The 144179-nt window shown below is 34.2% G+C and overlaps 11 protein-coding genes and 1 pseudogene across 29 annotated transcripts; 5 read left to right on the top strand and 7 right to left on the bottom strand.

Moving 5' to 3' along the window:
* The first annotated feature begins 18981 nt into the window (after positions 1-18981).
* Positions 18982-36084, top strand: LOC132304506 (uncharacterized). Of its 4 annotated transcripts, none has more exons than XM_059802223.1 (19): positions 18982-19152; positions 19262-19608; positions 19804-19966; positions 20986-21122; positions 21963-22066; positions 22247-22342; positions 24546-24639; positions 25957-26077; positions 26170-26369; positions 27349-27440; positions 27519-27574; positions 29258-29347; positions 29454-29553; positions 29698-29802; positions 30091-30163; positions 33030-33193; positions 34608-34665; positions 34834-34942; positions 35615-36084. In XM_059802223.1, the coding sequence occupies exons 2-18, from the start codon at positions 19425-19427 to the stop codon at positions 34887-34889; spliced, it is 1893 nt and encodes a 630-aa protein (XP_059658206.1). In that variant the 5' UTR covers positions 18982-19152; positions 19262-19424; the 3' UTR covers positions 34890-34942; positions 35615-36084. The 4 variants fall into 4 exon arrangements, with proteins under 4 accessions (XP_059658206.1, XP_059658209.1, XP_059658208.1 ...); XM_059802225.1 differs by having other exon boundaries at positions 19004-19113; positions 19396-19608; XM_059802224.1 differs by having other exon boundaries at positions 19039-19113.
* Positions 36085-37353: 1269 nt separating this feature from the next.
* Positions 37354-45508, bottom strand: LOC132304504 (disease resistance protein RPV1-like). 6 transcript variants are annotated; one of them, XM_059802220.1, is made up of 5 exons: positions 45240-45508; positions 44014-44467; positions 41827-42257; positions 39931-40212; positions 37354-39386 (listed from the first exon to the last, which is right to left on the bottom strand). In XM_059802220.1, exons 2-5 carry the CDS (start codon positions 44015-44017, stop codon positions 38607-38609), a joined length of 1497 nt encoding a protein of 498 aa, XP_059658203.1. In that variant the 5' UTR covers positions 44018-44467; positions 45240-45508; the 3' UTR covers positions 37354-38606. The 6 variants fall into 6 exon arrangements, 5 of the variants coding, with proteins under 5 accessions (XP_059658203.1, XP_059658204.1, XP_059658205.1 ...); XM_059802221.1 differs by having other exon boundaries at positions 44014-44383; XM_059802222.1 differs by having other exon boundaries at positions 44014-44377.
* An 863-nt stretch (positions 45509-46371) lies between these two features.
* On the bottom strand, positions 46372-49851 carry LOC132305513 (putative pentatricopeptide repeat-containing protein At3g11460, mitochondrial; annotated as a pseudogene).
* Positions 49852-50787: 936 nt separating this feature from the next.
* Positions 50788-53520, bottom strand: LOC132304502 (flotillin-like protein 4). The gene is made up of 2 exons (XM_059802216.1): positions 52046-53520; positions 50788-51479 (listed from the first exon to the last, which is right to left on the bottom strand). The coding sequence occupies exons 1-2, from the start codon at positions 52970-52972 to the stop codon at positions 50967-50969; spliced, it is 1440 nt and encodes a 479-aa protein (XP_059658199.1). The 5' UTR covers positions 52973-53520; the 3' UTR covers positions 50788-50966.
* A 1237-nt stretch (positions 53521-54757) lies between these two features.
* Positions 54758-58066, bottom strand: LOC132304503 (small ribosomal subunit protein uS17-like). The gene is made up of 6 exons (XM_059802217.1): positions 57960-58066; positions 57843-57883; positions 57549-57649; positions 55354-55498; positions 55187-55276; positions 54758-55100 (listed from the first exon to the last, which is right to left on the bottom strand). The coding sequence occupies exons 1-6, from the start codon at positions 57969-57971 to the stop codon at positions 55007-55009; spliced, it is 483 nt and encodes a 160-aa protein (XP_059658200.1). The 5' UTR covers positions 57972-58066; the 3' UTR covers positions 54758-55006.
* An 18284-nt stretch (positions 58067-76350) lies between these two features.
* On the bottom strand, positions 76351-79108 carry LOC132305512 (dol-P-Man:Man(7)GlcNAc(2)-PP-Dol alpha-1,6-mannosyltransferase-like). Its single transcript, XM_059803146.1, has 4 exons — positions 79074-79108; positions 78454-78523; positions 78295-78412; positions 76351-77014 (listed from the first exon to the last, which is right to left on the bottom strand). The coding sequence occupies exons 1-4, from the start codon at positions 79106-79108 to the stop codon at positions 76905-76907; spliced, it is 333 nt and encodes a 110-aa protein (XP_059659129.1). The 3' UTR covers positions 76351-76904.
* Positions 79109-79645: 537 nt separating this feature from the next.
* On the top strand, positions 79646-79897 carry LOC132305511 (protein RADIALIS-like 3). Its single transcript, XM_059803145.1, has one exon. It carries the CDS (start codon positions 79646-79648, stop codon positions 79895-79897), a length of 252 nt encoding a protein of 83 aa, XP_059659128.1.
* Positions 79898-83309: 3412 nt separating this feature from the next.
* Positions 83310-83561, top strand: LOC132305509 (protein RADIALIS-like 3). Its single transcript, XM_059803144.1, has one exon. The coding sequence runs from the start codon at positions 83310-83312 to the stop codon at positions 83559-83561; it is 252 nt and encodes an 83-aa protein (XP_059659127.1).
* Positions 83562-88567: 5006 nt separating this feature from the next.
* On the bottom strand, positions 88568-92661 carry LOC132305508 (uncharacterized). Its single transcript, XM_059803143.1, has 6 exons — positions 92199-92661; positions 91453-91807; positions 90478-90669; positions 90177-90251; positions 89718-89817; positions 88568-88834 (listed from the first exon to the last, which is right to left on the bottom strand). Exons 1-6 carry the CDS (start codon positions 92659-92661, stop codon positions 88568-88570), a joined length of 1452 nt encoding a protein of 483 aa, XP_059659126.1.
* Positions 92662-102334: 9673 nt separating this feature from the next.
* LOC132304501 (uncharacterized) lies at positions 102335-111722 on the top strand. 10 transcript variants are annotated; one of them, XM_059802213.1, is made up of 12 exons: positions 102339-102710; positions 103951-104009; positions 104273-104339; positions 105887-106086; positions 106166-106375; positions 106465-106671; positions 106763-106816; positions 109513-109566; positions 109683-109736; positions 109988-110230; positions 110314-110372; positions 111457-111722. In XM_059802213.1, the coding sequence occupies exons 2-10, from the start codon at positions 103991-103993 to the stop codon at positions 110113-110115; spliced, it is 993 nt and encodes a 330-aa protein (XP_059658196.1). In that variant the 5' UTR covers positions 102339-102710; positions 103951-103990; the 3' UTR covers positions 110116-110230; positions 110314-110372; positions 111457-111722. The 10 variants fall into 10 exon arrangements, with proteins under 10 accessions (XP_059658192.1, XP_059658191.1, XP_059658193.1 ...); XM_059802211.1 differs by having other exon boundaries at positions 103945-104009; XM_059802212.1 differs by having other exon boundaries at positions 102339-102714; positions 103945-104009.
* Positions 111723-112154: 432 nt separating this feature from the next.
* LOC132304500 (ubiquitin-like domain-containing protein CIP73) lies at positions 112155-129253 on the bottom strand. Of its 2 annotated transcripts, XM_059802202.1 has the most exons (18): positions 129128-129253; positions 128037-128419; positions 127851-127930; positions 124924-125061; positions 124161-124278; positions 122554-122634; positions 119089-119207; positions 118896-118967; positions 118389-118550; positions 118108-118177; positions 117843-118015; positions 116507-116671; positions 116168-116239; positions 115930-116062; positions 115365-115811; positions 113919-114229; positions 113675-113755; positions 112155-112697 (listed from the first exon to the last, which is right to left on the bottom strand). In XM_059802202.1, exons 3-18 carry the CDS (start codon positions 127851-127853, stop codon positions 112689-112691), a joined length of 2154 nt encoding a protein of 717 aa, XP_059658185.1. In that variant the 5' UTR covers positions 127854-127930; positions 128037-128419; positions 129128-129253; the 3' UTR covers positions 112155-112688. The 2 variants fall into 2 exon arrangements, with proteins under 2 accessions (XP_059658185.1, XP_059658186.1); XM_059802203.1 differs by lacking the exons at positions 127851-127930; positions 128037-128419.
* An 8854-nt stretch (positions 129254-138107) lies between these two features.
* On the top strand, positions 138108-139048 carry LOC132304499 (uncharacterized). The gene has a single exon (XM_059802201.1). The coding sequence runs from the start codon at positions 138247-138249 to the stop codon at positions 138859-138861; it is 615 nt and encodes a 204-aa protein (XP_059658184.1). The 5' UTR covers positions 138108-138246; the 3' UTR covers positions 138862-139048.
* The last annotated feature ends 5131 nt before the right edge of the window (positions 139049-144179 follow it).

Below are 144179 nucleotides of genomic sequence, written 5' to 3'. Positions count from 1 at the left end.
TTTATTGAGAATGACGAATCCAGTGGGAGTTTGGATCATCGTACTTTCTCTTTTACAGAGGAGCAATCTTCTTTATCTATTCCATTTACTACAGATTTAATTCCAACTTCAGTGATTCCATTCAAAGCTCCCAATCCCACCCCTTCAGTTATTCCTCATGTGCAGCCTCTTACTTCACCTTTTAATCCACTTTCTGAGCCTGATCAACTTAGAAGATCTTCTAGAACTCGAAGATCCGCTATACCTGATGACTTTGAGGTGTATGTTAGTGAGGTTGACATTGGCGAGCATGAGAATCCAACTTCATTTAATGAAGCCATGGAGAGTCATGAATTTTCTAGTTGGATAGATGCTATGAAAGATGAAATGCACTTTATGGATGTAAATAGGGTGTGGGAGCTTGCTGATTTACCTACAGATCGCAATGCGGAGGAGTGCAAATGGGTTTTTAAGACCAAGAGGGATTCACTTGGAAATGTTGATAGATATAAAGCTAGATTGGTGGCTAAAAGTTTTAAGCAAAAGCCAGGTGTTGATTTCTCTGAGACTTTCTCTCCAGTTTCATCAAAGAATTCTTTGAGAGTCATTCTTGCTATTGTTGCACATTATGATCTTGAGTTGCATCAGATAGATGTGAAGATAGCATTCCTTCATGGAGACCTTGAGGAAGAGATATACATGTCTTAACCTGAAGGTTTTGTGGTTAAGGGACATGAACATCAAGTGTGTAAGTTAAATAAATCAATTTATGGGCTTAAACAAGCTTCACGACAGTGGTACTTGAAATTTGATAAAGTGATTACTAGCTATGGGTTTAAGGAGAATGTTGGGGACAAATGCATATATCTCAAGGTCAGTGGGAGTCGTTTTATTATTCTTGTTTTATATGTTGATGATATCTTACTAGCTAGCAATGACATTCATGCGATACATGATACGAAGAATTTTTTATCAAGTCATTTTGATATGAAGGATATGGACAATGCTGAGTTTGTCTTGGGTATTAGGATCCATAGAGATTGCACTTCAGGCACACTTGGTTTATCTCAAAAGACATATATTAATAAAATTTTAAAAACTTTTGGGATGGAAAATTGTGCACCTGGTGAGATTCCAGTTGTAAAGGGGGATATTTTTTCGGAAGAACAATGTCCTAAGAATGAGATTGAGAGAAGTAAAATTGATGTCACCGCATATGCGTCTGCAGTTGGAAGTCTGATGAATGCTATGACATGCATTAGACCAGATATTAGTTATGTGGTTGGGATGCTTGGAAGATTTTAGCAAAATCCAGGTATTGCTCATTGGAGGGCGGTGAAGAAAGTTTTGAGGTATCTTCAGAGAACAAAAGAGTTTGTCTTGGTGTACAGGAAATCAGATTGTTTGGAGATAGTTGGTTATTCTGATTCAGACTATGCAGGTTGTTCGAGTAGTAGAAAATCCACTTCTAGATATATTTTTATGTTGGCTTAGGAAGCTGTATTATGGAAAAGCTCTAAGCAATCTATTATCGCAAATTCAACTATGTATGCAGAGTTGATCAGTTGTTATGAAGCGACCAAACGTGCTATGTGGTTGAAACAGTTTATTGCGGATTTAAAGGTTGTAGACTCCATACACAAGCTTTTGATAAATTTCTGTGATAATGAAGCTGTCACAAAATATGTGAAAAATAAAAAATTGACCAAACATAATATGCACATAGATGTGAAGTACCTTTACGTGTGCGAGAAGGTTAAACAAGGTATTATTGAGGTTCCCCATATAGATACAGCAAGGATGATTGCAGATCCTCTCACTAAAGGTCTTCAGCTAAAAATATTTAAAGAGCACGTGATTCGGATGGGTATTCAAGAGTCATTGTGTTATGATGTCTGATTTCTCTATTACATCATGTTACATTGCAGTTATTTTTCTTTCAGTTTATTTACACCTTATGGTGACAGTTGTTTGCATGAAAATAAAGTTATGATGCATCATCATCATCATTATTATTACATTGTTGTAAATGATATGTGCACGTATTATTCTTGTTGCCTGAGAGTGGTATTGCACTTATGAAGTTGTTTGGGCTAGATGTGAAATTGGTACCACATTGATAAATCCAAACATAACTACTAAAGTTTGCCTATGGGAGTGTTAACGTTCTATGAGGATAGCTTGGGCTAGATATGAGATTGGCTCCATATCGGTAAACCTTCACACTGAACAGAAGGTTGGCGGTTTGCTGTAATATGTTCAGGTGACATACCGCGATGGTATGAAGTAAGACCGACAGTGAGGTGTGCGTTTAGACCACATGCAGTTTGCATATCTCATGAAATACAGTAAAACCACTATATTTGCTTGAATCCTACATGGAATCGGTTTTGAGACCATGGAACTGTTTAGACTAATATATTAATTGTCTACGCATTCATGATCCACTATTGAGGAAATTTATGGAGGAGAGTGTTCTAAAGTTTCAATCCATCAATTTCGATAATTGTGTTTTCTAAATAAAAAATGAGTGGCCACTCGACTTTTTATAAAGTGTGTTGCAATCCATAGTGTCATTTTATAAAACTTAGAGTGTATGGACCAAGTGGGAGATTGTTGGAATTTTATATATATATATTGAAATTATAAAATTATTTTATGGTCCTATGTACTACGTTTTCTAAATTAGGATTGCAATGTGATTATTGATATTTGATGGATTGGGTTGTACTTTCTAATTTGGTGGTCTAATTGGGAGTATGGTTTTATATCGTTGGATTGTGGTTTTCCAACTTATTTGGTGTGATTTAATTCTAACCATTGATATTTAAATTTCCATGATAGGAAGGGAGACTTAGATATGCTTGTTTGTAGAAAAGCCGTCCCCCCCTGTTATTGTTATATATAGGGGTTTTAAAACCCTTATTCAGTCCTATCGTATCAACAACTTTCAAAAAGGGGTAAAGCGCTTTATTTTTCAGATCTATCAAAGGGCGATAAAAAATTCTCAAAAAGGTATCTCAAGTTTAATTTTCTAATCAGGTATGAGATCAAACCCTCTCTTTAATTGATGATTAATTTTAATTTTTACTTATTGTTTGTTAATTAAATCTAACAAAATATACATGCACTCAACCATTGTTGGAGCACATCTTCATACGTGAGGTATGAATATTTTTGTAATAATAACTATCTTGATGTAATGTATGCTGTTCATTAATTTTAGGAGTGGTCAGTTCGCGACTCTCACATTTAAAGATGTCATTTGTCACCATTAAAAAAAAAAAAAAAGGGATGCCATTTGTCTCACTCACCTGTATATATATCTTTAATTGTCTGTCATGACAATCCATTTTAATTATTGGGTCCTGAGTTGAAGAGTAGTGATTTTTTATTTATAGTAAAGCAAGAAAATATATTCGTTAATGACTATTAAATTTAATTTTATGCTCACATTTCAATTCTACTTATATATATATATATATTAATATAAAATCACTTTTTCTACTTCTCAAATTTAATATTTACCAATACTACTACTTATAACAAAAAAAAAAAAAAAAAATTTCATCACCTCATATAGAAAATAAGAATGTCAAAAGATGAAAAGAATTTGAAAATCTTGATTCGATTGGCTAGTGAGTGTCACATTTATAAGCAATATCAATTGCACGTCTTAAATTTTAAATGAGGAGAACATAATATAAAATAGAAAAGAATATAAAAAAAGAACTCATGTGGTTGACATCATTTATATGAGATAAAAGACAAGAATGATGATGATGAAATTTCAAAGGAGAAGAAGTATAATTTAAATGAAATTATAAAACATTTTTCAAAAAAAAAAAATCAAATTTAGTTTTAAAATACAGTTTCAATTTCTTTTTTCTATCTACAGAAAAGTTTACCAAGTACATTATTACTTCTCTGATAAAAAAAAAAAAAAAAAAAAGAGTACATTATTACTTTTTAAAATTAATTAAGTTGAAGATAAAGAATTATTGTTTTAATAATTGATAAAAACATTTTGACAATTCTATTCCATCAAACCCTTATCCTCCAAATGGGATCCCTTTTATCTTTCTTGCCGAGCCTCATATATACTCAGATGATAAGGGTCTCTGTAGGATGGAGATGACTTGTTGACAATTCTTCTAATCTATTTTTTTATTTTTTTCTTAATTATTTTATATTGTTATAATTAGTGGTACTGGTGAATATGAAATTTGAAAAGTGGAAATAGAGATAATGATTTTGTATTAAAAGGAAATGATATGGATGAATTTGGAATGTAACCATTAAATAAAATTTAATAGTCATTATAAAGAGTATTTATGAATTTTTTTGCTACACGAAAAACAAGAGATTAGTACAAGTACTTTGAATATATATAATACCTAGTTTCTTCATTTCAATCGAAGCTATCATTTTCTTCTAAGTTTCCATTGAACCATTTAAACATACTTATAAACAAATCAGAATGTCGGCTTCCTTCTGGAAAATAAATAAATAAAAGGAATTATACTAAAGTGTTTATTATATAGTTTCGTATATATTTTCCAATTCAGACTACAATTGATTATGTGATCCCAAAATCACTTATAATTTTTTTATTTATGGAACACGTTTGTTTTTTTCACTCTCAAATTCTTTTGTCTGTTGACATTAACAAAATTACTGGAGTGAGTGAAATTCATTTTACTTACTATAGTGAAATCCATGTAAATATTTACTTGATAACTAGAGGTGAACAAACAAAATAAATTCAAGTATTAAGGACATTTTGATAAACTATAAAAAAATCTACAATTAAATAGATATGAGTAGTTTGCAAATAAAAAATAAAAAATAAATAAAAATAAAAAATAGATATTAGTTATGCAGTGGAGGAGACTTGATATAAATGCTGCTTAACACCAGACCATTGAGTGGCGAACACTATTGGATATTTTGAACGGTCCATTGAGTGGAAGCTTCCTTTTGTTGCATTTGAGATTTACTTTGAATGGTCCATTGAGTGGCGAACACTATTGGATACTCTCGTAGATAGAGAGAAAAGGACTGTATCTCTCAATATATTCTAGTCTATTATTCGTAGCTCGTGCTTTCAATGGTTGAATTTGAAAGTTCTAAAATATAAAAATAATATCTAAAAGTAGGATACATTCATAGGAATGCATTCTAAAATAAAAAACAATAATATCTAAAAATCATATACATTGAATTTTTTTAATTTATTTTTATTATGTAAGTCAATATAACGTTATTGATGATAAATATCATCACTCACTTGTTTAACAAATTCAATGAATACATTTGATTTTAAAGCGTTGTACGACGACCTTCTAAAATATATATTTTTTTATTTCATAAATCTTCATTGAAAGTTTGTTGTTTCCTCTCTAGTACGGCTTGGGTCACCCCCGACTCACACACTGACACGGACATCTCTATGTGGTTGTTAAGATTGTGATGCACAAGAATTGAAATACCCTTTGTTTGTCTTACACTCTTGCACACATATACAGGTGTTAGCATTTGAAATTAAATCATGGAACGTATAACCATTTAAACATACTTATAGATTCATCTTCTAGCTTATTTAACTTTATTATAAATATCATAAATTAGTTAACATTTTATAATTATCTTACTCAATAGATGTATAAATGAATACTTATATGTATATTAGTCGTATCCATAGCGTTTTTGTGTCGTTTTAAAAAAATTGACATGTCGGTGTATTCTTATCATATCGTGTTTGTGTCCTCGGTCAGTGTCCAAATTTCTTAAGTGTCTGTAATAAGAAGCGTCCTTATTATGATTAAACTTTAACAAGTGCTCATTAAGAAACTTCACTAATGTTAAGAATATTTAGGTAAGAGTAAATTGCATAATGTAATACTCCTAATTTTCAGAGGATTGTTTTATTTAATTTAATTGCATTATTTAACTTGTTTGTATTATTTGGATTGTTTGTTTAAATTGATTGATTCTCTATGATTTATTTATGTATTATTTGTTCAATTGAAATTGTTTAATTGTTGGGTTAATTTAAATAATTTATTTATTTATTTGTTATAAAATTAATTGTTTAATGTTTAGGTTTATTTACTTATTTGTCTTAATTACGTAATCATGGATTGGACTTTAAGTTAGTTGGACCAAATGAGTTGGGTTGGACTAGATGGAGAAGGCCTTGATGATTTAGGGCCTAATTGGGTGGAAGGCTTTAGGCCCGTGAATACATATGTATATATATAATATATATGTTTGTATATATTTATATATTTATTTCACGTGGTTTATGTAATTATATTATTTTTATTTTTTATTTGTTGTAGTCGTAGTACAAGTAGTATTATGGTAGATTAGCTATATGATAGTAGTGTATATATATATGTATAATAGTTGTAGTGTAGGGTTTTGTCAAACATGATGAACAGAGAGAGAAAAGAGGCAAAGAAATAGAGAGAGGGAGAAAGTGGCGTTCAGGGAAAAAGAAGAGGATGAAGAAGGTGGCCGGAGAAGGAGATCAAATGTGACAAAAGGGTTGCCGAAATTGGAGAAGAATACCGGAGCAATTGTAAAGAACTTGAAGTTTGATTTTCAATCCGAAAATCAAAAGGCAAGTTCTGTGTTCTACTCTTCTCCTTAGTTTATATAATCCATACATCTATATCTTAGCTTTAGGTTAAAATAGAGGAGATAAACCTGTATTTATGATAAAATTCGGACTTAAACTAAACTAAATATGAGTATATATATATGTGTGTGTGTGTGAATATACAAGGTTTAAATCTTGCAAATTAATGTATGAAAACTTGATTTTGATTGCTCTATTCATGTATAATTGCTTTATATAAATGATGGGAATCAATTGGGACATAGAAGCATGTTTTAAAACCCGTAATGATGGATTTCCAAGCATAAAACGGACCTGCCAAACTGGTTTTTCTGTAATACCCCTGATTTAAAAATGATAGTCTCGATATTTATTTAATTATTTTAATTACACTTTATTTGATTAATTGTTTATATGGCTAATTGTTTAATTATTTAATTGATTTAATTGCTTAAGTGCTTATTTGAAATGAATTGTTTAATTAATTTTTGTGTTCTAAATGATGAGTATTAAATTGTTTGCATGTTAGGTGCTTACTTGTAATTATTTATTAGGAATTAAATGATTTAAATGATTGTTTTTATTTTGTTCTATTTTATTTTAATGGTTTTAGATAATAAGAATGGACCATCCAATTGAGTAACATGGACTATTTGGATATGAGGCTTAATGGGTACAGATATTACCTATGGAAAGTTATGCATATATATATATGAGTATATATGTATATAAGGAGATTATATTTTATTTTTTTTATCAATTTATATATATATATATAGATATATATATATATATATATAGTTATAACGAATTGAATATATATATGTTTGTTCTATTTATTTTATTTTTGTAATGTTTTCGATTTTTACCATTTTTCATTTTCTATGATTTTCTTGATTTTCAAGGGTATTTTCGTCTTATCTCGTTTTGCGTGTCGGACACCGTGGGTGTGCTGAATGGGTCCGAGACTTAATTAGGGCATTTTGTTGAATTCAAAACTCTTGGAAATGCATTGGTTGTCATTTCGGCATTTTTTAATTTTCGGGTCGGGCGGGACTAGCAACCGGTATTGTTGTGCACGATAATTATTTTTCGGAGCTGTTGCATGTCATCCATTACTATTTGAGGTATTTTATATGCCTATGTGTAATACCCCTAATTTTAAAAGGATAGTCTCGGCATTTTATTTATTATTTTTGGGTGATTATTTGGTTTAATTATTTTTATTTATTAATTTGATTTCATTGTTTACCTATGTGTTATTTTTATTTATTAATTTGATTTAATTGTTTACCTATGGAACATGTGTTTTAAATTGAATTAAGTAAGTTATCTTTTATTATTTAATTGGCATTTATTGTTTAAGTGTTTTTAATTGTTTAATTGGGTTATTTAATTGAAATTAATTGGTTAAGTGTATTAATTTATTTAATTGGATTTTTAATTTAATTATGGTTTAAGTTACAGTTAGCTCTGGGTTGCAATTCACGTATAGGTAAGCCGCACTATGGTAACAAAGATAGGTTCATGGTCCGACTAGGCTTAGAATTAGGGCTCTGTCTCTAATTAAACAATGATTAGGGTTTAGGATTTTTACACCTATATATACACGGTTATAATCTGTATCAAGGGTTGGAAAAACCCTATTCACGTACAAAAGATACAGAGAGAGAAACAAAGAGCAGTTGTGGGAAACCAGAGTGAGGCTTAAGAGGAATTGTACAGAGACGACCAAGGAGGTTGAGTAAGGATTAGAGACGGAGTTATAGGAAGCTTGACGGCGTTTAGAATTGCCAAAAAACTTAGAGACGACGCAGGGATTTTATAATTGAAATCACAGGCAAGTTATTCTCTTTCTCCTTCTCTTTGGCTCATGTTTTGTGCACCTAGATAATCTCTAGGGTTTAATCAATCAATAACTGGAAGATATATGTTTAATATGTGTCATATGAATGATTTGTTTATGTTGAAAACCATTCTGTTACAGTTCATGCATGGCTCGTTATAGTTTTCTGTTCTTTAAGCATGTTGCTCTATTGTAACTCTAGTCTTTGGAATTGTTTTTAATCTCTGTAAATGAACCATGGGGATGTTATTGGGATTGATATAAGATCCTTAGGTTCAATGGTGAAGAGGAACAGAGGGTTTGGAAGAGAACTGAAATTTTCTTAAACTTGTTCCAGTGTTGTTTTCCAAGCATGCTAGTTTAATGGTTTTGTTTAAACTCATAAATTGTTTTCAAATTTATTGTAAGCAACCTTGGGGATGCTTCTAGACTCAATTAAGACTCCTAATATTAGTTTTAGAAACCAACAGAGTGGTAGGAATTGATCAGAGAGGGAGCAGACGGATTGAAACAAAGCAACGGGGACAGAGGCTCTCAAATGAGGTGAGAGTCGGCTCTATGGATGTGGGAGCCGGCTCCCACAACAAGTAGAGCCGGCTCTAAGGACTCCTAGAGCCGGCTCTAGGCTGAAAGAGCCTGCTCCCAAAATTTGGAGCAGGCTCCCTCTTCAATGTACGTTAATTTTATTTTTTTTTTAGTTTTCTAAGGCACTGTTTGGTATTCTGGACATTGTTTGAGCCTTTGGATGTTTCTAATGGATTGTGGAAACTTTACAGAGGATTTAAATACTCGATTCTAAGTGTGATTAAACTAGTTGTTGCATTGTTTAAGTCTCTAAGATAAAGGATGAAACAGTATAAAAGCATATAACTCAGTACACTGTTATCGGATGGGACGAAATAAATTGTTTAGGTTAATTTAGCAATTTATTGGACTATAATAGGATTATAAAATTTATTTTAAATGCATGATAGAGTCATTGATATATTGGGTTGGGTCTATGCATGCTTTGGATGCTAGTTGTGTAAACTATTAAACCGTTTCTTGCAATTACATGGTTTAATTCTTGGATTTAAATTGCTGAAACTTTAAATACTTTTCTGCAATTATTTGGATAGTGGTTTTGGACTGTAGATTACTTGTTCATTATGTATACATTGTAATTTACCTGGATATGGAGGATTGTATGTACCGGTATGGGACGGTGACATACTAAGGACGGTTTAGCTCAAAACGCCTAAACCTAACCTAACGGATTAAAGGAATGGATTTATAAATATTGAATCCTAATTTTGGTTAAGACATATCAACTGCAACTAAGTTGAGTGGCTTCCTGGATTAATGGACGGTAGTTAAGTCATATCAACTGAATAAGTTGAGTGACTAACCAGTTGGTTTGTTGTATGTCAGTTTATTAAATATTTGAACTACATACCCTGGATTTGGATGGATTATATATATATGTTTATGGTACCACGAGCTGAGCTTGAGTCTCAGACTCGTTGGTTAGGGTGTGTATATGCGGTGGATGCGTAACTGGTTATAATAGGTTGAGGTGTACCCTGTTAGGTCTAGGTACTCATGCCCACCTTTGGGTGCGTATTCGCATGTTGCATTCTATTCAGGTTGAGACCCCTATTATAGATTAGTGAATGTCCCTTAGTGTGGATATATTTATACGTATGGACTAGATAGATATTGTGAGGTGTCTACGGTGTATCTGCGTATCGGGTCACTGTATGGATTGCAGTTAGATTAGAACTTGCTCGTGGGTCTGACCCACTCCTTTATTATTCTTTTCAGGTACAGGACGGTTCCAGCCTTAGAGCTTGATCGTGCTTGTTGAGGACAGTCTCACATTCATCTGATTACGTAGGACTTCTCTCGATATTTCTAGTATTATCTATTTTCAGTTTTCAGTTTCAGTTGAACTTTTGGTTAGGGGTCCACCAGTGGATTCCCAAGTTGTAACCTTGAAGTTTTGAAGGATTGGAGTTTCATTTTTCAGTTATACATGGAGGGTTTTATTATTATTATTTCTTTCAGCTTTATTCTATCTTTATTGTTTCTTTTTGTCATCTGTGTTCGTTTTAAAATACTTTAATTGTTTGATATTCCCTCGGGTTTGGGCCTGAACCTAATCAACCCGTGTCTCAGATCCGAGGAGTATCACACTATGTGTTAAATGGTTGGTTGTAGTGTGGTTAGTGTATATATAAATAAATACATGCATACATATATATATATATATATATATATATATATATATATATATATAGATATGTTAAAAAGATTTTTATTTAACTATGTGGGACCCACCATTGACATAGTCATTTTAGGTGACCAAATGGTCACCAACCAGACCATTCTTTCTTCCTTTTCTGGCTGCGGCAGTTTCTCTCTCTCTCTAAGCTATATATATATATATATATATATATATCCATTTCAAAGCTAGATTTACACAATTTCATTGAGAATTTGACTTTGCCATTGAAGGCAAAGTTCATGAGTACGACGATATCTTCGATTTGATCGGAGTAAAGTTTGATTTGCAGCAATTTAGGATTTTCAAAAAATGGGCAAAATTTGGGGCTTGTCCTTTAAATTAAGGCAGAGTTGTCTAACTGTCAATTTTCTTGGATTTAATAGTTAATTAAATGTTTTTGCCCCTCTTTAGCATGTCAATTGATGCTTAAAATGTATGATTAAATTTTAGGGTTCTGGCTTGCACTTAAAATTGTTGAATTGAGGTGATTTATGTGATTAAATGTTTATCTTGTGTAAAAATTGCAAGTGGCATGCTATTCAGTTGCTATGTAATGGTTTATTCATTTTTTTCACATGGTTGTAATGTTTTGGTTAAACATATACTAGATGATCCTTAAATGTTATAGCATGCTAAAAATGTTAATTGTGTTATGAAATTATGTTGATTATTGAACGAATGAAATTGAAGCATTCTATACGCATGTCATAGTGGGTTCATAAACAATGGAGAATTATGTGGGTTGTGGGATGTGATGTATGGGTACACGAAGGCGTGGATGTGATGTGTGGATGCACGTGGGTGTGGTGTGACGTGGGTGTGTATTGGGCATTTTATGCATTGTTTTTCATTGAATAGTATAATGGTTATTCGGAAAAGTAAAAGTGTTGTTTGTGAATCCCTTGCATGATCCCTAACTCTTTTCCCTATTCATTGTCTGGAAGACATGTGGTTATTTACTTTGTTTGAAGAGATGCCATTTAGGCAATCTCTACTGAGCCGTTGTGCTCACTCTTTTACATTTTTCAGGTTACAGGGAAGGGTAGGTGGATGTTGATCCTCCACATGCATGGACGGGGTTAGAAAGGATTTCTTATTAGCCATTTTGTACAATGATGTATATTTGTAAAGTGTTAAACAATTTTACGTAATTTATTTTATAGTCGTGACCTGACGATGTAACTTTATTTTTTTTGGGACATGTATATATATTGGACTAGACTTCTACAGTTAAACGTAATTAATTATATTTCCTCATTGGAAATAATTGCAATGCCTTAGATGACCTCGGGTTCGGGTAAGGACCCGGTTAGTGATTCAGACTCTCGGGTTCGGGTTGTTACAATTTTTCTTTCCCTTAAGATAGCCGACTTAGTATTTGGTTAGGATTAGGATTAAATTGTATAACCTATATATGCCTTAAGTCTGTAGAAGGGAGGCTATATGTCATTACGTGAGTAGACTTAGAGAAAGATAGAGTTTTACAGAGAGTTTAGAGACAAACCGTGAGGAGGAAGAAGAGAGTCTCGGCCAAGGTTCAAGGTTGAACCTTAGGAGGAAGAGGAAAGGCTGTGCGTGGGCTAGGACCGTGCAGCAGAGAGGGGGTTTGACGGTAATCAAGGTCGTCAGAAAATATAGGAAGAAGAAGTTGAGATTTCAATCCGAAATCTCAAAAGCAAGTTTTACTTCTATCTCCTTCCCTTTGGTCTGTGTTCTATACATGCCTAGGACAATTCTAGGAATTTAAAATCATTAAAACCAACCATGTATGCATAAAAGATGAATTACAATGTTTTATTTGTGTATGTATTTGTTTGATTAATTTAGAATTATATTGCATGAATTCTTGATTATAACTTGTTTAAATTATGCATAAAGGATAAAAATATTGTTTAAGGTGATCGGGACTTAAAACAGTAGCCTTAAGACCCTTAACGAAAGATAGAGTTGCCGGAGCCAAAGAAGACGAAAGGCCACAGGGTCACGTCGACCGGTTTGTATGAACCGTTCGATGCCTAAGGAATCACGTCGACCAGATTTGGAGAACAGGTCGACGGCTTGGTGATTCACGTCGACCGATTTTGGAAAACCAGTCAACGCCTGGAGGAAACACGTCGATCGGTTATTGGAACCGTCGATTGTGTTGGTTCAGTGCATGGTATTGGCATGGAGGTTCGTCTCTAGGGTGGTTTGGGTTTGTATAATTAATTTTAAGGACTGTTTTGGACCCAGCGATTAACTGGAATGCATAGACTCAATAATATGCTAGGCATGATTAACTTAAAAGTTTAATTATGGGTAATTGTTTTAAATAGTTTTAAATCAATCAATTGAATTGAAATAGTTTAATCATGTTGTGGATATTTAGACAGTCTATTTGAGATGCCTTATAATTTTTATAAAATAAATTATATGCGTGCTACTTAGATTTATTATTGTTGCTTAATTATATGCAAGGATTGTATACATGTTTTATATCATGTTTATATAAGATCCATGGATGTAGTTATAATTATTTGCATCACTGTAAGGATTTAATGCACCAGTATGGGATGGTGGCATTCTAAGGACGGATTAACAAAAGAAGTTAAGTTCTACCTATTTATTGTTATAAGGGAATGTATTAACCATGGAGTTAAGTCTTACTTATTAATGTCAGGCCACTGCATCAGATGGATGATATTTTATTTTATGCTTATACGGATTTTATATATATTATTATATGCCATGATATAAGCTTGAGTCTCAGGATCAGTGGTTAGGGGGCGTATATTGCCAGGGATATGTAGCTAGATATAGTGTAGTTGTGTGCCCTGGTAGGTCTAGGTACTCATGCCCACTATATGTGCGTTTTGCATGTTGCCTACTATTCAGGTTGAGGCAACCCTATAGTCTAGTAAGGTTCCTTAATTTAGTGTGTATTTATATATATACGAACTATTAGATATTGCTGAGTTGACGAGAATGTATACGTGTATCGGATCTCAGCTTGGATTGTAGTAGAGTTGAACTTATTCGTGGGCCTAACCCACTATTATTTTTCAGGTATTCAACAGTTTCAATCTTAGAGCTTGACCGTGCCGAGCAAATCGAGACAGTCATCATCACTCTACCGACTTGACGTAGGGTTCTATCTATGTTATCTTTTTTTTAGTTTTATCTTAGTTGCTTTTGTTAGGGGTCCACACGATGGATTCCCGAATTGTAACGGTATCAGTTGATTGGATTTTATATTGGAGGATTTTATGACATTATTTTATGGAGGATTATTTTATTTATTCAAGGATGTGTTATTCTAGTTTCTTTCAGCTTTTATTCTTTATTCTTAAATTATTTTGTATTCTATATTTGTTAAATACTTTAATTGTTTGATATTCCATCGGATTTGGGCTTAGGCCCGATCAACCCATGTCTCGGAGTCGAGGAACATCACATTTACAAACCAGTGCTAAAGCACTACGCTGTTTGAGAACCAGTGCTCGAGCACTGTGAGGGGGTGCTCAAGCACTAGGGCACATATTTCTTTAAAATTGCTTTAAACGGCCCTGAATTGATTTTATTAAGCTCGAAACACATACTAAGGTTTCGGGAACAGTGTTCCATGATTTAATTGCATGAAATTTGTATTAAACTCATATACTTCAAGACTTGATGGAAAATATTAAATTAACTAATAAGTTAAATTAATCTTTTATAATATTTAAATTGTGGAGTTAAATGCATTAACTTAATTTATGATCTTAATTGTTGAAGTATTTATGATATACATACATGATCTATAACTGGATTGTACGTTGTATTATTGATAGATATGGTTAGGATGAGGATGAATAATGAAAGGATTAAATTAATTAATAAGTTGTTTATTATTCTTTTATGATACTTAAATTGTGATCATTAATGCATTAATTTGGTTTATAATTATAGTCATATATATTGACATGTTGGTGATCTAAAATTTGATCCTTGACTGTATATGCTTGTTGTACTGTTGGTACAGATGATAGTAATAGGACTTATGTATGCATGTAAGTGTGGTCAAACCACATGAGCTGTATGAGTCAAGACTCACTTATACCTTTTAAATTCGTTGCCATAGACCTGATTCATCTCTATCGAGGTATGTGGTTCGATGTTCAAGGATTTGTTGCCCAGCATTTATTAGTTATACGATTATGATAAGATTGATAAATGTCAGTGATGGGATCATTGAGATAACTAATAAGGTAGGCTTATTGATATGTTATACCATAGTTAGATATGGCTTGACATTTGCTGAGTAGGTGGGCTGGCTAATAAGTCAAGACACGTTAAATATGGCTTTATTGATGACGTTATTATATATTTATATGTGAACACGGATACGAGCTTGAGATATAAGAATTAGTGGTTAGGACTGAGGCGTATATTGCCGGAGATGAGTAACTGGATATAGGAGATGTGTGGGCCTTGGTAGAGGGCGACTTTTGACCACATTGTGCGTGGTTTTTTATGAGATACCTACTATCCGGTTGAGACTGCCCTATATTTTAGTATGTATATGCATGTATCGATTATGTAGATATTGCATGATTTTGGTTAGGGATATATCGTTTATCGGTTCTCTTATTGGATTGTGGTGAAAGGACTTGGTCGTGGGTATTGACCTACTTTTGTTTTATTTTTCAGGTGTTTATCATATATATCTTCAATGAGAATGCTATAAAATATTATAAAGTAGTCAGTAATTTCTACATAAATTGAAATATCTTCAATAAGAATGTTATAACTTTTCAATGAGACAAGACACAATAGTATTCTAGCAACAATTGCATGTTTCGAAAACAATTAATCTCTGGAACATTTAATGTTTGTTGACCACAAGTATTGTACTATCTCTCCATTTCTTAATTAGGTTTTTTTCAAGTTGACATTTAGTATTATCAAATAAAAGAAAGTCATTTAGTCCAATATATGCATGTTAGTGTACATAAAGTTCAAAGAACCTAAATTTATTATTATTATTAGTATTAGGTAAGTACTCACACACACTTTTTTGTCCACGTCTGGACTCGAACTCATTCCTTCTTTTTGAGGATGAGAATATTGTACCATTAAGCTATAGCCCCTTTGGTCGTATATAAAAACTTGATTCTTGATTATCTAAATATAATTTGTTATGGAGTGTTTTCCTCCTTAAGATGCAAATGCAATATATTACACTAAATTTGCATTTAATGAGGGTTCTTATTTGATTATTGATTTTAAATTTCATTTCCGTATCTATTAGCATTGAAGAAGTTTTTCGAATGTAAAATTTTAGCGCTCAAAGTCTACAACTTCGATATATTTACGAAGTCAAGTTTCTTTTAAATTTTTTATTAATGTGACTTCGAATCTAGCTATGCATTTGTGTTTTCATGGTGTACACTTATTTTTATATTTATTTTTTCTCATCGTTTGGATCAATTAAAGAAATAATTTTTTTTATTAATTTAGAGCTAAATTTCTTATATAATATATATAATTTTTTTAATTTTTACTTATCTCAAAGAATTTTTAGTATGGAGTGTAATATATCTACCATAATTTTTGAATTCTCACCAACCGATTGAGAGGTAAAGGAGTTATCATAAGATGTTCTTTTCTACCATATTTCAATAAATATTATTGTATCATAAAAATACTTATATGGAATAAATACAATGTTTAAAATTATATTTTTTTCTGAATTTGATAAACATTTCAGAAATTTTATTTTAAAATCATGCTTAGAGTTTTTCATTATTGTTTAATTATATTGAAATTTCACATTTCTAATATATATATATATATAATAGATATATAACAGTTCCATATACACAGTAGGTTATTAAACATTGGAAAGTATTCAAAATAACATGTTGAGTGTCGGACACAAAACACATAATGTATCAAAAACCACCACATTCTAAAACGTTTCGACTAAGATCTCTCGCGACATCGTCGACGGCGGCGGCGTAACACTCCTCCGCCCCGGCGTCATTGGCTCAACGTTCGTCGTCGTCGTCTTCATCTCTGCTCTCGTCTCCAGACTCCTCATCGCCTCTCGAATTGGCCTTCGATGCTCAGCATTTCTCGCCGCCGGCGATTTCCGCAACCTCCGCGAGAAGCCACTCTCCGGAATCTCAGCATCGTCCCAAGCGACCGCCACCGGCTCTCCCTCATCGAAATTCAAGGCGTAACTCATCGCATCATAGGTTAAATCGTAGGAGTGCCGGCGATGTCGGTTCCGGCGATTGCATTTGATCTCCGGCTCCGATGATTCGAGCTCTTCGTATCGCCGGCTGTGAAAGCAGCAAGAGAGGTGTGTCATGGAGGATCTCTTGAACTTCTGCCTTAGTGAAGTTGTCTCCCTTTCGTCTTCCATCGTAGAGAGAAAAACAAAACTGCAATGGTACCTTAGACAGAGAAAGGGAGGGAAGATGAGGAGGGGACGGAATGAGCGTTATATATATATATATATATATATATATATATATATATATATAATACACCTGTAATGGGAGGTGGCGAAAAAAACGGAAAAGGGGTTGCTTGGAGTTAGCTGGACAAGACCAAAAATAACCGTGGAACCTGTGTGTATCCACTTGAAACCATTTTGACTCTTCTCGTCATTTCAAAAGGATGTGAGCTATTTGTTAGGTGTGAGAGAACAAAAATTAGTAGTACTAGTTTTTATTTTTGGTAATCGACACTTAAGCATACTACTACTATTTACCCTTTTTATTATGTTTATAATCAATTTTATTTTTATTAAAAAAAAGTGTTTTTTTGGTTTGTTTGTTTGATTTATTATTATTTTTTTTTGTGTGTGTGAGGATCAAATTGAATTTATTATTTCCCAAAATAATAATTTTGCAAGCTCAGTAAAAGTTATATACATTTGTTTAAGAGCATAATATTAAAATCAAACAATTCAAATCATTTACTATTGCCATGTTTTTTAACAAGAATAGAAAAAGTCCAAATGTTGTAGCATAGTGGAGGTTAAGGGTCCGACTCCCATTAAGTTTCTTCCCGATATATATATATATATATATATATATATATATATATATATATATATATTCAAAAGTCATATTCTTGTTCACTTTTCAGTAGAGTTGGAACACTAAAATGTTGACATCTCAAAATTTTCATTAGGTCGATCATTGTGCTTAAAAAAAAAGTAATTAATTAATTTTTTATTTTTATTTTTTATGGTTTAATCAATTTATCTGATTAAGGAATACCTATTGTATGGCTTTAAAATTGCCAATTTTTGAGTTGAATGGTTGATCAAGAAAAATTGTATTTTTAAAAGATCCTTATAAAAATTGATGCTCTTCTCAGTGGACTATTTTATACTAAATGCAAGAAAAGGGAGGGTTGAGTTTCATCAAGTTGAAAAGAAAGTATTATTGGCTAGAGATTAATATCCCACATATCATAGAAACATTCTCTTGGTACTCTTAAATTAGAGATTCTAAAACAGAAAACATATGTTGTTATATGACGCAAAAATGGAGGCCTAATTTTGTTTATATCAAATGAAATATGTCATTTTTGGACTCAATTTTTTTCTGTAATTTTAGTTGACAAGCTGTTCTTAGTTGTCAATCTTTTCAGCCAATATAGAACCTAAAAAAAAAAAAATTTGAAGCAAATTTTTTTTTTTTTGTTGACCCGAAGCATTCGGGAAGGCACGAATCTACAACCCGATTAATCCCTGAGAGTCTGAAAAGGCGTTTTCCCACCCGGGTCTGATAAGTCACTATAAGGGTAACGGAGACTAACTACAAAGAACATCTAGCGGGGACTCGAACCCTTGACCTAGGACCTATAAAGCACCTAAATTCAGCGAGAAGTCCTCTGGTCATATTCGAAGTGAATAACTGAAGCAAATTGTATAAATGTATACAATAATATGTACATCGTAGTATTACGGGCCAATACAAAAGGACCCAAACAAGTCCATAGCCATACCAAAATATAATGTTGTCTCCCTAGAATTCTCAATATTTCTAGTATCTTCTCCACTAGCTGCATATTTCACACTCTCTTGCAGTCACACACACATCAGTTCTGGCTATATTTGGTAAGGTGGCAAAGGATAAAAATATTTTTAGGGCAAATCGTTTTAGCCTTCCCCGCCTCCATCTCTCTGCAACACACTCTCTCTCTCTGCAACTGCAAACTACAAAGTCTACAAGAATCAGAAGTTCCAAGCCCATATATTTCAGTTTATCTATCTGTCTGCAAGAATCAAAAGTTCAAAACCCATATCGACATATTGTTTCAGATTGTTCCAAAAATCAAAACCCATACCTTTCAGTTTCCATCGCCCGCTGTTGTAGTTCGGGTTCGCCGTTCGCAAGTTTCAGCCGCTGGCCCGCTGTAAGCTTGCCCCCCCCCCCTCTCTGCAACTGCTAACTTGTATGTATAGGTTTTGTTTTAATTTTTTTTCTAAATCAACTAATCAAGGTCTGTAATTCTTGTTTTGCTAACTAAATCCTTGATTTTGTGTGGGTAAATTTGGCATCAGAAATTATTCATCAAACCTCTCCTTCCCTTTCCTTCCAACTATTTTTGACAAACACAAATTTTTAGTCACCCTCCATCACCTTCCCTTTCCTTTCCTCTCTTTTCCATTGCACCAAACTGACCCTTTAGAAGAAGTTGTTGGTTTGCTTTTGGAAAAAAAAAAAATGCAGGAAGAGTACTCTCCGTCGCTGGAAGATTGCTTGAAGCTACTGAAAGGCGAGAGAGACGAGCAACGACTCGCAGGTCTCCTTCTCGTTACTAAATTCTGCAAAGGAGACGACCATGCCTCCATTCGCAAGGTCTTCGATGCCGTCGGTATTCGATTCCTCGATCGCCTCTTACAAACAGGTAATCTATCCAATAATTATCCCTTCTTCAATAAATTTATCTGAAAAACTTAATCTGAAAACGCATCAAAAACAAAAAAGAAATCAATTTCTGTTCATTATAGTCCATATGAACTAAGGTAATGAAAGAAATTTGATTATTTATTACCAAATATTAATGAGCTTGTGTTTGATAATATGTTTATATATTTTTTAGGGTTGGGAAAAGGAAGTGTTAGTGCGAGTGGAGATGATAATCGCAATGCGTATTTGCAGTTATCGGTCACTGTTCTTGCTGCATTTTGTCGGGTTCCTGAGATTGCTTCATCTAAAGATATGGTGTTGAAGATTCCTCTCATTTTAGAGATTATGTCAAAAGAGTAAGGCTTTCCTACTAGAGTAATTTATTTATTTATTTTTTAATATTTATTGCCCCAATTCTTTTTCTGTATCCTTGATTAATCCAAAATTAGAGATTGTTTTTTTATTGCTTATATTTTTTAATTTTAGTGAAGAAATTTAATTCTATTTGGTTTCAATTTCTTTCAAAATTAATTTTCCAAACAATAGAAAAGTAGACGTTTCATATAAACAATGTATAGGAATTCAGCCTGTAACTTTTAATGCGACCAATTATTAGTAGCAATCGAAATTCTTTCGCATTATATATGCTGTAACAAATTAGTATTTTTATTCATTTCTTGACTAGATGAATGAATTACCTCACTGAGTTGTAAGGTAGGCTGGTTTGCAGTAAATTTCACAATTTTGGGGATATTTGGAGGAAGTAAAAGCTTTTCAAAGAAGATCTTAATTAATGATGTCATGTTAATTTGGTGGGCCAACACATTACTGACCGCATTAGGACTTCATTAATTAACTTTGGTTGTGAAGATTGACTTCATTAATTAACTTTGGTTGTGAAGATCGACTTCATGAGTGCTTTGTTAGTGAAGAATGATAGCTTTTCCTATAGTGTGATTAAAAATACAATCAGATAAGAGTACATTGGCTAAACAAGTCTTGTTAGCCAAACTTTGTAATTGAAGTCAGGTTCTTTTGAGTTGCATTATATATCTTTTGGTCTAGGGTCAATTATTCTTGCTCCTCTGATTATTACTGCAGTATTATTTGAAATGAATTATGAACAATATATAAGCTTAAAAAATGAACCTGATGTTCTAATTTATATTGATTGGGAAGTAACTCTTCTTTTCTACTGTTAATACATTCGACATTGTCGATGCTAGCTTCTTCCTTTTTTTTTTTTTTTCTCTCTCAAATTTTTTTATTTTTTATTTTTTTCTCTCTCCCTGTTCTATTTTGCTCAAGTATCAGAAGGGGACATCTTGTTGTTATGCTTTTGTGTTCTCTAACTATATGATGTTTGAACATACAGATTGGACTCTTGTGTTGTTGAAGAATGCTATGAATTCTTATTTTTGGTATCAAGTGCTTGTGAAGATGGAGTGTCATCATTGTATGAATCTGGAGGCATGAAAGTGCTAGCTTCTCAAATGGTTAACTTCTCAGATGGTTGTAACTCGATCTCTTAACTGAATTATGCTAATGATCTTGTAAGAATTAGGTTAATAGAGGAGTATAGGATTTTTTTAATAGCTTATTGCAATTAATATCCTTGTATTATATAATTGCAATTCAAATGTGGTTAGTGAAGAACTTGTGGCAGTGTTAAAGCTTGGGTTGACAAGTTTGAGGAATGGGTTCGGGTATGAGGGAGCCACTTTGTACAGATAATGCTAAAGATTAGTTTGTAGCCTCACTGGCCACCACACCATGATTGGTTTTAGAAATTTACTTGAGGAAGGGTGGACTTGATTTGTCGGAAAGTGAATTGCTAATGATCGGTCACAGACGCAACTCATTCTTTATACTTCCTGTGAGAGAGATGCCTAATTTAGTAATTTACATTACTTAGGGATTAATATTGGATTTGGGTCATGAGTTTGGGGTTTTAAATGGTTATAATCCAGAATGTATATTTTTGGTTGGAGGCTCAAAGACTATAACCATAGTAAAGACCAAGAGATTTTGGGAATTTTAAAGTAGAACTTTGGAATTGCTGTAATATATATATATATAAATAAATAAAAAGAAAAAGAAATTGAGTGGGGACTGCTGCCTCGACTTAGTCTGTCCTTGCCCTTGATTAATGCACACTACATGGATGGGCAATGGTGAACTTTGTGGCTGTAAGGTCTAGATAAACATTTGTCATCTATTGTTTTCATAGTATTAGGCAGCTTACGTAGCATCCACTCTATTGTTCATAGAAATGCATAAGCAAGTGGGTTATAAATTTATATGCCACTATTTCAATGTGCCCAAAGCTTATGGGTTGCTGCATTGGTCCAGGTTCTCACTTGTTGGAGCTTGCCATGAGACTTGTTCAGTTGATAATAAGTAAACTGTCCCTGGACATTATTAACAATGGATATTCATCAGAGTTGTCAAAGATGGTGAGCTTAGATTTTGTAGAGCTATATAGTTTATAGTTTTCATATGTTGAGTCCATTATTGTTTTTTTTTAAGTCCTCTAGCCTTTTTCTAATGAAACACATTTACTTCTTTCCTATATGTTTGAGGCTTTAGACTTGGTTTCTGGTGGAGAAGCTTTTGAACATTTCTTATTGTTGCAGGTGGCTACAATAGCAAAGCAATTCGCTGTGTTGCACAATGCTCTAAAATTTGAAGCACTGCACCTACTATCTACCATCCTATCCTCAAAATATTCTGTATGCAACTATTTTCAACTAAACTTTATCATTCTCTGTCACTGCAAAAGTAAATTCTGTCTCAGTTTTTTTTTTCCTGAATAAATTCTAATTCAGTTTTACTTAACATATTGGTACTGTTAGCTATTGGCTGGATGACTTCTTCTTGGGATTTCAGATTAAACCTGTGTGACATAATTTATATTTTGGGCCATTTCTTAGCTTTGGGTTAAAATTAATAGAGAATTTCCTGTTTGAAAATTTCATTTTCTATAAGGATTGAAACTGTTACGGAATCAAGAGTTAGAAGATTGAACCTTAGTTACAGATTGGATACATGGGGCATGTTGTACTGTAAAATGTAGGCTTTGTTTAAATGGTTGTCTGAATTTGATGTTGATGTTTATACATCATGTTACCTTGACCGACTTGCACTTGACATCTTCAATGAGGATATAAACTCTCCTGTGAACTCAAGATTTAAAAGCTTGATTACTTTTAATTTTTTATTTAAGTATTTCTGGACTATCATTTGGCATAGTATGGGTTCTATATACCAATGCTTTGAGAACTTGATTGTCAATATTTAGTGATAAAGTAGTAAACCCATGCTATTGTTTGATTGACCTGGACTTGGAACATCTACTCAAACACTTTTGGCTTCAGTTCTTGACTCATGAGTGACTCTAGAGGGCATGGGGCAGTCCTCAGGCCACTCTTCAATTCGATCACTATTGCACCTTGGGCTTGCCACTTGCCTTATTTCAATATATGACATTCTTTGAACTTAAACCTGGGCAACATCATTTTACGAGATATTAGGTTGTGCAGTATGTTGTGTGTGGGAAATATTGATAGACAAATGGACAAATAACCAAAAATATCAAACATGGGGGGTGGCTGTTAGCTTTGATAAACAGTACATACTTTTATCTTTAATTTACGTCCTTATCTATAGTTAAGTCTCCCCTTCTTGAATTTAGGTGGCATATTTCGTGATAAAAAAACGAGTCCGTATTTTTATTTTTGTTTTTACATAGATAGATTTTCATAAGTTAGTGTCAAGTTTGTTAACTCTTGGACATGGTCAAAGTTGGAAAAAAATTTCAATCAAGGGCAAAAACCAATCTTCAAAGCCAAGCGTGTAAAGGTAAATTGATGCTGCTAAATGCATTCACCAAATTATGGCTCGTGCATTCATATGTTATGCTTCCATTATTTCATATTTTGATTTGTAGAAATCCTAATTGAATTGCATAAAAGTGTTTTTGGAAGTTTCTAATTCTGAAATCTTCTAGTTAGGGCACTTCAATTGATTGACTGATCAATAGAAAGGCATTGGATGCATGTTGATCTATTCATCGATCGGTCGAAATTTCTAAAAAACTAGTTTCTGTTTGAGAATAGAACTCTAAACCCTTGTCTCTCTACTTCTACGTTTATAAGTACCTTATTAGTCTATAGATATTGAACGATGTTATTTACTTGTATGCTTCACTTCATAAGACATGGGTTGTAGGATTACCCGTCACCGTGTTAACAACTTTGTTTCTCTCTCTTTTATTTTTGAGAGAATGTTTTTTTATTGTTGTTTAATTATTTTTCTAACTTTTAATTTAAAACTAAATCCTGTTGTTTGTACCAAACTTCACAGAGGACTTGAGAATTGAGGTTGGAGAATTTAATATTCAAGAGCTACTGTAAAAATTGAGATTAATGTCAACAGAAACAATTTATTAGTGGAACCTTTGCTGTTATCTTAGGCAACAATTTAGCAATGTAAGTAGGTTCTCAAGTAATTCTGGAGTTCAATTTCTTACGAAGACTGATACTAGTTCCAAGTTCTTTTACAGAACAGGTAATGAAACTCAAAACCAATGCCCTGTTCACGTAGACCATGATGCCTGCTTTACAGTCAACATAAGATGGTAATAATGTAGTGTAGCACAATCTAATCTGTAACCAGATGTCACATAAAAACAAATTTACTATATTGTATCTTGAAGATTCCGGCTTGTTCCCTAGATATTATGTTGTATTGCCACTTTGCTCAACTCTTCTTAGCCTACCAACTGCTTGACTGCTTCCTTAGCCCTGAATCAGGGCACTTTCAAACACAAAAATTACGGTATTGTTCCAAATTTTATAAATAAAATGTATATGCTTTTGCATAGTTAACAGCACCAACTCCAAATGTTAAGTGGCTTCTTCTTGCTATTCTTAGGCACCAGTACGTCAAGAGTTACGCCTGATGACAAGTGACATTTGGTCAACTTACATACGGATTGGTATTGTGGCAATTCTACAGAATCGTGTTGGTAAGTTTGACATTTTGCTGTTCTTATGTAAAATAAACTTTCTATTTGTTACAGTGTTCCTTGTTTACTAGACGATGATATTTACCATTCTATTTAATTTGTAAAAATCTGTTACTATATTTCTTTTTCTCCTGTCTACATGCATGCATGTTTAGCTCTGTGTTTTGTAAAAATTGATGGATCTTAGGGTTATTTAATTTGTAAAAATCTGTTACTATATTTTTTTTTCTCCTGTCTACATGCATGCATGTTTAGCTCTGTGTTTTGTAAAAATTGATGGATCTTAGGGTTAATTTAAGGTCATCAAGAACTGTTTGACCATTTTGATGCATCCTAGTTGATGAGGATCCATGAGGAATTGATATTTTAATTATATATCTTGGTTAGCAATCATAGTAAGTCGTTAAATCGGTGAATTGGGGTTGTTTTGATTAGATTACACATGCAAATCTCTAAGAAAGCCTTAACCTTCAGCGAATAGTAATGAGTCTTCACTCGCAGAGGGGGGCATCTTTTTAAGGATCTTCCTTTTGAATCTGGTCTTCTCTTGCAGAGGGGCTGCTTGGTCGACTGGTAGAACAATGTCCCACCCCTCCTGGCCAACTAGGATGGGACATAAGAAGTCTTCAGGTTTCGCATCACTGATTAGCTTCTAGACCTCTAGTGTGGACTATCATAAGATTGCTGAAACCTTGTCCTGTAAGACCATTACAGTGTTTTAGAAGATATCATGTCTTTTGGTCAAATCCTGGTGACTTATGTCACTGGTGTTGTATGAAACTTATTGAAGTCTTTAACCAAATAATGAGAAGTTAGATATTGAAGGTTTTGATCTCAACTTTGGTTTACCTGTTGGTTTACTGAACCATTAATTTAAGTGTAGAATGATGGAATTTAAGTGCTTGCATATGACACAGTAATTTTAGGTGAACTGTTTTGATGCATGTGGTAATTCCATTATTATTATTATTTATTTATTTATTTATTTTTTTTGGTACTGAAGTGAGTGGATTTCCATTTGCATAAGTGACCATTATGGAATTGTTATTAAAAGAATTAGAAAATGATTCCTCAATTTTTACGTTTTTTTTCTCTCTTTTCTTGCTCTTTGAGAGGTTGGCCATGTCTAGGTAGCACTATTGGTGGAATTAGGGTCTCCGAACATATTTTATCTTCTATTTATTGTTGAGGGTTCTCCTATAATAATTCAGATTAAGATTTACCTGATTAGTTATTTTTTTGAATCGGACTCGCGTACTAACTGTAGATATCTTTGAAGAATTTTTTGTTCTATTGTTAACACCTTTTGTTGTGCAGCACCTGCTGAAAAGCTTCATGCTCTTATTTTGGCGGAGTCCATGATATCAATGCTGGGAGAGGAGTGGCTAATCGGTCAAATGAACTTATCTGATAGAGAAGACCGTATTCCGGCTGACCGGTAAGTGATGCAAGTCATAGTAGCTATTTACTTCGAGCGATCCTTTTTAGTTGGGCTGTATGGTTTTAGTTTCTTGCCAATATCATTTCCAGGTGTATATTGCTTGTTTTAGAGTCATCTAGGGTTGAAATTGCAGTTCTTCTCAACGATCTTGCCTACCTGAAATATGAAGCTTCCAGAAGTACTTCGTCCAGTGCTGATGCAATTTTTTTGAAGCAACGGGACCTGGCTATTGTTTTCTCGTTGGTGGAAAAGATAATTAAACTGATATCAAATGCGGGTGGAGATGAAGGTACCCAAATGTTGGTGGAAATATGATTGTTTTAAAATAGAATTGTTTTGTAAAACAACTACTTTTAAGTAATTATGTAATGACCATCATATTATTGAAAGTTATTAAGCAACTACTCATATTTACACTTCAACCCAACTTCCTTTTAAAACTTTCTCACAAATCCTCGAGAATGCCTTATAAAAAAAAAATTTTAAACCCAAGAATGGGACATGCATGTCGGATGCATGCATGTCCATGGCCTGGCCGTACCTTGTCCAAATATTCTATAACATATAAAAAATTCAGATACATTTTTTGGTGTGTCTCACACGTGTCGGGGCGTGTCTGGCACATGGTGGTGTCCGACACGGATTCTTTGCCCTTTTAGGCATGTCTGTGCTTCCTAGCAAATAACCACACATGCTTCGTGCCTGAACTGACAAGAGGCATAAACATTATCAAGCCAAATAGTTGTTTCTGTTCAGTTTCACTCGACTAATCTGAATTGAAAGGTTGTCCGAGAGAGAGCTCACATGACTCAACACTCCTCCCTCATTGCTGTAGAACCTGCACTAAGTTCTGACTTGTCTACACATTGGATGGAGCGCCACTTACAGGATACAGAAAACCCAAAGTCTGTTTATAGTCGAAATCTTGAGTGCGAAAACTAGAAACCCAGATAACCAAGAATATTTTATAGCATCCCTAGCTCCATTTCATAGCTTGTGACATTCTCATTCAGAAATGTAGCTTGACTAGCCTTTTTGGAAGTGTTTGGTTTTGAAGCAAGGTTTGTACTTAAAGCTCGCAACAACAAAAATATCCATCAAACCCATGCTAAAGAACTTCTCTTTAACACTTTTTTCTTTGTTATATTGTTGATGTTATTTAGCTTTGTATGTTTTGTTATGAATAGTCTTAGGGACCTCAACATTACCGTATATTTTATTGTGCTACTCTTATTGGATCATTAAATTTTCTTTGGAATTATATACAGGGAGCGTTATTAGCGATAGTACGTTCACCAAGGTGATCTCTGGGCTCAATGAGACAATTGGTGTAGTTCTGGAGTATTTACAAGATGCAAAGGTAATCTATCTGAAGGCAATAATTTGAAAGTGTCAAAAGTTATTGTGCTAATACTGTATTCATATAATGGATTCACAGGATCATAGACAAAAGAAAGGAGATGATCTTCTTGCTTCAGTGCGAATTACTGGGAGGTACGCCTATGTGCTCTCTATGTATGTGTGTGTGTGTGTGTATATTTTAACGGCTTTACAATGAATCGACTTGAATGCAAGTGATATTGGTTTTTGTTTTCACTTTCCGTTGAATATATGCAAGTCTTTCTTCTAATCTTCTCTATCTCTAGGCGGCCATGATCCATGAAGTAAATGATATATGATATGTGCAAACTCTTGGTTATTTGGATAGTGCATGCAGAGTGGCATGAATCGTTTTTATTTTTATTTTTTAATCTGCATATTATGTAGTCTATTATTTATTTGAAGACATTTTGATGCATTAATAAGTTACGCTGTTTTCATGAAGCTTATGGAAACCTATACGTTATATATTATATATATATTTTTTACAAGTATCATTCGTATCATTAAAAGCGTGTTCAACCAGGGAACGCATCCACAAAACAACTGCACAAGGGCCAAATAAGACCCCTAAACTCTCAATATGTCCACAAAATCCACCAACTCTCCCGTAGATATACAATTCCTCCCAAGAACCCAAAAAATAAAGAACTAATAATAGAGAACTTAAGCACCCCAATAGGAGTCTCTTCTTCATCAAAGGATCTTCGTTCTCTCTCCATCCACAAGCCCTGCCATACACACAAGGGTGCCACCCAGCGTACCTCATCTCCAAGATTCAATCATGCTCATTGTGGTACGTGGCATGACCCAGTGAACCCCGATCAAACCCAAAAGCATAGCCCAACTGTTCCAAGCCACTGGATAGTGTAGAAGAAGAAGATTCAATGACTCCTCGCCCTCTTGCACATGCCACATGACCCACCCCTTCCTCATTTGGTTGCCCGTCTGTCTTTGCCTCCCTTTACGCATGAAACCACTCCTCCTCGGTCAAAAAAGGAGCTTTCGTCTCTTCGTTGGAGGTTGGCTGTTGTCAAAATAAGCTCCAGCGACCTCTCCTCTACCAAACTAACTCTGTAGCACAGTCTGTCATCGTTAGCAAAATCCATTTCGGGATTTCACCGCCATCCTTCACCGCAACAAGGATTCTACTGGCGTCTGATATCTTTTCAGCCTCCACCCCTCTATACCGCACAGACTTATCTCCCGTGGCCACAAAAAGTCTGAGCGCTAGAGATTCAAAGGTAATCGGTAAACCAAAATCCTTCTTTCCTTACCCGTAAACCAAAATCCTTCTTTCCAAGAGCATGAGGGTGTCTGGCAATGGTGAAACCGAAACTCCACAAGATATTTTCCAAGCCCTACCATCCCATTGTTCAATCCGAGAGAAGCTCCAACCTCTCGGTCGAATTTACCGACCAAGCAGCTACGCATTACCTCCCTTCTCTGTGCTATCCCATTCTCCTCCAAGAAATATTCCAAGCCCCTACTCGAGCTCATCTCTTCCACGACACCATTTCTCGGCAGTGATGGGATTTTTGCAACTTCAATTGTGGATTTGCGTTTCTACATCCCTTTTTGTAAAATCCAATTTGATTTAAACCTTTGAATATTTAACAAAGGAAATCCAGCCTAATAAATTTGTAAACCCCGCAAAGCTTTTAAATTAAAATTTCACATCATCTATGATGAACATTTTGATAAAACATATTCATATAGGATATTCTAGTTTATTATGAATCCTAAATGATAATTGAAATTGATCATCTTGTAAGATGATACTTGTGTTTTTATTAGCTATCTTGCAGAAACACCCCTTGCATGCGAAGAGAAGGTTAGGGAACTTCTAGAGTATATGCTCTCAGTTGAAGGTGAAGATGAGCCAAGGTTTTGACTCCTTTGATAGTTTTTGTTTTCAATGGCTTTTATTCTTTTGCCTTTTCTTTTGGATATACTTACAGATTAACAGTTCTCTATATGTTTCTTATGACAGCCCTTTTTACTCTATTTGCTTTTTGCTTCCAATGCTGTGTCAAATAACAATGAAGATGGATGGGTGTAAGGTTTTGGTTTCTTCTGGAGCATATAAAGCTGTGAGTGTCTAATTTGAATTATGTTCTTTGTTCTCTTTCTTAAATTTAACTCAGTGTTGTATTACTATAATAACTATTTTATAATTCACGTAGCTTTTAATCATCCTGAGGATTTCTTGCTTCTTGTGCATTAACTCTTTACAGGTTGTGGATTGTCTTATTAAATTGATTGGGCCAAATAGTTGTATGGTGGATGATAGTGGCATCATATTCCTGGCATGTGATACAATTATGAATCTTCTTTTAATGGTAATGTCGTCACAGCATCTTGACAAATGAACTAGTGATAAACTGATACCAGGCACGGACCTAGTGTATCAGTGGGGGCAATTGGCCCCACTGAAATATTTTCTTTTTTTTTTGCTATTATTTACTGGTAAATTTTCCTTTTTTGAATTATATACCTATGAAATTTTATTGTTACCCCCACTGAAATTACAAAAAAATCCCCCTTTTGCCCCCTCACACAATTTCCTTGGTCCGTCCCTGACTGATACTCTACTATGATGCTAACTTGTTTTGTCTTTTGATGACTAGAGAGAACAAATGCAATTTTCATTGGACGATTCTAATTTTGTTCCTCTTTTGGTGGCACTGGCATATTGGACAGGTATCTGCCTATTGCTGCTTTGGAATGTCCAATTTTCATTATTGTTACTAATTGAACCTCTTTGTTTTGATGTAAAACATTTTTGGCGTAAAACATTTTTACATAAAATGAATTTTTTTCTTTTTATTTTCCAGCGTTTGGTTTAAATCGTGAAATGTGTGGGTGTGGGTTTTTTTTTTTTTTTAATGACACTAACAATAAAAAATAAATAACCAAAGAAGGTTGAATCACATGGAAGAAAAGTAGAATCACTTGCCATTAACTGTTCGTTCTCAAGTAACATTATATCTATATTTAGGAAAAATAAACCTTTTATATCTATCTATCTATCTATACGCGCACACACACACACACACACACACACACACACACACACACATATATATATATATAGAGAGAGAGAGAGAGAAAGGACAAAACCACCACTCTAATTTTTTTTGGTAAAAGTACAAACAAAGATATTTAGACTCTTATCAGTTTTCTGTTATACTAGTTTGGCTTTCAAGTTGGATCATTTTTTATTTTTCATTTTCTTTTTGTACTTACCTACATGTTTGTTGTGAAAGTGTGACATATTAAAGTCATTAGAGGAAACGGAGTGAGGCTGTGAGTCTAAACTAGGAAAAAAAAAAGAAGCTAAAATCCTAGGAATTGAAACATCTTAATTTCGTTAGTAATCTTTTCTCATTTTTATTCTTTATTCTTTTATTTATATAATTTATTTATTTATTGTAGTGCTGGTTATTACAGGATTTGGGTCTATAGAGGGAAGTCAAATAATAAATTATGGTTTAAAGAAAAAGAGTACTAGATTTTACGAGAACAATTTGTTGGAATCCTGGATAATATTAGTTTTATTAGCATAAAAGAATAAAAGAAAGTTACAAAGGGTTAATTGGAATGGAAATGTTTAATTATAGATTGTCGGATGGAATCGTACTAGCTACTATGAGAGGATATCTTGATGTGTCAACACGGACCTTTAGCACGTCATATTAATTCTGTAGTTATGTTTCAAACTTTCAGTCACCTTGGAGGAGAGGCTCCGGCAGTTTCATTATAACCCTCCTCATTTTCGTCTCAACAAAGAAATCCTATTATTTTTTCTTTTCCTCCCATTTTAGCTCAAAGAAGTAAGAAATAGATGTATACCTGATATGGTTATTGAACTTTGGTATACTGAGACAGGTCTTCTTGTTGGTGTTACTTATATGTTATGAAGCATGGATACTTCTATAAGGGAGACGTACCAGTATCAAGTCAGTGTTTGATACTGACACTCGAATATGGTATAATGAGACAGGTCTTTTTGGTGTTTACAAGTATGTTATGAAGCACGAATACTTCTATAACGTCAGAGTATCATGTTCGTGTGTGATACCGACACTCAAATACTTGCAGATGCACGTCTGATACTTTCTAACGTTTCCATAATTTAAATATATATATATATATTAATTTTAACATGTATCAGATACTTCTCAGATTCATCTACAATACTTTTGTGACATGTTTAACAATTCTTGAACACTAAAATGTAACTTTTTCAAATATAGTATCATACTATGTTACCCGGACTTGGGTAAGTGTATCACGTGTGGGTGAGTGTCTTAAGTGTTGGAACCCTCGAATTCCAAATCTTAGGATACGGAAATATGTGTCCCAAAGTTGGATACGGTACGTGGAGACGTCCTATACCTTTCAACAACCTAAATGTATTATTATACTTTAATGTTTATTGTTGAATGTTGTTGTTTTATAAAAATATATTCAATTATTATTCAAATTAAATGGGATGTGGCAAAGAAAAGGGTTTCCAGTTATATTATTATTCAAATTGAAGGATTGTAATGTCCCACTTGGGTTCGTGTGTCGGACGCATATCCTATACAATATATGTTTTATTAGACAGTAATAAATTAAGATTGGAGAGAAGGGATGAGAGACTTTTGTAAACCACGATAATTAGTAATATCAAAGTTTGAATGACCCTATTGCGTAGCCTTTATATAGGCAACCGAAGTAAATCCTAATTGCAATAAAATTTAAAAAATCATATATATTAACCCTAAATAAATTAGAGAGTAAGCCCTAAAATTTGAAACTACCCAAAAAAAATAAAAATAAAAATGAATATCAAATCTAATTTTGTAAATCCTAATCCTATATATCCTTGCCCCTTATTTTAGCATAGGTGGCAATCATGTGCAACTGGTTGTATCTCGATCTCTGTCACTGATGGCGTATTTTCTTCACTGTATTTTAATCTATAATGTGGCCTGATACTCTGATTTTAGAAGGGTTCAAATTTGGGCCCCTTTGTATCCCGTGTTTCCACTTTACTGCTTACCTGTCTACAAAGCATAGAATGGTTGGAGGAGTCTCTGCATTGTAAGAGTTGTTCTCTCACTGAAATTTCATCATTAAAATTTCTATGATAATAAAACATGGATGCGAGCTTCTGTCGTGATTCCATTTTCTATTCATACCATGGAATTGTACGAGCTAATAGCTCCAACTGGCAAATATAAATCACAATATTGTTACTACCATGAGTTCTTGTTGACCAATTCCAAAGAAATAGAAGATTTTTAAAGAGAAACCGAAGTGGAGTAAAAACTTTGACGACTGAAACCCCCCATAGAAAATATATCTTTACTTTTGATGCATGTTGTATGCACAGCTGCATTCCATCTGCGATTTTCTTAAAAATGATATATGCTGGTTTTATTTTTTTCTAGAGGTGAATCACCTTTTGATGTAAACATACTTCAGCTAGCTCTTTATTTTAAATCTTCTCTTTACTTAAAAATGTTACTTGTCAGAATTTGCACATTTGATTGAAATTTCTGAACACGTTTTCCAGAGAAGGCTAATGATCCATCTGTTACAATGATGGCTGCAAGCATTTGTGCCTTGATATTTGACTTAACGTCTGAGGAGGCTCTTCTACAACATCGAGACTTTGACCGTTGCAAACTAATAAGTTTGTCTCAGCTCATCCTGAAGAGTGTGGCTATGTGCAAGCAGGTAACCTGTTAGATGTTTTATAGTCCCTTTCTGTCCAAAATGATTGATATCATTTTTTTTTATGCCTAAAATATAAGGTCAACATAAAAAATTGATAGGATATTGATTTGATGAAAGAGTATCTTTCTAATTCTTTTAGAGTTCAATATGACGCACCATTGATGGAAAAGGAGTTAAGTTTAATATTTTGGGACACATATGGAGTGAGTTTACAATCTCTTTCATCATATTTTGATGGTCCAATATGTCGGAGGCTGTTGCTACTGCAATATGGTACTAGTGTGATGGCCTGAAGGCCCTGAAATAAAGGTCAATTCAGGCCTTATCACATGGATTGGAATGGCTGACTTTTGCTTTATCTGACTCTAATTTGGCTTTAAGATGCCAAATCTAGCTTGAGCATGCTGGTTGAGAATTTCAAAGTCAATCATGACTCATGAGTGAGACTCTAGGGCCTCCCAAGTCTGCTTAAAACTTACCAGTTCACTTGCTGTCATCTGCTCAATACAAATTGGGCCTGAGGCGAGAACAGTAAAGAAAACTTTTTCATTTTCAATATATTAATATGAATAATACTCATTAAGTTTGTATTGTATAAATGCTTTGCTAATTAATCAATAAAAGGAATCTAAAAAATGAAGGAAAGATTATAGCAAGTGAGAGTTTAAGTAGGAGTTTAGCTGGTAATCCTTTAGTTCAATCCATCCAATAATTGGAGAGAGTGTATGCTTTAAATTCACGCTATTTTTATGACCCACACCACATTTAGACAGGGAGGATATGAACTCATGAAAAAAACACCACATTTAGACAGGGAAGATATGAACTCATGAAAAAAACTACAATGAAATTAGTATGAGAAACTTCAATTAGCTTTATTTATAGGCCTTTCTATTGAATCTTAGGCCTTTCTGTTGAACATTATCTTTGTGGAACCTTAGGCAACCATCTTAATAGCCCAGTGGTTGAGCTGGCATGTAGAACATGTTTCATTAAGGATGTTATCATTGTTGGAAACTTGAAAAGAAACTTAGGAACTGTCAAAAAGAACTGAATTCTTTTACAGTGATCAGCTAATATAATATATCTTATACATTAAACCGTTCTTTTACGGTGATCATCTGATTTCTTTTCTTTATTATGTTTGTCCATTTGCTTTAATGTATGGATATAACTTTTGCCAATAATGCTCTCAACGTTTTAGCAAATAGCTACTAACCTATTCCTAACCAACCTTTGACTCTGACTAAAATTCTTTTGATCCAAACTTTCCTTTGTCATAAACTGCAGCACTATTTTACCCATTGTTTGTGCCACGTTCAGGTTGGGTCAGATGCTACTACCTATTCGCAGCCATAAAAATATGTATAGATTATAACTAACAAGCTGCCATTTTTCTTGAACTTAAATTCAGGATATGATGTCTGATGATGCTAAGGCAGAAATGGATCTTCATCAGATAGTTACCTCAGGTATGCTGATCTTTTTCTTTTTACTCCCTAATTCAATAAATATATCATTTTTTAAAGCATTGCCACTGTTATGGTTTTTATTTTTTATTATCTAACTCTTATCATTATAATTTCAAGAAGGTTTTCGAAGCAATTCATTGGGATGTTATTTTTCCAACTTGGTTGCAGGTTATTCTCGTTGGGCTGATCGGTTTCCTTCCATTAAAGAGGCATTTCAGAGATGAGTTTGTCATTTAGCTCCTTGATGAATGCATTTTCATCTTTGCAGTACTACGAGGTAAATTAAGTTGAAAAATCATTTTCATCCTATCTCTAAAGCATTTTTTTACCGAGGAATTTGATTTCCTAGTATGATGAATTACAGGAGGGCAAGTGAAGAATCTCCCATGCTTCTTAGCTGTCTCTATATGAAAACTTGACAAAAAGACCGCATGTTTTGCCTTCGGTGTCTATAGTAATAGTCATTCGTCTTCTTCCTCTTCCATTTCCTCTGTGTGTTTGTGTGTGCACGCGCGTGAGAGAGAGAGAGAGAGGGTATACACGTGTGTAATTATCTGTTGCTCTCATTTCACAAGATGCACGCACATATGACGAATGTGGGATAATTTCTTGTAGAAGCTTTGTTCACGGAACAAAAATCTTAATGTTATATATAAATAGGTCAAATGCCTTTATAACAGATATTTATGCTTAGGATCCCTAGTGACGTTCAAATGAGGATCATATTATTGTTGTGGTCCTCAATGCAAAATGTTTAAACTCACTGACAAACATTAAGGGGGCCAGGGACTTCAACTAGTAATTTCATGTGCAATATGGGTATACTTCGGGGAACTTGAATCGGAAGGATAAAAGCTTAGGCAAGTGTAAATTTTGTGGAAAGTTTGCTAGACAATGAGTTATGCTTCTGGTGTGGTCATTTCATTTGGATAATTCCTTTTATTTTCAGGTGAATTCCAAATGGGTTTCAAAGGCATATATTCAACTTAAAATCTACATGTTGGCTCAAATGTCAAAGGGATTGGATCCTGCCTAACCAGGTTTTATGTTCAGAAGATATGACGAAGAGATCATCACTGTGACATTGCATGTTTGCTGTTGGATCGAGCGGTCGGTGTTTACACGTTCAGCTGTTGTAATAATGAGAGGATGATGGTGAGCATCTAGTTTTAATAGTTGAGGGTGCAAGCTTATCTCAGAACCAGCTGATAGACTTGGGAAAAAGCAGCAACTATTTAGTAGCTCAACAAGCTTACTTCCAAATTTTGCATGAAGCAGCATTTGCGGTTTGGGCTGCTATGTGGATATATACATGAATAGATTCTTTAAAGTGTGCACTACAAATTTGTTTATCAAATGTAATATCAGTTATGTATGTGTCTAAACATACTTATATATATATGTGTGTGTGTGTCTAAAGCTTACTTATATAGTCCTTCCTGCCCTGGGAGGATGAAGTTCTTCATCCCAGTTTAAACATCTGTTTAAAATTAAACAAAATGAAAAAAAATAGGTATTACTGATCTCTTACGGGGAAAACCGAAACCCATAGGATTTTTTTTTTTTTTTTTTCAATAATCACAATGTCTCCCTAACCTAACCTCACGTGACTGTTCTCTCTCTTCACCTCTCGGAATTTATCACCCATTAGTGTAATAAATAGCAGGTAGTCCTTTAAAAAGTACTGTACAACTTATATGAATATATATATTTTTTTGATAAGAATCAAACAAAGGATATGGATGGTCTCTCTCTCTTTTTTTTTTTTTTTTTTTTTTTTTTTTTTTTTTTTTTTTTTTTTTTCTGTAGGTTGCGAACTGGTAACCCTCTTCAGACCAAAAAAAAGTTATTTTTAAAAAAGAAAAAAAAAAATTACTATAAGAAATGGTTAATTTGTTCCTGAAATCCAAAACAAAAACAATAATTGGAATAATGCATATACCAAGTTGCTTCCTGCTACCAGAATTAGGAAAATTCTGCAATTTAGATGAATGATCAAACATAGCAATTTAGATGACACTACCACATTTTATATAGGAGGAAAATTCAGGAGTATCAGTTTTCAAGTAGTGGTTTACAACTTTACAGATCCAAATAACCGAGAATCTGAGATCAACCAAAAATACAAAATGCCTCAATTTCATAAAACGAAAAAATAAAAAAACATCAATAGAAATTTGGAGCCACCAAACAAAATTTCTCATTTTCTCTTTATCTCAACACCATTAGTGCCTTAATTTGTTCGTCTTTCTAATCAATTTGATCCCTTTCTAAACATTGATAAAAGAGATACGTATGTGACCAGGAGGAGATCAAAAAAATTATGAAACTCCAAGTCCTATACTTGTGTGAAAGTACTGGATCTAATGGAAAAGAAAATTAATAGAAAATAAATTAAACACAAAAAATTACAGATTTTACTTGATTCATTCAAGGAATTAGGGTTACGTCCACTAATTGGAGGAATTTCATTATATGAGAAAACGTGCACAGCACACAACACAACAGAGAGAGTTCACAATAAATAAATATCATGCCCTCATTCACTAGGACAGCAGAACAAGTTTAAAATATATCAAAATGCCCTTAACAGATATAAATTTTCCAACCATAATATGAATTGAATAAATAGAAATAAATCATTTTTGTTATAAACATAAAAGTGAGTCAAAGTGCAAAGCTATGAGGTGAGAGAAAAGAAAGCTCTATTCACTAATATATATCCTCTGATGATACACATGTATATAGTTGGTCTTGTGGCCTTGTAACAGCTCCACTTTACAAAACCCAGTGTACATACACAGCACATTCAACCAATTGCCTGTATACAAATCACTTGACCAACCAAGAGTAGTACACACCATCACTCAACTCAACCAATTGCATGCAGACAAGTCACTGTAAATATCACTCAACTCAACCAATTGCCTGTATACAAATCACTATGTAAATATCACGCAACTCAACCCATTGCATGTATACAAATCACTTTGCATTTACATACAACTCAAATATATGAGAAATTATTACACGCTTCCGGGCCATGTTGACACCTAAGCAAATGTGTCAAAAATTCGTGAACTTTATTCAATTTTTTGTTTAGGTGTCAAGTGATGATTAGCCGGTATCAATGGTCCTCCGACCATGTAATGGATTGACCCCATCTGCGACAATATTAAATTAAAAAGAAAAGTAAGAAAGAAAGTGACTAAAAAGTAAGAAAAAAATAAAGGAAGAAGGTAATCAAAGAAGGAAGGAAGGAAGGAACAATAGTCATCCATACCAGAGTTTTTTTGTCATAAAGCTTTTTTCTTAGAGTCTGAAGAATATTTGTGTCTGGAAGGTGGGGGACTTGTTCCAGTAGTGATGTGCACCCTTTGACATCCAGTTCCTCCAAACTGGCTTCCAAAGCCTCGAGGCCCTCAATCTCAGGTTGAGTCTGGAGAATTTGTGTATGGAAGATGCGGGACTTGTTCCAGCGATGTGCACCCTCTGATATTCAGTACCTCCAAGCTGGCTTCCAAAGCCACAAGGCCCTCAATCTCACATAACCTCGTGCAAAAAGCAACGTCTAAGCATCTCAACAGTTTCAAGTTTGACAAATTGGGTAATCCTACTATGGATGCGCAACTACTCAATTCCAAAAATTCCACTGATACCAATCTATCTAGTCCTTGGATCTTATTGAGATTCTTGCAACCATAAATGTAAACTTTCTTTAACTTGTTTAAGTTGAACTGATATGGTTTAACTTGAAGGCTTTTGTATTCACTCATCTCCGAGGATGAGTACGAGGACGAGAATGGTAGAGATGCAGATCTTTCAAGTAGATCAAGATCAGCTATTTCATCACACTGTTCCATACCCAAATATGCTAGCGACTCTAGATTTCCCAGCCCTTGAATTTCCATCAGCTTAATGCAATAGTGAAGCCTCAATCCCTACAATTTTTTCAAATTTGAAAGATCCGGCAATCTTTCCATTGATACACAATATTCAAGAGATAATTCAACCAGACTTGAGGGTAACCCTAGTATACATTGAAGATCATCACATGAACGCACAGTGAGGATTTTGAGCCGAGAAAGGGCATCAATCCCTTTTGGTAGGGTCCTAATGTTGGAATGATCCAACATCAATACCTGCAATTTGGTAAACTTCTCAATATCTCTAGATAACTCTACATACCCCCTCAAACCAGAAAACCCCAGTTCTTGTAGATTAACCAGATTTGCAACACTAGGGGTAACACGCAAATTTCTAGACCCAAAGTGTTTGACTTTCAGAATTTCTAAACTCGAGGGAAGGTCTGGTACTACTTCGAGCTTTATGCAAAAATCTAAGTCAAGGGTCTGGAGGCAAGAGAGCTCACAAATGCTTGTTGGTAGGCTTTGAATTTTGGTATGAATTAAGCTCGAGTGTCTCAAAGATGAAAATCTCCCTATACCAATAGGAATGTTACCCTCCAAACAAGAACAACCAGAGGCATCTATAACTTCCAGCTTCTCTAACATCCAAATTTCATCAGGTAAATTCCTTATTTTAGACCACGAAATGTTGAGCACTCTCAAATTCTTCAGATTGCCAATGGATGGGTCAATTTCGACCAATTTCCCACAGTGATCAAGAATCAATATCTCTAAACTTGCATTAGCTGAAAAGTCTGGAGTTCTCCTTAAATTGCAGTTCGTCAGATTCAGAACTTTTAACTTATTTGACATCTGTCAAAAGAAAAATATATTGATAACCATCAATTTACAACAACTATAAGAGCAGCCACCGGCTGGCTATGCACATAAAGGTTGCAAGTACGTCAGTAATTTGGCTGACGTGGCTAGCCCAGCCGCACATTATGGGGCTGGTCACAAATGAATTTATAATTGGTGGGACCCACCAAAGGAAGAGAGGGAGTGGGAGAAAAAATGCATGGAAAAGAAAAAAAGTTGATGGGACCCGCAAATTCTGGCCACAAGCATTGCTACCTGTGGCCAGCCTTCTAACAAAATTTGTGTGGGCCAAAGGACCAAATGGCCCAGCGGTATCACCCCTTCCTCCCCAAAGGGGAGGTTGGGGGTTCGAACCCCGGTGGAGGTAGGGTGCGCGCGTAATTGCTTTAACTTCCAAAAAAAAAAATTTGTGGGCCCGGTATTTAGCCAGCACAACAAGCTTTCACTACCAAAACCAACCTTTGCTGGCTAAACATATACCATACCAGATGGCCTAAGATGGGAAATAATATAGTAAAGTTGAAAGTATTCCAAATACCTCGATTTGACTCCAACCCTCCCAGTTCTCCGTGATAGAACTATATGATAGGTCAAGAACCACTAGATTCTTCATATGAAAATGAATTGCTTCAAAATCGTGAGGGCACTTTTTCCAACAAAGCCATCTTAATTGTGAAAAATGATGCTTAAAATCCCCAACAAAATTTCCGGAATCTACTTGCAGATACCTTAGATTAAATAGTTTCCTGAATTCCCTACATGTAAGAGACATATCATTGTACAACAATTTCAGACTTAGGACCTCAACCTTTTTTGTTCCCTGTCAACAACAAACCAAAAGATAAGAAATATTGAACAGCTAATTTGTAAAGTGCTTAACAATATATATATATATGAATATTAGAAATTAACTGAATCTTTTTAGTTCGGGGGAAAAAAAAAAAAAAAAACGAAAGATTTTTAGTAGGGGTGACAAATGACAACTCGAGTTTGCATGTAGTGTTGAAGATTTTTAGTAGGGGTGACAAATGACAACTCGAGTTTGCATGTAGTGTTCATGTCTTGTCAAGATATGAGTATTTTGTTATATGGATCTAACGAACAGTAACACAATTATTATGTGTCCAGAAACCTTGACACAAACACGATTAATATACGGGTAACACGACACGAGACGCATAGCCCGTTTAATTAAAATTTCATACTTCATTTCCAACATGAACACGACATGTTTAGTTAATGAGTTAATCAGTTGTAAACGCATAACCCGTTTAATTAAAATTTTATACTACTACTATTAGGATCATTTCTAACAAAACAAGACCCGTGTTCGTCAGGTTGTAAACATATTGGCGGGTCATACATGAACACACCACGCTTAATGATGAAGCGGAAGCTATGAACATTTAAATAATGAACAAAATTGCAGAGAAAGCTGATATATTATTAATAATCGAATTGGTTATTGTGCACTCTCCAATACATGTATTTATAATGAAAAAAACCCTAAACTAGAAATAAACTAACAGCATGTAGAAACCTTATAACATAAAGAAACCTAATATGAAAAGAAGACTAATACTAAAAATAAGCCCAAAATTCAAAATTTCATCAAAATTTAAAAATTATTAGAAAAAATAGAATAAGAAACCTAATTGCTAAAAACTACTAAATACCAAATTCAGAACAATTCGACTTCGTTTGACTTCCCACAAAAATCCCTAAATATTTATTAGCCTCCCTATAACACTAAAAAAACGTGATTCAAAATGCTAAACAAAGGTTTCCAGTGGAAAAACAAAATGGCCCACAAGCAAAACACTAGTGGGTTTTGCTCAATGGCTTGTCGAAAATGCTGTCCCACATCACTTAATTACCGTGACAATTTGCGCGGGTCGACACAATTATGACCCGAATGCGATTAGGTCAAATACAAACTCAGTTAATTTATCTGTCTTGTAACTTTTAATTCTTAGTGATTTCGAAAAAATTAATAATAGATGGTTTAGAGATCACTTTAGCTTTACGCAATAAAAATTTTAAGTTAAAAATAACACACACGTGTGTGTGTGTGTGTGTGTTTTCATCTCTTCGACTTATCTAACACTAACACCCAAACCAGTCAAATGTATGATTAAAAGTTTGTAAAAGCAGTAGTAACATATTGACACGATTAATTTTGGTTGACTTCGAGCTTCCTGAAACATACAGGACAAATTATATTGAGTTAAGTAACATTTCAATATAAATAAAACTGTGTAAGCCCGTTAAATATCATTTTGGTCAACCAAGTAGTTCCTTGCTTGGCGCCCCTGTGGATGCCACGATTAAAAATCACATGTGCGTATGTGTATTACGAGATCACATTATCAAGGTTGAAGAAAACATTAATTATTCAAATAAGGGGAAAAAATTTAGTGCAATGATATCTTACCCTACATTCCTTCAGTACATCCAGTGCTTCCTTGCGATCCCACAACCTGCTACGCCCTCCTGGATTCTGGCGATCTTCTTCACGAACGATTTCCCTGCCGAGATCTCTAAGTTGATCATGCATTCTTAAGACATTATCATCTCCAATTTTGACCAGAGACATGAGACAAAGAACAATAATTCCCTCCTCTGGATAATAACCACAGTCATCCCACATATAAAATGCACCTGTTTTGTCCATCCCTATAAAATGACATGCAATATCGAGAAATATCTGTTTTTGCTCATAGTTTAATTTATCATAACTTATTTTCAACCTTTCTTGAACTTTATTTGCTGGTAGTTTCTTCAACTTCTTCAATGTATATTCCCATACCACTTTCGTCTTGTCGGACAAAAAAGAACCTATAACCTCAAGAGTTAGAGGAAGCCCTGCAGCAAAGGATGCAACCTTTTTAGAGATGTCATCAAAGTCTTTTGGAGGAAACTTCTTTCTAAAGGCATGCATGCTGAAAAGTTGAAGTGACTGAACAGAATTCATAAATGGGGGTTCATATGTTGCATCCACTTGAATAACATTTAAACAGTGTTTATCTCTAGTTGTAACTATGATCCTACTTCCTCGACCATAAAATTCACAATTTCTCACAAGATAATCAAATTGAGACTTTTCATTCAAATCGTCAAGAACAATGAGAACTTTCTTGTTGAGAAATCGTTGTTTAATAATGTCAATTCCGCTATTGACATCAATAATGTCAGGGCATGATTTAAGAGTACCATGAGCGAGTCGTTTTTGCAAACTAACAAGTCCTTTGTGTGGCGTCGCTTTTTGAATATTTTCAAGGAAGCTACAACATTCAAAGCAGCAGACGAGCTTTTTGTAGATGCACTTGGCAATAGTTGTCTTGCCAATACCTCCCATGCCATAGATACCAACAATTCGTGTATCATTAGAACCAACCTTTAATAATCTCATCATTTCATTTATATGCTCACTGATTCCAACCAAGTTGTCAGTTAATACCATGCAATTCTTCTTTAACTCTAGCAACACTGTTTGAACAACCATCTTTATTAGTTTCCCTTGATACCCAATTGACGTCAGATGAAAAGCAGGACAAAAAAATCAGTGCCTAGAAAAAAGAAATCGGAGTTACAAGGAGGGGAAAAATGATGATTTCCATTTATTATCATTGATTGATAACTATCTTAGTTACCGAAAAACAAATTTATAACTATTCTGTGTATAAGCTATAAAAGTAGTTCTCTATTTTGTTCATAATAATCGTGTTTATTAAAGCTTAAGAGATTTTTTTTAGTTAAAGTGGTACATTTTTTTTAATTAATCTAAAAATGATATATCTTTCTCAAAGTAGAATCAAAGTACTCAATTTTTTAAAAATATACACACATATATATATTAAACATTTGTTAAAAGAAAATTAATTTTTAACTATATTTTTGTTTACCACTTCTCTTTGTATATGTATGTAACCTACTGTTTTCTTAATCATATTGAATTTTCATCTCCATTTATTTGAGTTTCATTTTTCACATATTTTGAATTATATATTTTTTCATATATATATCCTAAGACTAATATTATATAAAAAATTATATTACAATCGATTCCTAATTTTTTAAAATTTTAATTACATAGTTTCAGTTTGGCCTCCCCCAAAAACAAAATTTCTGGCTCCGCTCCTGATTTCAGGGACTAGTTGACGCACCAATCCAATGATTTTAAAAATCTTATTATATTTTTGTTCCCCTCCTTTTATGATTTGTAATTTTAATCCCACCCATTGCCTAAAGCTTCTTGGTGTTGTTTTGATTTCTCGAAGTCATTTCTTTCTATTTTTACTGTGTACACTATAAAATAAGCAGTTAGTTGATATCGTCACTGCTGCACAGGTTCTTGCTCATAGGAAAGGATTGCATAGTAGTGTGGATGTGATTCTTCAAGATGTGGACGCGCTACTTAGGCGGGGTGACTTTAGAGTTATTTGGGTGCATCAAGTGTGTGTTGTGTAATGGTTTAGAGTTTCTCTTCAGTGTCCATATGGATTAGAGATGTGATTGCCATGATGCACCAATTTCTTAATTATATATAGCTTCATTATCCTTTGTCAGGGGAAAAAAAATAAAAAATAAAAAACTAACATAAATGAATTAACACACATACCCATTAGTTTCTTTCTTGACTTCCCAACCCTTGAGTGCTCCAACCTCTCTCAATGCCTCCCTCCAATCTTTAACAATAGTTTCATCAAAACAGCTCTCGTTCTCACAGAAGGCCTCCATGTAACTCCCAGATTGATTGCGAACCTCGGAAGGTTCAACATCATAGAATATGGGTAGAATCCGTTGACCTGTAGTTCTCATGCACTCCACCATTTGGGCGAGCTCGCGAAGGCACCTTTAACTGGAAGCGTAATTTTTGGAGAAGATTGGGATTGAAATCTTTGATTGAGTGATCGCCTTGAGGACCTCAGGGCCAATCTCCTTACCTTTGCGAATCTCATTATCGTCTTGAAAGGTGCGAACTCCTGCATCTTCAAGATAAGTGTACAGAAAATCAGTGAAGGTGTAGCGAGTATCTGGACCTCTGAAACTCAAAAACACTTCGTATTCACTTCCTGAAAGAGATGTGGATGAAGAGTTGAAATCAGTGCTTGCACTTGAATCAGAATTCATTTCAAAAGCAAAATGAGATGCTCAGATCTCTCTCTCAGTTGAGGGGGTTTGCAAAAGTCAGGTCTGTGATTGTTGACAGGGTTGCAAAGAATGAGATCAGAGAGATGCAATTTGGTAGGGATGAAAGCCAGTCGGAGTTAGGGTTGACAAATTGGGGTTTAATTAATTTAATACTAAAGTTTTAATAGGGGTAATATTATTATTTTAAAATTATAGATACATGTTTCACCGGAAAAATCAATCTGAATAGATTTATTGCACTTCACCCTTTACTTTATTAGGCAAGGAATTCCATAGTTCCCCAGAAATTCCTACAAAAGATGTATAAATAAAACAAGCAATCACATAGTATTTTCAACGGATATGTCAAATCAATACTACAAAATAGTCATGGAAATAGTAATGAACTAGCCTTGAACTCATCCATATAATACCAATACCCAAGTTGAAGTATATACGCATCTGAACTAAAGGATTAAGCAAGTCTACATGGTGTCCGAGCTCGGCTCAGTACTCGATCGAGCCTAGCTTGGGCCAGATCGAGCTCGGCTCGATTACATATTCCAAATTTTCAATATACATTAATCATCAATCAATCTATATATAATATATCCACACACACACTCACATACCTGACCGATTATGGAAGAAATCACCACTGAAAATGTATACACCAATATACATCAATTTATATATATATATACACTTACATACCTGACCGATTATGGAAGAATCACCACCGATAATTTCCGATCTACACCATATCTCTTTAATTTCTGTCAGAAATTGAAAAGAACTTTCAACCTTTAATATCAGGTGAGAGAACATAATATCAGATAAAAGATGGAAGAGAGTATGGTCGTCAAATGGGAGAGAGTATGATTGTGTTGTGTATGGTCTTGCTCTGGTCGCCGGTGGATGAACGTCCGGTACAAGCATTCCTTCACTGCCTCGCTGGGTAGCAAATGCTGCTTCTGTCGCGGCTAGAGTTCTCTCAATGGTAAAGGAAGCTGCCAGATGGGCTCGAAAATACTTGGGAATTGTAATGGGCTTTGCCGATTCTAATGGTGAATGGGCTGGATTAATGGTCTCTAAAGAGCTAACTGGGCTTTTTTATGTGGACTAGTTTAACATCACATGGACTTAAAATAAATGATAAAACAAAGTATACATTTTTCACAAGCCCAAATTAAGCTCAACTCTTTTTTTAATAAACAATCATATAAACCTTTCAAAAAATAAATAAATAAATAAATAAAAACAAATAAACAAATTTATAAATTGTGTTTGAAATTGGTTAATTTATTTAACAAACGAACAAGCCGAGCCCTTAATAAAACTTGTAGCTTGGCTCATTTATAGTCGTTGCCCTTAATAATTTGAGCCTAGGCTATTTGCCAGAAACTCGGCTCATTTGTAGTCGTCCACCTTAACAATCTGAGCCCAAACTACTTGTCATAAGCTTGGCTCATTTGTAGTTATTAAGTGTATTCTATTAAACTAGTCAACGAATATATGTTTAATAACTGTATCAGTTATCCTCAATATTAATACAACCTGTTTATTAAACGAATTACACATGTTAACTTGTTTAATGACCTATTTATCAAAATTATATAAATTATTTCTAATAATTTATAATACTCAATCAAACAATAAATACAAAAATATATATACATGCCCCAATCATACCAAATTATTAATTAATCTATACAACTTCTATGAATGTGGTTATTTATTCATAAAAATTTACAATGATAACAAATAAAACTGAGGTAAACCTCAAAGCAAAAGCAAAAGCAAAAGCAAAAGCCCACTATGCTAACAAATAGTGGAAATACTGAAGCTCCTTTTGACATGCGTTTTGTTTATGCTGTTTTTGTTTTTGGACTGTTACAGTGTCGATTTTGGCAACAAAAACATGTTTGGTGCGGCCTTGTTTTATTTTACACAGTGCTAAAATACTTCGTGAACAGTGGCCTAAAACCAAAATATCAAAAAGTTGTTTTTTCTTATTTTGACAATTGTTTATGGCTCAGAATCATATTTTGCATGTTTCTGTTTCCAACATTTCTACATCAAAATATTGTTCCCAAACATGCTTCCGATTTTTTTTTCCAAAATACTCCTACAGCAAAAACATTGTTTCCATTTTAGCCAAAAACAAAACAGCAAAACAAAGTGCATGCCAAACGGGCCCCAAGCTTAAGATTCAAAAATTTTGAACCAAAAACCTCACAATATCATCAGCAGTCCTTGTAGTATCCTCATGCATCCTCCTGTTTCTTTCACACCAAATGCTCCATACTGCAGTAACAAAAAAAAGCCCTCACCAATTTCCTCCTCAACCTAGTAGAGGAGTAATTCAAAAACCAACAACTTGTTGATAAGAGTTCATCTGAAGAAGACCTTGGAAATGAAAAACTGAAGCGAACCAAGCCCATACTGACTGAGCGAATGGGCAACTCCAAAAAAGATGGGAGACTGAATCATCATCTCCAAAACAGTTATGGCATTTTGAAACAATACAAATACCTCGTTTTTGCAAGTTCACAGCTGTAGTCAAAAGCATCCTGCATTAGAAGGACTGTAGTACAAGAGACAAAAGGTCTGCAGCAACACCAAACCAAATGGCTCCAAGGGACCCTTTCCCTGCTATTTCTACACACATTCCAAGCACATTTGAAGCTGAAAGAACCAGGAATCCACTTAATACAATCCTTATTTCCTGTGTTATTACAACTTCTAAAAAAATCAGCAATAGCAACAGGCCAGAAATTTGGACAGTTCCATTTATTACCATGCTATAAGACATCAACTGACTGTTCCCGTCAAAATCATGAATACTCAAGAGTCAAGAGTTCTCGAACCATACAGTTGAAATTTGAATCAGAGACTTACCTCTGAACCAAGGGTCAAAAAACAAGCGGAATGATCTACCATTTCTCATCTCAAACTGTAATTATCCAGCGTTAAATCTCTCACTAAAAGAATGCTTTTCCAGATCATGGAGTCTGCAGGCCTCTGAATACATGTCCAGAAGGAAGAAACCTTTTAAGTATTTATCTCTGAACCACGATATCCAACGCTCCTCCTTAGATTGAATAAAATTCCAAGCAAGTACACATTTAGAGGCAAGATCAATACTTTGCAAAGTTCTGATGCCAAACCCACCTTCAGATTTTGGTAAAGTTATTTTCTCCCGGTTTTAACATATGAAGAGAATTATCAATAAGCCAGTGGCCTAACGGTAACAGGCTCTTACTTCCTAAAGGAAGGTCAAGGGTTCGAGTCTCGGTGGAGGCGGGTGTGTGTGAGTACCAACTAAAAAAAAAACATATGAAGAGAATTGTTATCAGCAGCACCTCCCCAAATGAAATTCCTAACCTTTCTTTCAACCACCACCTTAACTGAAGCTGGAATTTTGAACACAGCAGCCCAATAGTAGTAATATGAAGAAATAACAGATTTAATAAGCTCAACCCTGTCAACCAACGAAATATTGAAAGCATTCCAAGCATAAGCTTTGAAGTAATCTTATCTATAAGTGCACTCTTCAACTTCCTGTCCACCATAGGCAACCCAAGATAATTAACTGGAAAAGTGCCTTTTTTGAATTGCATCCTACTTTTCTCCCTTGCATGATTTGGAGTCATGACACTGGAGATGAATATGATTCGGTTGGATGAGTAACTCAAGAATGGCGGGATCTTGAACCTGACAGAAACGTATGAAACCTTCGATTTACCTCAACCAAACTATGGCCAGGGATCTTTTTCAACTCTCTTTCGTCCATCGGCATTTTCACTCTTGCTACATCTTCCCACCCACCAGCTTCAGCATATATATTTGTCATAAGGACATAGAATGTGACATTATGAGGGTCTAACTGGTACAATCGCTCAGCCACAAGCTCAGCCAGCTCGACATTACCGTGAATTCTGCAAGCACCAAGCAAAGCTCCCCAAACACCAAAGTCTGGCTCAATTGGCTTATTCTCAATAAACGAATAACCTTCCACCAATCGCCCAGCTCGACCAAGAAGATCAACCATACAAGCACAGTGCTCTACACCAGGCACAAGTAGTCTTTTGTCATGCTCTCAAAATGTTTCCTTCCTTCTTCTATGAGACCAGAGAATGCCTACAAGCTGTCAAAACAGCAGTGAAGGTGAAGCTATTTGGTCTAATTCCTTCTTCTTTCATCTCTGAGAAAAAGCTTCAGAGCATCCTTTCCATGCCCATGAGAGGCACAAGCCCCTATAATTGAAGTCCAGGACACAATGCTTCTACGAGGAAACCTATCGAAAACATCCATGGCCAAGTCTATGTTTCCACACTTTGCATACATATCAATTAGTGCATTTGTGATTGAAACATTGGCTTCAAAACCTTTGCCTCTTACAAGCTTATGTACCCATTTTCATTTTCCAGTGTTGAGTGCTCCTAAACTAGCACAAGCAGATATAACACTACCATTGTGATATAATCAAATTCCACCTTTTCATTTTGCATCCTACAGAAGAGTTTAATTGCAGTTCCACCAATATTATTTTGTTCATAAGTGGCAATCATCGCATTCCATGAAACCAGGTTCCAGACCAGCATTTGATCAAACAAAGATCTCGCTATATCAACTTTCCCACTCTTACCATATAAGGCAATCGAAGAATTAACCAACGAAATATCCGAATCCACTCATAATTTAACCCCATAACCATGAATCGACTTTCCTACGTTGAGAGACTCCAAACCTGAGCAAGCAGGAAGAATTCTTACAAGCGTAACTGCATTCGGTTGAGTCCCTGAAGCCACCATCTCTCGGAAAACACCCAACCCTTTATCGAAAAATCCACTTTGCACATACCCAGCAATCATTGCAGTCCAAGAAACTATGTTCCTCACAACCATTTCACTGAAGATTAGTTCCGAATTCAGTGTCTCCCCACTCTGCGCGTACATTGAAACCAAAGAAGCCTGTACAAACACATCCAAATCGAGCCCATTCTTAATTATATTACAATGCACTTCCTTCCCTGCTCGTAAAGCCAGAGCACTGCACAAGACCGAACGACAAAAGGGAAAGTATAGTTATCGGGTAAGAGCCCCGTGTGATGCATGTTTCTGTAAAGAATTATGGCTTCTTGGCAAGGACCCAAATCTGCATAACCACGAATTAAGGTGTTCCAAAGGAAGACATCTCTGTGGAGCATTACGTCAAACAGTTTACGGGCATAGTCCATGGTGGAGCATAGACGACATGCTAAGATGTTGAGTTTTGTTGATGAAAAGAGGTTAGTTGGAAACCCATCGGTGAGTATTACATGAGTTTAGAAGAGAGTTGAAAGGGAGGGAGTGGTAGTTATTGTTATTTGTACGGATATAATGAAATGGAGCATACAGATTGTGTTCAAGTTTTTTAACCACTCTACGGACAGAGTATTCTAGCGTGAATTGGACGCATCAATATTATATAGGAAAACTGTATATATATATATATATTGCCTTTGAAAAGCAGAAGAAAGGAATCTCTTTTCACAGTGACTTAAAAAATGAAAATTTAATACTAATACATTTTTTTCCCACATAAACAGATGAAAATTGCAGGTTGAAGCTCACTCAAACCCGATTCGCTCCTAAACAGATAATAACGATATTATAAAATAAATATTCCTAAAAAAAGTCAAAACTGTTTTGAAAATACAAATAAATAGTATTATTCAAGTGGGTTGATGATAAGATTGAAAATTCAAAGAAAATATTGAAAATTCAAAGAAGAGATATAAAGTGGAGAGGTTACCAAAGATTGAAAGTAGTCATGTAGAACATATATCAAAGTTTATTTGAATCGTTAACCACGAGTTTACTCAGTTTATTTTAGATAATTTCGATTAGTTTAATTTAACTTGAAAAAATCAATAACTTCGCTAATGAGGTATGACGATTTTCAGTCGAATTTAATGGTTTGAGACTCGAGAAAGACTGCAAGATAAGCACCAGAATAATGCAACTTGAACTTTTAGAATAAATCATTTTAGGAAACAAATCTAGGAGAATAATGTTCTATGGTGGGGATGCATTATTGAGTAAAAATCAAGAGAATAAATAAAGACGAGACAAGAGTGGACAAGACATATTTACTTCCACTAACTTTGGAAAAAGATTTATGCATCACTTCAAAAACAGGTTTTGCTGGATCTAGTATCATATATTTTTTTCATACAGAATTAAAAATTAAAAACAGAACCAAAACTCATGTTCAATACTAATGAAATGCATGATTTCAAATTTATTATATACCAATTTTCTCCATAACAAATAAAGGCGCATTTGGACATGTCAAAACAAAAAAACAAAACAAACACACAAATAAATAATTGCAACAATCACACAGGTCGATCGATACACAAACATGTCCATGTTTCACATAATTTATCAAATATTAAGAGTTGCTAGAGTCCTCAGTTAAGCTGCCCATCCATGCTGGTGGCAGCATTCCGGTTTGCTCATGGACCGTCTTAAACAATGGCGGCAACATTCTATAAACACCGGCAACCTCCTTCATAGCATTATTAGTTGCATCTGCTGTCTCCCCATTACTTCCGTTGGTCCAAATACTAATTTTCGGTTGGAGTCCATGCACAGCCTCAGCATTAATCTTTGCTATCTCTTGAAACATGCCGCTGTTAATCATCATGTAATCTCTTAGCGCAGTGTAGTTTCCCCCCAGTGAGCCGAGAAGGGTTTGTAAAGAAATTCCTTGGGCTTGTCCAAGTGCTATGAGTCCTTCGGCCTCTTTCTTCTTGGCATATAACTCTCCATCTGCAACTTGTTGACGAGCATAAAAAGACGCCTCGGCTATTGCCTTTTGTGCCTCAGCTTCTTTCTCCTTCTCGTATAGTATTGCTTCTGCAGCTTTCTGTTTCTTGTAGAGCTCCCAGTTTGCCTCTTGTACCTTTGTTTTGATGGAAATGGTTAGAGATAAAGCATTTTGAGTTGATTCATTTTGCTAATTTCCTAAAAACTTGTTTTTAAGAAGTTGCTGAGATTTTGTTTACACAAGGATATCTCTAGGCTAGTAGCTTATTATTATAGTTCAACAGCCGAGTCGATTTATGTGAGTAAGGGCTGATGTCATCATGTCATAATGGATATTAATGACATCATAATGACGTGACTCTTCACTTACATATATAAATCAATAAGACTTGTCCAACTTTCGGACTCCAAATCATTATTTATTATTATAAGGTTGTGAAACCTATATGTATAAATTAGTAAAGAAATGCAGTCAGTTGAAACTAGCTAATATGGAGGTCGGGAGTTTGAATCCCTTTGGGGCCCTTCCAGGGAATTTTCTCAATAATTGCCTGATACATGTGGGATGGAGATACTGCATGTATCCGGTGATGAATTATAGAATGCTCTAGAAGGCTAATACCACCATCATCAAAATATATATATATATATATAGTATCCCTTTTTTTCCCTCTTAAAAGAGAGAGAAATAGGATTACGTACCTTGGTGTCATACTCAACACTGGCTTTACTCAAAAACTCAGCCTTAAGTTTCTCTGTCCGAGTCAGTGCATTCATCCTCTCAACCTCCCTCTGCAACTCCGCCTCTCGGATAGCCACGGCTTTCGTAGCCTCCACCTCAGCCACTTGGGCCTCCTTAGCCCAACCCGCCTTCTTCTTCGCCAAATCTGCATTTGCCTCTGCCACCTCTGCCTCTCTTTGATTCTCAAAAACCTTCACCTCAGTCTTGACAGTTATCTCGGCCTTCTTCCCCTCTCCTTGCCTTTGTGTGGATATAATCTTCGTCTCCGCATCAATCTTTGCTGCATTTTGAAGCGTTTGTCCCTCTCGAAGCTTTGAACCAATCTCTCCCTTCATCTTTGCCTCCGATACGTCAATTCTCGCCTGGTTTGCAGCTTCCATCTGAGTTTTTTGACCCAAGTACGAAAAGTACTCGTGCCCTGGCACATCAACAAGCTGTTTAACATTCGCATTATATATCAAAAGCCCGAACTGATTAAGTTCAAGCTGTACTTTCTCGAAAACCTCTTGCTTGAAATCTTTAGTTCCTTTGAAAATCTCCTCCATGGTCATTGAAGCTGCTAGGACACGAGTTTCGCCTTCAATGATACCTTGCACAAGGTCCTTAACATGGTTGGAGAGCTTGTCATGGGGTGAAATGAGCTTGGCGTATCTCAGGAGGCTGTCGTCGTCATCAAGACGAGGGCCAATGGTGAACACGGCTGGAAGGACGAAAGGGAGCTTCTCGGCACTCATGGCTTGGACTTCGAAGGTGTAATTGACAGGTGAGACGTCGAAGAGCGTGCAGGATTGGCCGGGAAGAACCCATGCCTTCTTTGCAATTTTGATGTCGGAGATGCCAATCCCGGTAATCACCAGGTATTCTGAAGCATTTGCAACTCTATACATGGTTGACAGTACCGGAGAGACAGATGGAATGAAAACTATGAACTGTGTGTGTGTGTGTAATGTGTGAAATGTATTTAGTGGACAAGATATAGACGCACAAAGGAGAATATAATGTGATATTGTGAACAGGTTTTAGGGAGAATATATATAGTGGAGAGCATATAGCTGGATAGGAGAGATGAAGTTGAATAATATAAACATGATCGAGCTTGCTGTTTGAATGGAATATTATGAATAAAATTAGGGTGGATTTTACGATGGAGCTTCTTTTCTCTGCTATTGTGAGGAAATTTCATGCGGGTACATGGAAAGGAATATATTCAAAGAAGCAAGTGCAAGCACTGGTAATGTCACTGTAATTGCAAGTCTGGCATGATTTAGACCATGTCATAGCGGTTACCGGCAATTTGAAATTTTCAAAATAACAATTTTATAAATTCTTGGAAATTAATGTACACTTTGAAAAAATCAATCATTTAAGCAAAGTATTATAATCATAGCATTGACAAAAATGAACCTGGTTAGAATAGAAACCCAAGTAGTTGCATATTGATTGCGTTGTTGAGTTGTTCGTCTAACAAGCCAAAGAAATGTCTTTTGTATTATAGCTCTTGACTTGCTGTTTTTGAAGTCGTCTTCTTTGAAAGTTTACATTTGATTTATGGTATAACCAACGGACGGGCCATAAAACGCGTTAATGGACCACGATCATCCATCACCACACCCGATTGTAAGTTTACTTTTGATTTATGGTATAACCAACGGACGGGCCATAAAACGCGTTAATGGACCGCGATCATCCATCACCACACCCGACTGTGAGAGAGGAGTGTGTGGAATGATGGTTACAATTGCTCCCGTGAGAGATGGGTGTGGGGTAGTAGTGGGGTGCATGACTCAAATGAAAATTTTGAGTTATTCTTGCCGGTTGTGAAGCTATTGTACAGTAATTAGCTATCAAGGGCCTCTCGATGCACACATGCAGGCGTAACTCAGACCACAATTGTAATGAGAAACGAGTGAGTACCAAATTGTTGGAAATAAATAATCCAAGATTAAAAGAGGCTAGCTTTCACAAAGGAAAGTGTATTTATATATAGACACTTTCAGTGGGCTTAAAAATTATTGTTATCCACTTTTTCCTTAAGATTTCTCCATTTGTCACCCAGCATTCACATAAGCATAAAAATTATTCCTTTCACAAGGCTTTTCCTTGGAGGCTAGAACTGAACTGCAGTCCTAACTCTGTTCGGAACAACACAAGGATCAGTATTTACTGATGACCCATAGATCATATGCTGATAGATATGATGTTATTTGCTCTATGAAAGGTATAAAAAAGAACAGAAAACTTAGCAACATGAAATTTAAAGAACGAAATTTTGAACTAAATGCTACTTTTGCTTCCGTCTGAGGTCCTTAACCATCTCCAAGCTGATGTTAAGGAAAAGGTAGTATAGTAAATGTAACAAGCATTTATATTATCACCCAACTCCAAAAAAAAATACAAAAAATAAAAAAACAGAATCCTTTTGACTAGTATGTCCTCAAAAGTCCCCGATTACGATTCCTTACCATTTAGTAAAGGGCAGCATCGGGCAAAAATTATGTTTTGCTCTTTTCTGCCTATAAGTTCATCCCACAATCACTCATGGTTTCATTTCCCATTAACATGGAAATATATCATTCACTGTCACATGTTGATCAAATTATACAAACTATGGAGAAAAAGAATGATCGTTCTAGCCACATGATATGAAGATAGTTACTATAAAAAGTACGATATTCATAGAAAAAGAAGTAACATTCCAATAAATAACCCGTCTAAAAACAAGTTCACACCAGCTCTTACTGAAACTAAATTACTCATTAAAATTGGAAATTCAAATAACTCATGGAAATAACATATTGGTCACGTACACAAACTTAAACCTCCAATAGCAAATCAAAATGGCAAGAAGCTCCATCCACCACAATAGCCAATCTGGTGCAATTGTCTCCCAAATGCAACTATCAGATGGTTGAGATACTAACTTATATTGCTGTAAAGGCCTTCTTTCCACCACCACCAGAAGATCCAGCCGGAATCACTTTCAACACATTAAACCTCACAGTCTTCGACAATGGTCTGTAAAGTGAAGCACAGTTATACTTAAAAAACGCCAGTACCTTTACAAAACAATTACAAAGGATCATTGGAACTTTGGGTCTAACCTGCACTGGCCAATAGTAACATGATCTCCCTCTTTCACACGGAAACATGGAGATATGTGAGCTGGAATGTTGGAATGCCTCTTCTCATACCTAAAAAATAATAAAAGAAATTAAGACTTCATCTGAAAAGAGTACAGCCACCATTAATGAAAGTGATTATTTCTTGCCTTTGATATTTCTTAACAAAATGAAGGTAGTTGCGCCGAACAATGATTGTTCTCATCATCTTGGCACTATGGCAAGTACCAGCAAGTATACGACCTCTGATAGAAACATTGCCAGTGAATGGGCACTTCTTATCAATGTATGTCCCTGGAAATGGCAAGAATGGCATAAATTAATCTTAATCCAGAACACGAACCACTTTTTACAAGGTTAACTGGCAGATCTGATTTATACACAAATAGAAGTTTAGCCACTACCTCCTAATTCTTATATTTGAAGATAATATGTCCTTGTTCGAATTCATAGAGCACCCGTACCAAGTTTCGAATGATGCAAGCTATATCAAGATACAACTAGCAACGTAACAAGAGAACTACAATTGTATCAGTAAAGCACCTCCCAGAATTCATATATTCTCCTTTTGGTTGTTTGTTGTCAGCCAAAATAAATAAAAGAACACAAATTAAGGCTTGTTTGGTTCAGTTTCTGTTTTCAGAGAATTATGAAACAGAAAACAGTTCAAAAGATACATTTATTTGTTATCATCATCTTGCCACTTTTCCAAAAGAATGGGTTCGCCATATGAATTCTATTTTTCCATTACATTCTATTATATGCCATACCTCCCCTCTAATACTTCAATTTTTTTGAAGTCATTTTTTATTATTTCATTCCATGTTAGTTTTGGTCGGCCTCGTTGTCTCTTATTTTCTATGCAAACTAATCTTCCCTTTCTTACAGGTGCATCAACGGGTCTACATTCTATATGTGCATATCACCTAAAAGGCTAAACCTATTTTATCTAATTTTGTCACTAATAGGCGCTATTCCTAATCTGTTCCTCGCACATTAACTTGTTAATCTATCCTTCCCACTCACTCGTATCATCCACCACAACATTTTTATTTCAATTACATGAATTTGTTGTTCTTGTTTTACACCCACCAACACTCTGCCCCATATAAAATAGCTTACCTAATGACCTTATAAAATTTTCATTTCAACTTGTTTGGTATTTTTCTCACATAAGATAAAGATACCACTAGCATGTCTCCCCATTTGGATCATCCTACTCCAATCCTACACGTAATACTTCTATTTTTCTATTTTCTTGTAACACTGATCCAAGTACCAAAAATGATTATTTTGAGCAACCATATGGTCTTGGATTGCTATTGGTACATTATTATTTTCTGAATCAAAATAAAGTTACATTTCATATATCCTGTTTTAACTTTTCAACAATTGCAGTACTAGCCTCAACTAAGTGCCTATTTGGCATTGCTACTGACACCAAAAACACTTTTGGTAGGTAAAATTTTTTGTGCAATTGAGATTTTTGGAATAAGCCAAAACTTAGACAAGTGTCTCAATAATGGTATCACAGAATGTTAGGTGGTGACCTTGGTTGAGACAGCAATTTATTTCCTTGTTCTTCACTTCACTCTTACTTCTTGTGAACATTTGAGGCGGGTTCAATTTGTTGCATGACTATTAAAATATATGGTTAGATGAATTGTTTTTCTATCATGCATTTTCAAATGGGTATTTGTTTAATAGTTATTGTATGTCCACCAAGGTCATTCGCCTACTTTACTTAAAGCACAATTTTTTATTCTCGGCTGAGCATAAATTACTCAGATTATTGCTAAAATTTCTTTACTAAATATTATTTCCAAACAAAAGGAAAGAAACCAACATGAAAGTATGTTGGATTTTGTGTCAACAAACAGCATTTTTTATCTCTGCATCTTTTTCCTTTCTTTTTTTCTTTTTCTTTTTTTTTTTTTTTTTTTTTTTTTTTTTTTCTGTAACTAAAGCAACACTAAGCAGGCAATAAGTGGCTATATAAACAATATAAACTCTAATATAAAAATCATTTCCTATTTTCTCTGTTGCAAATTTGTAACAAACAATATAACGATTACTTTCAAGTTTCATCAGACAAAAAAGAGTCCATAAACATGTAAAAATAAAAAAATTGAATTACCACTGGACAACTCTTACATACATTGATATACTTGAAGCCATAAAACGAACCAAACAAGCAATATAACGCAACTGAATATAATTCAAAGTAACGGCCAAATAAATATGATAACATGGACCCATTTGATAAAATCATAATTTACTAGAAAAACATTCGAACAAATTCAATTACATATAAGCATTTTGCAAGTATATCAGTAAATTAAACCTTCAATGGCGTCTCTGGGAGTCTTGAACCCTAGTCCGACGCTCTTCCAGAATCGATTCCCTCCCTTTCCGGGTCTCTTCCCCTTCCCAGATTTCTTCGAGCTGCAACAGTTTGTTAATCGAAGATTCAAGTACAAAGCAAACAATAAACCCCAACAATGCACGCAGAGCTCATAAACCACAGACACTTCTCTCTCCCCCCTCCACTCTCTCTCTCTCTCTATATATATACAAACAAAATAAATTCTCTCTCTCTATATATATATACAAACAAAATAAATTGTGTAGATCTTACCAAAGGAACACCTTTGGCTGCTTCAAGAACGCCTTCTCTGTCTGCAAAATCGATACATCAATAAGATTGAAACCGTAAAATAAGGACGAAAGAGAGGAAGGAGGCGGCAAATCTTACTTGTTCGGCCATGATTGAGGGCTCCGGATAGTAGAAGAAGAGGAGGATGCGAAGGAGGCTCGGCAGAAACCCTAAATTCAGCAGAGAGTACGAGCAGTAAACCTATAATAGTTTATATACTGAACCCTGAACATCACAATGACTAAAATGCCCTAAACATTAGTGTAGTTTTCTCCTACGGTCTGTTTAAAAGACAAATTAGTCCAATTAATTTTCATTAATACCAAAAACTCATACTTTTGGATTTTTGTTCCATTAAATTCAAAACTTTGAATTTTGTTTCAATTAGGCTTCATTTGGATATAAAGAAGAGAAAAGAAGATAATGGAAATGATAATATTAGTAACGAGAGGAAAGAAAGGAATTGAAAAGAAATAATAGTAATAATTTATATTTATTACTACCATCAGTTTCACTTAAGGTCAAAGATGATCAACATTCATATGGACAGTTTTTTTTTTTTAAACTTCATATGATAAAAACATCTTTCAAATTGTTATGAAAACACTTCTATTTAATACTTGTTATTCAAAAAGACAGTTATACTCCAAACTAAATAAATTAGATTGACAAAAATGTTTTAAGTTTGAGTGTATAATTGTCTTTTTGTACAAAAAGCTGTGGCGATCTTGTGGGCGGGTGTGAAGCACTAGTAGACTACCATATTATGCGAGCTACAAGTGCACAATCCCCCATCGTTTGGGTGTGAAAAGGGGAAGCACTATATATGTAGATGTGTTACTCCAATTGGTATGAGGACTTTTAGGGTAAAACCCAAGAGCAAAACCATGTGAGCTTAGGCTGAAAGCAGACAATAGCATACCATGTAGTGGAGTAGGTCATTACAAATGGTATCAAAGCAAAACCTAGTCAGAAATATGGCCAATGAGGGGGTGTTTGTGGCGACCTTGTGGGCAGATATGTGTGGGCGAGTGCGACGTATTGGCAGGCTACACCATTGTGTGAGTTACAGGTGCACAATCCCACATTGTCTGGGTGTGAAAATCGGAAGTGTTATATGACGTTTCGCAATTTTTCATTTTCTCGGGTATTTTTTGATTTTTTTTATCTATTGCCTCGTTTTGCGTGTTGAACACCGTAGGGTGTGCCGTGTGAGTTCTTAGAGTTGTTTGGGGTATTTCTTCGAGTTTAGAACTCTTAGAAATGCATTGTTGGCCATTTCAGCATTTTTCAGATTTTTGGGCCTGGAGGTCCCAGGTGGGACCCGCACTCAGATTTTTCGTGCTCGGGAGCATTTTTCCGGTCCATTGCATATATATTTATTTGGAGCATATGTATTTGGTTGAGTGTTTTGATTACATCATTGTAATGTGTTAGTGTATATATGTGTATAATGAGGCAAAAAGGAGATATTTTGAAACAAGTGGACCCCACAAGGACATAAGGTCATTATAATAACCACATTTTGGCTGATTTTTGGATTCTTTTTCCTCCACAAACCGCAGCTTCATTTTCTCTATCTACAAAACTTCTCTTTCTCTAAAACCCCTAGTTTTAAGCCAATATTTCATCTCTTTCTAGTTGGATTCGAGCTTTGCCATTGAAGGCAAAGTTGTAGAGCTCGGTGAGAGCTATAAAATGATCAGAGCAGATTTCTAATTGGGTGATCTTGGTGCATTTCAAAAATTGGGGCAAATGAGGGCTTTTTGTCAAAGGGGTAGATAAAAATATGAAAATACCCCCCTCTATTCTTTATTCAATAATAATAATAATAAATGACACAAAATTGAAATTACTTTAAAGGACAATTCTCAAAAACACCGACGTTTTAATGCTTGAAACCCCATTGGATAATTCCTTAAAACGCCAACGTTTTTAAGCATTCTGTACTTGCATCAGCCATGTGTGCCTCCTCCGCTAACCACAAAACAATGGTCGCAGCCGCTGTCAATAGCATTACATGGAGCACCAGCCAGAGAATGTTGCTGTAAAATGTCACAATAGGTCCACCCTCCAGAGAATTAAAAACAGTGTCCTGGGAAAATTCCAGCGACTTGGAGATCTTTTTGGCGCCTTTGGTGACCTCCGTGAAGGTATTAAAGAAATTCCAGAAGGAACTACCGTCAACAAAGGCATGGTTGATGGGATAACCGATAAACACGCCGTCGCCAAGCTCAATGACCTGGACGACGGTCAATAACTTATAGTGGCCAGCATAACTGAGAGTGTTGTCGAAGGTGAATAACTGTTTGAAACAATTGGGTACGTCTAAAGAGGTTACAATGTCATCGATGAAGAGGTGTTTGGTCTATTGGTTGCCGACTTTTTCTATTTTTTTGGTCATTGCACTGGATCTTCTCCCTATCTTTTTCTCTCTCGCCCCCTTTTTTTTTCTCTCTCTCTAACCTCTATGTGTAAACCCATTTTTAGGGCAAATAGACCTCATTTCAGTGAACGACATTAAATTTGTGGATTCTCTCACAAGACTATTGAGAATTTATTGTGATAATCTCGATGCAGTTTGTTTCCATAATAGCAATGCAAGTGAGAGTTCAAACAAGTAGAAAAACATAAAGTTCCTCATCATTTTTTTTTATAAATATAAGTTTCTACAACCTTTTTCCCCAACAACATTTGGTTTATGGAAGAAAATCATCTTCTGTGGACAGTGGATCCTTTTATGGTTATATATCCATCTCCTAACGACACTCTTATCAAGTTCCACATCATTGCAAAATTCAGCAAGTTCTCCCTCCTTCCCTACTATCTTTCATCCAATTTTTTTCGCAAATTTCAGTATTATTACTCTATGATCCAAATTCAATTTAGTGTGGATTCGCTTTCATAGAGGATTGTTCTTGAGGTGTGGTGACTCTGTCAGTCAATAAGAATATCGGTTTACGTTTTATGTAGATCAGATCTAACAAAGAAAATATGGTGTTGTGTACGTACCACTATATTTCTTTTTATTGTTATAAACCCAAAAATTGAATACCCTCTTCTCGATTTTCATAAGGATACAAAATTCCTCAACTTCTTTTTCCTGACCACGTCGATTCCACCCAATCTGGTATGTGAATTTAACCATCATGCTAGTCTGATCGGGACTAAATTTTGTTTAAAATCTATTCCGTTCAAGTTGGTGATGTATGACTGTGATAGATAGAAATAAGTACATAAAAATTAGTCACTATAAAGATATGTTATGGATTATCAACCACTCATGCACTAAAAAGGGCCTGTTTGCTTGGACAAATAAAGCTGAAGGAAAATAAATAAAAGAGCAATTTTTTAGTGTGGTGTTAGCCACAATAATTTCTACCAGCATAATTGCCAATAACATATCGGTTGCCAAGTAATGCATTTCTCATGTATAATGGCTTTTTAGTTACAATGGTGCCTAACACCATGTGCCCTGTGTTTTTTTACTCATAAAAAAAACACAAGCAAAAGATGGTCATTACAAGAAGTTGACACAAAGTTAGCAAAATAATTTGCATATAATTGTGGCAAGTTAAATAAGAAGAATTAGGGCTATCAAATTTTTTTTTGTAGCAAGTCAAATACATGAAAACAAGGTGGGAGTAAATAGACTAAATCATTTGCATTTAATTGTGCCAAGTCATATACGAAGAATTAGGGCTTTCAAAAAAACTTGTAACAAGTTAAATACATGTTTTCAAACAATAATCCAAGTAAAATACATGAAAGCAAGGTGCTAGAGATAGTATTAGTCATAAAATGGAGCCAACCCTCATCTCAATCGTGTTTTCTATCCTATATTAATGGTATAAATAAAGCTAGGTTCTGTTCTTGATGCTCTGAGTTTTTAATGAATGTTTTACTGTCTTTACATGTGTGCATGTTTGAACTTTTGTTTCGCTGACAAAAGCAAAAAACACGAAACAGAAGTAGATTCCAAACAGAAATTAGTCAATTCCTCTACTAGGCGGAGTACGTAGCATGCTATTAGGTTACAACACATGTCTTAGGGTTACAAAATTTTATTTCTTTTTTGGAAATATTCGGTTGTTAAAATGGTATCATATAAAACACAATCTTTTTAAGGTATAAAATGGTTAAATATGGGTCCAACTTAAAATTTACAATGGTGGATGGTGTGTGATTTCAAAAATAGAAACCACACACCATGGTTCTACTATTTATGGTTATGTTTTATAAATTTTCGCTTGGGCCCTGACTCCTTTATTTGAATTTTATGGTTCTGTTTTATAACTTTTCGTCCGAGCTCGGACTCCTTCATTAGCTGCTGACTTTTTCAATTTTTTGGACATCGCATTGGATCTTCTCCCCCTCTCTTTCTCTCTCGCCCTTTTTTTTCTCCCTCTAAGCTCTATATGTAGATCCATTTTGGGGCAAATAAACCCCATTTCAATGAACGACATTAAAGTTGTAGATTCTCTCATAAGAGTATTGAGAATTTATTATGATAATCCCGATGCAGTTTATTTCCACAATAGCAATGCAAGTGAGAGTTCAAACAAGTGGATAAACATAAAGTACCTTATCGTTTTTTTTATAAGTATAAAGTTTCTACAACCTTTTTCCCTAACAACAATTGGTTTAAGGAAGAAAATCATCTTCTGTGGACAGTAGATCCTTTTTATGGTTATATATCCATCTCCTAACGACACTCTTATCAAGTTCCATATCGCTACAAAATTTAGCAAGTTCTCCCTCCTTCCTTTCTATCTTCATCCAATTTTTTTTTGCAAATTTCAGTATTATTTTTCTCTGATCCAAATACTATTTAGTGTGGATTCGTTTTATGAAGGACTGCTTTTGAGGTGTGGTGACTCTGTTAGTTAATAAGAGTGTAATTTTACGTTTTATGAAGATCAAATCTAACAAAGAGAATATGGTGCTGTGTACATACCACTATATTTGTTTTTATTGTTATGAACCCAAGAATTGTATACCTTTTTCTCAATTTTTGTAATGACTCACTCCACCACATGGTATGACATTGTCCACTTTGGGCTATGCCCGCACAGTTTTTGTAATACCCCGATATTTTAAAAAGGATTTATTAATTAAATTAATTTATATTATATTATTATTATTATTATTATTAAGTGATTTGTTTTATTTAATTAGGTGCTTGATAGTTATGATTTGTTTTATTTAATTAAGTGCGTAGGTAAATTGTATTGTTTTAATTAAATTATATATTTTGTAATTTTATTTGTTAAATTTATATGGTGTTTGATTTGTGGAATGCTAGTTAGTGAAGTGTTTATTTGATTTGCGTGATTTTATGTTGGTGTAACTTTATTGTTAATTACTGGTAGCTATTAAATTTAATTTCATTATTTTAGGTATTTAAGTTATTTGGATTGGGATTAAAGGAAGTTGGACCAACGGATGTGGTATTGGGCTTGAAGGAAGCCTTGTTGGGTTAATTGGTAAAGGCCCGTGGTTGGGAGGATATTTAATAATTATCTTTGCATAATTATACCTATATAATTACATGTGTATATTAATTCATTATTAAATCATGAGGAGGGATATATATGTCAATATAATTATATATTGATATATATAGGTATATATAATCTATTTATACTAATGGTTATATATGGAAGGTAATATATATATATATATATATATATATATATATATATATATATATATATTTATTTATTTATATTAAAATATATGTATGTGTATATATTATTTAAAAGATAAATATTATTTATTTTATATGATAATAATCCTAATGGGAAAAGGATGTAGGTTTTTTTGGATGTGTATAAATAGACACATAAGACTTTAGGGTTAGGAGTTTTTCCACGTTAGAAAAATAAGAGAATTAAAGAGAGAAGAAGAAGGGCTAACGAAGAGGAGGCCGGATCAAAGAACGTAAGAGGAGACCGGATTTGGAAAAGAAAAGGCAAGTTCTTTTCTACTTCTCCTCTTAGGGCTCATAAGCCTATCACCTTCATTATCAAAATTATAGTTTTATTTTATTTTGTGGAATCAAAATAAATTAGTAATTAGATTATTGGGATCACATTTATTGTTGGCATATATGTAGCTTTAATCCTTTATATACATGTATGTGCTATTAGGATTTTCTAATTTTAATTTCTGAAATTTTTAAAGGTTGATTTAATGATGGGTAGCATGATTAGTTATATTATATGGTGGTTAAATTATTATATATGTTAATGTTGGCCTTAAAATATTACATATAGTATTTGAGTGCTTCTGAAATTTTCTGGATATTTTATACATATGATTCGTATTATTTGTTTTAGTTTTTTTTCCCTTTGATAAAATTGTTGGTAAAATATATACACTATTATGTATAATTTTTGGTTATATATATATATATATATATATATATATATATATATTTATTTATTTATTTATTTATATATACTGGCAACATACAAATCGGCGCATGCACAAAAAGGGGTTGGATTTGGTGCGGCGCAACACACAGTCTTTCTTGTGCGCCCAAATCAGGACCATCACTTGGTCCTGATAACAAGAGAATAATCCAATGTGGATGATTACATGAGAAACGGTTGCACTCGCTAGGTTGGGCCGTTAGATGAAGATAATGGGTGTAGGATGATTCAGTGTGTTGCGGTTGTATAAAATTTGTGTGCGCATTAAATCTGGACCATAGATATGGTCCAGTCAACAGGAAAATGATCCAGTGCAAGCAATTACACTAGAACGCAGAAGGCTGGCCAATAGGAACAAGCCACACACGCGCCGAGAGTGGCTCAGGCGCGTGCAGGCGCGTGGACGCGCCTGCCGGTAAGGGGAAGCGCGTGAAGGCGCGTGGGAGTAGTCTAGGGGTATGTGGTGGCGCGTAGAGGCGCGTGGGGATGCGTGTGAGGTCCTGGAAAGTTGCTTGAGACTCCGGTGAATTTCCAGTATTTATCTTAAGCGTGTTAGGGTTAAAATTAATCATTAGAGGGTGTGTTCTTGATGTTCTGAGAGCCTCCGAGTGTTACTAAGATACCTAGTAGCATTTAGTGGTATAAATACACTTAATTAAATATTTTTGCAATGAAAGGAGGTGTATATATGTATATATATATGTAGATATGATTTTAAATAGTCAACGATTGGTATGGAATGTATGGTACACACATATATATATATTATAAAATATATGTGTATATATATTATTTAAGATTATTAAATATTATAAATCTTGTTTGGTATGACTTGATTCGTGGATGGTATGGTTGATTTAAAATCGTAATAGATACACGGTTATTAAATTAAGGACATGCTTATTATATGCATGTGAAGTCTATAAGTTTAAAGTTAGTACATGGTTGAATTGTAGGCATGGATGAGTTGCCAAAGGCTTTGATATACTACCTTATTGGTTATGAATAAATTTCATATATGGGAAGCATGGTTGAATTGCTAATTAATTGCAAAAGTAAATATACGGAAGGAAGCATGGTTGAATTGCTAATATATAAATAAATATATTTATAAAAGGCATGGTTGATTTGCCGGTGCATATTTAAATTGTTATATGTTTAGATGACTAAATTACAGTTTAGGATGGAGTTAAGGTGAGTGGGGTTTACTTTATGAGAAAATTATAAAAGGGGGGGCTTGGTCTAGGTATGTCTGATAATTAATTATTGGTGAGTGGTTTTGACAATTTAATGCCCTACTAACTGGTAGGATTCTTGCACTATATATATAAGTATTTATATATATTTGTAGCATCGTATATTAAAGTTAAAGCTTAATTAGGGATGGTTTTGGTAAAGATGATCTGTTTATTGGTTTTCAGAGGCTTGGTAGAGAGAACTTGCTCGTAGGGTTTAACCCGCGATTTATTTTGTAGGTTGTAGAAGGTCAAGTCTCAAGGTTGAGGATCCGCAGCTGGAGGACTTATCCATTCCTTCTATTTACTTAAAAGTAGGATATTAGTTTTGTTTCAGTTGATATTAGTACTTATTTGGTTGAAATTCTAAATAGTAACTTTTGGTTAAGGGGTCCTTGAGTTACGGGATTCCCGAGTTGTAACCATTTGGAAGTTATTAATGGATTTACTATTAATTGGATTTCTTCAGCGTTTTATTTTATTCTTTATTTCATTTTGTAATCCGTGCTTGTTTAAATACTTTAATTGGTTTGATATCCCCTGATTTTATGCGCGGACTTGATCAACCCGTGTTCCGAAATTAGGAGGTATTACAGTTGGTATCAGAGCACTCCAGGTTCAAGTGTCCCTAGGGTGTCTTTCGTTATGTGAATTCCGCTTTGTGTACTCGTTTCTTTAGAGCTTAAGTTTAGGATACATTGTATTCCTTTACGGTCCGTTAAAATCGTACTGATGTCTGTCGTTCTATGTTAACAGCATGGTTAACACTGGAAGAGGACAGAATCTGAACCGTCGACAGAGGAGAGCTGCACGTAAGCAGCAAGAACACCTGCAACGTCAGCAAATGGAGGAAGAGCAGCAACGACTTGGGTTTCAGGATGAGGGTCGCTTCAGGAGAAGCAAGAGGAAGTTCAGGCTCCGGCTCAGGGCAGGGATCCAGAGTATCCTCCTCACATCAATGACCTCATTGCTCGGGCTATAGAAGCTGGGGTAGCAGCTGTACTTCGGAATCAGCCTTAGGTACAGCCGGCACCGTTACCAGCACCGGTTGTTCAGACTGATACTTGGGAGAAGGCCAGGAGTTCTTTCACAAAAGGGAGTCCACCTGAGTTCACGGGCTCCACGGATGCGAGAGCAGCTCACCAGTGGAAACAGGACATTGAGCGACATCTTCGCTTGGTTCAGTGCACGGAGGTTCAGAAGCAGATGCTTGCTACCTTCAAGCTAGTTGGGGATGCACTGCAGTGGTGGGAGTCAGTTACCACCATAGAGGAGAGGATGGCATTGACTTATGATGAGTTCAGTGCACGCTTTGAAGAAAAGTATTTCCCTTATGCAGTTAGGGCAGCCATGAAGACTGAGTTTCTTAATCTGCAGCAAGGGAACATGACAGTGGCGGCGTATGAACAGCAGTTCACACGCTTATCTCTCTTTGCACCGGAGGAGGTGGATACAGAGGAGAAGAAGCGCAACAGTTTTGTCAAGGGACTGATGTGGTCTATCAAGAGAGCTATTACTGGTAGTCCAGCCTACACTACTTATGCTCAAGTGGTGGACGCAGCTTTGCAGCTTTATCAGCTGAATGAGGATTTCAGACAGACTAGGGCTGAGAAGCGGGGTGGCAAAGACTTTGCTAATCAGCCAGCTGCGAAAGGGAATGATAATGGGAACCGACAGAATGACAAGGGCAGATTCCAGGGCCAGCAGCCTTGGAAGAAGCACAAGGGTAATTCAGAAGTTCAGAGAGAGGGAGTTTCCACTCAGTAGACTGGAGCACCTCAGACTGGACTGGGACAGCTACAGGGTAATCACCAGGAGGGGCAGTCAAGTATATTTAGGGGTCATTGCTATAAGTGTGGAGATTATGGGCATTCAGCCAAACGGTGTCCTGGGTTGGCTCAGAAACAGCATGGGCAACAGGGACAGTGGCAACCATTACCTACTCCACAGATTCCACGTGTGCAGACTCAGACATTTCCGGCCTTACCAGCACCACCGCCACCGCAGGGACAGCCTATACAGCAGTTGCATCAGGGTATGGTGTACAATGCCACACCTTGCAATGCATGGGTACCTCAGAAGAATTGAGGTATGTTTTTTTTTATTTCAAGGTAGATGTAGAAATGACTTAGTAGATATAAGTGCATCATGTTCATTAGTATCTGGATGGTTTTGGCTTATGATGGTGATATATATTTATACATATATATACAAATCATTGACTGTTAGTATATTACACCACTAATTGTTTAAGTAATTTACACAATTGTGAGCATTTTATTATAGATATTTACATATTAAATATCTTACATGGCAAACAGTTGAATAAGGGAAAATGAAAGTTTGGGACAAATAATCAAAATTTCATTTCATGAATTCGTGAATTCCGAGGACGAAATTCCTTTTATTAGGGGGGAAGAATGTAATACCCCGATATTTTAAAAAGGATTTATTAATTAAATTAATTTATATTATATTATTATTATTATTATTATTTTTAAGTGATTTGTTTTATTTAATTAGGTGCTTGATAGTTGTGATTTGTTTTATTTAATTAAGTGCGTAGGTAAATTGTATTGTTTTAATTAAATTATATATTTTGTAATTTTATTTGTTAAATTTATATGGTGTTTGATTTGTGGAATGCTAGTTAGTGAAGTGTTTATTTGATTTGCGTGATTTTATGTTGGTGTAACTTTATTGTTAATTATTGGTAGCTATTAAATTAAATTTCATTATTTTAGGTATTTAAGTTATTTGGATTGGGATTAAAGGAAGTTGGACCAACGGATGTGGTATTGGGCTTGAAGGAAGCCTTGTTGGGTTAATTGGTAAAGGCCCGTGGTTGGGAGGATATTTAATAATTATCTTTACATAATTATACCTATATAATTACATGTGTATATTAATTCATTATTAAATCATGAGGAGGGATATATATGTCAATATAATTATATATTGATATATATAGGTATATATAATCTATTTATACTAATGGTTATATATGGAAGGTAATATATATATATATATATATATTTATATTAAAATATATGTATGTATATATATTATTTAAAAGATAAATATTATTTATTTTATATGATAATAATCCTAATGGGAAAAGGATGTAGGTTTTTTTGGATGTGTATAAATAGACACATAAGACTTTAGGGTTAGGATTTTTTCCACGTTAGAAAAATAAGAGAATTAAAGAGAGAAGAAGAAGAGCTAACGAAGAGGAGGCCGGATCAAAGAACGTAAGAGGAGACCGAATTTGGAAAAGAAAAGGCAAGTTCTTTTCTACTTCTCCTCTTAGGGCTCATAAGCCTATCACCTTCATTATCAAAATTATAGTTTTATTTTATTTTGTGGAATCAAAATAAATTAGTAATCAGATTATTGGGATCACATTTATTGTTGGCATATATGTAGCTTTAATCCTTTATATACATGTATGTGCTATTAGGATTTTCTAATTTTAATTTCTGAAATTTTTAAAGGTTGATTTAATGATGGGTAGCATGATTAGTTATATTATATGGTGGTTAAATTATTATATATGTTAATGTTGGCCTTAAAATATTACATATAGTATTTGAGTGCTTCTGAAATTTTCTGGATATTTTATACATATGATTCGTATTATTTGTTTTAGTTTTTTTTCCCTTTGATAAAATTGTTGGTAAAATATATACACTATTATGTATAATTTTTGGTTATATATATATATATTTATATATACTGGCAACATACAAATCGGCGCATGCACAAAAAGGGGTTGGATTTGGTGCGGCGTAACACACAGTCTTTCTTGTGCGCCCAAATCAAGACCATCACTTGGTCCTGATAACAAGAGAATAATCCAATGTGGATGATTACATGAGAAACGGTTGCACTCGCTAGGTTGGGCCGTTAGATGAAGATAATGGGTGTAGGATGATTCAGTGTGTTGCGGTTGTATAAAATTTGTGTGCGCATTAAATCTGGACCATAGATATGGTCCAGTCAACAGGAAAATGATCCAGTGCAAGCAATTACACTAGAACGCAGAAGGCTGGCCAATAGGAACAAGCCACACACGCGCCGAGAGTGGCTCAGGCGCGTGAGGGCGCGTGCAGGCGCGTGGACGCGCCTGCCGGTAAGGGGAAGCGCGTGAAGGCGCGTGGGAGTAGTCTAGGGGTATGTGGTGGCGCGTGGAGGCGCGTGGGGATGCGTGTGAGGTCCTGGAAAGTTGCTTGAGACTCCGGTGAATTTCCAGTATTTATCTTAAGCGTGTTAGGGTTAAAATTAATCATTAGAGGGTGTGTTCTTGATGTTCTGAGAGCCTCCGAGTGTTACTAAGATACCTAGTAGCATTTAGTGGTATAAATACACTTAATTAAATATTTTTGCAATGAAAGGAGGTGTATATATGTATATATATATGTAGATATGATTTTAAATAGTCAACGATTGGTATGGAATGTATGGTACACACATATATATATATTATAAAATATATGTGTATATATATTATTTAAGATTATTAAATATTATAAATCTTGTTTGGTATGACTTGATTCGTGGATGGTATGGTTGATTTAAAATCGTAATAGATACACGGTTATTAAATTAAGGACATGCTTATTATATGCATGTGAAGTCTATAAGTTTAAAGTTAGTACATTGTTGAATTGTAGGCATGGATGAGTTGCCAAAGGCTTTGATATACTACCTTATTGGTTATGAATAAATTTCATATATGGGAAGCATGGTTGAATTGCTAATTAATTGCAAAAGTAAATATACGGAAGGAAGCATGGTTGAATTGCTAATATATAAATAAATATATTTATAAAAGGCATGGTTGATTTGCCGGTGCATATTTAAATTGCTATATGTTTAGATGACTAAATTACAGTTTAGGATGGAGTTAAGGTGAGTGGGGTTTACTGTATGAGAAAATTATAAAAGGGGGGGTTTGGTTTAGGTATGTCTGATAATTAATTATTGGTGAGTGGTTTTGACAATTTAATGCCCTACTAACTGGTAGGATTCTTGCACTATATATATAAGTATTTATATATATTTGCAGCATCGTATATTAAAGTTAAAGCTTAATTAGGGATGGTTTTGGTAAAGACGATCTGTTTATTGGTTTTCAGAGGCTTGGTAGAGAGAACTTGCTCGTAGGGTTTAACCCGCGATTTATTTTGCAGGTTGTAGAAGGTCAAGTCTCAAGGTTGAGGATCTGCAGCTGGAGGACTTATCCATTCCTTCTATTTACTTAAAAGTAGGATATTAGTTTTGTTTCAGTTGATATTAGTACTTATTTTGTTGAAATTCTAAATAGTAACTTTTGGTTAAGGGGTCCTTGAGTTACGGGATTCCCGAGTTGTAACCATTTGGAAGTTATTAATGGATTTACTATTAATTGGATTTCTTCAGCGTTTTATTTTATTCTTTATTTTATTTTGTAATCTGTGCTTGTTTAAATACTTTAATTGGTTTGATATCCCCTGATTTTGTGCGCGGACTTGATCAACCCGTGTTCCGAAATTAGGGGGTATTACAGTTTTGCTTTTGGGCTTTACCCCAAAAGGCCTCATACAAATTGGAGTGACACACCTATATATAAGCACTTCACCATTCTTTTACGTAGCCTGCCAGTGTCTCGCACCCGCCCACGACACACCCGCACATAGGGTCATCACAATCAACCCTCCTTGGAGGCCCGACGTCCCCTTCAGCACACTTCCGGCTGGGTCAAACTCTGATACCATTTGTAACGGCCCACTCCACCACATGGTATGATATTATCCGCTTTGGGCCTGAGCCGGCACGATTTTGCTCTTGGGTTTTACCCCAAAAGGCCTCATACCAATTGGAGTGATACACCTATATATAAGCACTTCACCATTCCCTTACCCAAGCGATGTGGGATTATGCACCCGTAGCTCGCCAGTGTGCTAGCCTGCCAATGTCTCGCACCTACCCACGGCACACCCGCACACAGGGTCATCACAATTTTCATAAGGATTCAAAATTCCTCGACTTCTTTTTCCTGACCACGTCGATTCCACCCCAATCTGATTTGCGAATTTAACCATCATGCTAGTCTGATTGGGATTAAATTTTGTGTAAAATCTATTCCATTCAAGTTGCTGATGTGGGACTGTGAGAGATAGAAATAGGTACATAAAAATTAGTCACTATAAAGATATGTTCTGGAATATCAGCCACTCATGCAGTAATAAAGGGCCTGCTTGCTTGGATAAACAAAGCTGAAGGAAAATAAATAAAAGTGCAATTTTTTTGTTTGGTGTCAGCTGCAATTTCTACCATCACAATGCAATGTCATTCACTACTAAGATGTTACTGCATTATGCTTAATTGTTTGGTCATGGATATTTTGCATAATCTTTTCTAATTTCTTTGTTTAAATATTAACAAAAAAAAACTTAAATTGTATGAAATTATGAGTGATTGAGATTTCTACTTGATTCACTATGTTGCAGAGTCATGTTATGTGTTAAGTACCAATATTATTACGAGTGATGATAAGGGCGGATGTAGGTGTGGGCTCTGGTGGGCTTCAGGCCACTCCAAATTTTTTAATTTTTTTTTACTATACTGATTTTAGCCCAACTCAATATATATATATATATATATATATTAATAGAATTAGTCTATGAAGCACCTACACATCTCTAAGGGTCGATGTACCAGTGTCGAACACGTGTCCGACACGGACACGAGTATCCCAAGCTTGGACACGTGTCCGACACGCTTTAACCGTGTTCTGCATTTTTTAATATATTCGATGCAATCGGACACCGATGGACACCAATCAGACACGCACTAATCTGATTCCTATGTATCGAAGTATGACATTCTCATCTCAGGACTGAGCTATTTCACCGTGCCTCTTTTGCCTGAAGTAGTGAAGGAAGAAGATGAAGAGAGCCAGAGAGGAAAAAGTTGATAAATGAGCCAAACCAGTGTAACATGGTATCATATATATATATATATATATATATATATATATATATATATAATTGAAATCGAACTAGTTTGATGTATCTATAGACGTAAAAATTGTGAAGATAAAGAGAAGTAAGAGAATGACCGGAAACGATGGGGGATACGAAGGCGTAAAATTGATTTTGTTTTTGTGTTTATAGATCTCAAATTGTGAAGATAGAGGGGGATCACAGATAATGGCCGATAGGAGCAGAGACGTGGGTCATCTTATCTGTGTTATTTTATATATATATATATATATATATATATATATACCTATATTTTATTTTATAAATAGTGGTCTATATATATTTGTTTTTTTATTTTTTTAATGGAATGTGTACTATTGACTTTATGTTTTTGAAAAAAAAAAGATGGTTGGCCTAATTTAAATGAGTTGTATTTATTAATATATATAAGAAATTAAGTAAAAGTATATAAATATATTTTTTATATATAATAAAAATTATATTATGATTTTATTGCCGTATCCATGCCGTGTTCGTATTCAAATTTTTTGAAATTTGCCGTATCACCGTATCCATGCCATGTCCGTGTTCAATTTTTTTGAAAAAAGAATCTGAAGTGATACTTCTGGCTTTGAAAAAAGAATCTAGGATTTTCTATGCCTTAATCAGTAGTTAACTAAAATTGAATTAAACAACAGTTGGTTTTGGTTGATATATTTTGATTTAGCCCACCTCATTGAGAAATCCTAGATGTTTTTTTTCACATAGAAATACAATCTATGTAATACACGAAGGATATATTCAATCTTTCTCCCATATTTTTATTTTCAAATTTTGGTTTTTGATTTTCTTTTGTTTTTAGAATGCAGAATATCAGGATATTGATTTGTTAATTTTGAAGATTATTCCTAAACTGATGCATTGTACTTTGTTATTGGATTAATTTAACATAAGAGCGGAGTGTAATATGGGCTAATCACACCTCTTTCTATGGATAGGTGTCCAACAGTTTGACTGAAAGCATAGTTGGGTTGGGTTGATACATGATACAGATAGTACTTAGATGATGATGTTTTAATTGTTATGAGTGAGATTGTAAAACCTCTTCCTCACAACTTGAGTGTTTTCTATTTTTAGGGTTAACATTGGGTCTTAACATTTAGCAAGAACAAGGTTCAAGAAACATGCCTCCTCAGTCTTCAGGCAACAAACTCTTACATATTCTAAAATTTTAATTGGCATTTTTAGCTATTGGTTACGTTTATTTATTCATGTTTTACATATTGATTTTTTGTTTTTGTTTTTGTTCCTATATATATATATATATAATATTATTATGATGTGATGCTCGAACAATTTATTAATGGGAATTAAAGACTTGGAAGTTTAGTTTTCAATTTCAGAATATATGTTTTATAAGTTTATTAACACTTTTAAAAATTTTTCTCATATGTCCTAATAATATAGGTCTCTTTTCTGAAAGATGAGAGTTGATGGGAATGGTGGAGTAGGAAAGAATAAAATAGGTATGTTTTTTTTGCCTAACTATTATACATTAGAAATGCATTACTTGGCAACCGATATGCTATTGGCAATTGTGATGGTAGAAATTATTGTGGCTAACACCACACTAAAAAATTGCAATTTTATTTTTTTCTTTCAGCTTTATTTGTCCAAGCAAGCAAGCCCTTTATTACTGCATGAGTGGCTGATAATCCATAACATATGTTTATAGTGACTAATTTTTATGTACCGTTTTTTTGTCTCTCACAGTCCCACATCACCAACTTGAATGGAATAAATTTTACACAAAATTTAGTCCTGATCAAACTAGCACGATGGTTAAATTCACAGACCAAATTGGGTGGAATCGACGTAGTCAGCAAAAAGTAGTAGAGGAATTTTGTATCCTTATGAAAATCGAGAAGAGGGTATTCAATTCTTGGGTTTGTAACATTAAAAAGAAATATAGTGGTACGTACACAACACCAAATTCTTTGTATTAGATCCGATATTCATAAAACATAAACTAACACTCTTATTGAGAGTCACCACACCTCAAGAGCAATCCTCCATGAAAGCGAATCCACACTAAATTGAATTTGGATCAAAGAGCAACAATACTGAAATTTGCCAAAAAAATTGGATGGAAGATAGAAGGGAAGAGGGAGAACTTGCTGAATTTTGCAGCCATGTGGAACTTGATAAAAGCATCGTTAGGAGATGGATATATAACCATAAAAAAGAGTATTCTGGTACTTTTATTTGAGACATTGCCTTCAGTAGATTTTAGAGAAGATTTTTCATTATACAATATACTTATATTGACTGAAAGGTTCGCACCCCCTGAAAAACAAGCTACCATTGAAACTGCTTCCCCGGACTACGTTTACTCTTGATCAAAAAGCTATGATGCTGCAATTTGGAGATAAAATAGAATGAAATCTATGCGGGAATGACACAGTAGTCGTTACATTCTGCTTCCGTATGGGACTAGAAAAGTAGGTCTTCACAAATTGGGTTTATAACAATTACTCTAAAAGAAAGTACACGGGTATATATTTTATTTTTATTTGGTTATAATTCGTTTTTTTTCCTTTTTTTTTATTTTTTTCAACATCTGAAAAAAATAGCTTTTTGAACTTGTTTCACAACCCCAAAACGCTCGCGAAGAAAGGCACAAGGAGAAAGACTCCAACAAAGAAGGTATGTGCAGTTACCCTTCATGGGACCTATAGTTGATTTATAATTTTTTATTTAATTATAAATTTTTTTTCCTTTGAAAACGAGAAAGAAAAAAGAGGGATTTAAATTTTTTTTTTTTTTTTCAGAATCCAAAGTGGGCTTTAATTTTGTTTCAGAAACACGGAAGACTCATGAGGAAGGGCACAAGAAAGAGGATTCAAATAAAGGTATATGATATATAAGTTATCTTATGCAGTTAAACCGTTCTTGTCACCTACATAAAGAGGGCTTTAAATTTGTTTCAGAATCCCAAAAGTCTCGCAAGGGAGGGCGTAAGAAGAAATATTCCAAGAATGAGGTATATGATATATAAGCTTATCTTATGCAGTTAAACTTTCATAGCACCTACATTTTATTTATAATTTTTTTTTTTTTTTTTTTTTTTTGTTATTTGTTATTTGTTTTGTTTTTTCGTGTTTTTTTTTTTTTTCTCTCACATATGAAAAGAGGAGATCATATTAATGGGAATCAACACGGAAGTAGCAATTATAGTGCGAACCTTTCAGTTTCAGTCAATGAGTATATCAGTCATTGTATAATGAAAAATCTTCTCTAAAATCTAATGAAGGCAATGTCTCAATCTAATAAAAGTACCAGAATACTCCTTTTTATGGTTATATATCCATCGACACTCTTATCAAGTTCCACGTTGCTGCATAATTCAGCAAGTTCTCCCTCATTCCCTTCCACTTTATAGGTTGCTAAATCATCGTGTCAAATACCAATGCTCATACCAACAGCAATGCAAGGTAGCTTTTAGTTCTTAAGGAATGATTACTTTGAGTGAGTGATGACAGTGAAGTGTTCCGAAAGGAACATTATGACAACTGCTGCAACCTAAAGCATGCGAAGCAAACCCAATTTGAAGGATAAAGTGAAAGGAAGGAAGGAGAGAAGAAAAGAAGAAGGAAAATGAGACAAGGGACAAAAATTCTCTTCAATTGATAGAATTCTTACTTAATATGCCAAGAGAATGGTGTTTTTAAAATATATCAACCACACAAAGCTTGTCATAATTATATTGAGCCCCATTCCAATACTTTTACAGAATATATCAGTAGTTGGTTTCAAATTTTGTGCACTTGTAAAAATCATTTTACTCATGACATGCCCAATTATCTCATGGGATATAGTACTAAGAGCAGTGCACATAACAACCAAGGGCATCTATTTTTTCACATGACTAGGAACTCCATTTTGTGAAGGAGATACCAAAACCATTTACCCTATAAAAGTAAAACCAACTTAATCAGCCATCAAATCTAAATAATATACGACTCTAAAAGTTACAAGTAACAGTCTTTCCTCAGAGCACACTTCAAAGATTAAAACACAACATACAACTCCCAAGTAAATCTAGGGACAAAGGGAATGCAAAAACAAGCCAACAACTCCACCTGCAGAGGAAATGTTACAACATAAATTGTAAAATCGATCAGTTTTTCTACTTATCAAAAAAAAAAATCTATCAGTTTTTCCAACAAATCGTGTATAACGTCCAAGATAAATAAAATATATCACCATGACTATTTACGACTTGGTACTTACACCCAAGGGACGATCCACTATTTTGCTATAGATCAAACTATCCTAAGAAACCAGTCACTGAAATAGATAAAGACCATCATGGAATTTAAGAGACGATACAAATAAGTCGAATCAAGTATACCTCCATGGGAAATCATTTTCACAAAAGCGAGAAATTCCATTCATCGCTGAGAAGGAGTCTATGTGGACCCACTGTTCATTTGAATTGTTTGCGGCATAGCCTGCCAGAACAATCATATCAATTTTCACTGAATAATGCAATTCAAATACACACACACAACCAGAATTGAATGCAAATGCAAACTAACAACTTAAACACAAAAATGATTTCTGTATCTGAATAGTTGGCTACTGTTGAAAATGTAGATGATTCAAAAAACTATTCAAGATTGACAAATAGTTAGATGAATGTACACTGTCTCCGCTTCTTTTACCTACATACTGAATGGTAAAGCATGCCAATTGCTTTACAATATATTTGTTGTATAATAGTCTGTAAAATATTACTCCAAGACTCGCACCAACTTTCACAATACTTTCTATTTTTAGGTGACAAATATTATGGTTTGTTAGACGGCTCCGATTATCTTCTTTACATATCAGAAAGAATAAACAATATAAATATATATATATATATATATAGAGAGAGGGAGAGAGAGAGAGAGAGAGAGAAAGAAGTTAGCAGGACCCCTTCTTTTGAGTAGTTCACCTCTGGATATATTAAACCTTTCAACTTGTCTCACTAAGTATGTTTTAAGGTTCATTTAGTTATCTTATTAAAGTTTTACTTGGAGACAATGTTATACAGATTTTACACATAAAGCTCCTTATAACCACATGATTTTGAAATACCAATAACCTTTCAATTGTTTTTGCTCGCTCAAACCTAGCAACCTAGCAACACACATATAAAGTTGTATTTGGTTTCAATCAGAGTAGTCAGCTTTGCAAACCTTAGAAGTAGCACTAGTGGGAGAATACCATTACCTTTTTATCTTAATACTTTTTGTTTTTTTTTCCCCTAGTTGGTAGTCACACACCCCCCTCCAAAGAATTGTTTGCATCTAACACGAATCGATCCTGAGACCTGATACTTCATGAGGCACCAGGCCCAAGTCTTTTCCAACTAAGCCAACCCCTTGGTTTATTTTTTTATATCTTAATCTTTCCTCTCCATCTATTGCAATTCATTATTTGTAAATTATTTTTCATCTACTACTAATTCCTTAATTGCACATTCGTACATCATTCAAGCTATGATAACAAAGGAAATCGTGCAATAGAAGGATCTTCTTCTAAGTATGTATCATGCCTTCAAATGTAATTCCATGGTCGAATGCATAGTTATTAAAGGTGCACTTAATCAAGCAGGTTTTCGGAAAGGACAAAAAACACACATCAGCATTTAATACACAGAGAATGTCTACTTCATGGCAATGAACATATTGGCTCATAAGATGCTTGTGTGTGTGTGTGTGTGTGTGAGAGAGAGAGAGCTCACCCATCCGATGCAAATCTTTTAGTGCATAACCACTAGGATAGTTCTCATATGATGCCATAAACATTATAACGGTGCACCCTAGACTACAAAATGAACAATAAGCATCGATAGATGAAGTAATTCAAATTTCTAATGACGGAATGTGCATACTCATCCAACCTGGCAATGAGCATTCCCAGCAGAGCAATAAAAAACCAAGTTCCAGAATCTCTTTTTCCTATTGTTGTAGCTGTAAAAAGTTGAAATCAGAAATTAATAAAAGTTTTCTACAAGTCAAAATAGAGAAACTGCAAAATCCAATACCAGATTTCTTGAAAAATGAAAGGACATAATATTTTGGGATAATTGAACATCAAGAAGCTACAATTACATTGAAAATTACAATACGTATTTAACTTTCTAAATTTTCATCCAAGCAAGCCAGCAAAAGCGTTACATAAACACTTCTAGATGAAAGCCATATCCATTCAAAAAGTATCAAATCCAGATACAAAAAAATCTGGTGAAATCTCCTGGATTCTTCATTACAAGATTTGTTATAGATTCTAATAATACAAGATGGTTTTAAGACCATACTCAATGATAAAGAAAGCTGGAAGTCAACTAAATATCCGTAACTCAGCAAAAACAATAGACAAATACTGAAACTGCGAACCAAGACAAGGATAGAAATAAAAAGGGAAAAAGGAACAAATTTGTGAAAAGTTAAATGTGGCAACAATCTGGAACAAGAAGAGAGAAACTTGACTGAGATGGATGGTCCTTCAAGCTATCAGGACCTGAGGCCAACCCCAACCACCTCACCCATCAGCATCTGATTACTGTTTAAGGGCAGCTCGGATGATAGTCATGTGGAAGAAAGATGACAAGACTAATTAGGAGTGACTAATTCAAGGCTCAAGCCAAAGGTGCTAAGACCGACAATGAGGTCTTTGTGAAGTTGAGTAATAAATGTTTTACATAAGCACTTCACCACTAGGTGACATATCCATGTTAGAAATGACATGCCATGAATACAGGTATGTGTGTTAAACTGTTGAATCAATACATCAGCATCATGTGTGTCTAATAGAAGATTAAATATTCCTAAATAACTTAAGGTTCCCTCCTACCATAAGTATGAACGAATCTTGGAATTGAAATTGTTAAAACGGACATATCTTCACTCATTATCCCTTCACCAGAGTCTTCTACATTTGCTCAAACTCAGTAAAGCTAGCCTTCCACACCTCTTTCCATTGGCATTTCCATTCACTTCCTTTCATTTGTCAGCAAATAATCGACATTATAATTCTTAATTTGCTCCCACCATTTTCCTCATCTAAACTCGCTCTAATAAATCTGCTATAAAATGGCATCCAGTCATCCTTCAGGCTTTCCCAACTCAAATTGGACAGCCAAGCAGAATAAATTGTTTGAGAACACTATTGCAATATATGATAAGGACACCCCTGACCGGTGGCACAACATAGCCAAGGCCGTTGGTGGGAAAAGTGTGGAGGAAGTAAAGATGCAATATGAGATGCTTCTAAGCGACATCAAATGCATTGAGTCGGGCAAAGTCCCCCTTCCTAATTACAAGAGCAATGCACGTAACAAGTAAGAGACAGTATCAGTAATGAAGAGCAGAGGTAACCTCCTAATGCCTCCTTTAAGTTTTAACTGGTAGGAAAGTTTTGGCAATTAACCAAATTGGATAATAGTCTATATCTTGTGTGAGGCTCATACTCATGTTCCCCCATCCCCTGCATATGTGATTAATCTATGGTATTCTTTTGCAAGTGGAACATTTTTTATAATAGTTCTGATGAGGGCTGATCGATATATAGCAGTAGAATGAACCACTTTTCAGAAGATTAAAAAATTTCATGTTTGCATAATTTAATTGTTCCATTAATATTGTAACACTTCATGCTGAAATGTGTGTGAAGCTCCTCTAAAGATCATAAATGATCCCTAGCAGTAAAGATCCGTACATTTTTCCTCTTAAGAAAAGATTTGGCTTATTAAAAATTGAAAGCACCTTTTGTCTGAGATAATGTATGTTGAGTGAGATTCTTAAGATGACTCCCATACTAGGAAATTCTGAGTTCTATAGGTGGAGCATTCCATAAGTCAATTTAATCAGAAATCGGATTAGCTAGCTACGTTATATAAAATCCAATCAAGGATGTCACTAACATTCTCTAACAATCCAATTATGGGATCCTAAAGTTGCATTGAAATGTGGATTTAATTTGGATTAATGTGCCAAATTCATATCCACACACAAATGATTCAAATTAAATAAAAACAAAGGTGTAATGTTTTTTTGTTGTTGATAACTTAGTTTGTGAGATATATAACTCCCAACATAGTTAACATATTAAACACTTTTAACCATGGCAATACAGTGAACCACTTTCTATTCCATACATATGCAGGCCAGAAAAAAGAAACGATCCAAAAGCCCATTTGAAGAGAGCAAATTAAACAATGAATCAAATCCATAATCTGGTAACTACTCTGATTGAAACAAATATATTGTAGATGATTCAAAAAACTATTCAAGATTGACAAATAGTTAGATGAATGTACACTGTCTCGGCTTCTTTTACCTACATACTGAATGGTAAAGCATGCCAATTGCTTTACAATATATTTGTTGTATAATAGTCTGTAAAATATTACTCCAAGACTCGCACCAACTTTCACAATACTTTCTATTTTTAGGTGACAAATATTATGGTTTGTTAGACGGCTCCGATTATCTTCTTTACATATCAGAAAGAATAAACAATATAAATATATATATATATATATATAGAGAGAGGGAGAGAGAGAGAGAGAGAGAGAAAGAAGTTAGCAGGACCCCTTCTTTTGAGTAGTTCACCTCTGGATATATTAAACCTTTCAACTTGTCTCACTAAGTATGTTTTAAGGTTCATTTAGTTATCTTATTAAAGTTTTACTTGGAGACAATGTTATACAGATTTTACACATAAAGCTCCTTATAACCACATGATTTTGAAATACCAATAACCTTTCAATTGTTTTTGCTCGCTCAAACCTAGCAACCTAGCAACACACATATAAAGTTGTATTTGGTTTCAATCAGAGTAGTCAGCTTTGCAAACCTTAGAAGTAGCACTAGTGGGAGAATACCATTACCTTTTTATCTTAATACTTTTTGTTTTTTTTTCCCCTAGTTGGTAGTCACACACCCCCCTCCAAAGAATTGTTTGCATCTAACACGAATCGATCCTGAGACCTGATACTTCATGAGGCACCAGGCCCAAGTCTTTTCCAACTAAGCCAACCCCTTGGTTTATTTTTTTATATCTTAATCTTTCCTCTCCATCTATTGCAATTCATTATTTGTAAATTATTTTTCATCTACTACTAATTCCTTAATTGCACATTCGTACATCATTCAAGCTATGATAACAAAGGAAATCGTGCAATAGAAGGATCTTCTTCTAAGTATGTATCATGCCTTCAAATGTAATTCCATGGTCGAATGCATAGTTATTAAAGGTGCACTTAATCAAGCAGGTTTTCGGAAAGGACAAAAAACACACATCAGCATTTAATACACAGAGAATGTCTACTTCATGGCAATGAACATATTGGCTCATAAGATGCTTGTGTGTGTGTGTGTGTGTGAGAGAGAGAGAGAGCTCACCCATCCGATGCAAATCTTTTAGTGCATAACCACTAGGATAGTTCTCATATGATGCCATAAACATTATAACGGTGCACCCTAGACTACAAAATGATAAATAAGCATCGATAGATGAAGTAATTCAAATTTCTAATGACGGAATGTGCATACTCATCCAACCTGGCAATGAGCATTCCCAGCAGAGCAATAAAAAACCAAGTTCCAGAATCTCTTTTTCCTATTGTTGTAGCTGTAAAAAGTTGAAATCAGAAATTAATAAAAGTTTTCTACAAGTCAAAATAGAGAAACTGCAAAATCCAATACCAGATTTCTTGAAAAATGAAAGGACATAATATTTTGGGATAATTGAACATCAAGAAGCTACAATTACATTGAAAATTACAATACGTATTTAACTTTCTAAATTTTCATCCAAGCAAGCCAGCAAAAGCGTTACATAAACACTTCTAGATGAAAGCCATATCCATTCAAAAAGTATCAAATCCAGATACAAAAAAATCTGGTGAAATCTCCTGGATTCTTCATTACAAGATTTGTTATAGATTCTAATAATACAAGATGGTTTTAAGACCATACTCAATGATAAAGAAAGCTGGAAGTCAACTAAATATCCGTAACTCAGCAAAAACAATAGACAAATACTGAAACTGCGAACCAAGACAAGGATAGAAATAAAAAGGGAAAAAGGAACAAATTTGTGAAAAGTTAAATGTGGCAACAATCTGGAACAAGAAGAGAGAAACTTGACTGAGATGGATGGTCCTTCAAGCTATCAGGACCTGAGGCCAACCCCAACCACCTCACCCATCAGCATCTGATTACTGTTTAAGGGCAGCTCGGATGATAGTCATGTGGAAGAAAGATGACAAGACTAATTAGGAGTGACTAATTCAAGGCTCAAGCCAAAGGTGCTAAGACCGACAATGAGGTCTTTGTGAAGTTGAGTAATAAATGTTTTACATAAGCACTTCACCACTAGGTGACATATCCATGTTAGAAATGACATGCCATGAATACAGGTATGTGTGTTAAACTGTTGAATCAATACATCAGCATCATGTGTGTCTAATAGAAGATTAAATATTCCTAAATAACTTAAGGTTCCCTCCTACCATAAGTATGAACGAATCTTGGAATTGAAATTGTTAAAACGGACATATCTTCACTCATTATCCCTTCACCAGAGTCTTCTACATTTGCTCAAACTCAGTAAAGCTAGCCTTCCACACCTCTTTCCATTGGCATTTCCATTCACTTCCTTTCATTTGTCAGCAAATAATCGACATTATAATTCTTAATTTGCTCCCACCATTTTCCTCATCTAAACTCGCTCTAATAAATCTGCTATAAAATGGCATCCAGTCATCCTTCAGGCTTTCCCAACTCAAATTGGACAGCCAAGCAGAATAAATTGTTTGAGAACACTATTGCAATATATGATAAGGACACCCCTGACCGGTGGCACAACATAGCCAAGGCCGTTGGTGGGAAAAGTGTGGAGGAAGTAAAGATGCAATATGAGATGCTTCTAAGCGACATCAAATGCATTGAGTCGGGCAAAGTCCCCCTTCCTAATTACAAGAGCAATGCACGTAACAAGTAAGAGACAGTATCAGTAATGAAGAGCAGAGGTAACCTCCTAATGCCTCCTTTAAGTTTTAACTGGTAGGAAAGTTTTGGCAATTAACCAAATTGGATAATAGTCTATATCTTGTGTGAGGCTCATACTCATGTTCCCCCATCCCCTGCATATGTGATTAATCTATGGTATTCTTTTGCAAGTGGAACATTTTTTATAATAGTTCTGATGAGGGCTGATCGATATATAGCAGTAGAATGAACCACTTTTCAGAAGATTAAAAAATTTCATGTTTGCATAATTTAATTGTTCCATTAATATTGTAACACTTCATGCTGAAATGTGTGTGAAGCTCCTCTAAAGATCATAAATGATCCCTAGCAGTAAAGATCCGTACATTTTTCCTCTTAAGAAAAGATTTGGCTTATTAAAAATTGAAAGCACCTTTTGTCTGAGATAATGTATGTTGAGTGAGATTCTTAAGATGACTCCCATACTAGGAAATTCTGAGTTCTATAGGTGGAGCATTCCATAAGTCAATTTAATCAGAAATCGGATTAGCTAGCTACGTTATATAAAATCCAATCAAGGATGTCACTAACATTCTCTAACAATCCAATTATGGGATCCTAAAGTTGCATTGAAATGTGGATTTAATTTGGATTAATGTGCCAAATTCATATCCACACACAAATGATTCAAATTAAATAAAAACAAAGGTGTAATGTTTTTTTGTTGTTGATAACTTAGTTTGTGAGATATATAACTCCCAACATAGTTAACATATTAAACACTTTTAACCATGGCAATACAGTGAACCACTTTCTATTCCATACATATGCAGGCCAGAAAAAAGAAACGATCCAAAAGCCCATTTGAAGAGAGCAAATTAAACAATGAATCAAATCCATAATCTGGTAACTATATTGACCAAAACTATACTAATTCTTTTACATTGAAGTCAGTAATTCACAATTATGAATGTACAGAGCACCCTGTTCTTGTGTTTAATTACAAATACTGAAATCCATAAATGCTACCACTAACTACTAAGATACCTCAGACTTGTTGATTGACGACTTGAAGCGACACAATGGCAGCCACTCTGCGATGCACTGGACATGGTAGATACGAGAGCATGCCATCCGAATGACTCGAGACCCAACGACGATTTCATCCTTACATATAACACAGAGTACTTCCTCCTCCTCACCATGATCATCAATATCACCTTCAAATCTCACGGGCTCTACTGTCTCCTGAAAGTACTCCCTCATAGCTAGTTCCAACAATGACAATTCCAAATCTTGATCATGAGCTGTATCCCTCACTATTCTTCCTATTTCCCCGTGGATCAAACCAAAGTCTGAAAATGATTTGGACAGTATCATCTGATTAACCTTCTGATGAAGTTGAAACCAACGTTCTACCTGCTCCTTTGCAAGGTTTATTGCTTCAAATTCAGCATGGGGTAAAATCAGTCTATTAACAATGTATATGTCCAATCTGAATAGCTTCTGACCGGAGTTGCAAAATCTATTGACCGTGCAACTAGCCACGTCCAAAACATGCAGGATTAGGTCGTTGGTGTTCTCCAACTCAGTTGGCTCACAGAGCATCTTCTCTAAAGGGAAGGGGATTTTCATGCCATGGATCATTGTGTAGAGCAAATCATAGGTGAAGTACTTGTATGGACGTCGTGATGAGATCTCTCCGATACCGTGTCGGGTGATGAGGCCTCTGGTTCTGCTTTGATAAGTCTGCTCCACACGGAAGTTGAATTCGACGTTGATGCAAGGCAGATATTTACCATCATCACCTCCGTTATTACCATAGCCGTTAACCCATACATAGAGCTTTTTTGTGGTGGCGGCCATAGCAGAGAAGAGGGCCGGAGATGGAGGAGAGAGATCAGGCGCAGATGGGGGAGAAAGATGATGCTCTATGGGCAGGAGTGCCCCTTGGATGCGAAGTATGGACCACAGTCAGATTTGAATTCTATTGGCGATTCGCCGTACAAAGAAGGCCTTTCCTGCTTGGGGTTGATGAGTGATCACTAAGAGGTAAGAATGAGTACAGCCAACTATACCTTCTCTTATAGGGTTGGTTTCTTGGAACTGGATCAGGCAGTGCTCAATGAATGAATAAGCAAATGATTTGTCCCTTCTATTTGATGCGATGGATTCGACTTTCTATTTGTGACAAACAAGTCATGCTCAGCAAGCGAATAAAAAGGAGTCAGGCGCAGATGGAGCCTGGAGGAAGAGGGTTAGGGAATTGAAGGCGGTTACTACTACTTTGGCAGAGAGGAGAGATCAGGCGCAGATGGAGAGGGGAGAGAGAGGGAATTGAAGGCGGTTACTACTAATTTGGCAGAGGAGACAGATTAGGCGCAGATGGAGAAGAGAGAGAGGGAATTGAAGGCGGTTAGTCTATAATTTTAGGAAAGTAAAGTAAAAAGTTAACTTAATGGTATCTTGGTTTGGAAGTAAAAAACATGGGATAAAATAGGAAATCTCTTAATCCTCTTATAATTTATTTATTTATAAATTCCTCTTATATAGTTATTCTTTATTAGTTTTTAATATTATATATATAAGTGGAGCTGATTATTATTCTACCATTAATATTATGACATTACTCTCTACTTAAATAAAATTAATTCATTTTTTACTGTTCCATATCCTTAATCTTTTAAAATACTCATATTATAATCATTACTTGACATTAGAATTTGGAAAAATAAATCTAAATAAAAAAATTTATAAATTAATTGGAGTATTTCATATGCATGCTTATGAAATGTCAAATCAGTAACGTATGCCTACTAATTGTTGTGGGAGTAAGATTCTAACTATTATTAGATAATTGTGAAAAATTCTCTTATGAATATTTTTAATAAAAAAAACTCACCTCTATTATCTTAAGAGACATTTTTAACTAATAATGTCTATTTAAGTGATTATTTGAGATAATTTTTTGAAAAAAATTATCCCTTAATAGATTTTTTTTCTCTTCTCTCTCTCTCTCCATTAAGCAAGGTATGTCAAGCAGCAAAGAAAAATTCCCAAAAAAAAAAAAAAAAAAGGAAAGTCAATAAAATTATATTTAAGCTATATAATTAAGAAAATAAAATTGAGTACAACCGCACAGGATAGAAAAAATCCTCCATGGTGTTGGAATAGAAAATGGAAAAATTAAACAGCTCAAAAACTAACTTGATTTTACCGGCCATTATAATAATTTACCATGTTTTCTTAGTGTCCAATTTTTTTCTTTTCCTTAGTGGACTAAAATTGGCAATTAAAAAGTAACATAATTTCTTTTTCAAATTTGAATTTTTTTTTTCTTACTTCGAGAACACAAAAATACCCCAAAGTTGAACATTTCAAAATAGAAATAAAAATGGATTTTTTTATTTTTTTTACTTACTTTGTGAACACAAATTCCCCAAAGTATCTTTTTTAGACGAAATTGTTGTAGTTGACTTACTCAAGTTAAAAATCTAAAAATATAACCACTTTTAATGTGAAAGGACATCGCTCCCTCTATTTAATTCACAAGAATCTAATTATAATGGACATTTAAGTCATTTAGTTTGAGATAAATACATTTATCATCTCATCATATATTGTTTTGATTCCATCACCTATTTCTTGGAAATTGTTTTGATTCCACTACCACTAGAAAATTACATACCATGTAGAGGAAGTATATGGGGTAATTTTTAGAAAGTTTATTCACTCTTATTATTAAGATTTTTTTTTTGTTTTAAATTCTTGTTATTAAGATGGTAAGAAACCAAAGAAAACATAATTGTTGTTACATGCAAATGATTTGTTCAATTACATGAATGAAATCATGACATAAAAAAATAATAATAATAATAAAACCAATAATAAAAGTAAATAAATAAAAAGTAAATCATTTTATAGAATTACTCAAACACAATTAAATATTCCATTCTTGGATTGACCAAGTGTTGGTGCTACGAAAAAATAGGCTTTCAATTTCAAATTTTTTTAACAGATTTCAAACAATATTTCCAACATATAAATTAGCTATTACATGCATAACATAACATAAATGTAGCCGCTAGGCCCGCTACATAATGGTAGATAATGACAAAATAATTGTAGCGGCTACAAAATAATATAATGAGTTGTTCTGACTTCAGAGTTTTTTTTTTTCTTTTTTTTCTTTTTTTCTTTTCAATTTTTACTTAAAAATTTGAATAAAAGAAAGTTAAAAAAAAAAAATTCATAATTTGAAATCTCTCTAAATTACTAACATTATATTCTACTATATTTGAGGGCTTAGTTACAGCATCATCCAATTGAATAAAACTTTTTAAAAAATAATGTCTACTAACTCTTCTCTAAACTTTTTCTTTCATTCTGGTCTTGGAAATATATATATATATATAGATATATATATATATAGTTTGTGGATAAAGTCTTGTGTCTACTAAGTCTTGTGTTTTATGATTTTGGGGATTTAAGTGTATAGTTAGAGTTATATTGATAAGGAAACCATTTATTTCAGGCGTGAGAGAACATTAATACATCCAGAGGGAGAAAATGAATGAGAGATTTGAGGCATCAGAATTAGAATGAGTTGGTAACACGGTTAGCAAACGTATGTGTTTCTTGTGCCCCTAGGCTCAAATGATTATTGACACCTTTAAAATTTTGATTGAACACACCACACCACTTCTCAAAAAATTGGCTTCAACTCAGATTAGGTTTGGATTAACTGCCCAAATTGCATTTTAATAATATAAATTATTTTTACTCTGGTTTGAAAATTCTCATTATAAGTTGGGGATCAATTTAGCAGCAAATTCTCAGCCGCAAAACAGAGATTCATGGAAGAAAATTTGAACTCCAAGGAACAATTAAAAGCCAATAGGTGCTTATTACCAATCAATAATTTTTTCATTATTTTCAAACGTTTTTTAACTTATTTTAGACTATGCTCTTCTCCGCCTTTATTCTTCCTAGCTATATAAGCCCACAAGAGGACATGTATCAGCAACAAGACCAAACAGTACTCCATAAATGCCTGATTGATCGGAGAGGTGAAGAATCAGAAGCATCAGAAACTACTTCCCGCAAGCAAGCAGTGGGATGAGTACTCCATAAACCTCTACGTTGCAAACATCTTTTCTTCACCAAGTCTCTTCCAGGACGTGACACCTGAAACCTAGCAGTATTATGAAGAGAAACAATGGCAGCCAGCCAGGTCCATTGCCATTTGCCACCATTACCGTATCTGATATCTCCCATATAAGTAATCTACACAATCAAACTGGGTCAGGCAGACATCTGCATTTCATATATATATATATATATATATATATATATATATATATATATATCTTGGAGTATTTAATTTGACCTTTAGTACCTGTCCCGAGTGCTATATTGGTTCACCAACCGGATGGATATGATCATACAATCCAACATTTTCTCACATAAGAGGATTTAGGCCAATTAAAAAATAATTTCCTTCAGATTTAAGGTTGATCTTATTCCAGCAGTGACCCAGAAAGTGGGTGGGAAATCAACACATTAACACCTCAATTAAATTTTGTTAGACTGGTGGAATTGAGCTCCAATAAAATTAAAGTAAATTGTACTCAAAAGGTTAAAAAATACAGAATCATAAATATTTCAAATTAGCAACCATGCTAAAGCTGTGCAAAGGTAATTATAGACGTACTCTACCAGCTGTTGATTCTTGTGATTCATCATCTTGGTTGCATAACCCCATAGCACTACTCAAAGAGGCATGACAAATCAGTTGGACCGTAAAGTAGAGATGCAAACGGGTGACGTATCAGTCGAATCCAAAAGCCCTCTCCACGAGCAGGACATTTTATCTATTCCTTAGTTCAGTAACTACTTGAAGAAACATCCAGCAGATTTGAATGTTTCCAAGTAATTTACCTATTCCCCAATCATCTGATTGCATAGAGGCTCTACGGCACAGAAACCATGCAACAAGAAGAAAAAGAATAGCTCGACATTGGTGGTATTCACAAGATGGCATGTCTGACCTCTTGTTTACTTGCTTATGCAGTATTACATTCAGTTAGCAATTCGATTGGAAGGTCATCACTTGGTTGCATGGTCGTGGTAAGAAGATGATCCATTTACAGTTGATTGGTAAGAAGACCATGCTAAGGTAGCCGTGCCAAGTGTAATAGCAGCAGAAACAGAACCCCACACCCACCAATGCCTTTTCTTCCTTTGTTGCCTCAGATGCCGTGTCATCTCTATACCAAAGTAAATAGCAGGAAAACATCAGAACTATTTATAGTAGACACAGAAAAGATGCACGCCACAGCCACACACACATCACTTCAACTCGACTCAAACTCTTGACATTAATTTGGTCAGCTTAGGTCCGATCTATTTATGTATATCTATATATATATCTATATATATATATATATAAATTTATGCAATAACTCTGGGATCATCTATGGTAAGATAATCTCTCTCTCAGATTTCTCACAACAAAAAAAGCAAAAATAAGAAAGATGATGACTTCTCCACAAACCCTACTATTCCTCAATGGCTCAACCTATCTCTCGACCTTATCCATCGTCTCACCTATAATTGTTCCAATCACAGAGACTCATTTTCTTCCAATTCCATTGCCACAATCCATTCTCCAGAATCCTCGAAGCAAAACCTAGTGCTGATTCTGCAGACACATGCACACAAATCAATTTTAAACTCTTATTGTCAATTTTCACCAATCCTTGAATTTCAATTATGTTTGTTTTGTTCCATTTTCATTTTCCAATTGTTCCTATATTCACTTGCTCTCAACTGTTTAGTAAAACTGCCCAGGGGGGAATGAAAAGAATGTCAGGGCTTGATCCAATCCGTTCAACCCCGCTTGAGAGCAACCAGACCTGTCTAATTACTTTGTGCCCAGCCAGACGTAGTAGCTCAAGCTGAGGGTTGGACTGTACAGAGCTTGGATGAGCAGGGTTAGTTCTCGGGTTGAGCCAAGAGTCCAAGACTGACACCCACCTGATCCAACCCACCCGTGTTGCAGCCTTATCTCAGTTAACTTCTGCTTTTGTAGTAAAGAGCTTTGGTTTGGACATCTATCCCTAATCCATATACAATCGACTTGAAAAGTATGAAGAGCAAAATGAAAGAAATCAGCAAGTCAGCTTTCTGAATTATGAAGCTATGAGCCCTATAAGCTTATAAAGGTATATTTTCAACAACAGGAGTAAGTTTAACCCAACTCTTAATATATGCAGTCATGAAAAATCACAAATTCATAGTTACATATATCAAGGATCTACCAAAAATAAAACTAACAAAAGGTTATGATCACCAAATCTGTGACGACCCTATTCCAAGTATTATGATATATCTAGATTATAGTCACCCTTCGTGGACACAAGTATGATGGTTGGAAATTTAATGATAAAAAAAGGGGCAAAATTCTGATATGCCAATATTACAAAATTCAAAACCTCTTTATCTACTTAAAGATGGGCTTTATACATTTGAACAATAAGAAGAGAAAAATGTACCTTACATATAGGCTGATTTTTGTAACTTTGTCAAATGCTGACTATATATCTTAATTTTTTCTTATATTTTTTCTTAAACGCATTTGTAATATATATATATATATATATACTCTTCCTGTGTCTCAAAATTATTGGGCTGTTTGGGGAATCCAACCTTTTATTTTAGTGATTTTTATTTCTTTTTTATTGTATTGATAAGAGTGAATTTACAAATTTATCTTTGTTAAAAGTCAAAATAGTATTCCGCTGTTTAGTCAAAAGGATAATTTGGGAATGTTATAAAAAATAGAACATTCATTTTTGGAATAGGACATGTATTTTGGGACATCCCAAAAGAGAGAGATGGACAAGAATTTTGGGAGTTGTCTAACGATATTCCAGTATCTTTCAAGCCCAACATATCTTGCGGTTCCTCTCCCAATGATATTTGAGACAAACCGGGCAATATGAACTTGTTGGGACAGATCTTCTGCGGGATCAACCTGCAGTTTTTCATTCTCCACTACATCAATGGGATCTGCAAGTGTCAACCCTACAAGAGACAACTGTTCCCGAATCCTAAGCCACCGGCTTTGCATATATTTCAAGGTTTCTTCTGCTTGCTTCCGCTTCTCTATCTCCAGCACTAAACTCAATCTTATTTCCCGCAATTCCTCTTCAACATCAGGCAGGGAAGCCTGCGGCCCATTCTCAGAAGACAATTCTACAAACAAGTAAGAAATACAAGTAAGCCTACCAAGATTGGAAAGCAGTAACAATAATATGATTGTGATGTTACTGGAAATATATAACAAATAAGGTGGTTTCATGGAAATGTTGAAGCCAAAATTATACAAGTTTTAGAGAATAATATTTTAATAATGAAGTGGGGTTAAAGGGTTCTGTAAGAATTGTGAACACATCTAATTACAATGCAATACTTCCTACTTTATATGTGATAAAGAAAACAAGAAGACAACACATTAACATATGCAAGTATGCTAACATATGAACAGGGACATCTAATCACATTGTCAAGTATTCAGATGCTATAGACAATGGCTTAAGCAAATACAGATAAAACCATCTAAATGACAGAAGCAAAGCGCAGGTACCTTCCCAAGCATCAAAAAACTCCGGAATTGGTGGCGTAAGATTTAAAGACTGTTCCACTCCCACCCCATTATTACTCTCAGCCTCTGTGTTGCTCTTGGCACTCGTCAATGCCAAATCACTTCTTCCAAGTACCCCATCATAACTACCATTCACATGCTCCTCCTCAACAGGACTAGGAACAGCAACAGTAAAAGTAACATCATTGGTCTTGTCAGCAACCTCCTTTTCAGGATTATTTACATTCTCACTTACATCCCTTTCATCTACAGCTTGTTTGCAAGTAGCAACACCAACTTCAGAGAAACTCTTGAGAAGGCGTGGCCCACGTCGTTTGTGATTGATGATGTAAGGAGACGGAGGGAATGAAGTTGGAGAATCCGGAAGCGGTGTTGGCTCGGGAGTGGCATAGAGTGCTGGTGACATCCGAGCCCAGTGGTGTTTCTGATTTATCGTTGTCACCATTGATGTACTGTTTCTCCCCTCCAATGTCGAGTTAGGAGCACTCATTCTGTTCTCCGGATTCAAATTAGGAGCATTGTTTCTCCTCTCGAGTTTCGAATGAGGAGCATTCTTTGCTGCTTGGATGGATTTTGAAGCCCCTGGTTCAAATAACCTGTCCAAAGCTATTGCTGTGTAGGTCGGCATGACTCTGAATCGTCAAGAAATCTAAACCAATTTAAAGCACCTGTGATCAGGCTCAAAATTTTCACGCATAATTGGACGAGCACCCTTTTGTACCAACCAAACAACATGTAAATTTTAAAGCAAAGAACACAGAGAAAAACAAAAGCGTCAAATTATAGAAACCCTAATCCGACCTTGGGAAAATCTCGATCCATATTCAAAAACCCTAGAAAACCTCGGTAATATATATGTATATATATAACAAAAAAACATATTAAATCAAAATATTCTCAGCTTCTCGAACAGACATGCTCAAAGTTAATCCTTCAAAATCCAAGAAAAGTAGGCAGAAAAAAAAAACTCGTATATTGATTTTACATGGGAAGGTCTAACTTATGATACATATAGATATAAACATAATATATACCGTGTATGTGTGTGTGTATATATATATGTGTGAATGAATTAGTTTACCTTAGGATGTGAAGAAGGTGAGTGTGGAAACCCTAGAATGAGTAGGGATCAGAAATGCATCGTCATATGAATATGATCAATGCTCATCGTCAGTGCGCAACACGATAACGGATTCACTTCTTCTCCTCAATCCTTGGAAAGGGTACGAAGCTCTTCGTGGTATCGAACCGCAAAAAGTTTGAATTACTTCTTGGTGAGTATTATTAAATAGCTCAGGGAAAGGTCTGTTTCAGCCTACGAGCAATTATGAAGTCTGAGATCTGAGGAAGGGTAGTATCGACTTTATACAGGCTTTTAGGCTTCTTGTCCAAGAAAAAGGGTGTTTGTCCGGTCAAAGTCACCAACTAAACCCACGAAGTTAAGGGGTTGGTAACTTGGTATTCGAAAGTCGAAATTCTCTCTAATGTAAATCTTAAAAGTAGAACATTCAAAATATTACTCTTCAATATTGTTGCTCTCTGATCCAAATTCAATTTAGTGTGGATTCGCTTTCATGGAGGATTGCTCTTGAAGTGTGGTGACTCTGTCAGTCAATAAGAGTGTTAGTTTACCTTTTATGAAGATCAGATCTAACAAAGAGAATATGGTATGTGGCGCAATGTTAAATTCACAAGTGTTCTTACATTTAAAATAATAAAAATTAAATAATTTGATAACTATTCGGATTAAACCCAAATGAATCCGAATCAAATTCTATTTCTCTCCTCTCTTCTTCTTTCTCACGCTTCCCTAATCTCGTCCGCCTCTCCCCCTCCCTCTCTCTCACGCTCTCATATTTTTAGAGAGAAACTCCACTCGTGTCGTTGGAGAACTGGAAGAAGAAGAGAAGTGATGCAGAGGAGGAAAGAGAAGACTAAGAAGTTTTGAGGTAAGCAAGTATATTTTTTCTTCAATTAGGTATTGGATTTCTCGTGGGATCAATTATTTAGATGCCCTCTTCTGATTTTATGTTTCAAATATCTAACTTGCAAGAATCATATATGTATGGGAAGTTTGGTAATCATCAGTTAGTTGTTAAAGACAAAATACTCGGTAATGACATGTACTACATTGTGTTTCGTAAAAATAAATAAATAAAAATAAAAATCACTAAGATTGTCCATAAAAAACCTATTGCATTTGCAGTAAGATTGTCCATGTAATCTTAGATATGTTTGGTTTAGATGAATTTTTTAGTATTGTAGAATTACTTTTATTTAGTTTTGTACAAGTAAAATAGACTATATATGACCAGCAAAAGTATCACAATATATAACCATATAAATGTCAGTTTTAGTTATTTTATTAGGGTTCACCGCATAGATATGCTGAACACTTTTTTTCTAAAAAAAAAACTAGTGAAATACAGCTCTCTTGGATGAGTTCAATATGAACTTAGTGGACGTGTCAGAACTTACCATATCTTCAATATCCAGCTTCTCCCTTTACCACACACTATATTTTAAGAAGAAGAAGAGAAGTAAATAGTCTCTTGAATTAGGGAGTTGTAACTTATAGACTGATTGGGAGTTGCACATGAAGAACCACCACCTAATTAGTGAATGATGAAAGGTCCCTCTTGGTTAATTTCTTCACGTGTTTTAAATTTCGTGATTGCAAATTTAATCAAATCATTGTCCATCATGACAATCAAATTGCATGTGTTGTAAGAATTAAACAGTTTTGAAAAAATACATGATCTTTGTTTCTTGGTTTTGTCTTGTAGTTCTCTTTGAACGGTGGTTTTTTCTTGGAGTCTTTGTCAAAAGGATATGCAACTTTGGCCGGAAGAGAAACTATCAAGGAGGAAATTCTCAGATCAATGAGTCAGTATCAATCGCTATAGGGTTTCAAAGTCAATTGTCGTTGTTGGACTATATTCTCTCCTTTTAGTAAAGATATTTGATTTGTAATTTTTTTTCTGAGGGTGATAGGTTTGTTAATTATTTGGACCATGTTATGTCTTTTTTAGTAAAACTGTTTGGTTTGTAAATCATCTTTTGTCTATTAGAGTGCTACTATGTTCAATAATGACACCAACGGTCTACAATTAGTTTATACGATTTGAGTGACAAAATGATATGATCAATCTCATGTTGAGATTTTGAAACACGATGGAATAAAGAAACCACCATTCGATTCTCCTCCACTTGGGGGAAAAGTCACTTCTAGTTTCCAAGACGTAAACTTTACACATCTAAATAGGAAAAGAGAAAAAAAAAAATGTCAACTCCAATTACCATCGGGTAGGATGTTTTAATTTGCAATATTATAAGCACTTGTTACTAGTACTGGTCATGACAGCATTGCCTGGAAATTTTTGCATATAGAGGATATTCAGTTGATTTCATGTCAAGTGAAGAGTGTCAACAAATTATTACTGTGAAAGAAAAGAAAAAAAAAAAAAACACTTGGAAGAAAGAAAATCATCTCGTGGTTATATGCTATTTGAGATCAAAATCACTAAGTTCCATTTGTTGGGATGGAAAATATTTTCTGGTATTTGGTTGTCGTAAAATATTTATTCATCAATTTTTAGCAAGTTATTTTATATGTCCCGCTCAATGGACTCGACTGTCAACATAAACCTTTGCCAAATACTGACAAAGTAAAAATAAAAAAATATTTTAACTGAAAAAAAAAATTCCAAAAAAAATATTTTACGTGAAACAAACCATAGCCTAAATGCCAAAACCCCATAGAGAATTTAAGTGTATAGTTAAAAATAATAATAAAAAGAAAAAATAAAAAATCAGCTTCAAAACCAATGTTCCATAAAATGATGACCTTGTAGGTGCGAGGTACTATTTAATCAGCTTCGGCAAATAAATCCAGCCGTAAAACATTGCATTTGACATCAATCTTCCTTATGTTCAAATAAAAAAAGAAGTGAATAAGTACTCATGACTAGGAAGGTAATACTAGTTAAAACAAGAACAATCAAATTATAAAAGACCAACCTCATGCCCAATTTTCAGTTCCTTTTGAATTTTTTGAAAGGTTACTTAAAGGTGCTTTAAATTCCTGCCAATAATAAAATACAGTATCAATATGATAAATTTAACTTGAATAGTTTTAAATATATATATATATATGTAGAAGAACATAATTACATGAAGTAATTGAGTGTAAGTCTTATCAACTTGCTAAGTTGCAGTCGCACCAGAATATTCAGGTCATTGCCAAATTAGTTGATAATGGAGCATTGCTTCCATTGTCCAGACAAGATTCTTGCTAGAAATTTAATTATAAGTTCAATATAAACATAAATTATTTTTCTACAGTACAGTTGGTTTTTTAGTGATAATTCAACTCTAATTTTGACAGTAACTCATGAATAATACCGTTAGAAGGCATTGCTTAGAATACACTCGACTCACTTTAGCTTATTCCAAATCTAACAAGTTTCAGCTTAAGTTACTATGATATTTTATGTTGCATTATTTTTCCCTACTCACTAAGAAAGAAACAACTAAATGAAAATGACGAGTGAAGTGCATATAAGAATCAGCAAGTTATAAATATAACCAAAAAATTAAATAAATAAAATTATACAAGTTATAATATATATATATATATATATATCTATATATATATATATTTCAAGTGAGCTTTTAAGTCGACCGCGTGGACGTCCAAGTGTGGCTTTCCTTTTGACCCCATAAACTTCTTTTGGCACATAATTGGCAAGTGGATCCCCGATACTTCCATCATCTAGAGAAAGTGTTTTCTTCATTAACTCTAAAACCTTGAGCAATTGAATAGAACGTTCATGTGTGCATATGCAGATAACTTCTCGTGTTCTGCTGCAAAAGTTGCAATCTCACGAAAATTGCGACACAAATTACTATAACGCTTTTCTATAGACTCCTTGGGACTATCATTAGACTTGATCACATGATAATTAATGATACTTCTAGCTTTGGCATCTCTCGTCCACCTCTCTTCATGATGTATTGAGATGGAATTCTTTTGATATTTTTGTTATCTAACACCTTCAATGCATGTGCACATGGTATGCCAACAAAAGTGAGCTTCATGCAACTGCACGTGACTGACTGTTTCTGTTGAACCCTCAAATTTGACCAAATTGTCACACCCCGCTACCAAGAGGCTCTGCCACGCAGGCGCCACTCAGGCGCCCAGCAGACGATGACATAGAGCCTGCATGGACTAGAGCTTTCTAGACTTCTCTACACAAGTATGGAACTTTCCGGAATTCTCTAGATTAGTGTGGAGTTGTCTAGCACACTCGGGTAGGCTGACTTAGCGCTTCAAGGGGACTTGAAAGTGTCTAAGGCCGCACGGGAGCTTGAAAAGGTTCAAGTCCGTGACAAAATGCTCTCTAGATTTGCCAACAAAAGATACTTTGTACTCAGATGTCATCCCAACTTTACCAACTCTATATATACAATAATTGCCCCAACTCATATACTCTTTCTGAAACAATTCAAAAACATGTGGGGTATAAACCTCTACTGTATGTTTTAACATATCTGCATTGGTTAATAACATTGGTGTAGTTCGTGTCATCTTGAAATCTGTACGTAATTCTTCATACCGTCGATCTGCCAAAACCCTCTCATAATGTTTGAAGAATCTTAAAAGGTCATGTCTAGGTTTTAAGTAGTTCTTCAAAACATTGTTCATCCTTTCACTGCGTCATGTGCTTTTCATATCTACAGTAAAAGTGTGTCGTCCGTACACCTATGCCCATTTTTCTCGTGCTTCAAATAAATCCTTCAACCATTTATTCTCCTTTAAACAATAATTCTCAAGCATGTTATTCCAAGCCAATAACCAATCGTCTTCATCTTCATAGTCATATACACGCTAAGATCGTGAGCAAATTCGCTTGATCTATGAAACACGTGACACAAATTTTTCGCAGCATTCTAATAAATGTGCCAAACACACAATTGATGGTGAGTTTCAGAAAACACATTTGAAATTGCTTTGGCCATTGCTGCAAATTGATCTGTAAGATTGTCTTTGGTTGTTTTCCATACATGGCACCAAGAAAGTCTCAGATAACCATTTAAACGAATCTGCGATTTCATCATACAATAAAGCTGCACCAAATAGCACTGTTTGCTTACGATGATTAACTCTAATAAATGGTGCAAAAGGTTGGCCATAATTATTTGTTCGATAAGTTGTGTCAGAGCAAACAACATCTCCAAAGAGGCCATAATCAGCCACTGAATGTGCATCTGCCCAAAAAAATATTGGTGATCATATCATCCTTATCCAGCTGAAGTGAATAAAAATAAGATGAATTCTCTGATTGCATCTCCTGAAAATATTGCAATATAGCCCCTCCTGAAAATATTGCAATATAGCCCCAGCATCACACTTTTCCATTGTTGTATGTATGTAATTTATGTAATCTTCATCCAAAAATCCAAGATGCTCTCGTCCTCTAACTTCTCTGCTCATTAAATCTACAGTTGCTTTAATTGGTATTCCCGATTTATCTGCATCATCTGCATGTACTTTTTGAGCTCTAGATATAATTAAGTCTTAGCATGTGCTTCGTAAGAATATGAATCAATTCACGATTGAGGTTGAGTTCATCGGGCGGGACACATAAAATAACTTGCCGAAAATTGATGGATAAGTTATTTTTGTTAAATTTTAATAAATCTTTACTTCGTAAATATTTTACAACAACCAAATATCAGAAAATAAAAAAAAATATTTTTTAAAAAATATTTTACATCCAAACAAACAGAGCCTGAGAGTCCATTATTCGTAAATAAGAATCTAAATAATATAATAAAGAAGAGGGACCAATTCATACCGCTTGAAATTGGGGATTGATTGAGAGGGCAAATATCTAGGACTCATAATACTCTGTAAAAAAAGGTAATGAATCTCTTTCTTTCTTTTTTTTTCTTTTTTTTTTAAATCTAATAAAAAAAACTTGTTAATTATTATTATAATTCTGGCTAACTTCAAAATGCAGATCGAGTACAAATTAAAACTCTATATATATATATATATATATATATATATATATATATATATATATATTCACACACGCACACATATATATTGTTTATTATGAATTAAAAAGAGAAGAAAAATATTGTTTTATACTTTAACAACCTCATTTATCAACTATTTTCTCTCCAATTTTCCTTCCATATCAATTATAGACATGCATGCTTCTAGAAATATACATTAAAAATGCATAAATAAATAAAAATAATTAAAAAAACCCATTACAAATATTATTTTATTTTATTTTTAAATTTTAATTTTTATTACCTAGTTTGTTCACAAATTTTATTTTTTTTTTTACAAAAATCACACATACTCATTTTGTTCATTTGAACATTGGAATCATCATTATCCACTTTGAAAAATAAAAAAGATACTACTTGATCGACCCTTGGTGCCTTGAGTACCCATGCATTAAGACAGATCCCAACTAACACGTCTAACTGCTGGTATTGCGATCCCAGCTCCGTAGCTCTAAATTGCCATTCACAGGGGACAGACCTATCAAAGAATAACCCAAATTTCAGCACCCTGCTATATATATATATATATTAATTAATTATACATTGACGATTTTTTGTGATGAAAATCGAACCCAAAAGTTGGCTCACCATGCACTTTAATAGGTATTAGTAAATAATATAGATATATCGGGTAGCATCTATGCTTTATAAATGCTAAATATAGTGCCACTATAACAAGTAGTCTGGAGCTTTCACAATGGCATAATCTGTCATATTACATGTTGCCTGTACAAATTATAGATAACGCCTCAAAGTTTGAATTTTTACTTTCTGAGCCTCGTCTTTCCCCAACTTGAACAAATGGTGAAGAGCCGAAGCTGAGAAAGCAAGTGCCAAAAAAAACAGTGTCTATTAGCAGCTCCTACGAAATAATTTAGCCGGTCGTGCATGAAATGTTACATGTGGCATTCAGCGTGCCAAGGACTTGCACAAACAATGTCTAATAAATTAAACATAAGAAACAAAAACTGGAGAATGTAAAGGAAAAAGAACTACAAATATTTTGTCTGAGTTCTTATCTAGCACTTGCTTCACAATGTGAACTGCTGCAGCCGCCAACTGCATGGTGTTCATAATCCAACCTCATCATACAGGTCCATACATCACTTTCGGCAAAGGCGTCGTAGCGGTGTCTGACTGGGAACATTACTTTGAGTTCTCGATTCACCTGGATGGCCAGGCTCGAAAGTCTAATTTTTGACTTTGGTCCAAACTTTAGAAAAGTTGGATGTCTCCCCAGTATGAAGAAGTTGTGCGCATTAGTAATCCACCACCATACAGTCCCCTTCCACATCTATCCGGGAAATTCTCTAGGTGGCGCCAAACAGATTTTAACTCTCAATTTTCAAAATCAAGATGGTATCATATTAAACACAATCTTTTCAAGGTATACAGTGGTTAAATATGGGTCCAACTTAAATTTTACAATGGTGATGGTTTCAAAATTAGAAACCACATGCCATGGTACTATTATTTATGGTTATGTTTTATAACTTTTCGCCCCGGCCCGGACTTCTTTATTTGAATTTCATGGTTATGTTTTGTAACTTTTCGCCCCGGCAGACTCCTTTATTGGCTGCTGACTTTTTCTGGTTTTTTTGTCATTGATCTTCTCCCCCTCTTTCCCTCTCCAGACCCATTTTTGGGGCAAATAGACCCCATTTCAGTGAACGACATTAAAGTTGTGGATTTTCTCACAAGACTATTAAGAATTTATTGTGATAATCCCGATGCAGTTTGTTTCTATTATAGCAATGCTTCAAAAAAGTGGATAAACATAAAGTTCCTCATCGTCTTTTTTAATGAGTATAAAGTTTCACAGTAAAGAAGAGTTCAGAATCATCAAGTGTTGGTAGATGACAAAAGAACATGATCAATGGTCGCAGATTTTGATTTTTGATTATCTAACTTAATATTTTATTTTTACACTTGAGAGTCTGTCTATGCACACGGGAGAATAATCCTTCAAGTGTAAACCCCTCTCCACTTGTCATAACTTGAATTATCGAGACATTGACATTCAACTTATTCTTTTTAAGTGGATGATCTTCTAGTTATACTAAGATTATGTCTCAATCAATAAGAAGCATAGCCCAACTCCTCGATTGAAATAAGATAAAGTCTAAGACCAGAACTAGAGTAATCACACTTCATCTTCTCTTCCTCAACCAATCCCTTCAATTCCTTTCCCCTGCTTGTAAGAGTCAAAGGTTCTATTCGACCAGTCGATGTGATAGTACACCGTCCTTGTCCCCACGAATATATCATATATTTATCACTAACAAACATTATTACAATTTTGTTTCAGTTAGGCCAACTCCCAAATGGCGCGTTATTCTATCAGGAGAAAGGGATATGGAAAGGAGGAGTCCCAAAGTTGGTTGGAATTTGATATTTAGTGTTTTTTAAAAATCACTTTCTAACTGCATTGTACTTAATTGTTTAGTCATAGATATTTTGCGTAATCTCTTCTTTAACTACTTTGTTTAAATGGTAAAAGACAATTTGAATTGTATGACAAGTAGATTGACTAAATTCAATGTCATTCACTACTAAGATGTCACTGCATTATGCTTAATTGTTTAATCATAGATATTTTATATAATCTTCTTTAATTTCTTTGTTTAAATATTAAAAGAAAACCTGAATTGTATGAAAATTATGAATGATTGAGATTTCTACTTGATTCATTATGTTGCAGAGTCATGGTATGTGTTAAATACCAACATTATTATGAGTAATGACAAGGGCGGATGTAAAGGTGAACTCTGATGGGCTGAAATCCACTTAATTTTTTTCTTTTTGACTATACTAATTTTAGCTCAGTCCAAAAATAATAATAATAATAATAGAATTAGTCCATCCAATCAAAGTTAACTAAATCACCATACTTAAAAAAAAAAAAAAAAAAAAAAAAAAAAGAAAAAGAAAAAGAAAAAGAAAAAGCCCAAATCAAATAAGCGCAGGGCCTACCCGCCTAGGGACTCAAAATTTATGGGGCGTTTAAATTTCTAGGCCCATGGATGATGGGTAACCAAAAATATATATTTTTAGGGCAAATCATTTTAGCCTCCCCAATCGCCTCCATCTCTATACTCGTTCCCGTCTCCGATCTTGCCCTCTCTCTATATCTGCAGCTGCAAAGTACAAAATCTACAAGAATCAGAAATTCAAAACCCATATATTTCAGTTTATCTATCTGTCTGCAAGAATCAAAAGCTCAAAACCTATTACGTATATCAAAACCTAGATCGGCATATCATTTCAGATTGTTTAAAAAATCTAAACCCATATCTTTCAGTTTCCATCGCCCGCTGTTCCAGTTCGGGTTCGCCGTTCGCAAGCTTCAGCCGCTGTCTCTCAACTCTCAAGCTTGCCCCCCTCTCTCTATGCTACTGCTAACTTGTATGTATGGGTTTTGTCTTAATTTTTTTTCTAAATCAACTAATTAAGGTCTGTAATTCTTGTTTTGCAAACTAAATCCTATTTGGTGAAATTTTTTATGATCTTGTTTATATAATTTTATTTATTTTTACAATATAAAGTAACAAAATTTGCATTGCATTTTGAGGTAATCACCGTAATCTACATTTTATTTCAGCAAAAGAAATATATATTTTTTATTTCTATACTTCTATTTCTGGGATTTTTTTTTTTTAATTATGTCTACAAGAAAATTTGAATCTGGGCATGAAAAAAGAAAAAAAGAATCTGAATTGGATCGGATTAGAAATCTGCAGAGATTGAATCTGAAACAATTTTAATCAACATGCCAAGCTTTTTGAAGTTGGAAATCTTTTCAGAACTAAAAAAAAAAAAATCATAGCAAGAACTTTGACAAGCAAAAGTACTCAATATAGGTAAAGCTCTAAAGTTACTTCTACTTATCACACACACACACACACAAAAAAAAAAACTCGAAAGTTACTTCTTGAAAATTAAAGTACTTACGAAAAACATGCTTGAAAATTAAAATATTTACACACACGACTCTCTTCTTTGAGTGAATTCCATAGTGTTGGAAGGGGCTTGCCATGAACTACCCCACACTCGCTTCCACTAGTAGATTCTCAAATAGGATTAGTAAATTGGTCAAAAGAAGAGATAGGGTATTGAGTGGTGAATTGTTCAGAAATAAATTGGTTTTTTTTTTTTTATATTAATTACCCAAATAGGATTTTCTATGCCTTAATCAGTAGTTAACTAAAATTGAATTAAACAATAGTTGATTTTGGTTGATATATTTTGATTTAGCCCGCCCTATTGAGAAATCCTGGATGTTTTGTTTCACAAGGAAATACAATTGGTGTAATGCACGAAAGAAATATTCAATCTTTCTGCCATATTTTTATTTTCAAATTTTGGTTTTTGATTTTCTTTTGTTATTAGAATGCAAAATATCCGGATATTCATTTGTTAATTTTGAAAATTATTCCTAAACTGATGTGTAATATGTGCTAATCACACCTATCTGTAATCACACCTCTTTCTACGGATAGGTGTCCAACATTTTGATTGAAAGCATAGTTGGGTTGGGTTGATACATGATAGAGATAGTACTTAGATGATGGTGTTTTAATTGTTATGAGTGAGATTGTGAAACCTCTTCTTCGCAACTTGAGTGTTTTCTTATTTTTAGGGTTAGCATCGGGCCCTAACATTTAGCAAGAACAGGTTCAAGAAACATGCCTCCTCAATCATCAGGTAACAAATTCATTACGTTTTCTAAAATTTTAATTGGCATTTTTAGCTATTAGTTACGTTTATTTATTCATGTTTTACATACTGATTTTTTGCTTTTGTTTTTGTTTCTACATACATATTTATAATATTGTTATGATGCGATGCTCGAACAATTTATTAATGAGAATTAAAGACTTGGAAATTTAGTTTTCAATTTCAGAATATATGTTTTACAAGTTTATTAATGCTTTTAAAACTTTTCCTCTTATGTCCTAATAATATAGGTCTCTTTTCTAAAATCTTTTCTCAAAGAAGCGAGTTGATGGGAATGGGTGGAGCTGTAAAAAAGAGGTTTGTTTTTTTTGCCTACCTAATTGAATTATATAAATCCCCTCACCGTTGTAGCAGTGATGTTGGTTTTAAAATGACCAATTATGATAGGAAGTCTCTTTTCAGTTTATCTTAATCAAATGAATATCTATGCAAGAGGATTATGTGATTCTAGATGACGATTCTAGATGAGGATGTTAATGTCAACGTTATAAGGACGTTGATGTCAACGTTGACTCTAGTGATGACGACTGATGATGTTGATAATATGTTGATGCACTCAAATTAAGTCAAAGCACTTAGAATTGGAGGAAATTTAGAGTTGAAGACATACTATTGAGCATAGTGTCTATTTCTTTTAGTTACAAGAATATTTGGTCACTTCACACGATTTTTCAAGGTCCTGAAATTCTGAAACAATGATGTGTAAATTCATCTACTTGGGCTCTCTTCTTGTTTTTGGAACTAAGAGTCCTGTGCATGAAAGTATACTATTTTTAGTGAATTAGTATAAGAAAATGGAAAACAATATTAAGAATCTATCACTTGATTTTATGTAGTTTACTTGATTTGAAAGCCCTAATTCATCTTATATGACTTGCCAAATGAAAATCATGTGAAATACATGCCACAGAGTAAAGCAACCTCACGCGTTTTTTATGATTTCTACCAGTTTCAAACCTTTTACACATTGACCACATACATTTTATGACCTTGTATGCCTCCAATCTTCTTCCATATAACTGCCTGATGATTCAGATCATTCGTCACAGCATCTTACTCAGAAACAAATGCCCCTTTGGAAAGATATTAGTTTTTTGTCTGAATATCTAGGAAAGGAAAATTCTATTATAATCTTTGAATTGCGCTTCATTTAGTGGCATTATATGTAACTCATAGTATCCATTATTTTGTGTTCAATTACTCTGATGGAAGCTGGTAAAACTTTGAAGGTTTCTTCTATTCGCTTCTATTATTTTTGTTTGGTATGAGCTTCGCTCCCTTTAGTAGTGGCAGATTCATGTTAGTCGGTTGCTGCTCAAAATACATATGTTGCAGCAACATTGGAATCCATTGATCCCATATTCGATTCTTAATTTTAGTCCGGGAATAATTTCTAACATGTCTATTTATATTATATATATATAAATAAATATTTACTATTTTGTGTGGGAGAAATGGCTCTTAGCAATGTTATGATTGGTGTTTTGTTAGAAGAGGTTTGGGCATAAGAGTCAAAAGGGGTCTTGGTAGTTGGTATCTTTAGTCTATTTACTCTCACCTTGCTTTCATGTATTTGACTTGCTACAAAAAAAATTTGATAGCCCTAATTTTTCTTGTTTAACTTGCCATAGTTATATGTAAATAATTTTGCCGACTTTGTGTCAACTTCTTGTAGTGACCATCTTTTGCTTTTGTTTTTTTATGGGCAGAAAAACAAAGGGCCAAGAAATGCATTTCTTGGAAACCACTATGTTATTGGCAATTCTGATTCATTTTCCTTCAGCTTTATTTGCTAGCAGGGCCTTTATTACTAATTCTTATGTACCTATTTCTGTCTCTCACAGTCCCACATCACTACATATATGGCTGAGATTTTACACCAGATTTAGTCCCGATCAGACTAGCATGATGGTTGAATTCGCTGAACAAATTGGGTGGAATTGCCGCAGCCAGGAAAAACAAGTCGAGGAATTTTGTATCCTTATGAAAATTGAGAAGAGGGTATTTAATTCTTGGATTTATAACAAGAAGAAAAAATATAATGGTACGTACACAACACCATATTCTCTTTCTTTGATTTTGATCTTCATAAAACGTTAACTAACACTCTTATTGACTGACAGAGTCGCCACACCTCAAGAACAATCATCCATCGAAGCGAATCAACACTAAATTAAATTTGGATCAGAGAGCAACATTGCTGAAATTCGCTGAAAAAATTGGATGGAAGATGCAAGGGAATAAGGGAGAATTTGCTAAATTTTGCAGCAAAGTGGAACTTGATAAGAGCATAATTTGGAGATGGTTATACAACCACAAGAGGGAGTATTCTGGTACTTTATTAGATTTTTGACATTGCCTTCATTAGATTTTAGAGAAGATTTTTCATTAGACACTGACTGATATACTTATTGACTGACAGGTTCGCACCCACCCCTGGAAAACAAGCTACCGCTTCGCCGAACTAAGTTTACTCCCGATCAAAAAGCTATGGTGCTGCAATTTGCAGATCAAATAGGATGGAATCTACGGGGGAAGGACACGGTCGTCACTACATTCAGCTTGCGTATGGAACGAGAGAAGAAGGTCGTCAAAAATTGGGTTTATAGCAACAAGTGCAAGTACACTGGTATATATTTTATTTTGATTTGGTTATAATTCGTTTTTTTTCCCTTTTTTTTTTAACATCTGAATAAAATAGCTCTTTGAACTTGTTTCAGAACCCCAAAATGCTCGGGAAGCAAGGCACAAAGAGGAAGACTGCCAAAAAGAAGGTATGTACAGTTACCCTTCATGGGAACTATACTTAATTAATTTTTTGTCAGAATCCAACCTGGCTTTGAAGAGAGTTCTGTTATTAGAAATTCAAGTTCAAAAAGTTTATAGACCGATTGTATACTTTGTTTCGCTCTGCGTTTGGACATCTAAGGCCTCATAACAATCAAAATTTAAGAAAATGGGGAATATTAATTTAGCAGTCATAAAGCTGTCTCCAGGAATTCAAATTCAAAAATTTAAGCACATCGCTCGAAGGCTACTAGAGGGAGTTCGATCAATCGAATTTGTCTTGGATTTGATCGAACAGACCATAATGATTTAGAGACTTACGAAAATCAATATTTTAAGTCATTTAATTCTTCTATTTCACATAGGACTTTTCTATTGGCTATAATTATGAGGTTCAAGTCAGTTTAGGGTCTAATTTTACATTACTAAAAAAATATTATATCTTTTGGAGAGAGTTTTGATAAAACAAAATAAAGGTGAGCAAGTAATAGTCTGACACCTAGTTTATAATTCTCTCTAAAGTGATTTGTTTGCGCATGGACAGAGGATCCCATGGTTTTTCCTATTCTAGGGTTTTTCACATAAAAAATGTGTGTTTATGTTTTATTTTACTTTTCATCTTTATGTGATTGTGATTGAGACAAGTGGATAACCAAATAAACAGAAAATTGGACAAGGATTAACCACCCGACCACCCCCAACCCCGCAAACCCACTCCAAACCAACCCTTCCCTTCTAGGTCTGGATTGGATTGTTCATACTCTGAAGTATTAGAGACTAGGGTGCGGTCTGTTCCTTTACTTTTGACTTGTAGCAAAGATAAAATTCTCACATTGGAAGTATGGAAAACAGAAACTATAGCATAAACTTAAATTAAAAATTAAACAAATCCGCCAATATATGAAGAAACACCTCTAAACTAAAGCACTTACAGATAGGCATTCTCCAGCATGTCCAAGGAGTATCTGTCGTGTAGATAGCATCACTTCTGCCAAGGATGCTGGTGTGGGGAGCCCTCACCGTCCAGCAGCTGAAAGTAAGGCAGCATCCGATTCTTGCCCACGGGCCAATGGCCTAGCGGTATCAGCCTCTTACTTCCTAAAGGGAGGTTAGGGGTTCAAGTCTCAGAAGAGACGTGTGTGTGAGTACCAACTAGGGAAAAAGAAAAGAAAAGCTTGCGCAGTAAAAAGTAAACCAAGCTGAAGCTTTATTGTGATAGTAAATATAGACTCCATATAGTTGGTTTGTGAAGCAAAACTATTGAAGCTTACTCTAGTATCAGCTCCTTCACTTCCAATTCCCACATTTGTTATTCCAAGGGAACCAAGAACTGCTGAAAGAACCTAGTGTGTGGAGGTGGGGGAGAGAGAAAGGGAGAGAGAAGAATAAATCAGAACCAATACACTAGTAGTTAAGCATGCATTTGAAAATTAAAACAGATTTCCTAAAAAATCATATAGCTACCCGATCAAGATCTGGAAAAACACCATGTCCTTGTTCAGATATATTGAAAGTTCCTATTACTACGCTGGGACCAGCTTGATTGCCTTCCCCAGGGCCAGTACTGGATGCTGGATCAGTAGCTGCAAAGTGATGATGCTACATGGTCAAAAAGTAGCTGTCATGGCCATGAACCACCCTCTTAATGAACATAAGATATGCACAGATCCATAAAGAATACTCAAATGTACATATTAAACCAAGTAAAAACATTTGAATTTGCCCAGCAGATCAAAAAGGGAAATATAACAATGGCAAAAGTCTTGTCTATAAATTTTGAATGCAAAACACTGGATCTTTTCCAGACCACAACAACATGATACCGCTACCTTCAATAGGGAAAACTACAAAAGAGTAACATTACTTGCCTGACTGTCCAGGAAAACTGGCTTTGAAGAGAGTTCTGTTATTAGAAATTCAAGTTCAAAAAGTTTATAGACCGATTGTATACTTCGTTTCGCTCTGCATTTGGACATCTAAGGCCTCATTACAATCAAAATTTAAGAAAATGGGGAATATTAATTTAGCAGTCATAAAGCTGTCTCCAGGAATTCAAATTCAAAAATTTAAGCACATCGCTTGAAGGCTAATAGAGGAAGTTCGATCAATCGAATTTGTCTTGGATTTGATCGAACAGACCATAAATGATTTAGAGACTTACGAAAATCAATATTTTAACTGATTTAACTCTTCTATTTCACATAGGACTTTTCTATTGGCTATAATTATGAAGTTCAAGTCAGTCTAGGGTATAATTTTACATTACTAAAAAAATATTATATCTTTTGGAGAGAGTTTTGATAATCAATCTAAAATTTCATAAAACAAAATAAAGGTGAGCAAGTAATAGTCTGACACCTAGTTTATAATTCTCTCTAAAGTGATTTGTTTGCGCATGGACAGAGGATCCCATGGTTTTTCCTATTCTAGGGTTTTTACATAAAAAATGTGTGTTTATGTTTTATTTTATTTTTCATCCTTATGTGATTGTGATTGTGATTGTGATTGAGACAGCATCCGATTCTTGCCCACCATTACCATTAGTACCAGGAGCTGCCAACTCAAAACTCAACATCTCAGTGTAAAAATAATTGTAACAGCAAAAGTCAGCAGGTACATAAAAGATCTAACAATAAATCCTGACCACGGGAACTAAAATGAGTGGGCTTTAATTTTGTTTCAGAAACAAGGAAGACTGGCAAGGAAGGGAAGAAAATAAAGTATTCCAGGAGTGAAGGTATATGCAGTTAAGCTAATCTTTTTTTCTTTTTCTTTTTTTCTGTGAAAACGAAAAAGAAAAGAGGGATTTAATTTTTTTATCAGAATCCAAAGTGGGCTTTAATTTTGTTTCAGAAACACGGAAGACTCGTAAGGTTGGGCGGCACAAGAAGTATTCCAGGAATGAAGGTATACGAAATTAAGCTTATCGTTTTTTTTTCTCTCTTTGAAAACGAAAAAGAAAAAAGTGGGATTTAATTTTGTTTCAGAAACATGGAAGAAAAAGAAGTATTCCATGAATGAAGGTGTATGTAGTTAAGCTTATCTTTTTTTCCCTGTGAAAACGAAAAAGAAAAGAGAGGGATTTAAATTTTTTTCAGAATCCAAAGTGGACTATAATTTTTTTTCTGTTTTTTTTTTTTCACATATGAAAAGAGAAGCTTTGAAGCTTTGGTTGGAGAGAATCAACACAGACGTGGCAATTTTTGGGTTGGTAGTTTTATTGGTGGACTTGGGATTCAGATTAATGGACTGGTTCAGCACAAAAAAATTAAAAAAGAGACTCTAGCCTTCGGAAATGGCAAGAGATAAAGAGGAAATGGCTGGAATAAAAGGGGAAATGGCATGAGGAAAAAAGAGAAGATTGCAAAACAATTGTGTCCTCACTCTCTAGCATAGAAAAGGTACCTTATATATTATTTAATGGTAACTTTAATTATACAGACTTTCAAACAATGATATGTATATATATATTTGTCTTGTTTAGGCTCTTTTGAGTCAAATGCCTGCTTCCAAAGGTCAAATGCCTGCTTCTAAAGATAAAAGGTCAGTTTTCTGATTTTTGGTTATCTAACTTTGTATTTTATTTTTGCACTTAAGAGTCTGTCTGCACACACAGGAGAAGGTTCCTTTAAGTTTAAACCCCAATTATCTAGGGATCATATCTAGGGGCGGAGCTAAGATTGCAAAGTAGGGAGGGCTAAAAACAATTAAACCTATGATTGCTTGTGTCATCCATGCTCTAAATATATAATAATCATGCATCAGTTATTCAATTAAACCCAATAATTTATAACCTTTTAACACATTTACATTTCCAAACTCTGACGTATTTTCACAGTCAAGAATTCATTGAAGTTTGTTTCATACAAGTATTAAAACCAACAACTACAAGAATGCAAGATATATATGTTTTTTATCAATAAATTCACATTAGAAAGTAAGACTTATGTTTTCTGCCCCTGACTAGTTATTAACCCCCCCTCTTTCCAAAAATAAAATTCAATATTTCATTGGATTCACGATAATAATTCATGATATCCATCCACCTATGCCTTAGTGCCTTATACACGAAGAGTTTAGGTCTTCTTCCATAGACTAACAATGCGTTTGATTTACTGGGTTAGGTCCTATTATATTTTATTGTGGTTTATTTTGTGATTGGACATGTCTATGATTCGTGGGGTTACTCATATTTAAGGCTTGACTTTTGTAAATTTTATTACTCTTTTTATTTATAGAAATACTATTGATTGGGCTGGGCTGGGCTGGGTTTGATAGGAAGAGGAAGAATAGTACATAGGCTTATAGGAACAATAGTATTAAATTTTTTTTTTCAATTGGACCTGGGCTATAGCCCAGGTTAGCCCATTACTGGTTCCTCCCTTGATCATGTCTCAGTCAATAAGGGGCATTGCCGAACTCCTCGATTGAAATAAAGATAAAGTCTAGGACCAGAACTAGGGCAATCAACACTTCATCATCTTTTCCTCAACCAATCCCTTCAATTCCTTTCCCCTAAGAGTCAAAGGTTCTATTCGACCTGTCAGTCTAACAGTATATCATCCTTGCCCGCCACGAATATATCATAAATTCATCACTAACAAACATTATTACAATTTTGTTTCAGTTGGGCGCACTCCCAAATGGCGCTTTCTATCAAGAGAAATGGATGTGGAATGGAGTCCCAAAGTTGGGATTGCGTTGCTCGATAAGAAGAAACGGATATGCAAAGTAGTCCTTTTGTTGGGATTTTGTTATTTGATATTTAATGTTTTTTTTTAATTCAAAAGACACCGTACATATTATGTGTGTGTACATATATATATATATTCAGACACACCCACATATATTTTATTTATTATGAATTAAAAAAGAGAGAAAAATATTGTTTTATACTTTAACCACCTCATTTATCAACTATTTTCTCCAATTTTCCTTCCATATCAATTATAGTCTATAGACAAGCATGCTTCTAGAAATATACATTAAAAATGCATAAATAAATAAAAGTAAAAACCATTACAAATATTATTGTATTTTAATTGATTTTTAAATTTAAATTTTCTATTACCTAGTTTGTACCCAAATTTTATTTTAATTTTTTTCATTAACAAAAAAAACTGCCCCTGCATTAAGACAGATCCCAGCTGACACGTGCAAACATTCATACCAGCTCCGTAACGGGCGGACCTTATAAAAGAATAACCCAAATTCTATTCCAGCACCCGTGATATATATGTATATATATATTATATTTATGATTTTTGTGATGAAAATCGAATCCAGGAGCTGTTCTTTAATAGGAATTAGTAAATAATATAGATATATCGGGGAGTATTTATGCTATATAAATGCTAAATATAGTGCCACCATAACAAGTAGTCTGGAGCTCTCAATGGCATAATCTGTCATATTACATGTTGCCTGTACAAATTATAGATAAAGCCTCAAAGTTTGAATTTTGACTTTCTGAGCCTCTGTCTTTCTCGAACTTGAACAAATGGTGAAGAGCCGAAGCTGAGAAAGCAAGTGCCAAAAAAAAGAGTGTCTATTACCAGCTCCTACGAAATAATTTAGCCGGTCTTGCTTGAAATGTTACATATGGCTTTCAGTGTGCCAAGGACTTGCACAAACAATGTCTAATAAATTAAACATAAGGAACAAAAACTGGAGAATGTAAAGGAAAAAGAACTATATATATTTTGTCTTATCTAGCACTTGCTTCACAATGTGAACTGCTGCAGCCGCCAACTGAATGTTCATAATCCAACCTCATTATACAGGTCCATACATCACTTTCAGCAAAGGCGTCGTAGCAGTGTCTTACTGGGAACATTACTGTGAGATTCTTGAGATGAATCACTCCCTCTGCAGTATAAGCAGTAGAATTTTAGTTAAAATGAAAATCCGTCGCCTGAAACAAGTATCAATATCAAGGAAGAAAGAAACCTAGTAGAATAAAAACTTCCATATAAAGTCAATTCAACCAGCACTCGGAACCATAAGCTGTTAGGGGCTGCAATTTGGAGATGCAGAATAATTTCTTTTTGGGGTTTAAAAGAAAAATATCCTGTTAAAGATACATGGGTCACATGACCAGGGACTCTTCACCATAACATGTTTTAACCTCAGATAGGTTATCAATAATGGGCCATAATAAGTCGCTTAGAGACGAACTTATTCATAGAGACCCAAGAAAGAAGCCACCACCCCGATATCCAACATGTGCAGAATGTTTCAAAGGTTGTTCCAACAAATCAAAACTGGATCTTTGAGCTACAAAACATTTTTGAATGGGAATATCCATAATCTATTCATTTATCCACCATATAATGCAAGCAAGGATTAAAGCTCAAATCACTACTAATATGACAACTTAATGAGAGCAAGACAAGCAATTTTGACATACAGATTTTAAGTCACAACCCAGAAGCCATTTCAAGACGAGCATAAACTTAACAACCAACATCCATCCTGTAAATTTTGTATGCTCAAAAATTTTAAATTTTGGTGTTTACGGTTGCTGGGATCTAAAATCTTCTTCTACCCTATTGTATAATCTACATAGTGTTCCATTCAGGTCAATAAATTTCACTATAGGGATTAGATTAAGAACTTAAAACAACTTCAAAACAGGTCCCAAAATAGTTTTCTGGAGACTGGTTCACATTGTAATTGTGCTAGGTGCCTCCATTAATTACTTACCATAGGAAAAACCACCAAGGTTTTAGCGCTCTAACGTAGCTGAGGACCTGAGAATTAATATACATAGGTATGTGCATGCATATGATATATGTACATACACACACACACACACACACACACATAAATATTAAGCAAATTACCTTTTGACGTTTTGAGATTGGTGGGGATGAAGGGTCACCCCGCCGACGTGATGAAGTTCCTATATCCAAGTTCTCCTGTGCCTGCACATACATAGAACAATACTCAGCAATAGCACCGTTTGTAGCAAGTTTTCAACTGATATCACCAGCAAAAGAATACAAGGTCTCAAGTATCATCTTCAGCATAAGAAACGTGATGGTAAACTATTCCTAATAGTATTGACGAGATGTGTGCAGTTCTAACCTCAATATCACCAGCTCCCTCTTCAGGTGCATTATTTGATCCAGTGGCTGAGCTTTGAGATATAATGGGCATGATCTGACGTAGTACATTAGACAAGAAAGTTCCTTCATCATTCAGTCTGGATGCTGCCTCCTGAGTATTTGCAGCATCTTGAGTCATTCCCCCAACCCCTCTAGCAGATACCGCATCCATCCCCTGAAAATTGTTACTACCAACATCCATATGCTCACCAGGAAATATAGTACTCAGAAACTGATCAAGTCCACTGTGAAACTGTGTGGAAAAGCCCTCAACGTTTTGCGTCCCACCGCCTGAATAAGTGATGCCCACAAAATGAAACACAGTCATATATGTGAACTAGCACAAAGTAGATGTTGGTGAATGCGGATACTTTCTTTTCTCTTTACCTTCTCTTTTATTATAAATACAAATGAATTATATGCAAAACCCGTAAATTTATGACTGAATAACAAGTATAAAGCTAATGAACTAGTCTATTTACACAAACATGCACACATGTAAACACAGTAAAACAGGCATTAATAACTCAAAGCCTCAAGAGCAGAACACGCAACACAAAAACACATTGGAGCCTGAATTGTGAACCCTACAATGTGTCCCTGAATTTGTTCAAATGCCTTGCACTTATCGAATATAGCAAAGACTACAAGTGTAACTTGAAAAATAACAAAAAATTTATGTCTCGCGTTAAAGCCAGCTGTTTAATTAAGCCAATAGCAACTGATACTAAACATACTTCTGAATAATGTGCATCAACCTGCCTACTCACTTGTGACAAAAAGGAAAATACAATGGGCGAGACAACAACAACAACAACAACAAACAAAAAATAAAATAAAGGCCAAAAATGAAAAAACAACTTAGTAAAACTGTCGTTCACCACTCTACAAACCAAGAGACAAAAGACTGCCTTTGTTTCAACCATTAATACAGGTTCTTCAACGTTATGTCTGTAGATATCAAACAAAAAATATCGAAAAACCATTCCCTACACATTCTTGAAACAGAAAACATTGGACTTTTTTAAGTGATAAGATTGGTGTTGGACCTGAGGACAGCGGACAAATGTTGAGTTGACTGTTCAACGCATCAACTATCATATGGAGAAAACAACAGATTAAAAATCTGATCATCCACAAATATCATATAAGTTACTTTTGCTATGACCCTGTTCCACATCAACCAGTTTTAACCCAGACAGAGGCATGGAACTAATGGGTGATCTAAATGAAAATATTAAATTAGTCAACCTATTTAAGAACAAAGCCCTTCAACAGTGGGAAGTCAACAATTAATCAGTGGATCTGATAGTTTGTAGTAATACATACCGCCCGCCAAATTTCTCCACCAAAAGAAATTCTAAGTACCGATTACAATGACATATAAGACAAACAGAGCAGGGAATCAATGTAATTGTAAACTTACCATCCATTCTAGGCAATCCACTCTGTTGTTGTCCTGCAGAATCAGGAATTGGCAGATGCCCAGACTGATGTTCATTAGACGCTTGAGGACCTCTAGCACCACCAGAGTGATGTTCATTAGACGCTTGAGGACCTCTAGCACTATTTAAATTTGCAGTAGTTACATGTTGAACATTTGCTAGAATCGGATATAATAACCCCACAGAGCCACGAGATAAATCAGAAGGTGAGGGTCTGACAGCAGCAGGAATTGCTGCAACCAAAGTCCTTCTTATGGGAACTACCCGTACTTCAGACTCCCTGGTGGATGATGGACTTCCAGAAGCTCCAGTGGAAGCTAGACGAACAGAATTTCCACCACCAGAAGTTGCTTGGTTGCTTTGCCCTGGAGATGGCTGTGCGCCACTCTGTTCCATTTGGCTAACAGCGGCTGAGGGCATTAATGAACCTAATGGTAAAATTGTCATCGATATGTTTAACATCAAAAACTTAGAAACTCACTCACAAAATAACCAGGAATGAGCAAAGGTAAAATCTAAAACTTTAGACTACATTACGTACTGCACCTGTACGTATTCTGATATCAATATTCCTTGAAAGAAGACCAGAACCTAGAGATCCACCAGAAAATCCAGAGCCAGATTGTACATTTCCCACAGGAATTGCCCCAAAGCTTGTTCCCGGTTGAAAAGGAAGTGGCTGCTCATAATCCAAATTGGAGTGATGGAAAAAAATAAATACAGAAAAGATGTAAAGATCTGTCTGCAAAGAAAAAACAATTTTCATTAATATTAAGCATTTTACCTGAACCATTATGGGGTTGGGACCAGATGTGGATATAAAGACAGCAGGTCCAGCGTTAACCACAGCATCAACCTATGGAAGGAGATTAATCATAGTCCTATCAAAAAGTACCAACTAAAATTTTCAATCATTTGAACATGTGCCCTTCCAGACCACAAACGCACACCGTTAAAACACAAGCACATGCAGAGTCACAAGTAAGCAGTGCAGTACTGAAATCACACATATGAAATAGTGAGCTTCCAGACCACAAATGCACACCGTTAAAACACAAGCATATGCAGAGTCAACAGTAAGCTGAAATCACACATATGAAATAGTGAGCACAAATAAACACACCGGTGTTTGGCCCATCCGCAATGTCATGGTTGTGCGACCAAGCTCAAGAAGCAAAGCACCTAAATTTTGCAAAAGAACACCTGTTCTTGCAGCATTGGATTGAATGTTCATTCGTGCAATCGGATCAGTCACATTTGTATGTTCCTCCAGTTGTCTCGTAAGTTGCTGCAAAAGTTAAAGATAACAATGTCAAAAGTCTTGTCTATAAATTTTGAACGCAAAAAAACACTGGATCTTTTTCCAGACCATGGCAACATGATACCGCTACCTTCAATAGGGGAAACTGCAAAAGAGAATCATTACTTGCCTGACTGTCCAGGGAAAACTGGCTTTGAAGAGAGTTCTGTCATTAGAAATTCAAGTTCAAAAAGTTTATAGACCGACTGTATACTTTGTTTAGCTCTGTGTTTGGACATCTAAGGCCTCATTACAATCAAAATTTAAGAAAATGGGGAATATTAATTTAGCAGTCATAAATCTGTCTCCAGAAATTCAAGTTCAAAAATTTAAGCACATCGTTTGAATGCTACAAGAGGGAGTTCAATCGATCGAATTTGTCTTGGATTTGATCGAACAGACCATAAATGATTTAGAAACTTACGAAAATCAATATTTTAACTGATTTAACTCTCCTATTTCACATAGGACTTTTCTATTGGCTATAATTATGAGGTTCAAGTTAGTCTAGGGTGTAATTTTACATTACTAAAAAAAAAATTATTTCTTTTGGAGAGCATTTTGAGAATCAATCTAAAATTTCATAAAACAAAATACTCTGTGGTTGAGTAAATCAAAGCAAGTAAAATATCAGAGACTATTATCAAGCAACGATTTGTAAAGATCAAGAAAGTAACAATCATGGAGAGAAGACTAGTGAATGAGCAAGTTTGTTGATTGTCATAAGCAGAACCTGAAGAGGAACATCTGGCGTAACTATAGATCAAAGGTGAGCAAGTCATAGTCTGACACCTAGTTATAATTCTCTCTAAAGTGATTTGTTTACGCGTGGACAGAGGATCCCATGGTTTTTCCTATTCTAGGGTTTTTCACATAAAAATGTGTTTCTGTTTTATTTTTCCTCTTTATGTGATTGTGATTGAGACAAGTGGATAACCAAATAAACAGAAAATTGGACAAGGATTAACCCCCCGAATTCCCCCCCACCCACACCACCCAAAACCAACCTCTTGCGGCCTGTTTCTTTACGTTTGACTTGTAGCAAAGGTAAAATTCTCACATTGGAAGTATGGAAAACAGAAACTATAGCATAAACTGAAATTAAAAATTAAAACACATCCACCAATATGAAGAAACACCTCTAAACTAAAGCACTTACAGATAGGCATTCTCCAGCTTGTTCAAGGAGTATCTGTCTTGTAGATAGCATCACTTCTGCCAAGGATGCTGGTGTAGGGAGCCCTCCCCGTCCAGTAGCTGAAAGCAAGCCAGCATCCGACTCTTGCCCACCATTACCATTAGTACCAGGAGCATGAGAACTCTGGCCTCTGACTGCCAACTCAAAACTTAACATCTCAGTGTAAAAGTAATCATAACAGCAAAAGTCAGCAGACTACATAAAAGATCTAACAATAAATCCTGACCACTGGAACTAAATTCATGCTTCATCCTACGCAAATACTGGGACAAAGTTGTCAAAGAATCAGGAATCACCTGCGTATATCAGGATAAGCAAGTTATATTTCTCGATGCCACAAAAGAAAAAGAAAAAAAGAGAAAAGGAAATTAAAAAGAAAGATGAATAAAACAAAACGGTTCCTCCACTAGAAAATACTTAACCGAGAATTGGAAATATGAAGAAAAGTCATTACAAAAAAGGAGGATAATAAAGTTGCATTAGGAAAATGAGACACCCTAAACTCACTGGTGGTTGTAGATGTCCCAAAGGAACAGCAGTTCCAAGAGTAGAAGCACCATCATGTGGATTAGATTGACCCATTGTAGCAGCCAAATCAGGTTGCTGTCTACTGGAATTTCCCAAGCCACCAAGACCAGATGTTCTTGAAAGCCTTTCTGGTGCAGGTTCCTGGCAATTAAAATCAAATGAACAAAAAGCGAACTTAAACAACAACACATCATCTACACAATTATGAACATAATCAATTCACACTGCACAACCATGCCAATTTCATGACCTTAATTTTACTCATTTAATATGTCATTTTCAATAAAATAGTCTAATAGATAAATATACATACAGAGAGAGAGAGAGAGAAAACTTCATACTTAAATATATATATATATATAGAGAGAGAGAGAGAGAGAGAAGAAAAGCATGCACAGTAAAAAGTAAACCAAGCTGAAGCTTTATTGTGATAGTAAAAATAGACTTCATATACTTGGTTCGTGAAGCAAAACTATTGAAGCTTACTCTAGTATCAGCTCCTTCACTGCCAATTCCAACATTTGTTATTCCAAGGGAACCAAGAACTGCTGAAAGAACCTAGCGTGTGGAGGTGGGGGAGAGAGAGAGGGAGAGAGAAGAATAAATCAGAACCAATATACTAGTAGTTAAGCATGCATTTGAAAATTAGAACAGAATTCCTAGAAAATCATATAGTTACCCGATCAAGATCTGGAAAAACACCATCTCCTTGTTCAGATATATTGAAAGTTCCTACTACTACGCTGGGACCAGCTTGATTGCCTTCACCAGGACCAGTACTGGATGCTGGATCAGTAGCTGCAAAGTGATGATGCTACATGGTCAAAAACTAGCTGTCATGGCCATGAACCACTCTCTTAATGAACACAAGATATGCACAGATCTATAAAGAATACTCAAATGTATATATTAAACCACGTAAAAGCATTTGAACTTGCCCAGCAAATCAAAAAAGGATGCAATGTGTGGAACATAAGAAGAAAATTCGACAGATGTTAACTCTGAATGACAACTAAAAAAATTCATATCCAGATCCGTTGTCAAGTTTATTTTTACATTTTCAGTCTTCTTCAAATAATTAATGCAGTTGGATCTCATAGTTCGCAATCAATAAGTTGCAACTCCCATTTTGAGATATCCGTAACAACTAGTGGCAATGAGGTTCGATCCTTGGAGACTGCACAGAGGGAGCTTGAAGCACCTGCAGATTGTTGTACAGAAGATGACAGGGTGGCTGCTAATTCACTGATGCCCACTTCCAAAGTGCTGGATACCATAGGAACTTCTCCATCGACTCTTGGCTTATCTACTTCTTCTCATGGTGATAAGACTGCAATTTTGGATGTCTCTTCAAGTAGAAGTGATAGCATGGGTAGGGAAGAAGCAGTTGCAGAACCTGGTTTGTTAGATCAGGAGTTGACACCTATTTTGACTCCATCTTCTTCAGAAGTAACGGTGAAAGATGAAGAAGGAATTCAGAATATTGGTTCTGGATCGCTTTCTGTATCGGCATCTGGTTCTAAGGACAAACCTGTACTAGAACTTAATAGGACAAAAAGTACTGTGGCTAGAGGGAAAAAAAAGACAGCATATAGGTGGTCTACTACATTAAGAATCTCTATTGCCGAAAATTCGACAGATGTTACTCATGACCAGGAACAACGCTCACTCTGAATGACAACTAAAAAAATTCAAATCCAGATCAGTTGTCGAGTTTATTTTTACATTTTTTGTCTTCTTCAAACAATTAATGCAGCTGGATCTCATAGTTCGCAATCAATAACTTGCAACTCCAATTTTGAGATATCCACCACAGAGCCCGGTTGACATAACCTATCCTACATGATGAGTTGTCTGACCTCCAAGAACTGATCTTAAAGTAGATTTCAGCATACGGCAAATCTCTGAGTAACATGGATATTTTTTTTTTTCCCCTTTAACAGTTAGTATGGATATAATTTAGCTAGACCAAAGTCTGTCAGTTACTTAAACAATGAAATACATATAAAAAAAAATGGTTAAATGCAGTACAAACTTGAGTACAGCAATTTCTTTGCTTATAATCTCTTTCAGAATAGGTCCTTCTAAGTTCAAATGGGATGTGTCCAAATGGCCCAAACAGAGAGGACCTGTTCTGTTAGATATCATCATGGTACAAAGAAATTTCTGTACAAAGAAAAAAATACAGTTTCTTTTTTTTTTTTGTTCGACGATTGTGGTGTTGGGCCTCTTAGAGCACCCCATAATGCACAACCGGGCACAAGCTTCCACACCCCCCCCACCCCCCCACCCAAAATCCCACACGCACCGGGCAATTATCGGGTAAATTCCCTGGGGTTGGGCCCAAGAGGAGTAACATAAGATCTCCAATCCTTCCTACACTTTGGTTAAGTTCAGAGATTGAAAGAAGGTTTTGTCTTCTTTCCGGATTTGGCATTGATTAAAGGGTACTCCCAGTTAAAAGGTAGAGAGAGGGGAACTCTTGCAAAGGACGTCATAAGATCTCGCTACAGAAAGTGGCAAGGATCCCCTAAAGACAAGTCATCTTGCTTTCTTGTTTCCTCCAAGTCTGAAGGCTGAAGATTGGACTGCTTGCTGGCTGGGAGCTGTATGAAAAGCAGCGTCCACGTACAGCTCCGTCAGAAGGGCGGTGGACAATCACTTTTTGAGGCTCTTGCTTAGGGAGGTATCGGCTTTTTATTAAGATATTTTAGTTATGACAAGTTTAGGTAGCTAGAAAACCAAGTCTCGCTTGCTAAGTTGAGCAACTAAAAAGATCAAAGCAATATTTCAAAGTAACACACCAAGAGTTTTGTAGAGATGTCAAAGTGAAAATGGCAAAATTACAATCCAAAAACCCCTTATGTGGCAATGCACCCATTTCTCTTCACCTGACCATAACAAACTTAAAAACAACTATACTATGCACCACTTGATCAAGGAGCCAGAGTCAATGGCTTCTACATCTAGGTAAATGAGTCCTACAACTCAGTGCATGGCTGATCGTCATAATCCATTGGGAGAAAGTCATGAACGAAAGCCTTTAAAATCATACGAGTTACTTGGTTCGGTAGCTGAAGTCTAAGGTTCATCGAAGTAACCTCTCCTGGAGATCCACATTGACCCAACTTAAAGAGGGAGCAAAACCACTTTGACTATCAAGCAACAAATGCTTGACTTGATACCAATATATCATTAAAAGGTCTTACCATTTGGCATTGGTCTATCATACCAAAAATTTCCTTGGCTACATTAGATAATTATCTTTTTACCATTACAATGACAATCCATAGTTGTTCTTGTCATATCTTATCATTTCCCTACCTTTTCATTGTCATACCTTTACTTTGTTAATATCAAGTGCCTTTTACTACATGCTTTTGTTTCTTCCATCCATATTAAATAAATGTGTCGTGACTAGATGTATTCCCTCAAATCAACCTGATGTTTGCCAACACTCATCCACGGACTATAAGAAAGCCTTTATCATGCATTGAGAGAGAAGACCAGAAGGGCGACCCAGAGAAGAGAACCACCCCACCATGATCTTTAGAATGTCTCTCTCACCATAACCTGTGGAATCCCTCTTACCTTGACCTTTTACATTCCTTCAAAGTCGTGACCTCTAGAATCCTTCTTGCCACTTACACATTAACCTCTGAAGTCCCACTTACCTTGAAAACAAGATTCAATTGCCACCTAACCTCGAGGTTACACCTCAACTTCACCTCGGATCTCACCTCACTTGACCTATAGATTCCTTTAAAATCTCTTTTCAGTTTAACTTCAAGATTCCACCTCATTTGCACCTCAAGATCACCCAAACCTCTAGTCTCCACCCACTGCTCTAGATTTAGATGAGATCCATACACATTGATTTATGGGGTCCTTGGTCAAGACCTTTGCCTCACACAATCTCTAGTAGCTTTTACACTGCCAACCTCCCTCACACAAATCAGCCTCCACCTAATCCAATCTACTTGGGACCTCTTCTATGTCGACAGTAATGCTTCCATTTCATAATCATCACAAATCACCATGAACAAAAAACGAAATAGAAGCCTATAGGAGCAGAACAAAGCATTGATATTGTTTAAATTACAAATACAGGTGAAGCTGATAAGTATACTGAAAGACAGCAAACCTGAATGATTAGGCAAGCTCTCTGATGATAAGGGAATTGGTTGTCTCACAACCAGGTGCAAAGTATGACCATCTTCAACATCTAAATGTTAAATTCAGTAAGAAATCCAATGTCCAAACAAATCAAGGAAATTATGCAAAAGGTAAGCATCAGACAAGATTCAAGTACCATCTCTGCTGTATATAAATTCATCAGCTCAACCTTTTCATTCAAACAGACACACCCTGTGGTCTCTACATTTCTAAAAAACAAATGAATGGAGATGCAATTTTGATATATATAACACTTATGCTATATAGAGCTTTCAAAGTACATGCTGCATTCAATTAATCACAATCAAATATTGGAAATCCTTATTGATTGTGATCCTCCAAACACAAAGAGTCCATTGAAAGAAACAACATATTACAAGTCATTACAACTCACCGATACAACTCCTTTTTTCAGGACCATTTAGGACATAATATAATTCATAACAGCTTCAAATTTCTCATCAACAATCTGTTCATATTCTTCCTTTTCATATTGCCACCACAGAAACTTCACTTTGACAGCATCCATAGAAGTATGTTCAATAAATATATCCATGACATTTATTATTACAGCATTTTACTTTCCGAAAGTTTCTTTTATGTTTTCATATGTCAACTCTTGAAACTCACAAACCAGAAATTTTCTTTCAAATGCATTGAGTCAGTAGAAGAAAATTAAAAAATTAGAAACTAAAACCGCAAGTCATTTCAAGTCAGCAAGTATTGAAATCAAAAAAACAAATATATAAAAGATATTTTAACTCATCAAAATCTTCTTCTGACCTTTCGTTAATGTTATATCATTGTTCTGAATATCAAATTTAATATATGTGAAAATTTATTTGTCGCTTCCTAATAACAAAGCATAGCATACAGCTCATAACACTGATTTTCATCCACATCATGGTAGGTCAGCATGCATAGCCATCAATGTAATGGGCCATCACAAGGAGATATTAGTTTCCTACGCTCACCTTGGATGACAACCCTTAAGTTAATCAACTCTAAGTAACAGATCCCTTCTCTTATACATACATGACCAGCCCTGCTGTGTAGATATTGTCTGTTTTGCACACTTTTCAAGTTCACAACTTTAAAAATGTGTCTATAGAACAGCGGCCAGTGGGCTAGCGGTATCAGGCCCCTACTTCCCAAAGGAAGGTCAAGGGTACGAGCCTCGGTGGAGGCATGTGTGTGTCAGTACCAACTACAGAAAAAAAAAAAAAAAAAAAAAAAAAACGTGTCAATAGAGTTAGGATGCATCCACACATATAAGTGTGAACAACCTCTCCCCACCAGGCGATGTGAGACATCACAATCACCCTGATGGAGAACCGACATGACCTCTCCCGCAAGACAATGCGGGACATCACAATAAAGCTTTCAATAAGTAACTAAACCAAACAGATTCAACATTGTACATTTGAAGTGTCGTAAAACAAATAATGAAGAACATCAGATAGATGCAGCCAACAATAAGAAGATAAGCATACTTAGCAAAAATCAATCATCCCTAGTCTTTAAAAGAAAAAGATTCATCTTAAGCGCCAAAAAGTGAATTAAACAGCAGGATACGGTATGCGGAAAGGAGCTGATCATCCTTCAGAACTTTTCCACGGCATATTAGGCGCTGTTGCTCAGACAAAACACCAGTAACTGTAGCAATTTGTTCCTTCAATGCTGGAACAGGCACCTGCAGGGCATTCACAAATGGGAAAAGGGAAAAAAAATTAAAATAAGATAAAATAAAAATCCGAGAAATAAAACTTTACAGACAACATGAAGTATGGGAATCATAAAATAGTCTCACGTCTTCCAGTAAGATTTTGACCAAAATCTGCAAGACTGCAACTAACAGATATTGATTATTCTAATGCTATTTGCATAAGGCCATGTATATAAGCATAAATGTTTGTGTATGCTGGACACGCATGCGCATATAAACACGCACAACAGACTTATCAAAAAAAAAAAAAAAAACACACACACACACAACAGAAAGGGAACAGATGTTTTCACAACTGAATTCTAACTTATGTTCTTTTTTCTCTGTGAAACAAATTTCAGTTTTTTTTTTTTTTTTTCCCAAAGGAGGTAAAGGAACACTTCCAGTGTCCTTGAAGGCCACAGAGTGCAAGTGTAATCTTACTTCTTTGTGTAGAAATAATCATATATAAAGAAAGTCAACAAATTAAAAAAGAATTGGATAGAAGGAAAAAAAAAACTGTCATATCCTGTATGAACATTAAAATTCAATACAACTTTAATATAATTCAGCTAGACAATGTAGGCAAAGGATCCTTAGTTAGAAAATAATGGACAATAATATGGTGTTTACACATTTATCCACTCGCAAAGTGTAAGTTTGAGAATCCAATGTTTTAATCTTTATCTCAACTGTGGCCTCAGTGCTCCCAGAAACCATAACTTCATCACCACCATTACTTCCCATTTTCTTTATAATTCCGCTTGATGCCTGAAATAATTTCAACACTATCAGTTAGCATTCTAAACAATTCAACAAGAAACCTGGAGATTAGGAATACCACAACAGAAAAAATATTAACAATAATGATAGATATAATTATATGATATATTATTAAGCTTAAAAAGGCCAAAAGGATACATTCCATGACAAAGTCAAATAAATTTTTAGATTATTCCTCCTGAACAACAAGTACACAGATGACTTCTTATTCAAGAAACTGTGAAACACGGACATGGACTTCGCAAGGATACGGCAATAATAAATAAGATAATAAATATTATATTATAGACACATAAAATATTGATTTCTGCTCATTTATTCCACAATACCGGGAAATTAATCATTAATTTGGTCATTCAATAATTACATGCCACAAGAAATTCATTTCATCATTTAAGCAATCAAGCACTAAACCTTACAAACTAAAAATAGAGAAACCTCCATCAAGTTCATCCTTCGTCATTGATCAAGCAATATGTATAACCACAAGTTCAATAATGAAACAACCACAGAAAGGAAAGCAACAAAGAAGATAGCGATGAGGACCGAGAGGGTGGTTGGTTAAGGTGAACAGTGGTGGAGGTGGCAAGTATTAATAGTGATAGGTGAATGTGAAGTGTGATCAGTGGTGGTGAAATAGCAACTAATGGTGGCAAAAATGGGTGATATGTTGGTGGTGGTAATGGTGATGAGGATCTGCAATCGGTGGGTGAGGAAGGTGAATGGGTGCGGATAGAGATGTGAAAAAAATATACCAGGTTGTGGAGGGGCTTCCACACCCACCCACCCACCCCCCACACACCCCCCCCCCCCCCCCCCCCCCCCCTCTCTTTCTCCTCCTTCTCACCTTGTTCAGCAATTGGTGGTGAAGGAGCACATGAGAATTGGTGGTGGTGCTTAAGGCAGATTCTGTCTAGGACTTTGGCAGATGATAGTGATTTAGGGCTTAGGGCTTAGGGCTTAGGGTAGTGCTATTCGTTTTGTTTTCCAAATTTTGGATTATCATTTATTAAGCCATATACTTTCCAGAATTACATGGGATCCTTGCTTTTCAAAAGAATAATTAAATAACTGTTTGTCGTGTCCCTAATGATCCTTAACGTGTCTCAACAATGCCCAAGAAAAAAAAGAAAGAGAAAAAGAAATTCATTGAAACACCAAGACACTCTGCAGTGGAATCAGACAAATGTCCAGCTGTGTCCCACGTGTTAGTGTCGGACGTGTCCAATAGCACCACATCACTCCCAAGAGGAGTGTTTATGCAGTCAAGCTTCACAGACAATTAATTTGTAAAAGCCAATTTCAACCGCATGAATGAGACCAACAATGAAAATGCCCATTAAATTAATCTTATGAAAATTCTAAAGTCTGGCATTCAATTGAAAATTTGAATACAACAAAACCAATGCTCCGTTTGGTTGGAGAAGACATCTTCCCTTCCCTAGGGATGCCTCATCCATCCATCCTTCCCCCCTCTTTCATTGGTTGAATGGAAGAAATAGTACATACGATGGATGGGGTGACACTTTTTTTTGTTTGGCTGGAAGGAAGGGAAGTAGTGTTTTATAATTTTTTACCAATATACCCTCATTATATGTGAGAGAACTTCAGTAGGGTTTAACAAGTGATTTTGTAAATAATTGAAGATTAAAATTGGTATTACATATTTGTAGGGTAGTTATTCTTTCTTTCCCTCCTCTTCTGCCTCACTTTGGACAGATAAAAAAGCATAGGGTAGGAGGGATGAAGCATCCCTCCTTGCTTCCTCCCTCCCTTCACTTCCTTCCAACAAAACAAGGGAAGCTTCTTCTATCCTTCCCCAATCTTTCCTTCCAACCAAACATATCATAAGAGAGGAACTTAAATGCATAATAAGTCAAAAGGCATTAATATCTATTTTTTATTATCATACAACCATAAATGTTATGCCTTAGTGTACACCCTTGAAAAACAACTAATGAACCACATCCATATGATCAACTGCTTCCAACACCTCTAAACATGGACCTTTCTCACAGTTTTTTATATTTTAATGAGGATAAAACATTCCAAGGACTGAAAAATATTACAAGTGTCGTAAAAGGAAGAAAGGAAACACACCTAAATGATAACGAAAATGAAAATTTTAAGACGGTGAGCAGCCTTCAAAAACTAATCTAAACTCGGAGATTACCAATGTACAACTAGGTTGAGTACTCTTTTCTAAACCACAATCTGATGAAGATAAACAGAATGGAAACAGCATGGGAAACAGGACACACTGCATAAAAAAATAATAAAAATAAAAATAATAAAACTTCTAATTCATGATTACGTTTTAAGTTCCTAGCCAAAATAAGTGATGTTCCAATCAAGAACAGTTGGAAGAAAAAAAAAAAATTTGAATAAATTCTGCCAAATATAAAGGTGGATTCTTCAACAGATTGTAGATGTTATTTTTGGGAATTGTGATAGTTATCCGAGTAAATTCCTTTATAATTCATAAAACAAAGTTTTGAAAGGCGACGGCCTAAAAGAGAAACATTTGAACAGAAGCATACAGAACGCAAAGCTATTACAAACTGCAAGCGAACCCAGATTTTCTCTCTCAATCAATAACCTAACCTTATAGAGTGCAATTAAGAAATCTTTAGGTGAACTACAAGAACAATAATACTTAACCAAAATAAAACTACAAGAGCAATAATGTTTGAAAGCCCAAGCTTATACAAGGATGCGAAAAGAAGTAAAAAAATATTTCATCATGCACATAGAAATCTAATTTGGTTAAGACATGCCATGCATCGTGTTTGAGAATCACAAGAAGTGTGAGCTTCAGGGATTTGAGATTGGTGCTAGCCAAAGCCATTCCCAGAGACTGCTAACCTCCAAGAGAAAAACAAGGTCATTTAACAGATAGAAAAACCAAAATATCAATGACTCGTACTGATTAAAAGGAAATATCAGAGGATTTATGTACATACTTGTTACCCGTGGTCTCTATTAACTGTACTTTCTAATGAAAGGAAAGGCAGATTGTCTTAGTGGCTTTGGGTCTCAAATTTCAAGCCATAGGTCAAGGTTTCAAGACAGGTTGAGATAAGAAAGAAAAAGAAAATTGCATACTGAAAAGCCAATCAATGCACTTCCTTGAGCTCATTTATAGATGTACAAACGCGGGTAACAAATCCTTGCCTCACTCTGTTTCTCTACAGATTTACTTGGCAAAATACCATCCTCCAATACCAAACACAACGAGAATAGTGGCAATGACCCATTGGAAGCCACCAATAAGTGGCATCAGTAACCAGTAGGCCCTTTTGCATAAGAGTACATGACAACCTCATATCACCCAAATAAAAGCCGCCTTAGAAAATAATGAAACAAACAGGGTAAGGAAACAATAAAACATGGCAGGTAACAAATAAATATTAATAATTCACTGTAGCCCCAAAGTTCTGTCTAAGTATGGAACCCTCAGAGTTAAAACACCAAATTTCAACCACATTAACAGTAAAACACTGTAAATTAACAAAATCAATAGAGTCCAGTTAACTAAGCATTCATAACTCCGAATGATCCCAGATGACTAAGCATTCGGAAATTCAAAATAAAAGACTCAATTTTCAAATTATTGAACACTGAACTTAATATAACCCACCAATCCAAAATGGGTGAACATTCTTATGTTAAAATTTTGCAAACTCGATCTAACCTCTGTAGAACATAGCACTGAACAAAACCAATATATTCGGACTTTTACTAAATACATACAAACACTGTAACAAAAAATAATAAAAACTGAGTCTTGAATCCTATCGTCAGCTGATTGACAAAAGCATGATAAGTTTCAAAAACCCTTGCACTTGTGAGCGACCATAAAAATACAATCTTTTTGGGCATCAATGGATGAACAAAATAATCTCTTCGTTTTTTAGTGTATGCTGAATCAGAAACAGGATTGACTAACCCTAGAATTGTATACAAAAAGGACATGCAATGAATGAACACTCGAAAAGAAAACATCGAGACAACAACAGAATCAATGATCTACGAGAATGGGAGGAAAAGGTACCTGAAAGACTTGATCGAGAACGCTTTAGGACGACAATATATTGAGCAAAAGAAGAACTCTGAAAGCTGATTTATCTCCCTCCCCTTCTCTAAATACTAACATATTTTATTCTATATATGATTTAAAAAATTTTAAAAATTTGAGTCCAATAAGGACTCTTAATAGATAAAATATTTTCTCCCTCCCTAAAAAAGGTTTATATATTCATAATTGTAAATAGAGTAATGCTTCCTAATCATTAGGTTGAGATTTTTTTTTTTTTTAAGATGGATAAAAGGTCAAATAAAATTACTTAATAAATATTTTAATTCATTACCATTGAAAACATTACTTTTGTCAAATTAGTCAAAAATAAGAAGTGGTAAGCAAATTTATTGAGACAAGTCTAACGAGAATAAAAGTAAGTGTCAGGTGTAAAAGTGAAAGTACAAAAACTCTAAAATTTAAAATTTGACCAAAGGGCATGTATATTTATATATTATTGTGTATTTCAAAAAAAACATATCAATATTTGTGTATATGTTAAAGTCCAATCTATAATTTTAAGATAGTATTTTAATTTAAAATTTGAAAAACAAGTTTACTTACCTTTGAACTTTGACGTGGATTGGAATTATGATTCTATTATTGGACATTGAGATCGTGACATAATATGTATTTCCTATATTTATACTATATCACATCTATGAAAACAATTTGGCACCATCAATAAAATATATGCATGTTAAATCGAAATTCACATTCTATTTAAAATTAAGAGTTGGTATATTATGAAAATTCTTATTCTACTAAAATCTGAATTTTAAACATTTTTACAAAAAGAATCACATCCAAAACCTCTTCTACTTACTGTATTAATGTCAATTAAATTTATAATTTTATATATTTCTTTTGAATTTATAATTTCAATTATATTTAATAAGAACAAAAGATTTTTTCAAAATGATATTGATTGTAAAATACATAAATCAAATTAGTTTATGAATTGTCTCAATCTTACTCATGTGGTGTGGCTACATGTATTATTATTTCTTTATATTATGTAATTATTATTATTATTATTATTATTATTATTATTTTGAAAAGAAAAAGTAAATTTGTTTTTTAAAAATAAAAAATAAAAAAGATAGAGGTTAAATATGCATCAAGTGTAGTAAATGAAAAAGCCCAAAAAGGGTAATGTCCAGATTATGGGCCGACAGAGTTACAAAACATTAGAGAATGTCAATGGTAAGGCCCAGGCCCAAACTGTAGAGCATCCCAACTAGTTACAATTCAAATCTGCTCTCTGACTAAAGTGGTCTCAATTCGGGCAACGAGTTACAGATTAACATTGCAAAGCATTGAGTTTGCTTTTCGTTTGTTCGAGTATAAAAAAATATTTTATATATTTTGTGGTGTTTGTTTGTCCTAAAATATTTAGGAAAAAAATATATATATTAAAACTCTACAAAAATAACTTAGGGAAAATTACACTTGTATAGAGTTAGGAGCCTTAAATAATAAAATGGTCTATTTTAAAAGTTCATTTTTCACTTTGGTTTAATTAAGTAAAATAATTATATATGCATCGATAACTATTGTTTAAGTCCAAAATGCCCTCAAAATACTTATTCCAATATACGAAAAAAAATTATTCACCTAAAATATTATACAAGTACTTTCTTTAAATAATTTTTTTCCTTTAACTTTAAACATATTGCTGCAACTTTTATATATACACACGCGATAATTTATACAAATAATAAAAAAGATTTAATATAATAAAAAAGAGAAAATCAAAGGTTAATATATAAATCGTCCTTGTTGTGGTGTATGCCTTGATCATCAATTTTTTGACTCAATTAATTACACTTATTTTATAAAAAAATAAAATAAAAATGATTGCTGGTGTATCATTTACTGAAGCAACCATTTAGTTTTTTCATGATCTCCCCCTCTCGCCATTTAGTTTTTTCATGATCTCCCTCTCTCGTACGTGTGTATTGTATGTATGTGTGTGTGTATATATATTCAATGAAAAGTTTTCATATTTGTAGGTTTATATTGGTATAAATTAGACGATATGGTTAAAGTTATGTGCAAATAAAATTTATATATATACATATATGTAATTTCCACTTACTGAAAAAAAAAAATTATATACATAATGAATTTCTACTAAATTATTTCTATATTTCTAAATTGATATTTGCAGGTTTGAGCCGATATGGATTAGGAGATATTGTTAAAGTTTTTTTTGCACAAAATTTATCTAATATATATATATATATGTGTTGTTTTTTTTATTTTTTTTTATTTTGGTAATATATACACCATATGCAGAAATGTCAAGTTGAAAGTCAACTCATAAATTTTATTTTTATAAATTATATGAATGAAATAATTATTTGATTTAGGAAGGATGTCTTGAAATAAGAGTTTGGAGGATATTTTGGATCTACATAATAATTTTTAATGCATGTACAATTATTTTACCTAACTCGACTAAACTGAAAAATTAACTTTAAAAATAAACTAATTTGTCATTTAAGACTCCTAAATCTATTTAAGTGTAGTTTTCCCTATAACTGATTCATCAATTTTCAGTAAGCTATTTTACACGTCTCAATGGATCAATTTGACTTCAGTCTCAATTTCAACCTAAATCTTTGTCAAACATCGAAAAAAAATAAAAAATATATTTATAGCCGTACAATTAGACTAATTCCCTTTCCAATGATGAGACTGGTTCCATGCCATTTTATTGAGAATTGATGAAAATTTCATTGCAAACCAGCAGGTTTGTTTTACTATGAAAATATGGGATGTGTGGTCCCAATGGCTACTGGATATAATTCATTTAAAATATATTTTTTTATCTTTTTTAATAAATATTCTTGTTTTGCTGGTGTACAAAAAAATAAAAAAATAAAAATTATTAGGATAGTAGATGTGTATTTGTTTGAACTTTAGAGAAGCAAAAAAAAAAAAAAAAAAAATCATTTCTTAAATAACAAAATATCAACCAAGCCCCATCAGTTTTCACCTTTACTAATAGATGGAGCTTCCTGATTTCATTAATTTGTAACTACTTGCTCCTAACCTCCTTTATTATCAGAATAAATAATTTTCAGATGGAACTCTGACTTTATTGGAAATTACTTTTCTAGGGTTGGGAGAAGTCTCATTGCATTTGTTATGAATTTTTCTTTAAATTACCACATTTTGAGCAAAATAAATAAATACTACACAAATTACATAGCCATATATCCAATATTAAAGTAATCTCACCATAAAATAGCCAGCTCAAAATTTATATAAGACCGTCTAAATTGATGGTGTAATTTGGTCAAATAAAGTAAAAAATACTAAATAATAAATAATAATAATAAAAATTGTATAAGTGTTTGATTGATTCGTGTAATATACGGTAAATGAATTTTTATATGATATTTTGATATTAGAATCCTACAGTTATCTATTATACGATTAGATATACGCCTTAATATAATATTCTCGTGTCAACTGTTACGAGGTAGACTTCGCAATAGCATTGCACATAAACAATTGCCTCAAAAGTCTTATCATATCTCATAAATTTAATTGCTAAGAATGAAGAAATTTGTTATTTATAAATTTTAAATTCTTGGTATTTGTTAACGTAATTTTTGACATTATTTTACATTAATTTTATGCTCTCAATCCCAATATTTTATTTTTTGATTTTTTTTATTAATGCTTGTCGATCCTCAAAAAATAAATTATCCTCCTACAACATATTGCATAATGGATGGACGTTTATCTATTTACTCAAAAGTTTAAACTCCCATTTATAAAACAATCTCCCACTTATAATATTTAACATGATTGTATTACATGTTTATATTGGTTTGGACTTACGTGAATCTTGGTGAACAACAAAATCAAAATTACAGGTTAAAGGACTTTGTTCCTACAACTGTCGAGGCAAACCACAACCAAGAATATATTAGTTGTAAACATGCCTTGATGTTTGGCTACACACCCAAAGCCGGCCTATATATTAGGCTGCTGCCCTAATCACAATAAATGAAAATGTGGGTCCCACATTCAAATTATATTTCAAAAACAAAAGGGATATGGCGATATGCCCAAAACCTACAATTAAAGATTTTGATCCATAATTAATGTAAAACCATACACATGATTTAGAAATAAAATTATCATAGAAGCTTCTTCATTACTTGGCCACCTTATATTAATAATGTGAGAGTCATCAAAGTCTATTGGTCTAATGATATTTTCTCTTATTTAAAAAATATATATATATAAAGAAAAAGAAAAATAAAAATAAATAAATAATTAAAAATTATGATGGAGTCTTCAAAGTGGAGCTAGCTATTCCTTGTTGACCTAATTAAATTTAGTGAAGAAGATGAATATAGTTGGCATGGTTTGACCTAACTAAAAATTAAAATAACATATAGTAATTTCAATCATGACGGCAAGATTTCGATATTGCTAATATATATATTAGAATATATAGTACAGGTAGTTTGCACAAATAATGTAATGTATTGTATTTGTATTAAATACGTCTATGGATATAACATATCAACTATAGAAATATCGTTTTAATCATTCACCTAACATTTTCATAAACTCCCAAAAGTTTTGGGTTTTTTTTTTTTTTTTTTTGTGTTTATTAACTAGAAATTCATACACTCGTTTTATCCTTACGGACTCCAACGTACTCTCACTTTTCCATTAAAAGGTAAAACGGATACCTTAATTCAGAATGCTTGAAAATACAATAGTATATGACTAATATTAGGTGAATTCGTGTATGTATAGTAATATGAATATCATGTAAATGATTCCAATATTTTATCCTTGATAAGGGTGTAAATTTATGTTCTGTTTGGTACACAATTTTTTTTTATCAAGTATTGTAATAATAAACTGTGAATGAAACGTTTCGTAAATAGTGACAAAAAATTCGAAACACCAATTTCACGTTTTAATATATTTTCGCATGGTAACATTTGGTACTATAGCAGCGATGAAGAGTAATTTATTTAAAAAAATATATATTTAAATAACACTTTTAAACAAATCATTATATTTTTCAAATTTGCAACACTTTTTTACAAAATATGTTTTCATATTTTTTGTTTCAAAAAAATTTGTAATAAATAAACATTTTTAAACATATTTTATATTAATATTCAAAATAATTTACAACAAAATACTTATTTTATTACGTGTTAAAACAGAACGTATACAAAATAATGAGCTTAAAGAGATAAAACTTGTACTATACATGGGCATTAGATGTAAATCAAGCTATCCCTTTCCAAGCCTCTCGATTATCTTTCAAACTGTTTGTTTATATTATCATAAATGAAAGGTCAAATATCATCTTAAAAGATCCTAGAATAAAATTTTCAAATTCTTCGATAATTGAGCAAGATGAGCCTTTCATGAGTCACTTTCAATTTATACAACTGTAATACTTTCATTATTTTATATATATATATATATATATATATATATATATATATTTTGTTATTATATTTTTTTCTTGAAATTTTCAGCAAATAATCTTAGAAGTTTAGATTGTCTTATAATAACTTGCTAACCTAATCCATAAGATGCACTCTAATGTGACCACTCAAACCAAAACAAAATTGTGGATATACACAAAGTTAATAGCATACTCAATGTTGGCGTTTATTTTACATATAATATAATGGAATAACTTGTCAAAATTTAGTTGTTTGCAAGTTAAAATAATACCATATATAATATACAATGGTACATTCAGGTATGGAGATATAACTTAGAAGATCAACCTATTCAAATTATAATATGTTAAAATTTACATACATGCAAAGGCAATAAATAAATATCTTTTGATCAATATTTCTGGCTTTTTTTCTTTTTATAAATAATTTCTATTTTCTGAGAGTTGAAAATAAAAAATTATAAATAAATTTGTTATTTTAATAATTTTCTCAAAATAATTTTTATTTTTTAAAGTTCTTAAAATATATTTTTAAAAGAATCAATCAGACAAGTCTTTTAACCATCTATAACTACAAGCATTGATAGTTATAGACTAATAATTGAGTTAACACCTCTAGTCAACTACTAGCATTCTTGTGGAACACACAAATACAAAACCCTTTTAGTGATGTTCTAGAATACGTGAAATGCCAAGTAAAAATGTCCACTTTCATGCATAGAATAGTATTTTGGTAGGGTAGATGTCATTATATTTAGACCTATATTCTAAATGATAGGGTAATATATATATTTTTTGGTAGGGTATATATCACTATATTTAGACCTACATTCTAAATGAAAGGGTAATATATATGAAAGGGTAATATATATATATATTACCCTTTCATTTAGAATGTAGGTCTAAATATAGTGATATATACCCTACCAAAAAATATATATATTACCCTATCATTTAGAATATAGGTCTAAATATAATGACATCTACCCTACCAAAATACTATTCTATGCATGAAAGTGGACATTTTTACTTGGCATTTCACGTATTCTAGAACATCACTAAAAGGGTTTTGTATATATATATATATATATATATTACCCTTATATATATATATATAATACATACGACATTAAACATATAATATGACTATAAAATGTATATCAAGTCACTATTTTATTATACATACAAGTTCAATCACAATAGCCAATTTTTTTTTTCTTTGTTAGATAAATGAGAAGGTAAATTAGACTTAGCATTCATACGTGCAGGCATATAGTTCATTACTTTCACTTCCCCTAACTTCGTTTGTCTGCATTTGAAAAGTGGTTTTGAACGTGAAAAGTCACTAATACCCTTATATTATTTTAATCACTTTATTACAATAGAGAAGGTTATTATTGTATTTTTATATAAGGAAAAAGGATAAAATTGACATTTTATAAAATTTGATTAACAGTGCTATCATTAAGTACACCAATGGCATAGGGAATTTTTAGTTGGTTATATTTTGTATATACAAATTTTGAAATTACCTCCACTAAAGTTTTTAAAAAAATCATAAAAAGACTCTAAAAAAAAGTTAAAATTTAAAAGACCCCTCATTTTCTAACTTATTTGTCTAACAAAAATTTCAAAATTGAAAAACACCCATGTCCGCAAAAATTAAAAAAAAGACCCCTTCTTTTTTGCAAAATTTCTTATAACATTATTGTCAATATTTACCCACACTCAAGTATATTTCTAGTTTCGTCACTGATTAGTACACTCGTGTGCCAAATCTCATAAAAGATCAAAATAATATATAATTTGTTCAAACTTAAAAAAAATTAGTGTAGTTTAACCATGGCTTGAATGATTTCATAATTAAGGTCATTTCAGTCAAACTGCCCGAGTACATAATTGATCGATATTGTGTGTGTGTTTATATATATATATATATATATATACATAAGTAACATGCAAGCATTCACATTCCAACCGAAACATAAACTCTGCAATTTTCTAGTATGAACTAAAAAGAAGGTGACATTCAATCTAACAATTGGTGGTATGAATGAGGGGACCAACTTTGGAGTGGTCGACCAAATTTATGGTTGTGGGCGGCCTTTTCTCTGTGGTGTTACTTTTCTCCACGAGGGTCCACTCTATGCTGACCATACATCATGAATGAAGCAACCCAATTGGAATCTACTTAATAGGAAGGCCAATAAAACTAGTTTGAATTGAAAATAAAAAAATTAAAATTAAATTAGTTTGAACTTTGAATAAGTCTTATCAGTATTCTGTTGTGTCATTTTCAGCGAAGACCAGTGTTTGCCATTATAGTTGAACCGGTCATAAAAGACTTTTTGTGACGATATTGTGGGCGGGTGTGTTATGGACGGATTCGAGAAATATTGTCAGGCTACCACATTGGCGAGTTAAGGGTGTACAGTCTCACATCGTCTGGGTGGAGGAAAGGTGAAGTGCTTATATATAAGTGTGTCATCTCTAATTGGTATGAGGCATTTTGGAGTGAAACTCAAGAGCAAAATTGTGAGGGCTCAGGCCCAAAGCGGACAATATTATACCATGTGGTAGAATGGGTTGTTACAAATGAAATAGCATCAGAGCCTGACCCAGCCGGAAGTGTGTCGACGAGGAGGCCCGGGGACGTCGGGCCTCCAAGGGGGTGGATTGTGACCACCTTGTGAGCGGCTACCACACTGGCGAGTTACAGGTGTACATTGGGTGAAGCTCAAGAGCAAAACCGTGAGGGCTCAGGTCCAAAGCGGACAATATCATACCATGAGGTGGAGTAGGTAGTTACACTTTTAGTTTGAATTTTTTTTTTTTTTTTTTCATATTTAACTGGTTTTTTACTACAAAAGTATATTTAAATAACAGACTTTGACTTTGTAAAACATAAATTTGAAATTCAAATTTTTTGTTTTGGGTAACAAAGAAGTTCAAATTTCATAAGTAGAATGAAAATTTTATGTAGTGAAATTGTTTATTTCTCAAAAAATTATTTTAAAAAAATACTGTACTTGACAAAAATCATTTAATGTGTTTTTAAAATTATTTTTTTAAATTGATGCAAAAACAGAAAGAACTGGAATCAAAGTCGTCCAGGATGGTTTTCAGTTATATGTCCAAAAGATGGAGGATATTTTGGGATATGTATGAGGTCAATGGCATATAGCAAATATCGACTCCTGAACCCAACATGGCATTCTCGTATTTCGCAGTAAATCACTGCCCTTTTTGGAAACTTTGTACATGGCACGCTGTTTGGAGAAATGAAACGGCTGAGGATCCGTCATTTTGATCACTTCGTCCATTCCTAACCGTTGGATCAGAATCCAAAAAAACCTGTGGGTGAAAGTAACCACAGTTTCGGCACAATCAGCTCAACTCATAGGATAATTATGAAAACAAAAACCCCTAAATAATGCCATTAATTACAACTCGCCCACTACTAGCTTTCCTATAAATGAATCGTTGAAGGCGAGCTAGGTTTGCCGAACTGAAGAGCCAAGCGCCCTTTAGAAGAAAAAAAAAATATCTCCTCTCTCTCTCCGTCTCTGTCTCTCTCTAAACATATATATAGTAATATATATACACACACTTTCTCTCACTAAAAGCAACAATGGCGGTCTCATCTAGAAGGTCAAGCGGACCGGTCTTACCGGTGACTTCCTCCTTTCAGAAATCAGTCTCACCTTCCGGTCGATTCTCGTCAGAAAAGTCGTCGTATTCGTCTTCGTCATTCGCTTCATCCACAAGCTCTAGTTTCTATTCTTCTCCGTCCACTGGTTTCTTCCACCGATCCACTTCTCCGAGTCGCGTGAATCTCCATGGACTCGCTTCTCCCGCGCCGTCCGTTCGGTTCTCGATCGATAGATCGAGGTCTCCTGGCCGTTCGATGGCCGTGTCTCCGCGAGATCACGTCGTTCGCAGACAGAGCAACATCCCGAAGAAGTCATGTATGTGTTCGCCAACGACGCATCCAGGCTCGTTCCGTTGCAGTCTACACAAAAATATAAACAATCAGCACTCGGTTTCGTATTCGCCGCATCGGTTGAATGCTCGAAGATCAGCGATGACGAACTCGCTTGTTCGGATCGGAACTGTTGAAGGCGATTTGGTCAAGCGAGCTTTATCCGCTCTGATTCGACCATCGTCGCATCAACAGAAACGTAGAGCCTCGTTTCAGCCGAGGCCGAGTCGGCTTTCGGTCATGTGGAAAGCTGACGATATATGATCACAGGTCGGTTATGTTATCGTATTTTTTTGGCTTCTAGAGTTCGTTCGCCGTGGAAGACGACCGTTAGATACCGGCGAGTTTGGTTGCAGTTTTTTGTATTCCGGCAACTGGAAATATTGAGACAGCACGAAGTAAATTCCCCTTTGTACATATGATTTGCTTCAATTGAAGGAAATTTTGGACATTATATTGATTCAGCAAAATAGCACTTAGAACGTATTTAAAAAAATAAAATCTGGACTAAAATTTAATCAAGATAGATGATTATTTGAGATTCGATTAAGAGCTTTGGATTTGTTCTTGGTTTGGTTTGGTTTGGTTTGTGAAGAGGCATGTACTTATTATGCTTGTTATGCATCAGAGCATTGGGAGGTCTGTTACGTGTGCCGTTATCTTGGCGGTTCCGTTTTGACGGTTTCCGTGGAGTGGGTTTATGTGCGTGCTTATTCGGTAGTCGTTTCTTCCGGCAATTTGTATTGGCTTCTGTTCCGTGTAAGTTACTATTTCCTCACTTTTTTTTCGTTGTTTTATTTTGTTTAATTATTTTATTGTTTGCGATGGTGCAGGTTCGAGTACGACGTCAAGGAATTGAATAATTAACTTGAATTTCGAAACCGTTTTACCTTTACGCGGGAACTAAGACGGAGTTAGAGGGAAAAGTGAAAAAGGTAAAAGGAAAGTAAACCGTAGACTGATAAGAGGGAAAAGTGAAAATGGGAAAGGTATGACTTGAGGACTACATTCTACAGTAATTGGACTTTAACATTGACTGAGAAAGCTAGGACCGAGTATAAAGCAGACTCGGAGGGATACATGAATTGAGGGCTACAGTCATTGGACTTACTCCCTTTTTTATTTTATTATTATTATTTTTTAGGTCTAAAGTCAATATTACAGTGCAAACTATAAAGTCAAATTAAAAAAGACATATAAATTTGAAACAAATCAAATAAATTAAGTAGGTTTCAGATTTGTGAATGAAACAGAGTTCAACACCCTATAAATGAAATCATTATAGGAGAACACAGCAAATTGGAGAGATAATCGCTCCAAAGTTACAACCACAAGACATTTCGGCACACAAAATTTCGCACAAAATCCAATCAAGAAGAAAAAGATCAAATCTATGTGGGAAAAATCCAAACCGGCCTACATCAGAGATCTAGCCCGAGAAAAACAACAGATCTGCCTAGGCGAGCCGAAAACGAAACCAATATGAACAGATCTAACCGAACAAAAACAACAAACATGAACAGATCTAGCTGAACAAAAACAAAAATAACTTAAAAAAAACTCACAGTGTGCATTTATTCACACATTAAGTTTATTACTACAGCGAGAGACAGTTAGCAACTCCCCACTACCATGGTAGGGAGTAGAGAAGGAAGAAAACAAAGACTAGTTTAGAGAGAGAAAGGTTGAAAGAGGTGAGAGCGGTTTCTGTCTTTGGACAGTAATTGGACTTTAAGATGGCTGAAAAAGCACTAGTAATGGAGTATAAATTAATTTTAATGAAATGAATTATATTTATGGTGGGTGGGTTTGGTAGGGATTTAGGAGATAAATTTTTGAGATCTTGCTTAATCAAATTTTGGTACTATAAAATGAAAACAAAAGAAAATAAAAGTATTAAGGTAAGATTTGGAGGGATACACTGTATGAATTAGGGTTTTAGAGGTGCACAAATATATACTACAATTAGCATAGTGGAATCAATAGGAATTGTATTGAACTACGTAAGGAATATAACTTTATATTTGTTTCACAAAAATAGGATAATAGCTGACAAACTTGTATCAATGTGGTTGGTAATAGGATTTTATTTTTTATTTTTTATTTTTTATTAAAGGGACAAAAAAAAAAAAAGGGAATAGTGGTTTTGAATGGAAGCTTTGCGGTTCAGTTCCAAGCCTCAACAGTTTCTGTATTAACTTTTTAGAAACTGTTGGAATTGATTTGGTTCCAATTTAGTATGATACCATGCCGAACCAAATTGTGTGCATCCAGTGGCGTAGCCACATAGGGACAAGTGGGGACAGCTGTCCCCATTAAATTTTTAATTTGTTTAATTTTTTTTAATTTTATATGGAAAGATTTTTATATTTGTATAATTATCCCCACTAAAAATTGACATTGCACATATATATAATATATTATATATATATATGACCAAATGACCATTCACGGAATTATAAAATAAAAAAATAAAAAAAAAGGAATATAATTTTTGCAAAAAATATGATATTTTTTTCCACTTTCTCAAAATATTATATTCTTTCTCACTTTCTCCAAAAATACAAGATATTCTTTCACACTTTTGACTTTACCACAAACAAATGCGTTGTTAATTTCCATCACATTTTCACTACAGTGCGAAGACAGGTAATCTGATATATATTTTTGTTTCATCTAAATTTACTATTATTATGCCATGAACATTTTGAAAACTCGACTGCTATTCTGAAATATTTAGTACTGTTTAATTTTTACATATATTATTTTGGTTCAAACAATATATATATATATATATATATATATATATATATATATATATGTATTATTGCTGTTAAAAATTGTCCCCACTGAAGGAAATTTCTAGCTACACCACTGTGTGCATCCCTAAAATGAAAGTAGCTTAAAAATGAAAAGAAATGGAAGAAAAAAAATAGTATTTTTAATGAAAATTATTAATATCAAATTTATTCTTATTTTTATAAAGACAAAATCTTTGAGAAATGGTATGGCTGAAAAATCATTAAATTAGTTTCCTTTATTTTCTTTCCTTACACGTGATTACTATCTTCTTCTTCTTCTTTTTTTATTTTTTTTTATACTAATGTTTTCATTTTTTTTCTTTTTCTCCGCCTAAATTCTGGTTGAAAAGCTATTCCAAATCCTACATTGCCCACACAATACAGTTTTTTGCACTACTACACACTACTACGTACATACGTGTATGCATAAAGAAATTCACATTTTAATTTTTATTACCGAGTGAGCTCGGAATAGTGAGTGGAAAAGAATTTTTAGAGAATTAAATATCTAAAGCATTAATATACAAAAATTAAAATTTAAACAAAATGGAGTTGAAAAGAAATGGGTGATTATAATTTGAAATTTATATAATATATTAAAAAGAAGATTAAAATTTGGGATTAGGTTGAACGTCACCTCACCTTAATAAATTCGGGGTGAGAGTTTTCAATTTAAATCCAATCTTAATTAAAACAAAGGTCGTTCAAGTTCGTTAAAAATAATATTCTGTCAAGTAGGAAAGAAGAAACTTGAATGGAAGAGATAAATTAATGGATGAATCAGACATATTCTTAGATAATAGACATTGTCCTTCCCTCTTTTGTTTGGTTGGTTGAAAGAAAAACTAATGGTACAATACATTACTTTGTTTGTTAGGAGATGAAGCAGTAAAAATTGAGATTAAAATATTAAGTTTATATAATATTTATGAATGGTGTTAGTATAATATTTTTTTTTATAACAATCTTACTTCTCTTCCTTCCTTTTTTCCTAAGGCTTTGTTTGGTTAGGTAAAAACATCTAGAAAAGAAAGGAAGTAGAAATTTTTTTATTTTTTTTAGAGTTTGGATTGATAGAAAAAGAAAACTAATAAGAAAGTTTGTTTTCATACTTGTTTATTTTCTCTCAAAAAAATTCATGCACATAATAAAGGGAAATAATTTTTTCGCATGAAATGTTTGCCTTTTTATTTGACATACCTAACTTACCCATTAACTTAATCATGAAAAACAATTTCTTCCTTTATTATTATATTGAATTTCTAAGAGGCAAGTTATCTGCAAAACAATTTTTGTTTGTTCTTTTGTTTGTTTTTTTTTTTTTGTTTGTTTTTTTTTTTCACCTTTCTTTGTTTTTCCACAAGTTCATATATAACTCGCAACAACAAAATACAATCAAATATTTCTAAAAAAAAAATTAGTATTGCCATCAATACATCTCCATGTTTTTTTTAAGTTTTGTTTCTCATACACTAATAATTAGTTATGAAGTCTTATTTTAAATATAAATAAATTATAAATAATTATATTATTAAATTTAATAATCCATTATTTTACTATTTCCTTGCTAAAAATATACATCAACATATACAAATTCATTTATTTATTAGTATTTAAAATTATAAGGGCAAATTTGGTATCTTCAATTGATTTTTTTTTCACTTTCATATTATCTAAAATAATAAATTAATATTTTTTTATAATTTTCTTGAATAAATTTTTATTTTAATTAAATATATGTTAAAAAATAATTTTTATTTCGTTCACTTCACTTATTTTTTATTTTATTTATTTTCTTACTTATTTCTATCTATATGGGGTGGGTTTTGAAGTGACTTTCCATCCAATCGCATGAATCTAATATTGTCCAATCACATTAATCTAATATTGCGATTGTGGCTGATTTGATCAAAAGGAACACTAGGTAACTTGGCAACTTAGGTATATCACGTGATCATCTGTGTTTAGATTCTTGACAAGCTTTTGAATATATATATATATATATATATATATATATATATATATATATATCTGTGTGTGTGGGGGTGGGGGGGGGGGACCACCTGAAAGTAACCTTTGTCTTTGCAGATTTGGCGGTTGGAAGGTGCATATTAGGTGTCAGAATCACACCTAATCTTATAAAAATTCCACAGAATGATAAATATGTTATGTTCGTTGTATGCATTATACCATCAATGTGAGCTGTTTTTTGCCTTGCCTGTCGACAACTACAAGCAACATAAAGCCTAACGATTCAAATTCCCAAAACTTGTTAAAGTTTTTAAAAAATTCACATTTTTCTTTGAGAAAATTATATATATATGAATATTTGGGGGCAAATTTATATTAGTATGATGTAAAAAAAATATATATATTTTACTTTTTCTAAAATGGTAGTTTGAAAAATAATTTTAGGGACATAAAAAATCATTGTGCATTCTTTTGTGCACAAAATCACTTATTAGTACGTAATCTATTTTTAATACATCAATTCCACAATTCTACATTAAAACTTGATCTCGTATACAAAATTTTGCACCAATACATCATCTTTTGAACAAAATTATGCACTGATACATCATCTTTTGAACAAAATAATACACACATTTCTAAACACAATATTTTTTAAAAGACAATTATAAAAGGTAAGGGTATACGTGGTTTAGTAACTTTGAAAACAATTATTAAAAATTTAGAAAACAGAAAATTATTTTAAGAGAACTATAAAAAACAGTTCTTTGAAAGCAGGTTATTTTATAACTGAGGTTTCACAAAACATCT

The sequence above is a fragment of the Cornus florida genome, unplaced genomic scaffold, assembly GCF_030987335.1.
Source record: "Cornus florida cultivar Cherokee Brave unplaced genomic scaffold, ASM3098733v1 CherokeeBrave_3.0.0_Hap2_Chr04, whole genome shotgun sequence".
In the NCBI taxonomy this organism is placed as follows: domain Eukaryota; kingdom Viridiplantae; phylum Streptophyta; class Magnoliopsida; order Cornales; family Cornaceae; genus Cornus; species Cornus florida.
This window is presented reverse-complemented; position numbering and strand designations above follow the sequence as displayed.

Coding starts and splice junctions, on each gene's coding strand:
- LOC132304506 (XM_059802223.1), top strand. CDS start 19,425: ATGCAGGAAGAGTACTCTCCGTCGCTGGAAGATTGCTTGAAGCTACTG. Junction 26,370..27,348: donor AAATGCGGGTGGAGATGAAG/GTACCCAAATGT, acceptor AATTATATACAG/GGAGCGTTATTAGCGATAGT. Junction 33,194..34,607: donor GTGTGGCTATGTGCAAGCAG/GTAACCTGTTAG, acceptor ACTTAAATTCAG/GATATGATGTCTGATGATGC.
- LOC132304501 (XM_059802213.1), top strand. Junction 106,672..106,762: donor CAACAAGTGCAAGTACACTG/GTATATATTTTA, acceptor AACTTGTTTCAG/AACCCCAAAATGCTCGGGAA. Junction 106,817..109,512: donor GGAAGACTGCCAAAAAGAAG/GTATGTACAGTT, acceptor ATTTTGTTTCAG/AAACAAGGAAGACTGGCAAG.
- LOC132305509 (XM_059803144.1), top strand. CDS start 83,310: ATGGCATCCAGTCATCCTTCAGGCTTTCCCAACTCAAATTGGACAGCC.
- LOC132304504 (XM_059802218.1), bottom strand. CDS start 42,897: ATGGTTGTTCAAACAGTGTTGCTAGAGTTAAAGAAGAATTGCATGGTA. Junction 40,213..41,826: donor ATGTACTGAAGGAATGTAGG/GTAAGATATCAT, acceptor TGTTGTTGACAG/GGAACAAAAAAGGTTGAGGT. Junction 39,387..39,930: donor AGGGTTGGAGTCAAATCGAG/GTATTTGGAATA, acceptor TTCTTTTGACAG/ATGTCAAATAAGTTAAAAGT.
- LOC132305508 (XM_059803143.1), bottom strand. CDS start 92,661: ATGGTGACAACGATAAATCAGAAACACCACTGGGCTCGGATGTCACCA. Junction 91,808..92,198: donor GTTTTTTGATGCTTGGGAAG/GTACCTGCGCTT, acceptor ACTTGTTTGTAG/AATTGTCTTCTGAGAATGGG. Junction 90,252..90,477: donor TACGTCTGGCTGGGCACAAA/GTAATTAGACAG, acceptor ATGTGTCTGCAG/AATCAGCACTAGGTTTTGCT.
- LOC132304500 (XM_059802202.1), bottom strand. Junction 122,635..124,160: donor TCAGCTCCTTTCCGCATACC/GTATCCTGCTGT, acceptor TTTAACATTTAG/ATGTTGAAGATGGTCATACT. Junction 114,230..115,364: donor TGGATTGCCTAGAATGGATG/GTAAGTTTACAA, acceptor TCACTTATTCAG/GCGGTGGGACGCAAAACGTT.
- LOC132304499 (XM_059802201.1), top strand. CDS start 138,247: ATGGCGGTCTCATCTAGAAGGTCAAGCGGACCGGTCTTACCGGTGACT.
- LOC132305511 (XM_059803145.1), top strand. CDS start 79,646: ATGGCATCCAGTCATCCTTCAGGCTTTCCCAACTCAAATTGGACAGCC.
- LOC132304503 (XM_059802217.1), bottom strand. Junction 57,650..57,842: donor CAGCCAAAGGTGTTCCTTTG/GTAAGATCTACA, acceptor AAACTGTTGCAG/CTCGAAGAAATCTGGGAAGG. Junction 55,101..55,186: donor GTTACTATTGGCCAGTGCAG/GTTAGACCCAAA, acceptor TTCACTTTACAG/ACCATTGTCGAAGACTGTGA.
- LOC132305512 (XM_059803146.1), bottom strand. CDS start 79,108: ATGCTGATGGGTGAGGTGGTTGGGGTTGGCCTCAG. Junction 78,413..78,453: donor CTGGGAATGCTCATTGCCAG/GTTGGATGAGTA, acceptor GAAATTTGAATT/ACTTCATCTATCGATGCTTA. Junction 77,015..78,294: donor AAAAGATTTGCATCGGATGG/GTGAGCTCTCTC, acceptor TTGTTCTGGCAG/GCTATGCCGCAAACAATTCA.
- LOC132304502 (XM_059802216.1), bottom strand. CDS start 52,972: ATGTATAGAGTTGCAAATGCTTCAGAATACCTGGTGATTACCGGGATT. Junction 51,480..52,045: donor GTGTTGAGTATGACACCAAG/GTACGTAATCCT, acceptor ATCAAAACAAAG/GTACAAGAGGCAAACTGGGA.